We start from the raw sequence: 116,804 nt of genomic DNA, 5'->3' as shown, positions 1-116,804 counted from the left end.
TAAGGTCAAAGAAGTTATTGATAACAGAAAGAAGCGAGGCTTCACTTGACAAAATGATGGCACCCAAAGCATCACTGCAGCTGTAAGTTGTTCAGTCTAGGGTTCGGTCATATGCCAGGTACAGTACTCGGAGCTGGAACACAGTGGACAAGACCAACATGGTCCTTGAGCCCTCTTGAAGCTCACAAGCTAGCAGCCTCCTCAAAGTCTTTGCCAAGAACCATTTGCCTTTTGAGGGCAGGGCTCCAAGGCCAAGGAATCTGGCTATTCCCCTTCTCTAGCCCTGCATGTGGCAGCTTTCAAGTTTCCCAAGGAAGGAATCAATGCAGTAAATCCCACCTCCCCCAACTCCAGGCCCAGAAACACCAGGAATGAAAGGTTCATATCCTATCCTAGTGGCTCATTAACTATATGACTTGGAACACATGACCTCTCTGAGCCTCATTTCTTCCCCCACAAAATGAGATCAAGTGTCCTACACCACAGGACTGTTATGAGGATTATATTAGATGATGATGATGATGATGATGATAATTGCTAAACTTTTCTGAGCTCTTCACTAGTGCCAAACATTGTGCTAAGAACTTGTCCAAATTATCACATTTAATCTTCCCAACAACCTCAAAAGGGCTATTGGGAAGGGCTATTATACCACCATTTTTAGAGATGAAGGCAGATAGGTTACACCAGTGCCCAATGTCACCTAGCCAGTAATTGGGGAAGCTGGGATAAGACCCAGACATTCTCACTACCCTCCAACCCACCGCCTTCCATGCCCCCGTGTGACTTGCTGTCTTAACTTCTGTCCGGTAAGCAGTAAGTGCTCCAAAACTGACACCTTTTATCCAGTAGCCGGAGTCTCCCAATACAAGGCTGCCCCAGCTCTGACAGTTCTTCAGGACTCGCCTGTGATTTCCCAGCAGTCAGAGCCTCCCAATCCTGCTCCTGTTCCAAGTTCCCGGTCTGCCTCCTTATAAAATCTCAGATTGGAACAACCATGGCGGGAAGACTGGCCTTCCCCCTCATCTCCCCGGCAGCCCAATCGCTGTGGGCCACCCAGATCTGAGCCTCCTTGAAGCAGCTAAGTGGCCGAGTTGCCTCGAGAAACTAATCTGTGCTCTCGCTGTCCCCTCTGCCCTGCCAGCAGATATGAGCCTAAAGCAAAACCTCAGGGGCCTCGGAGGAGCTCCAGGTATCACTGGAACAAGCACCACTGGCTCCCAAAGAAAATGATAGTATGAGATCATTCATTCTAATATTTAGCTCCCAGAAAAAAACCGCTGCAAGCCCCATCCAAACCACAGACAGCTTTGGCAGCCCCAGTATCCTCTTACAGTTACATAAGCTTTGCAGAGAAATAAATACCAACTCATCTCGAAGGAATTTTAAGGGCTAATAAACCTTAACCAGTCCTTGCAGAAACGGCTGCCTTCCGAGGGAGAAGAATGAGGTTTTAGAGAGGAAGGACTGAGAAGGAGGCCTCATGGGCCTGGCTGCAGGGACGTTCCTCAGAGAGGCTCAATCCCATGGCTTCACTTACAGGACAGACATCTCCAAGGCCAGTCATGCCCTTGCCACCCCCACCCTGTACACCATTCAGAATCTACTATCCAGTTAACTCTTACAGGTGGTGAGTTCCCCATCACTGGGGGTCTTCCAACATATTCAAACATAAACTGCATGGCTCTAAGTGACCTTCTAGTCCCAGGATTTTATTGTTATATCATGGTTTTCGGCTGTAGGAACGTACTAGGGGCATCAACAAAAGGCAGGATAGTATGGGAGCAAGAATTTATACCCAGAGACTGAAGACCTGTAATCTGGCGTTAGCTGGGTGACCTTGGGCAAGTTGCTTCACCTTTTCTTGTAAAATAGAAATAACAATTACTCTCTCCTGCCCGCCCCACCTGATTGCTAGAAGAGGCAGATAATGTGCAGGTGTATGAAAATGCCTCACATGTCCCAAAATGCTTTGCAAGCAGTGAGCTGCTGCAGACACACCAGTGTAGGAAAAGCACTAATGACCCAGACTGCCCATCATTCCTTGCATGTCTGAGACAGGTCCTTCCAGTGTCCTGCGTTTTCTGGGGGAAGCAACTCAAGTGTGTCAAGTTAGTAAGACTGTAATTTGGAGCCAGATTCCCTGGGTTTGAATCCTGGATCTGCCATTCACTAGCAATGTATCCTCAGGCAGCTCATTTGATCTCTCTGTGTCTCATTTGCCTTACCTTATTTGGGCATAATAATAGTACCTATCTTGGAGAGGTGCTAGGAGAATTCAGTGAAATGTCAAAAGTTTAGACAGTATCTGGCCAAAAGAAAGTGCTGGATAGGGATTTTCTGTGGTTAGTGTTAATATCTTAACTCGCTAATTCACTAGTAGTCATTGAGCAGGAAGACCAATCTTCAGGAAGAGAACATAAGACGAGCACATTCTGAAAGGAATGACAAAGATGATGACTACTATTTACTGAGCATTTACTATGTACCAAGCACTGTGCCAAGCATGTTATATACATTATCCTATCTAATCTCTAAAACAATCCTTTGAGGGCTGGTGCTATTGTTCCTCTTACATAAAAGAGACTAACCCTCAGCAAGGTCATGTGACTTGTACAAGATCACAAATTGGGTGGCTTCAGGGTTAGAACCTAGGCAGTCTGGTGCTTAGGCCAGTTCTCTGGAGCTTATGTGAGGCTTGGCATATTGCCTAGGCCTCTGGGAGGTGCACCAGTGCAGGACCCTGATGACCCAGGGACCCTGCAGTGAGGGGCTATAAGGAAATGGGCAGATAATGTGTCACAAACACAATGGGTAATCTGTAGGCCACACCCCAGTCCCTGGCCATTCTCAGGATCCTAGTGTCTCTGGTTTCCAAGGAAGGGAGTAAGAGAAGGGCCTGCCTTCAGGGCCAGCAAGATAGGGAGGTGTTAGGAAACAAATGTCAAGTCTGAGGGAAGTGTCAAGTACAAGAAGAGACTGACCCCCACCCCAGGCTGTGCTCAGAAGCTGGGAGACACATCCCCAGAGAGGTGAGTCTGGGTAGCAGACAAACATCCAGGAGCCATGGCTGCCTGTCAGACCAAGTCCAGGGAGAGGTAATGAGTAACGGGGCTCACTGAGATTCAGCCTGTGTAACCAAGGCAACTGTGGGGTTACATTATCCAGAGACGACAGAGCTGGAACAGGACCCCCCAGTCCCAGAGCTGGCAGGCCACATTTCCAGAGGGCCAGGACCAAGGCACTTGGACTCCACTGTTCTCCCCCCACCAGCAACGTGAGGCCCTGCCAGGTCCTTCAGCAAAGATCTGATTGCCCCTGAATATTAAAAGCAACAATTTTTGTCTCTGCTTAAAAGTTCTTACTGGTTGACAGCACCCAGGGAGAAAAAGAAACTGCTCGACCCGTATTCCCCAGACTACTGCACCTTCCAAAATACACATAGGCTGAGAATGCCCTGGAATAATGCAGGGTGACCCCTCTGTGCCAGGCATGTGCTAAGTGCCACCAGGCTTCTGGATATCTGGGTGCTGAAGGGAAAAGCCTAGAGAGGGTGGAGGCCTTGGAAGCCCACTGAGAACCCCAAATAGATGGTTGTGTGAAATCCTGCCTGTCTCCTCCTCATTCTCTAGCAGGCATAGTTGGTAGCTTGGTAGTTTGGGTTTCCCTCCTTGGCCTGGGGAAATGCTCTACGTAGCCAATCAGGAGGCTTTCAGACTGGCTGTGTTGGACCCTGTCAGTCTACGCAGTTCCCAGCAAGGCACCTGTCCCGCAGAGCCTGGCCCACATGGCAGGCAGGCATCTGGCAGCTGGTTTTATGAACATCCAAAATCCAAGAAGAACCACAAAACCATGCTGGGCTACAGACAATCAATCATGAAGGAAGCTGACGCTGGGGATGCCCTTGCATTCTCCTCCCAGACTGGGCTCACTTTGAATTTTAGAATATAAAATGATAAATACCTTCAGGTTCCTTTTTTAGCTGTGGGATTTGGATGGTGTTGAGATGGACAACGGGCTGGAACAATGAAAAGTTAGGGCTTCTCCTCACCCCTCTTGCTTCATCATGTTCACAATGATATCACAGATCTTAAAGTCCCAGCTTACATGTAACTTCTTCTGAGTGCATCTCCCTCACCATGTTGGCAGACCTTCTTTCCTCACTGTTCTTTGTAACTGTAAGGTTTTCTTTTCCTTTAGAGAACTTCATCACGATGTTAACTATGTATTTTTTGATTGTCTGTGGTCTGTCTCCTCCACTAGGCGATGAGCTCCATGACAACATATGTATTCTAAGCACCTAGTCTAATTTCCAGCACATAATGTGTATTCAATTAATATTTTTTGATTGGATGAAATACTAAGTTCAGAGAAAGATGCCAAGAGGCATAGATGGGGTACCTATTCTTGCTCTATTTAGGTAGTGAAGAAGGTAGTTATTTGGAAAAAAGTAATCAATAAATGAGAGTATTCAACATGCGGTCTTAGAATCATTGCTTCAGGCATTCATGAGCAAAAAGAAAAAAACACAAGGGGTGGCTGCATGGCTCAGTCAGGTAAGTATCCAACTTTGGCTCAGGTCATGATCTCGGGGTTCGTGACTCTGAGCCCTGCGAAGCCCTGTGAGGCAGAGCCTGCCTCATATCTTCTGTCACCCTCTCTCTCTGCCCATCCCCAATTGTGCTTGCTCACTCTCTCTGAAAAATAAACATTAAAAAAAAAAAAGAAAAAACCTCAAGCTAAATCTCACACCTTATATAAAAATTAATTCAAAATGGATCAGAGCTCCAAATATAAAATATAAAACTTTTAGAAGGAAACATGGGAGAAATCTTAATCAACTAGAGTTAGGTGAAGAGTTCTTAGATCTGACACCAAAATCACAATCCATAAAAGAAAACTAATAAAGTAGACTTTATCAAAACTTAAAATTTTTCTCTGCAAAAGACTGTTAAGAGGATGAAAAGACAAACCAAGAATGGGAGAAAATGTTTACAAATCACATTTCTGACAAAAGACTTGTATCCAGAATATAAAAATAACTTAAAAAAAAAACCTCTTTAAATTCAGCTGTAAGAAGATGAAGGGTCCAACTAGAAAATGGACAAAAGACTTCAAAAGACACTTCACCAAAGAGAACATGCAGGTGGAAAACAAGCACATGAAAAGGTGTTCAATGTCATTCACAAATTGTGAAATGCACATTAAATCCACAGTGACATTCCTCTATACACCTATGAGAACAGCTAAACACAGACTCTACCAAGTGCTGGAGAGGATGTGTAGCTCTCAGACACTCGTAGTAGAAATGGAAATGGTCCAGCCAGTCAGGAAAACAGGCTAGCCGTTTCAAATAAAATTTAAACACACTTACCACATTGACCCAGGAATCAAACTCTTAGGCATTTATTTATCCCAAATAAATGAAAACGTATGTTCACATGACAAGATTATAAAGATGGAGAACAGATCAATGGTCGCCAGGGATTAAGGATGAGGACAAGACATGACCATAAAGGAGTAGCTGAGGGAGTTCCTTTGGGGTGATGGGAGGGTGTATCCTCACTGCAGTGGTGGTTACACATATCTCTACAGGTGATAAAAATTTAATACAGCTACGGATACATACAAAAGTGCACATAAAAACTGGTGAAATCCAAACAAGCTCTGGAGTCTAATAAAAAGTATTATAGCTGTATCTATTTCCTAGTTTGTTAATATACTTTTTAAAAATGTTTATTTATTTATTTTTGAGGGAGTTAGAGAGCAAGCAGGGGAGGGGCAGAGAGAGACAGAGAGAGAATCCCAAGCAGCATCCAAGCTGTCAGTGCAGAGCCCAATGCAGGGCTCGAACTCACCAACTGTGAGATCATGACCTGAGCAGAAACCAAGAGTTGGATGCTTAACCAACTGAGCTACCTGGGTGCTCCTGTTAATGTACTTTAGTTATGTAAGATGCTACCACTGGGGAAGTTGGATGAAAGGTAAAAGGAATGGGCAGGACCTCTCTGTACTATTTTTGCAACTTCTGGTAAGTCTAGAATTCCAATATTAAAAGTTTTTAAAAAAATAATAACTACAGATGTGCAGAATATATATTAGAAGCTCTAAGCATCAAGGTGAGGTATGGCTACCATCCAGTTTTCTTCAGTGGTCAAGAAAAGCTTCAATTTAACTGGTTATTAAGTACCTACCCCATGATGCATGCCAGGCATCATGCCAGGCAGTAATGGGGAATTCAAAGATACTGGTCCTATTCTCAAGCAACTGTAAATCAAGAGGGTAGGAAGGCAGGGTGGGGATGGGGAGAAATGCCCATTGGTAGTGGTGGCATCCAGGCAGACCTACCATAAGCTGGATCTTGGTCAGGACTCCATTTATTACATGGACCCCTCTGCCCCCACAAAACAGGGGAAACATGACAACAATTCAAGTCTCTGGGTATCAGTAGATCTCCAACTCAGACCTTGTATCCAAAATTCTTCAAATATCTAGGTAATCCCAGTTCCCAAGTGCACGGTGACCTAAAGACATGGCCATAGGTCCTTTGAGAGAAGGACAGGGTTTTTCTTTCCTCTTCAGTCAGTGGCTTTCAGGTCAAAAAACTTGCTTAGGTCTGGAAACCAGGCAAGGAATCTTATCTTCTCATGGACCTCAATCTCCTATTCACCTTTCCTTGATTTCTTCTCCTAGTATAAGCTGAACAGCACCCTTATCAACTATCCAGCTACTTGCCCCTAGAGACACTGTAATAACCATCTCTCTAACTTTCTGTCAGGCCTCCTTGTCTACCACTTTAGTTTTGCCAACCAACACGACCTTTGTGGTCCCTGGCTTCTGGAGGTTAAAGCACAGTCCCCAACTTCTATTATTTCAGATCCTATCATCAACACTGCTAACAGGGAGACTAATTCTATAACAACCATTCCACCCTCAGCCCTGACCTACAAAGGAGAGCCACCACTGAAATGCCTTTACACCATTGGTGAATGATATGTCCTCTGAACCCTCCTGGGGACCACATGTTTAGGCAGGCGTCCTGGCTATTGACTCCATCCATTTCAGCACACCTGCCTCCCAGTGCCTTTCATTCCTTCTTCCACCATCTGCCATGGCAATTCTAGCATTTCAACTTTGATCGGCATGGGGTTGTCGCTTTCTCCATGCCTCTAGAAGCATCCTAATAGTGAGACAGCACCACCTCCCAGGGTCCTGCACCTCCAGAGAGCACACCAATGTCAAACTCTTTCCCACCCAACATTATGCTCTGGTGTCTGATATCTGACACCCTCATATCCAGGCCTCTGTGCACCCTTTGGCCCCCAAGGGCACTGCCTGGCTCTGTCCTGCACCCTTCGTGGGATGGTCCCTTTCTTCCCCTGTCAGGCCTATCACATCTTCAGCTGGGTTATGCTGTGACTTAACCTTAATTTCAAACCAAGTGGTGAGGAGGGAAGGTAAGGGCTGAACCTAGAGGTAAGTATTGCCTTTGGGAGAGAGGCCCTTGTATTGTTATCCAACACAGGGAGAGTGCTAACTCTTACTAGGCAGGGCTGGGCCACTTCTGTGGGCTCTGACAGTTCAGCGGACTCTGTGAACACAGTCTGCTGGGGTGGCCACAAAGGCGTCTGCATCCCACATGTCAGGGTCCTAGGTTTTTCCCCATTCGGGTCTCGACCTTGGCACAACAGAACTGCTTCGGTTGGTGTCTGTCCTCTGCTAAAGCAGATTAGTACTGCTTTGTATGTAACCAAGAAGCCTACTGGCTCTCACACCGGCCTTTCCGTTGCCTGTTACTGACCTGTAGCTGTCCATTACCTTCCCGCAGACCATCAGTGGGGCTCCGTAGAGCCATCCCACACCTCTATCCACACAGTTGTATGAACTCCATTCCTCTCCAAACATCTCCCCTGTGTACCAACACATCTGCTCACTTCACCACCAGGTGAACTAACAGGCCACCACTTCATCCCAGGGGATGCCTGTGCTCCACCCCCACCCATGCTCAGCCTTGGCATAAGGGATCCAGCTCCAAACCCCCCTTATCGGCTGCTCTCTTGGATCATTCCCTGTCCCAAATACTACAGGTTGGGTTGTCCAGAAGTACATGCTGATAAGGAGTTTGGGATGTAAGATGTTTACTGCAGATCAATGTCTGTGAAAGGAAGAAGGCAGAAGCAGAAACGGCCCGAAGGAAAAGTCAAGCTGTAGTGCAGGCCCGTCAAATGGTTGGCAAAGCCAGCAGGGAGCTCTGGAGCATATGCTGTACCAGAGCTGTCCTTGTCACGTGGAAATGGCAGGGCCTTCACACCCTCGCCTCACCGGGCCACCAGATGTGGTAGCCCTGAAAAGGGCACGACCTTGGGTGAGACAGGTCCTGACAGCTGAGGCAGACTCTGAGGGAGTCAACAGCTAGACACTGCCTGCTGATGGCCCCACAGCTGGGCAGTGAGTGTTGCCCTGAAGGGAGATGAGGGTGATGAAGGAGAAATCAAACCCATTTTGGCTAATGAGAAACTTCTCTCCTAAGAACTGAAGCATGGTTGAGAATTCAACAGAAAAAAAAAAAAAGGCAGATGCTTTATCTGGGAGAAAGCACCTGAAGGCTTCCCAGAAGACAGGAGATGGGGGTAGCCCCACAAGAGAGGCGGTCCTCTGGGCCTGGGACATGGTCTGGAGGTCCCCTGTTCCAGGGGACTGCACACTCTTGACACTCACCATCTATTTGTTTCCCTCTCTTGAAAAGTAGTTGAGACTACTGTTCTTGAGTAAACCCTACAGAGCTCTGCAGACAGAGTCCATGGAAAGAGGACTCCCGGTAGTTCTCCAGGGGAATCCATTACACGAGCAAAGTTCTGGGGAGAAACATCTATTCAAAAATTGTGCTGGCTTGCTATTTAACATCACTACTGAAAAAAGAGAGGGAGCTGTGCCTCAACTCCCTACAGAAAGTCCTGGCACTATCACTGCACTTCACCACTGCCGACTGGCTACAAGCCGAAGCCCTGGGGGTCTCCCCACCTCTCAGAAGCTAAATGGGGTGGTAAAGCCTCACTGTGCTGATTAGGACATAGGGAATAGAGGGATACCAGAATAAGCGTTTGACCATCTATATATCCCTTGGAGTGTCCTGCAAGATCTACTTTATTATTAGTACTTTAGTTTTAAAGTACTAAAAACTAGGGCCCTTATAAAGAAGTAAAGCCCTCCCACCCTTAATGTAAGAAATGATTTATACAGAAGGGGGTTTTCTTTTTCTTTTTGCTTACTTCCAATTACAGTTGAAGCTGGATAAACTCAGTCCCCTTGACACCCCCTTCCCCAGCTACAATCTCCTTTCAGAGGTGACCATGGTCAGTGTTCTTTCCAAATCTGTCTCTAGGCATTCACACACCTAGATGTGTACAGATGGAAATAATTTTTGTGGAAGTATTTTTTAAAACATATGTCCACAATACCCAAAACTTGCATTTTTCACACATCAATAGGTTTTGGAAATCTTCCCCTAACAGCAACGTGGTAGCTTTGTGATGCAGCAATTTGGCAAGGCTTAAGTAGTCTCCGAATTTCCCTTCCCTGTATGTTTCCACTTAGAATGGGCTAGGAGACATTTCTTTGCTGCGATGTGAAGGGTCAATGTGATGCAGCAACCATGTTCCCTCTAACTCTTGGAAGGTGAGAGCAGGGTCACGGGGTGCTTTTGCAAGGCGTGCACGCTGCCTGGAGCTGCTCCACCTCTTCCCCACATCCTCTACCAGCCCCTCCACCTCCAGGACCTGGCCAGCTTCTCCTGAAGGTCCGCAGTTGGAGGCAGTGAAGCTGACATGGATTTTAGTGGGCTCCAGCTGGTCCTTGCTGCTCCCAATTTACATTGCTCTTCTCTGCCTGCTTGCCCTGTGGATATTCCAGCATCAGATGAGAAAAAACAGCCTTACAAAGGCTGTTCAACCAGCTCTGCCAAATGTGTAAAGTCAAATACCCATCACACACACACGTACGTGTACGTTGTACCTCCTAGTGGTCTGTCTTCTACCGATAATAACACATAACTATACTTCATTCTTCATTCTTTTTAACTACCATGGAAATACCAGTTTACTTAACTCTTCTATTGAAAGACCTTTGGCAAGTTATACTTTGTCACTCTTATAAACTATATGCTATAAGCAACCTCATTCACAGCCTTTTTTTTTTTTTTAACTACATCTGCAATTATTCTCCAGGACAGAAAAATAAACTAATGACTCCAAAAGTTGACACATTTACATTTTAACAGGGAGCCTATCTGTGCCTGGAACCAACACAGGTAGGGAACAATGACATGGTAATTTTGGTCTCCTCCCCAACGTGGATAGAAACACCCTGGGCAGCAATTAATCTATCAAGAAAAACATCTTCCTGGAGTTCAGCAGTGTGATTGGCACTAACATAAACTTGACATGGGAATTCCCAGGTCATAGAGTGTCCCTAGAAATGGTTCAGGCACACAGTAAGTGTAGCAAGTTCGATTACTAGTCTCAGTTCTTAATCTGCCTATAGTAGCAGTAGCATACATCCATATTTTTGTTATGCTTTCATGGAGATCAGAATGTGCCTTTCCACCCTTGACCCTGGGCTCAGCCCTATGACTTGAATTAGTTTTCATACGTGAAGTGAGCAAAACTCGAAATACGATTGTGCAGTTGGGCGTGACTTGCTTTTTCATCATGAAAAGAATGGGCATGCAGTATCTCCCGTTTTGAGGAGGAAGAGAGACACATGGTGCAGACCTGGATTCAACACACAGCCTGGAGCCAAGACCAACAGATCAGCCAAAACCTGGTGGCTCAGAGACCATTCAGAATCACACACAGTGTCACGTCTTTTTAGTCTCCTCAATTTAGAACAGGTCTTCAGCCTTCACAACCTCAACACTTCTGAAGATTACAGGTCCATTATTTTGCAGAATGATAATTTGGTCCTTATGATAAAGGTCTTCTTATGCATCTTTGTAAAGAATATCAGAGAAGTAGGGGCGCTTGGTTGAGCATCTGACTTTGGCTCAGGTCATGATCTCCAGGTCCTGAGTTCAAGCCCCACATTGGGCTCTGCTTTAGATCCTTTGTCCACCCCCCCTCTCTGCCCCTACCCTCTTCACTGTCTCTCTCATTCTGTCAAAAATAAATAAACATTAAAAATATATTTAAAAAGAGTATCGGAGAAGTGAGGCTGTGTTCTTACTGCATTCTATCAACAGAGCATTTCTTTTTGTCCCATTGCTGATGATACTCACTTTGATCATTTGACTGATGTGATGTCTACCTGACATCACTATAAAGTTACTCTTTTCCTCCTTTATACTTAAAAATATCTTGTGGAGAGAATGTTTAAAACTATGTAAACATGCACTTATTAAATTATATTAGTATGGAGTCACAGTTTCCTAATTCAGTCAGCAGGTTATAATCTCTCACTATCATTATTTATTCCGATGTTCATATTGTCCCAGACTTGGCCAGCAGGAGCTCTTTCAGGCTGGTTTCTGTGTCCACTTGACATTTCCCAATTATTTTTTGAACACATCCTAGCTTTCTGGCACAAGATGTTCCAGGGTCTTCTCGTACTTTCCATGCCCTAATCCAGGAATTACCATTTCTCTAAGGATGCGTAGTTCCTGCTGGTGGAAAATGATATTTAGAAGCCAAGATGTGGGTGCTAGTTGTGTTCATTGCTAGTGAGTTGTCGTGGACAGTTGTATCTATAATCTACCTATCTATGTATTGAAAGCCATGAGTTCTGATAGATATCTCCAATTCCAATCCAACACGATGGGGTTCTTTTAAGTTTCCTCCCCTCCATAATTCTCTCTTCTCTCACAGTAGGAAACCTGGCTCTCATTAGTCCTAACATATTTACTTATTTGATCACTCTCCCTGATATCACCAATCTGTCATCACCATCCTTTCTCCTGGATACCCTTCTCACCCTCTGAATCCCGTGCTGGACAACTCCCACCCACATGAGCATGTTCCTCACTCTGCTTGGACCCTAACCCCTCATACCAGGCCCTGCATTGATACCTTCCCCACTCTATAAGCACAGCTTGGAGATACTGAGGGTGTGGATGCAGACCGCTTCAATAAAGTATCACACTAAAGCAAGTCAAATGAAGTTTTTGGTTTCCTAATAGACAGAGGTTATGTTTATACCCTACTGGAGTCTATTAAGTATGCAAAAGCATTATGTCTAAAAGAGCAATGAATATACCTTAATTGAAAAAACTTATTGCTAAAAAATATTAACCATCATCTGAGCTATCAGCAACTTATAATCTTTTTGCTAGTGGAGGGTCTTGCCATGTTGGTGTCTGTTGACTGATCAGGGTAATGTTTGCCAAAGGCTAGGGGTGGCCATGGAAATTTCTTAAAATAAGACAATAATGAAGTCTGCTGCATCGCTGGACTCTTTTTCACAAAGGATTCCTCTGTAGCACGTGATGCTGTTTGACAGCATTTTACCCACAGAACTTCTTTCAAAATTGAAGTCAATCCTCTCAAACCTTGCTGCCGCTTTATCAAGTAACTTTATGCAATATTCTAAATCTTTTGTTAACTCAACAATCTCCAGAGTGTTTTCATCAGGAGATTCCATCTCAAGAAACCACTTTCTCTGCTCATCCATAAAAAGCAGCTCCTCATCTGTTAAAGTTTTATTAGGAGATCGCACATGCAATGCAGTCACATCTTCAGGCTCCACTTCTAATTCTCTTGCTATTTACATCACATCTGCAGTTATTTCCTCCATTGAGGGCAGGAATCTCTCAAAGTCATCCATGAGGGTTGGAATCAACTTCTGAATTCCTGTGAATATTTTGACCTGTTCCCATGAATCACAAATGTCCTAAATGGCAATCCAGAATGGTGAATCCTTTCCAGAAGGTTTTCCATTTGCTTTGCCCAGACCCATCAGAGGAATCACTATCTATGGCATCTATAGCCTTATGAAATGTATTTCTTCAACAATAAGACCCGAAAGTCAAAATGACTCCTTGATCCATGGGCTGCAGGGTGTATGTTATGTTAGCAGGCATGAAAACAACATTAATCTCACTGTACATTCCCATCAGAGCTCTTGGGTGACCAGATGCATTGTCAATGAGCAATAATACTTTGAAAGGGATCTTTTTTTCTGAGCAGTAGGTCTCAACAGTAAGCTTAAAATATTCAGTAAACCATGTTGTAAACAGATGTGCTGTCGTCCAGGCTTTGTTCTTCCATTTATACAGCACAGGTAGAGTATATTTAGCATCATTTTTAAGGGCCTTGGGAATTTTAGAATGGTCAATGAGCACTAGTTTCACCTTAAAGTCACCAACTTCATTAGCCCCTATCAAGGGAGTCAGCCTGTGCTTTGGAGCTTTGAAGCCAGGCATGGACTTCTCTCTAGCTGTGAAAGTCCTAGACGGCATCTTCTTCCAATAGAGAGCTGTTTGGTCTACAGTAAAACCTGTTGTTTGGTATAACCACCTTCATGACTTAGTTAGATCTTCTACAGCTTCTCCATCAGGACTTGCTGCCTCACTTGGACTTTTTTATGTTATGGAGATGGCTTCCTTCCTTAACTTCCTTAAACTTCACAAACCAACATCAAACTTTTCTTCTGCACCTTCCTCAGCTCTCTCAGCCTCCACAGAATTGAAAAGAGTTAGGGCTTTGACCGAAGTTAGGCACTGGTTTCATGGCATGTTGTGAATGGTTTAATTTTCTCTCCGGACCACTAAAACTTACTCTGTACTACCAGTAAGACTGTTTCGTTTTCTTATCATGTATATGTTCACTGGAGTAGCACTTTCAACTTCCTTTAAGAACTCTTCTTTGCATTCACAACGTGACTAACCATGCGGTTCAAGACGCCTAGCTTTTGACCGATCTTGGCTTTCGTCATGCCTTCCACATGAAGCTTACTCACTTTGAACTTTTAAGGGAGAGACGTGCTATTATTCTTTTCATAATTAGAATATTTAGAGGTCATTGTAGGATTATTAACTAGCCTAATTTCAGTATTGTTATGTCTCAGGGAATAGGGAAGACTGAGGAGAGGGCAATACATGGGTAAATGGCTGGCTGGTGCAGCAGTTAAAACCACACTGATTATGTTTACCATTTTATATGGGAGTGGCTCCTGGCACCCCAAAACAATTACAATAGTAGTAGTAATACACCAATGACCATGGGTCACCATAACAAATATAATGATAACAAAAAAGTTTGAAATATTGAGAGAATTACCAAAATGTGACCCAGAGACACAAAGTGAGCAAATGCTATTAGAAAAATGGTACCAATAGATTTGTTCAACACAGGATTGCCACAAACCCTCAATTTGTAAAAAAAAATGCAGTGGCCATGAAGCACAATATAGTGAAGCACAATAAAATGAGGTGTGCCTATATTTGGACTCTAATATCCCCTATAGGCCTCTCCGCCCCATGGCATCCTTCCCTCTCCCCCAAGTTCTGTCTTCCCATCTTCTCACATCTGGGTGATTCCTGTACCATCTGGAAACCTTCTTTAGCCTTCCAAGGCTCTGACATCCTCCTCCTTGGATGACATCTCATCCCTTTGGGTTTCGACTCCCCTACGCCAGTCTTTCTACATAGACACACTCCTTACCCCATTCAAACTCCAACTTTGCTGTATACCACAGCAGATCTCTCCCAAGTGTCTACTTTTCTTTGTCCCACCTAATGGCTTTAGGACCAATCTGTTCAGGAAGGGATGGGAAAACAAAAGGAGGGAGGTGAGGCGAGGGGAGGGGAAGTGAGGGGAGGCAAGGGAAGGCAAGGGAAGGTAAGGAGAAGGGACTCTGCCCATCTGGCTGCTGGGTGAGGAACAGACTGTAGGGATGCATGAGTAGAAGGAGGGAGACCAGCTAGGAGGCTGTTACCACAATCCAAGTGAGATAATGGAGATTCTATAGCAATAGGGATGGTCAGAAAGGATCATATTCTAGATAGATTTAAAGGCAAATGCTGTAAGATATGCTGATGAAATACTTGGGAATTCAAACAAGTATCATTTATTTTTCATACTGCTTAATCAAGGTTCTCTAGTTGCAAGAAGTCGAAACTCACTCTAACTTACGCAAAGAGGATGAATTGATGAGGATTCAGGTATATCTTTCAGAACCCAAAGGCAGGAGGAGTGGCAGGAACCATGAGCTGGAGAGCCACTCAGAAGCAGGCCAGGCACCCTTCCTCTCTCTTTAGCCACATGGTCAACTGTCCATGCTGTTCTGTGCACATCCATTCCATTCTCCTCTCTTGGCAAACCTCCTTCCTCTCTTCTCCATGCATGCAGCAGAGGACACTGACGATGACCCGGAGCTCCTGTTTTCACATGTCCCATTCAAAAGACTAGTGGAAACCACCTAGTGTCCAGTTCCCAGTCCCAAATTCTTAGGGAGAGAATCTGAGTGGTTCACTGTGGGTCAGCAATCTACCTCTTATGGCCAGGGGAGCAGTGTTCCAGAGTACAAATATGACTCCTGGGCCCATTCGTGATGGGGAAGGGGTAACTTCTTAGGGACTAGGGGTCAATGGGTAGGTCTGACACACCCCAAAAGTATCACCTATTAATCTATCCAATGGGAAGGACGGAGTAGCTGCTTTGAAATACACAAAAACAGGTAAGACACAACCCATATCTTCAAGCCAACAATCTCCAAAAAGAACTAAGATATGAAACCATAAGAAAATGATTCAAGACAGCCAGGTCATGTGGTAGGAGCTCTGAGAAGTGCTGATGGCCTTCAGAAATGGAAAAACCCCCACCCATCACAGGCTCCATTCAGCAGTATCTTAGTTACTGGAACAGAGGCTGGTGGGGGAAGAGAGTGAAGAGGAAAATCTTTGGTTATTTTGCACTGGATGTGACAAGCCTGACAGAGGCCCTGTGAGCCAGGCTGTCCTCAGATTCTGTAGGGAGTGGGCCTTTAAAAGACCTTGGATCCCCTCACCACTGATTTATAGCTTGTGCAGTCAGCAAATTTATACCCTCTGTGGCTTTGTTTTTATAGCATGGCTTCTCGAAGAGCTACCTTCATACCTCAGGCATATAAATCTGTTAGAGGGTGGTATATAGCCCAAGAGGTCTTTCCCAGGTGGGTGAAATTTTGTTCTCATCTATAGATTCTTTCAGAGCCCTCTCAATCTGACACCCCCACCCCCATGCAGCCTGTCTTTATTCTCTGAAAAAGCCAACCCAATCTACACTTCCAGGGTCACTGGGAGATGAGGCCTAGTTCCCTCCCAAAGCCCTTAAATGTTCACAGAGCCACCCAATTGTTGTTAGCCCACAGACTTGGAGAGTCAATCCAATTTGCTAATTTTGCTAATATCCACCTGCTCTAGTTAGTTCTATCATCTCCAGGACCCTGGCTAAAGGGGCTACCTGACAACAAAACAGAGCTGAAATCCTGTTACAACTAATTCCAGTTGTTGTTCAAATCTTACAAGGCTGGAATCATATTTGCAGTCTAAAGCAACATGGTGCTAGGGCAAAAAAAGGAAATGTCATGCAAATTCTTGATCATGCTGTTCATTTTCCCCTACCCTTTCTTTTTGGACCACTGCTTTGGTTGGAGGAGAGTGAAAATATTTCATGTAGGGATGGGTGGGTGGGGCAGTGTTGAAGGATATTTACTTCTTGTGGCTGAACAGACCCTCTCTCATATCTGAGCCAACAAGCACAACCCAACTACCTTCCCCGGGAGCGACTTACTTCCATCACAGGCAGAAGGAAGTTTGCACTGGTTCATTTGTGAGAGAGGACTTGTTGCAGCAGAAAAATAAAACACTGCTAGGCAGGTTCTCTGTGCACCATAGAACCTGGTCTGTCCTGCAGGCTCCCTTTTTGACTCAGAGACCACAGATTTCACTCACAAGGAAACACTAAGATAATAGGAGTTCATTGTTTCCCTCTATATGGTTCAGTCTAGATCAACACCTTGCAGAGAGGGTTCCATGCAACATCAGTTCCATGAAATGCTCACTGACACATAAGTTTGGACAATACTGTCTATAAAAGTCCCATCCTGGGATTAATACAATGGTGTGCACTGTGGAAGGTGTGAAAAGCCCAGTAGTTAAGAAGTTTAGTGAGTTCTGTTTAAACTGTTTCCCAAACCTACTTGACCATGGAACACATACCTCCTGCCACTGTTCTTTCTTTAGTAACATCTGCTCTAAGGACACATTTCAGGAAATGGCACTTCTGACAGACCTGTCCAGATAGGATGGAATTTGGGTCACCATAAAATACTGACCTATTTACTTCTATCCATGAACCAGGAACACTGTGGTCCTGAAAAACATAGCTCCCTTAATGAACATGGCCTCTGAATCTCAAAAAAAGATGAAGACATAAATACTTGAAAACCTGTAAAAAACATTTTTTTAAATCAGCATAAGCCAACCTGTCTAAATTGAAAATTGAACATGACAGGCCAGACAGCATCAAAGAAACATGTGGTAAATCTGTAGAAGAAAAAAAATCTAAAATGGGAAAAATTATCTCAAAGTCAGTAATATTGACCATGACCTTCTTTTATTAGCCCAGCTCACTTTGACATCCTCAATAACTTAAGGTCTCAAAGCTCCAGTTTACCTGTTCACCTACAGGGTTGTTGAGATGCTCAGAATCGAGTACATATATGTAAACTTATAGTATACTGAATGTTCGAGACACCAGAGGTTAAAGACGACTATTCCGTCTTGGTTTTCTCTACAGGTCCAGTGGCTGAGAACACAGCCACTGATGCCAAGTATTCCTAAATGCCAAAGTAGGGCACTGACCCACCAATGTGAGATTTGAAAAGAAAAGTTGTCAAAAATGATTTCACAACCCTTGGCAAACATCCGCTTTAAGGGCATAAAAGGGAAAGACTAAAGAAGTTAGAAAGGACCATTTTTCTGGAGAGAATTATCGGTGTCCTGAGGCATCTCTGACTGCTGCTGACCATTAAGATGTAGCTATGAGGTTGGAGTTGAGAAAACAAATGGAATGTGGAGAAGAGAGGCCTACTACTTCTTAGCCAAAGGAGTATGGGGAAAGGACAGCGAGCAGAACTGAGAAGTACACATATAGGCATGTAAGTCCCAGTTTTCCCTCAGAAAGGTGGCAGGGGCCAAGCCAGAGGAGGAGGAGAGCAAGAGCAGAGGAGATTCTTGCCACACTGCTGATGTGGCCTCCAGAAGGGTCCCAACACAGCACAGAGCTGAGGAGGACAACAGTCCGAGCGGTATGGCCAGGAGGAAAGGATCTGTGATGCCAGCAACAGCTACAGACTGTGGGTGCAACTCCTGCCCAGGGACCAGAGGGAAGACCAGGCAGAGACACAAGGGGATCCACGGAGGGGAAACAAGTCAGTAGGGATGTCCTGCCAGACGCCATCCGAGCTGAAGTAAAAATGGACTCAGATGCACAGCAGTCACTAGGATGGCCTGGAGATACGGCTGGGCCAACATTCCTCTGAGATACCAGCCAGCTCACACACCAACGGCCAGTGCAAGCACGGAAGGACCCTTCTTCCAGACCATGAATTCTCCCACACTCCTCCCCCAACACCCTCTCAAACCAGAGAAAAGAGACCAAATGAAACCTCAAGAGATGCTGAAAAGATCAGATTCTGTCATAAGCTGCACTGGACTGCAGTGACTTTTTTCCTGCCACTCAGTCCATAGGGGTGGAGTGGGGCTTCTACCAGTTCTACCCTCCCTTGAAGGTGCTATGCTCTCTCCACACATCTGAGAGCAGTGGGAACACAAATTATGGTCCCACTACCAACTAATGGAGGTGCTTTATTATTAGTAGTATTAGTATTAGTATTAGTATTAGTATTAGTATTAGTATTAGTATTATTAATGATGCTACCTCTTGATGGAATACAATAAGCTAACCCAGATCAGGTCAGTAGCAGGAATCTGCCTACTAAGAATCAAGATTTTCTCTGGAAATAGTCAACTGCTCACTTTAAAAAATACTTTTATTTTGTAACAAATCGCCACAGGATGGGTGAGTGACTTCACGGTGCCAGGTGGGCAGTGGTTTGGCAGAGGACCCGGGTATGAATGCTGAGCCCCGACTCTGTGACCTCAAGCTGCTAAGTTCCTCTGTCTGGGGCCAAACGCTCACCTGTAAAATGAGCATGACAGCTCTACCTCACAGGGCCCTTTCGAGCCATCGGTGAGGTAAAGCTTAGATGTACTTGGGACAGGGCCTGACCCCTGTGCACCACAGTTATCATTTCTGCTCGTCAGTCAGTAAGGATTATACTATTATTATTTCCACATCTCTCCCTGGCGTTTTAAGGCAAGACACTACAGAGTGATTGATTTTTCTTTTTTAAAACAAGTACAACAGAACTTGTATGTCTAAAATGAATGTCATTGATAGTCATCTCCATGGGACTCAGACCCACTTAAGGCACATTAAATAATTATGTTCCAACAGCACCCTTGCCCATTCCCTGGGGACTGCACTAAGCTATGCCAGGAAGGGAACTGTGCATTATTCATCTTTATCCTTGGGGCCCAACACAAGGCCTGGAATACAGTAGGGGTTACATTAAAGCACCCCCAGCAGAGGCTTGCCCTTGTTTGTGATGTTTTGGGCCACTTCTTCAGAAATGTCTTCAGCTTTGGTATAAGCGTTAGTGATGACAAGTCTTCAACACTGAGGAGGGGCTCTATCTTTAGAAACTGTGGGACATTTGCAGCCTGGATGGCCAGTAAGGTAAAGGGAAGATGGTCAAATAATGCTTTGAAGCCATTTTTGGTCAAACGAGCTAGGAAGCAATTCAACGCGCAGACCCTGTGAATGAGGGAGCCCCAAGGGAGGAGGACACGTAGATGTGTGTAAACCACCAGAACCAGTGAGCATTCATGAGCAGTCAACAGGTTCACTGACAGGAGGTGAGGCCAGAATTGTTTAACTGTGTGGCCTGCCCTTGGGGGTTTTAAGGTTACTGTAGTGGAACACTGTAATTCCTTTATTTTTAAAAACCAATGAATAAGTTGTCATTCAGTAATATGTATGTGGTACATTTTTCCATTAAAAAAAAAAAGAGACGGCAGGGGCACCTGGCTGGCTCAGCTGGTAGAGTGTGTGACTCTTGATCTCAGGATCATGAGTTCAAGCCCCATATTGGACATGGAGCCTATTTAAGACAGAGAGAGAGAAAAAAAGAGAGAGAGAGAAAGACAGACAGAGAGAGAGAAAGATGGTGTGTGGGCTCTCTCAGGAAGGATGCAGTGGCAACTGGTAACAGGGACTGCCTCTGGGGTGTTGAGTGAGGCCAGGGCAGAGGTTCCAGAGACGACAGACTTTCCCACACAGCATCTTGCACCTTTCAGGTTTTACACTATTTGCACCTATTGCCCATTAAATAAGCAACAGCAATGAAGCAGGAGAAGCAGGGGGAGGGAGCAGCATCCCTCTTCTCTACAATAAATAGTTTACCTGAGTGTTCTCTAAAAAACAAAAAAACAGTAAACCATGAAAGGATTAATAGGAGGCTAATGATCTCATCGGGCCTGTTAGCACATCCCAGGGTTGTTCGCCAAGCCGGGCAAAGAAGGACGTTTTACTTCTCCAAAGTCTAGGTTTGTGGTTGAAGAAAATATGCACCCTTCACCGAAACCCACACTGATAAAACTTGCAATAAAGATAATCAACTTTACAAAGACCAATTCTGTAACTGGATTGTGAAAGGAAGCAAGGAAGCACTCACTCCCCACTAGCTCCGGCTCTCCCTCCCTTCTTGGCCTTTTCACCACTCAGACATCTTCCCTTAGGGCAAGAAGGCCGGAGATGGGGTCACATCTGGCTTCTTCCTCTCTACTCCGTGAAGGGAGATAAGCGGACCATATAACCCGTGACTAAAGCCAGGCTTTGGAATCGTGACTAAAGCCAGGCTTTGGAATCATTTGTAATTGTTCTTGGACTTTCTCAAGTTTTTTGTTTGCTACCGCTGGTCCTGGGAAGAGGTGAATTAGCTTTACCTGAGGATAGGTGGAATTCCCAAATCCCCCCATACACACTGTAGAGTTTATATCCTAAATGAATGACCGTGTTATATACGTGCACCATGGAGAAGCCAGGGACAATGACTTCTGTCCTTGGCATCCCCAATGTTCTTTCCTCTGCCTTCAGGAAACAGCTCCCAGGGCTTGTTTGGGGCCCTCCTCTCCCCCATGGTCAAGATGAGGTTCCAAAACATTGACCTCTAGGTGGAACCCATGTCACAGCTTGAGCCAGTCACTGTGCCAGATTCCCTGGGCCGTGGGGCTTTCATCAGAGGTGGGAAAATGGCCACGAGGGAGCCAGCGCCAATGGGCCACAGAGGTTTTGCTGTGAATGCAGAGCCAGAGGCAGGCATTCTGTCTAGCTGGACTTAGACTTGAAAGGATAAGGGGCCACAGGCCACCACTGTCTTGCCTCACAAGGAGCATAAGGTATGGAAGGATATCTGAGAGACAGGTCTAGGGTTGAAGAGTGTCACCTTTGAGCCTGAACCCAACCAATTCCTATCTCCATTCCTAGGTTTCTTAGTATGTGATCCAGTAAATACCTGTTATTTTCCTGCTTAAGCTGAAGTGTGGTTTGGCTTTTCTGTCTCTTACAACCAAAACAGTTCTGTGTGCCACGCTCGTGTGAGAAGTCTAGGAGACCGAAGCTTGGATCCAAAGCTGGAAAAACAATGGGACCAACCTTGACCAGTGAGTGTCTTTGAATTAAACCCTGGACTGTTCCGTCAGAGCCATCATTTCCTATATCCTCCTATCTTCCTTTTGTGGGAAAGTAGGAATACAAGAGGGAAAAGCCTGAAAAGTATGTTAACAGGTGGACGTTAAACTGAGATTTTATTCCCTGACCTCACTGCCCACAGTCCACTCCCTCCTCATTCCTACATGGGCTTTTCCAGCCCAGCAAATGGGCTCAGAGTTCAGAGCTGGTCTTCTAATTCCAGCAAAGGGCAGAACATCCTCTTACTGGGAATTACAGAGCCCTCTGAAAACCTATCTAAGTAAGTAATGAGCCTGAAGATCATACAGGGTTAATAATTTGCTCACCAGTGCTGCGAAAGCCTTTCACAGGGAGGTGGCAAGCAGCAGAGCTGTTGAATGAGGCCCTGAATCAGAGTCCTCGTGTACGGTATTGGCCCCCTCCTGATCTCCCAACCACCACCCTGTTTCTTTGATGGTGCTGTAAGCGCAGTCCCAAACTGAACTGTCAAGTATAAAGGAAAACAAAAAATAAAAAGATGCTCAGCACCACTCACAGTAAAAAACAAGGTGTGATTTTTCACTCATCAGATTAACAAAGATGAAAATAGCTGATGATAACCCAACACCAGTGAGTATATGGAGAAATGATCACTCTTGTTCCCCACTGAGGAGGGGAACTTTGAAAAATGAAGGCAATTTTGCAGTAGCCACCCAGATCATAAATGTGCACCGTCCTTCTAGGAATTAACCTACAAAAACACTTCCACCTGTTTACAAAGCTGTATGAAGAACAAGGACACACACACGTACACACGTGTGGTAGCCAATCTCCAAAAATGGCCTCCAGCAATTCCTACCCTCCCTGTAGAGGCACACAGGCTGCTCCCACCTCAAAAGGTAGAGCTGGTCTCCCACCGCCTTGAATCTGCACTTGCCCTGTGACTGGATTTGATCAACAGAATATGGCAGAAGTGACATTCTGGAACCTAGCCCCATGCTGTGAGAAACCCAAGCCAGGTGGAAAGATGAGTCAGAGGAGAGCCAGCGTGTTCCTGGTGACAGCCAGCCAGCACCAAAGGCCAGCCACTCAACTGCCAGACCCTCTAGCTTTGTCAATGCTACACAAGGCAGAAGAACCACTCGATCCAGGGAAAAATGAGAAATAATAAATTGTTGTTTTAAGCCACAAAGTTTTAAGGGCTTTGTTCCTCAGCAATAAGAGAAATAATATTCACTGCCACGTTGTACGAAATAGAGACCAAGTGGAAATAACTTCAAAGGCTATCAACAGGAGAATGGTCACAAAAGTTATAGTCCAGCCACTCCAGGAATGCTGTGCAGCCATCAAGAAGAAAACTGAGACAATTCTGAATGTAACACAGAAAAAAGCCCCCAAATGGGGGGGGGGGGAATAGCTTAATGGAAAAAAAAAGCAAATTTCACAACAATATGCCTTGTATAATTTTATATAAAACATGTATTATTTAGGTAAATGCATATACACCAAAATATCAATAGTAGTTACTTCTGGGGAGAACCATGGGTTTGACGGCAAAGGAGGATGTAAAACTTCCACTTTTTGATTTCTGCATTATTTCTTTTTTTGGAATGAGCATGTATTCATGTATTCATTTCATAACCTAATAAAAGATGAAAAACATACTTTTAAGCTTTTTCAACCCAGTCCATTGACGTCCTGAGAATTTAGGAGGGGCCCAGGTTCATGCTAGCTGTCATTTCACTGGGTACCTATGATAAACCAGGCAACCCATGTATTATATTATCTCTAAATTTCCAAACAACCCAGGCACATTTCAGAAATGTGGACACACAGGTTCAGAAACGACAGGCAGCTTTCCAAGTGTCACTCAAGTGAATGGCAGAACCGGTGTTTGGACCTAGGGGGATTCCACTCTAAAGCCTGTGTACCTTTTCAGGGAAGACTGGGTTCTGCCCCAAGGAGTTGAACAGTCTCACTGAGGAAAAGAACTCACACATTTAAGAAGCACTCATGGACCCAAGTTCAAATTCCAGCTTCACTGCTGACCAGCTGTGAGGCCATGGACAAGTGACAGCCTCCTGTGTCTCATTCAACCTTCAAACAAGCATCTATTGAGTACCTCCTGGGTACGAGGTACTGCTCAGTCCAGGCCTCCAGCACTTCAGAAGGGAAACCCCTGCCCTCATGAAGCTTGCGGTATAATAAGGGAGCCAAATATAAAACAAGTTACTAATAAATACATAATGTGACCACAGAGAGTGATAAAAGCTAAGAAAAGGAAATCAAGAAACGCCTCAATATCCAGGTCTATAAAATGGGATACCAAAGGTACCAACTTCACAGGACTCTTGTGCTCAATCAATAAAACATTTCATTTAAGATGCTTACTGCCAAGCTGAATGCATAGTGATTTGCAGTAAATGGGAATTACTTATTATTATTTAATATTATATGCTTAATCATGTATGCACAGGTTGTGATAAAGGCCACATGACAAATATGTGTTAAATGAATGTAACAAAGATGCAACCAACTGGGCTAGAGCAGTCAGGGAGTCCTTCCCAGAGGAAGCGTCTCAGAAGATTGTGCTCAAAAGTGGACCAAGCTTTGTTTGCAGAACAAATGCCTCCACCCTGCCCTGGAGGCTCTGGAGTGGCCAAGAAGACAGAGGCAAGGTGATCTGCCTGCCACTCTATTAATGTGGCTTGTTAGAGCCTTCTCACAGAGAGGAGCTGGGCCTCAGACACTTGGTGGGGGCTGACCACAGGACCTGCAGAGAAACCAGGCTGGGACTAAGCCTGCTGCTGCCGCCACTGTGAGGGCAGTGGGGGGTGGGGGCGCAGGAAGGCCTGGGGGAGCACAGTATTATTTGTTATGGGGTGAAGAGGAAGCTATAAGTGGTCCTCTGTCCTCCATTAACAGCAGGATGGAGTCAGGCTGGAGCCGCCGGCTGCGGAATCAGCCTTGTTTTTTAAACACACATGGCTGGGCCAGGCCTTTTAACCCCCAAACACCCCAGGGTTCCTGCAGGAAGAAAACAGTAGCCTTTGGTCTAGAAACTCTACAGCTGGGGTGTAGCTTAGGGCATTTCTGTTCAGCTCAGAAACAAACAGAAGATAAGAACATTATGATAAAAGGAACTGTACTTTTATAATGGATTATTCAAAGTCAGGGAGTCTGGGCTGGTTATAATTCTTTATACTTAAGACTACTCCCTGTACATCCTCAAAGCAAAGAGTGAATAATAAAAATGGATTACTTCTGTCTGCAAAGAAATACAAACTATTTTTTTTAAGCTTATTTATTTGGGGGGGGGGGGGTGGGGAGGTGCAGAGAGAGAATTCCAAGCAGGCTCCATAGAGCCCGACATGGGGCTCGAACCCACGAACCATGAAATCATGACCTGAGCCAAAATCAAGAATTGGGACACTCAACCGACTGAGCCATCCTGGCACCCCAACCTATTTTATTTCTACCACATCTACTGTTCTAAGAGCGTCTCCCCACCTATCATCAAAATTTACACTCAAGTATGAGATCTAGAAGTGTTTTTAGCAAAGCCCCTCTGCACCCTCTGAACCTTACTCCCCCCACCATATTCTACTGGAACTTTTTCTACAGCACTCTTCAGTGAAATGAGGAAGGGATTAGATCAGTGATTAACTTTTTTGAAAAATCCTGATACCTTGGGAAGCTCAAGAAGGCCTCAGACCCTTGCCCTAGAAAAATGCATGTGCCCAAACACGGAGAATTGTGCAGCTTCAGAGGTCCCAAGACTCCCCAACCCCCCTACCACAAGCATATTCTAAGGCTCCAAGGATCAGGTTAGGATCAGGTTCTGTCCTTCCCAGATCAGGCAGACTGGTAAGTATCTTATTAGCTCCCTTTCTACAAGTGCTTTGATTCCATTCTATACCTGAGATAATCCTTAGCAATCAGAGGCTACTAACAACAAAAAACCCTCAGTGTCTCAGAAACGACCAGGAGAGTGCCAAAGCTCAGGTTAGCAGGATAAGAGATGTTACCACTAGGAAGATCAGGGCACTCAGCAGGCCCCTAGACAGCAGCTCTGAACCCCAACTCCCAGCTACGAGATGGGGAGGGGTCCCTGGGATTTCCTGGGGGCCCAAAAGGATTTCCATGTGCCTCAGAGACCCACTGCTAGGCTCAGGAGGAACCAATGAAGAGGCAGAGCTTCCCCAGTCCCCACTGCCCCCATCCTCTCCAGTGGCTTGGACTCCCACACTCCATGATGCAGGTCTACAAACTTGTGCTGCTAAACAGAGGCAGCCCCGCCTCAGAGGGCTGGTTTGGTCCAATGTGGTTTGGTCCCCGAGGACTCAGAGAAATGGCAGAAAGTGAACATATAACATCCACCATGACTCTCATCCAGTCTTGACAAAGACCAAAGGTCTGGAGCTGCATTTCAGCCCAAACCGATCACAACCATGATGGGGAGGTGGTCTTTCCCAGAGCCTTCAGTCTTTATCAAATCAGCAGTCCATGCTACCTGCTCTCTCCCTGCTCCACAAAACCCATCCCAGACCTGCTAGAAAGCAGCACGCAAGGCAAAACCATTGCCCTTCAGAAGGCAGCTCCTTCAGAAACCAAGGTGATCAGGACAAAGTAACTTATGTGAGGCAAGAAGATTAGGATCCAAGAGCCTTTGGTTGGGCTCAATGGGAGGAAGCCAACCCCAAAATGCAGGAATGATTACTAACAGACCATGTCCCAATCTTACACATGTTCCACATCCACAAACTGGAAAAAATGTCGAATTAAATATGAAACAGGAAATGGAGATAAAGAGCTGTGCACACAAACACACATACACACACTCTTCTAGTTAGCACGGGGATGAAAGCCAGTGGTGGTGATTGTTAATTAGAAAGGAGGACTAATAGCCGCCTCCCAAGGCCAAGTCATTCATCTCTGAAGGACCAGGCCAGAGTTAACCATTGCAGCTCCAAGGTGGAGTCCCTTGCTAGAAATGGCCCCAGTGATAGCTCATCAGGGTTTTCTAAGCCTGGCTTGGTTAAGTGAAGAATCTTTAAGAAAGACAGGGAGGAAGGGGAGGGGAGAGGGAAGGAAGGAGAGAAGAGGGGCAGGAAAAGGAAGAGGTGGATGGAGGTCAAGGGGAAAAGCCAGTCGACCCCTCCACCAGTGTATGGGTGAAGGCACTTGAAGCCTGAGAGAAAGGAGTCAACTCCTAGCTCTTCTATTTATCAGCTGTGTGACCATGGACTGGTCTCACCGGTTCCCTTGGTTTTAATTTTCCTTGTCTGAGAAATGCAGAAGATAGTATGAACTTGACAGAGTGGTAGCGAGGATTAAATGAGATAATGTATGAAAAGCGCTACTTTGCCTGGAACATTGTAAGTACTCAAAAATGATGGTGACTGCTACTGTTCAATTAGTTTTATTATCCTTTAGTCTCCGTAACCTGTCTGAGGCAGCCATTTCCTTCAATAACATACAAGGGGATAAGCTTCATTCTGCAGAGACTAATTTTAAAGTGTGGAGGTGGCAGCAGCGGGGAATAAGCAGTTACTCATTTCATAAACAGTTTGAAACCCCCCACCGCCACCCCATCACCTGCACTGACGCACTGAATGGGAGAGTCCAGGAGGCTGTCCTTAAGGGAACAGCATGGGGTAGTGAGGGGATATCCCTTCCCATCACTGCCCTAAGGAGCATTTGATTTCAGCAAGGACAATACAGGTCCACAGTTTTCTACTTTCTCTTTCCAAGTCTTTGTGAGCAGGAAAATACGAGCCTGGTTCTCTCTAACGCAAAAAATATCACTTGAAGGTAATCATAATCAGGAAAGAGCTCTTCAGATCTCCAAGACCACTTAAACAGCTAATGCTAGCTCGGAGAACAGTGCTAGGTGCATAGTAGGTGCTCAATAACTATCTGTTGAGTGGCCAAATGGATAAATGTGACCTGGTCCCTACAGTGGCTACTCTTGAGTTGCTCACACTCTAATGAAAGAGATAAAAAGAAAGAAATCGTCCCCCATACCTTACCAAGTTTCCAAATAGAGGGTAACAACAAGCAGTTAAATTATGGCCTCCAAATACTTTCGTGAATTTATAAAGTTACTTTTAGAAAGAACTGACTTGTTTTCTCCCCACTCTCTACCTCCCCATCACCATTAGCCACTATTCTTACTAAGACTTTGGATCCAAGACCTGACACATGGCAGGTTCACAATACACATTTGCGAAATAAAAAGTAATTCAATGCATTAGCCGATGTCAAGAGCCACACTGCTGGCCCAATGCAACTGTCAGAGAAAGATGGCAGCAGAGTCTTGAGCAAGGCAGCCACGTGAATTTTCTTCTCTTAGCATCCTGTTCCAGACAGTTTCCTCCTAAATGAGATCACAGGTTCAGACCTGCTTTGGGATTGCAGCATTGCTGACTCACTCCAGCGATTCATGCCATATGTTTTAGAAAAGAACAATCCACTTTTATTAGTAGTAGAGCAGTGCCAATACTTTACATTATGTGAGCATTTATGTGCCAGACTCCGTGGTGAATGGTTTATATTCAATATACCCTTCAATCCTCACAACAAGCCTATGAAGTAGGTTATATTATTCCCACTCTCCAGATAAAGAAACTACGGCTGAGGGAAGTGAACTCACTTGCCCACAGCCACACAGCCAGTCTATGAGACTCTAGAAGGCTTTCTTTGCCCACCTCTGCACTGACTCTACAAAGTCCACCAGCTCTCTATCCCACCCAATTCTGCCCATTCCTCAAACACTCTGACATCTGTTCAAGCATTTTCCTTGGCCTGGAAAGCCCTTCCTGTTTCACCCACCATGTAGAGGCCCTTCTCATCCTCTAAGACTATGCTCAAATGCTCTTCCTTTCTGAAGCCTCCCCCACCAGATCCCACAGCCAAGGCAGAACAATGGCTCCTTTCTCTGTGCCCTCAGATCAGACAGAACACCATGCTACAAACCCACTGCACTTTTGGGGCAGGTCAGGATGCAGGACCACGGTACCTCCATCACCTAGCATGGACACCTGCCTGCCACACAGCAAGAACACAACAAATGTCCCATAATTGGGTAAAATTAAGCCCATCGTTCCCCAAATAACAAAACAGAGAAGTAAACCCTCAACCCAGGGACATGTCCATTCTGGTCCCCTGTCTGCTCAGTAGGAAGCAGCTCACCAACAGGGTGGGGATGAGGCAGAAAGAAGACAGGAGTTAGACTGAGACTCCCCAAACAGACCGGGCAGCGTCCAGGCACAGCATGAGCCAGCGGGCCTTGTGGTGTGTGAGGTGGCAGTCAAGCTCAGATGGTTAAACGTCATCTGGGCCCTGGGTGGTCACCACCCAGCTCTGCCACTTCTGTGGGCTTCCTTCTCTCTGTTGGTTCTCCAGATCCCATTCCTTTTTTCACAAGGAAACCAAGGGAACAAGTTACCTACTGGGCTTGTCTTCAAGCCCAAGGGCTTTCTCCCAGTCTGAACAAAAGGCCATTCCCTTAAGAATCCTGGATTTTCTGATCTCTTATCAGGTAATTCTGAGCAGAGAGAAGGGGAGGAAGGTGAAGAACATCTTCCCATTGAAACACCTGTAAATAGCTGGACACAGGACCTGTGAGGGAGGCAAGGGGATCTTCCTGGAGGGGCAGGGGGAAAGGTAGGGAGCTCTGCTTATTGCTTTCCAGCAGGAGAATGAATTAAGAGACTTCTGAAAGCTCTTTCAGACCCTTAATTATATGCTCTTTCTAGAGACTGTTATATATACCTGTGGTTCAGGGGGCCCTAAATTTATTGTCCAAACCAACTGGATGCTTTTTAAAATGAAAAAGGGTCAAACAGACATAAACTGGGTCTACCCCAGGCAGGCAGGGGTGCCTCATCTTTCAACCTACAGGGCTGAGGACAGGGAACACTTTCCAGAGTTCAAGTTTGCAAAACTTCAAACCTGAAATCACTGTTCAAACTTTTCCAAAAGCAACAGTCACTTCTCAAAGAGATTTTAGCAAACCACTTCTCTGAGTACATAGTAAGATACATAATAAATCATAATGTAATCTATCTTTTGCCTAATGTCTTCTGGTTTCTCCTGTAGATGCTAGGCACAGAGGGACATGCCTGGGGCCTCCTCGGCGTACAGCAGACGCTCCCAGAGGACAGGATGAGATAACACCAAATGGACTGTTCTACTGAATGGCTGCCAGAAGTACACCCCTTCTGAGGGGGAGGGGAAGGGCTGGGGGCAGGCAGGGCTTTTAATGAACTTTCCCAGGTGGGAAGGGGAAGGAGTCTAGCTAATGAACACCAGCTAGAGCCCCATTAGGGTGCCCCTCCACGCCCCAGGAAGGTGGAGCCGCCGTAGTCAGGGGGTGGTGCTTAATGTCCTTCCCCCAGCCCAGAATGTGAGCCCAGGCTCTGGGATCCCCTTTCTTCCTTCGCACTGGTCCTGCTGTGGGAGCACACTTCAGCCCGGGGTTTGGCTTCCAGGCATGGGGACACAACAGGGGCTGCCCACCAGCACTTGCTCCATTACTTGATGAGCCTAAGCAGATGCAAGGCTCCCCTTCTGGCTCTCCCATTAGTTAGGTGAGGAGAAATCTGGGATGGGGCCTCACAACAAACTTCTGTCGTATTTCTGCAACCCCTCTGTAACCGTGGGACATCAGGGACAAGAGACTCTTGGTGATCAAGAACCCTTGATCTCCCAGGACAGTTATTTCAGAGGAGTGTGTGTGTGTGTGTGAGAGAGAGAGAGAGAGAGAGAGAGAGACAGACAGACAGACAGACAGACACAGGGAGAGATCAGAGATCAAAGGATCAGATGCTGTGGGGAGTCCCTGTAGGCAAGCAGGTTTCTCCAAACTTCAGTCAGCTTTGCCTTGCACACACACCACCTGTACTCCTTTATCCCACATACTCCACCAAATCAAGTCCATTTTTAAACTTAAATATATAGTTTAGCCTTTACTAAAAACAAACACTGTAAAATAATGGATTTTACCAATGTGTTATTACATAAATAAGATAAAAACATTTAATGCGTGTGTATTTTAATACATGACTTTTAAACTTTAAAAAACCTTTATCCACATACAGTAAAACCTTGGTTTTCAAGCATAATTCGTTCTGGAAACATGCTTGTAATCCAAAGCACTTATATATCAAAGCGAATTTCCCCATAAGAAATAACGGAAACTCAGATGATTCATTCCACAACCCCAAAATATTCATATAAAAATGATAACAATACTGTAGTATAATACAAAATAATAAAGAAAATACAAAATATAAAGAAAAATAAATCAAACTGCATTTACCTTTGAGAACTTTCGTGGCTGGTGTGACGGAGACGAAAGAGGAGGGTTATTGTGTAGGACAACTTTCACTATCACTAACGGAATCACTGCTGTCTATTGACTCAGTAGAGGCTTTTTCTGCATGGGGACCATTGTATTCGCTCTCACGGATGTTGACCACCGTCCAGTATTGATAAACTCTCGTCATATGCTGTATGTAATGTAACTGGCAATAAGGCAGAAGAAAGGGTCTACGTCTGCAGGCAGCCTGACCTGGAATGAAGCGAAGCATTCCTAAGCTTCCTCTTGTATGGAAAAGCAAAGGACTGTCCATAGGTGCTTTGAAGTAAGAAAGGATACATTAGTGCCAATTGTGGGCACCTTCCAACGTTCTGAAAAATCACTGATTTCTGCCAAACGCCATGGCCTGAGACCGAACATCTGAGCATAGGAGACAATCACCCACAATCCTGCAGAGAGAGAGAGAGAGAGAGAGAGAGACAGACAGACAGAACCATTGACTCAGTTGTGATCATGTGATGTTAAGCATCACATACTACTCATATTGCAAGACGTCGCTCGTTTATCAAGTTAAAATTTATTAGAAATCTTTGCTCATCTTGCAGAACACTCGCAGAAGAAGTTACTCGCGATCCAAGGTTTTACTCTATCTCCTAAAATCACTTCACCATTTGGGAAACACAGTTGTAAGGGAGCCAGTGATATGACCCCAGGGCCCCAGCAAGTGAGAGGAGGGAGAGAGTGGTGGGTGGGAAGTATTTTTTCTCCTGACCCCCTCCCTGAAGAGTCATCTTGGGCTGGCCAGGCCCTTCCCTCAAAGCCACTGCTCCTGTCAGGGAGCTCCCCCATATACCATCCCTTATCAGATCTTGGTACCTGCTCCTTCTTTGCCCTTTTTTTTAAATGTTTATTTACTTTTGAGAGAGAGAGAGAACATGAGTGGGGGAGGGACAGAGAGAAGGGGGTCAAAGGATCCAAAGCAGGCTCTGTGCTGACAGCAGCGAATCTGAAGCGGGGCTTGAACTCACAAACTGAGATCATGGACTGAGTCAAAGTTGGATGCTCAACTGACTGAGCCGCCCAGGCACCCCTCCCTCTTTGCTTCTTGAGTCATGAGAGTGGTCAGGGCAGGCTGATGCTCAGCCAGAGGGCTGCTCTATCCTTGTGAGTTCCCCAACCCTGCCCACACCGTTAAGAAATTCCTTGTATTAAACTCTCTGTGAACTATCCAGCCGAGTGTGCCATCTATTTTCTGTCAAGTCCTGACTCATATATATAAAATATCTCCTATAAAACATAAAACTATTACAAAGACTCCAAGAAGTCACAGGCAAAGCTTAAGAATAGACAATTCATATAAACACAAAAAGTAAACAAAGGGTGGGGAAATATTCAAGCTACCCAGCAATCTAAGGTATTGACATTAACAACTCTACAGAACCATGTTATGCCTTGTAGGTCAGCAGAGAGTAAAACACAAGCCAAGAGACCACCCAATGCTGGCAAGGTTTGGAAAAATTGTCACCTCATCCACCATTGGTGGCAATGAATGGTGTATGGTCCTTCCGGAGAGCTGTTAAGTAAACTGTGTCAAATGCACAAAAAAAAAAAAAAAAAGTTCAAATCTTTGAACGAGGTAAGCAACTGCTGGGAATTTTCCTAAGAAGGAAGTCACAAGAGGATACAAAGAAAATGGCACTGAAAATCTCACTTAAGCTTTTTTAGATAACAAAAATTAGAAACTGCCCAGATGAAACCCAAAGATATTAGTTAAATAAATTATGCTTTCTTCTTATTTCCGCAATGGAATATTACCTAGTCTTTAAAATTGTAAGTGTAAAGACTTCATAAAGGTGTTTATAACATGCATAAAGCCAAGCAAGAAAACATGAAAAATGTGCTTTGTGATTAACAGTATGTAGGACTACCAACACCCATAAGCAAAGACTAGACAGGAAGACATTTTTGAAACTGAAAATACTTTAAAGTGGTTAAAGAGATTATGGGCATATTTTTTCCTATGAAGACTTTTGTTACCACCATGATATGTTTAATACATTGCTAGTACATTATTAACAATTACATGTAAAGGGGAAGAATTAAAAATTCCAAAGTAACAAATACCTTGTGAATAATGACTATAGTCAGTCTCCTATCTTCTCTAAATTCCTGTGTCTCTTAATAACTGGTAACAGAACACCATGGTGTGGTGAATGGAGTACAGGCTTTGAGACACACGGAGCTCAGCCCCTGGATTGAAGAGCTGTGTAGTCCTGACTAAGTTATGTGAACTCTCTAAGCTCTAATTTCCTTGTCTGAAATACAGAATGATAATATCTATTTTCCAGAGATTTTAAAGCCAAGTACCTAATACAGAATAAGTGTTCAGTAAATGATTCCTACCAGGCCAGACAATCTACTAGAGTTTATAAGTCTATTTGGGCTATCACTGTTCTCTACTCCACTTCCTATGTGTGAACACTTCTCCCCCTCCCAAACTAAACAGCGAGTTTCTTAAGGGGCATCTCCTCTGGAGTCAGCCCAAGGATGAGACCCACGGACGATGCTCCATAAATATTAGGTAAATGACATTTACCATTTAGCCCATTGTTAACCATATGGAACAGGGCAAAAAATAAGTAGTAGAAATACTCAAACATTCAGGAAGAGGCTGGTGAAATCTATGATCTCCCACAAGCACAGAGCCAGAAGGAAGAACTCTTGAGAAATAATGACACTCTTCCCTCCAAAGGCCCTCCCAGCTCATTCCAAAAATGGAACAAACACAGGATCTGGAAATGAGGCTTACTGCTCTCTCCACAGCTCCCCCTCCCTCCACCTCACCCAGGGAACTCTCCTGGAATGAGAAAAATTCCAAGTAGAGGGCTCCACTGCTGAGGAAGACCTCACGGCCCCACACATGGTGCTTCCGGCCTATTTCTGAAGAAAATAGGAAATAAGAAAATCTTGTGATCTTCAGGGATCACAAGAAAAAGCACAGGAAACAAAGGAAAAGAAACCCCCAACCATCAGTCACATTCATGCTTCAGCCTCCTGAAGATGAAACAATTTCAATTCCTCACTCTGAAATGAGTAAAGAAAAGCACAGAATTTTGCATTATCCCACCTTTCCAGGAGGAACTGAGTTTCAGGGAATCAGTCCCAGGCAAGGAGGGAGAACTCTTTACAAATTCTAGATGATAAATGTAGAAGGAACAAAAATTAGAAAATCATCTCTTTGCAGGGAACATCAGTGGATGCACTGGTTTGAGGGGAACTGGATATTCAACATGGCACCAAAATACTACCCCATGAAGTGTTCGCTTGCAAGAGCATGGAAAAGGAAAGTGTTACTTGACACTGGCAGGATCAGGTAGGAGCCTGTTACCCCCAGATCAAGCTCTGCCCCAAGCATTAGAGGGACCCAAAGTGGGACTACCAGACAAGATGCCCTGGTTTGGGGCAATAAAAGGGGTGCAGTGTGGCCACAGGAGAATCTAATCAATTCCTAGGTTTAACCTCCACTGATGGGAAATGTAGCTGATGGGGAGCGACTTGAAACAACACAAGTCAACAATCAGACCAACCCAGAAGGTGGGTTTACAGACAAGCTGCCTGGTTTCTTCAACAAGCCCATGTTATAAGGGTGAGAAGAAGTGAGAAGGAAAGTTCTAGAATAAAAATGTCTTAAAAGCCTTAACAAACAGATACAGTACGTGGTGCTGCTGTGAATAAGCCAGCTGTGAGAGATATTGTTAGGACAACTAGGGACATTTGAACATGGATTGGTATTAGATGATATTAAGGAATTAATGCAAATTTTATAGCTGTGATATACAGTGTTGAGGTTATTTAGGAATATATTCTGAATTCTTAGAGATGCATATGGAAACATTTAGGGAAATGTCATGATGTTTTTAATATACTTTAATTTTTTTTTATTTTATGTTTATTTATTTTTGACAGAGAGCACAAGTGGGGGAGGGGCAGAGATAGGAGACACAGAATCCGAAGCAAGCTCCAGGCTCTGAGCTGTCAGCACAGAGCCCGACGCGGGGCTCGAACTCACAAACTGCAAGATCATGACCTGAGCCGAAGTTGGATGCTTAACTGACTGAGCCACCCAGGCACCCCTTAATATACTTTAAGATGTACCAGTTAAAAAAAAAAAAAATCTGGCAAATATAACCAAGTATTAATGACTGTTAGTTAAATTTAGGTGGTAAACTTATGTAAGGTACATAGAACATCTGAGTTCATAATCTGAGAACCTAGAAGGGTGGTTACCAGGGCTGGGGGGAGGGGAAAATGGGGAATTAGTGTATAATGAACACTGGGTTACGGTATGGGATGAAGAATATGCTCTGGGGGTGGAGGGTGCTGATGGTTACACAACACTGGGAATGTACCTGATGCCACTGAACTGTATACTTAAAATGGTTAAGGGGCGCCTGGGTGGCTCAGTCGGTTAAGCATCTGACTTGGGCTCAGGTCATGATCTCACCATTCGTGGGTATGAGCCCCACGTCAGGCTCTGTGCTGACAGCTCAGAGCCTGGAGCCTGTTTTGGATTCTGTGTCTCCCTCTCTCTCTGCCCCTCTCCCGCTCGTGCTCTCTCTCACAAAAATAAACAAACATTAAAAGAAATGGTCAAATTTTACCAATTTTATGTCCTATGTACTCTATCACAATCAAAAAGTTTTGATGCTGGGTGTTCATTCTACTACTTCTATTCTTTCCACCTTTTCATAACAAACTTTTCATAATAAATACTTTTTTTTTTCAACGTTTATTTATTTTTGGGACAGAGAATGAACGGGGGAGGGGCAGAGAGAGAGGGAGACACAGAATCAGAAACAGGCTCCAGGCTCTGAGCCATCAGCCCAGAGCCTGACACGGGGCTCGAACTCACGGACCGCGAGATTGTGACCTGGCTGAAGTCGGGCACTTAACCGACTGTGCCACCCAGGCGCCCCTATATATACTTTTTTAAAAAGACTACATAGCCCTCTGTGGCACAAAGTCACTTGGTCTTTCCTTTATTCTTAGTTATACACTAAGTCTTTCAAAAAGCCTGTAGGAGACCAAAGCCCTTTTTAAAAACTCCTCCTTTTTTCCTTAAAAGTGAACCTGAAGGGGGCACATGGGTGGCTCAGTCGGTTAAGCATCCAACTTCGGCTCACGTCATGATCTCACAATTTGTGAGTCCGAGCCCTGCATCAGGTTCTGTCTGTGCTGACAGCTCAGAGCCTGGAGACTCCTTCAAAGTCTGTGTCTCCCTCTCTCTCTGCCCCTCACCCACTCACACTCTGTCTCTGTCTCTCAAAAATGAATAAATGTTAAAAAAATTAAAAAAAAAAAAAAAAGTGAACCTGAAAGACTAATGCCTTTCTGGACCTCCACAGAGTCCGGTTCAGAACAGAATGGAGAAGACTGGTTCTAGAAAGAGCTTTGCCTGATGAAAGAAGACAAAGGGAATCAGAAAAGCTGGAGTCCTGAGAAGGGCAGGCAGGATTCTAAAGCAGCTCCCCAGATATTGTGAGGTCAGCATCATCATCAACTCTTACAGGGAGGGGAAACAACTTCACAGAGGTTAAGTAACTTGCTCAAAGCTGCTCAGCTGATGTGCAATTCATTTTAAACCGGCATTTTATTTTATTTTTTTTAATGTTTGTTTATTTTTCAGAGAGAGAGAAACAGACAGAGCATGAGCAGGGAGGGCATAGAGAGAGGGAGACACAGAATCCAAAGCAGACTCCAGGCTCTGAGCTGTCAGCACAAAGCCCAATGCGGGGCTCAAACCCACAGACCGTGAGATCATGACCTGAGCCAAAATCAGACATTTAAATGACTGAGCCACCCAAGCGCCCCTTAACAGGCATTTCAGAAATCAGAGCCTGAGTTAACAACTCTCTCCCCCAGCCCCAAGCTTTTCTGCTTCCTCCCCCCAAAAGAGGGTGGGGCTATAATATCCAAACCTCTCAGCCCCACCCCCATTCTTGTCACAGGGTTCAAGGCTGGTTGATCAATTTAAAGGCACTGACCACTACTTAACCATGAACTCTGAACTGAGTGAGGCTCACGCAAGGGTCACAGGAAGAAACCTGGTCTCTGGCCTAAAAGCACTTACAATCCATTTGTGAAGGCAACACTAAGAATCGTAAGTAGAAGAAATAACATATTACACAGTATGGCACCTGCACCAACACTATGTTTTGCATGAGGTTCCTCCTGCTACTGTATTCACACTGCATCGTGATAACATATTTTAAGAGGGTTCTCTATAGGGGTACCTGGGTGACTCAGTCAGTTAAGCGTCCGACCAGCTCGGGTCACGAACTCACGGTTTGTGACTTCAAGCCCCACAACGGGCTCTCTGCTGTCAGCAAAAAGCCCTCTCCAGATCCTCTGTCTCCCTCTCTCTCTGTCCCTCCCCAGCTTGTGCTCTCTCTCTGAAAAATAAACATTTAAAAAAAAAAATTTAAAGAGGGTTCTCTACCTCTGCAGTTTAGTGACTACAGGCTCCTGAAGCTCAACATCTTGTTTTTATACACTAAACACCTACTGTGCTGCTCAGCACACAGAGGGTGTGGGCGATACCAAAAGCAGATGGGAAAGAGAGTGACTAGGTATGCAGAGGGAATCACCCCAATCGCCACCTTATCTGCACAGACCTACCCTTTCCTCCCTGTACCCCTATCATTGTGGAATCCCTCCAGGTGGCCTGGGTTCCCTCCAAATTCTGCCCAGCTGTGGGAGGGGGTACTATTACCCCTGACAGAGCCATGCACACAGACGCCAGGGCTCACTGGAACCTGCTCTAACCGAAGGCCACCTCCAGCTCGTGGCCTGCCTAGCTGCTCTATCCTTAGGCAGGTGGGTACCTTATCAAGGCCAGTCGCTATTTACCCTGGCCCCTGGCTTCTAGCCAACCAATTTTCCTCTTAGGTGATGGGGACTCACCAGGCAGAAGGGATCCACTACTTACAGTCCAGCCCTTAGACCTGAGCAAGGGGACGATAGCACTAGGCGGCTCCCCAAATCAGGATAAAGCTTTGTGCACATAACAGTGCTTCTAAGACTACCTCCTGGGTCAAGCCTGCTCCCTCAGCAAGTCCTCTGGGCTCTGGAAAGACAAGAGTGTGACACAAAGTTGGGTCACTTTCTTGGTATTCAGGTCCCAAGGACATGGGTTTCCCTAAGTGTCCCTGGTAGGTGGGTGGGCCAAATGGAGCCATAGCAATAGCAGCTGCTCCCAAGGAAATATCCACCCCAATGGCTGTGTCTCCGTGGGCTGGAATTTTTTTTCAACATGGGCAGGCTGCTCAGTGCCACGTTTTCCTCCCTCTTTCCCAAAGATGGCACTGAAAATGCGTGATTTCCAGGCTTCAACGTGACTGTAATGACTCCACAGTTTTCTTCACTGTGTGCTATTCATTGACACAGTTTTTAGATCCTACAACATGCACATACTGCCAAGTACATTATGCCTTCCAAAGCCTTTTTTTTTCATGTTGGTCAATCGGAACAAAATGACTAGCATCACAGGCGGAATTCGAAGGCTGAAAATTTTTTGAAAAGCACAAAACTGGAATCCTATCCTGGGGTGTTTTTCAAGCTGTACTCCAACTTCTTAGAACGCGTACTCAAGTTTTTGATTGAAGGTTCCGTATTTACACTCACTCAAGATATTCAAAATAGCACACATCTGAAACTGCACACTACCCCAAGATACTCAAGGCAAGCCCCTTCGTCCTACTTCCTGTTGTGACAAATTCATATAAAATCATGATGACAAGGATGCTACCAGGACTTGCCCTCTCCACCTCCCCCCAAACCCCTACCCCAAATTGGAGGTAGGTGCTGCTGAGCTCTCACCTAGTCACGCTCAAGCCAGCGGACACACCCGCCCTTTCAACCCCAGAACCAACAGTCAGGATGCTTCCACAACACAGCTTTATGAGGGGAGGGGAGCGACGGGAACTGGGACTCAGCCCCAACATCGAATAATAGGAGATGATTAAACTGTGGTGCTGTCAGGTGATGGAATACGATTGAGCCACTTAAAATGATGTAACACGAGACGATGAAAAAGATGCTCAAGATAGACTAAAACAAAAACCAGGCTAAAAATAGTTTGCACCGTGAAATGCGGTTTGAAAGTTAAAAAAAAATCCTTTCCCATGCATATGTGTTTCTATATCTGACACCCACATACACATGCATGCACCAAAAACAGACTGGGAGAAGATGCACCAAGATGTTCGCAGGGGCAATCCCTGCGTGGTGGAATTAGGGGGAAATACAGTACCTTGTTCTCGGTTTTTCTTATCAACAGTATCCTCAATAACGGCCATGCATTACATTTGGAAAGAGGAGGAAAGTAAACGTTAAGAACAGCCTCCTCTCTCGTCTCTCTCTGGCTGAGTCACACATCTTAGTAGAAATGAAGGCAGGCGGCACTACTAGGCTTCCCCCGCTCGCCTTTCCCCACGCTTGCGTGCGTGCGTGCGTGGGGGATGTGTGGGTGTGTGCGCCGGGGGTGTGTGCGTGCGTGCGTGCGTGGGGGTGGGCGTGCACGTGGGGTGGGCGTGCGTTCGTGCGCACGTGGGGTGGGCGTGCACGGGGGTGGACGTGCGCGTGTGCGTGCCACCAGCGCTCCTTTTCGGGGGCGGAATGTGTTTCTCGACAGCAGAGCAGGCTCGTCTCTGGGCCAGGATGGTCCTGGCAGGAGTTACTTTCTAACACGTCCCGACATGTGTTTCCAGTAACGCTGTTTGTGGCCGCTTTTTTCTCTTATCGCTCCTCCAGTGACCTTTGCTGGTTTACAGGCTTACTGGCTGGAGCCAGGTGGATTTGTTTGATTTTTGTTGATGGTTATTAGGAAGAGGAAGTGCCAGAAGGGATTACCTCAAGTTTAAACCTATTTCCAGCAGAGTCCCGGGGCCTTTAATTACACATCGCGGGTCTGTTTGGTAAAGAAGTGGTCAAAGATGTGCTTTTTATCTCCCTTGGAATCTCCTGCGACTGGCAGCATTCCATTTGTGCCTGGTGTTGCTGTAAACTCAAGCCACAAGCTCCCGGTGGGAGGAGGGATGGGGGTGGAAAATGGAATATGAAGTTGAAAGCTGGCGAGGGACATTTTTAAAAGTACTCTACCTGGGAGTTCTTGGTCAGGCCCTGCCATTTTGGGGGGCAGACAGGAAAGGATGACTATTGCACCCCCAGGGAGCTGGAATTTTGTTTGGGGGACCAGAACTACTGCAGCTCCCACAGAAGTGTCCAGGGTCAGCTACTGCTGAACCACAAGGATGAGGACAGTCACAGTGCTAAATGCCCAGCCCAATCCAAGAGCAGACTTTTCTTTCTTGCTTGCAGATGTCTTTTCCCCACATATTGGTTCTGAAATATTAACAGCTGGAATCACCACAGGCAGGCAATCACTGTGTCTGGAATGATCAAGATAGCAGATCAGCTGTGGGGTAGACCAGTGTCACTTTACTGCTACAGGTGGGTCTAGTCACAGAGATGTGTGGACCAGCTGGTCCTTTCCCACTGATGTCTCCAGGCCAGTGAAAGAGAGCAGACTCCCGGAATCCTTCCCCTTCAGAGCATGAGTAGGCTGCCATCCTTTGTCTTGCTTGATGGTTAGAGAGATTGCCAAATTACGAAATTGCTAAAAGTCCAAGACTGGGAAGTTTAGCACATAAAGTGCAACTTTACTGGGGCAAAAAAAGTGTGGGTGCTAGGTTACTTAGGGTCTTAGCCCATTTTGGGTATAAACAGTGAAGTCAGGAAGTTAGGAATTATTCTTTAGCTGCTTGTATTAAAGACACAGCAATGTAGGTCAAATGCATACAATTTCAGACAATAAGACTCCAAATCTCTCTTTAATTTATGCCCCAGAGGCAGTAGAATTTAGGAAGGAACATTGGGTTAGGCTGGAAATAGGAACAACTGGAGTTTAGTTAGAGGCCTCTTTCATCCTCGACTGGAACCCTTTACCACCCAAACTCTGCTCATGGCAAGGCCGTGTCTTCCATAACCCCCAGTATCCCTGCACATCCCTTCAGCAGGAGCACACAGTGATGGGGTCCAGATTCTTGCCCCAGTCCCTGGAATCCTTCAGCCCCCTCAAGGCTAGCTAAGTAGTAGTCTTTTTCTTGGCCCTGTTGCTGTCTCATTAGAGCCCTGAAAGACAGAGTGTGGCCCCCACCAGAAGAGTGCCTTCCCTGGGGTTGCCCAGCCCCCTCCTGAGGTTCCCCGCACCACTCCCCATGAGGGGGGCCGGGGCCTGGATGGGAAGGCTGCCTGGGTGGGGTTGTAGGAGTGATTTTAGTTTGCCCACAATTCTATGGCATAGAGACATGCACCTTTACATCTTACAGGGGCTGTTCAGCATACCGTACCAAAACACTCATGGTGCCGTAGATAATGCAAGGTGGGACGTAAAATCTTTCATTGTAATGGTTATGTACTTATTTTAGTGTGAACTCAAAGAAAAATGAGGTTGGCACAATGGATGGTTGTTTTGTGGATATTGTTCAGGATGAGGCTAAGTGATGACAAATTTAATAACATTTAATGTTTAAAGAGTAATTTAACGATATAGATGATATATAAATAGGACAAAATACATGAAGCATGCAAACAGCGTGAAGATGGCTGAAGTTTGGGATGATTCTTGCCAGTTAGAGTTAACCAATGAATGTGTGAAGCTCAGACATGTGTATTAAAACACTAGAGATAGCTGTCCACAGTGCTAAGAGCTCTGGAACCGGGAAGCCCAGGTTCAGATGGTAGCTATATCTTTAAGTTAGCTCTGTGACCTTGGACACATCACAACCCTTTAAGCGTCAGTTTCTTCATCTGTAAAATAAAAATAACAATTCTTATTTCAGGAGATTCTTCTGAGAATTAAATGAGGTAATACTTATAAAGCAGCTTGCAAAGCACTTGGCATAGAACAAGTTCCTGGGAGGAATGATTATAAATGGAAAGGACTTGTTTGTAAAGCAGGCTGCCCATATCTCTCTCCTGAAGATTGCCTTCCAAGAAAATGCAGCCCAACTAGTACAGGAACATTTGGCCCTTTGGGTCATGGATCCACTCCTGGATAAATGTGCACGCACGCTTGCAAATGCCAAAAGTACATACAATTGTAGGTATTCATAGTTGACACCTTCTATAACCACTCTCTCGGCTGACTACAAACCTGGGAAGCTAAAATGGAGAGCCAGGGTCACAAGATGTATCTCCACTATTTCTGCCCCAGGGAGTTATCCTAGCTTCTGGAGTTCTTCCAGTTCTCTAAAGCGAACTTCGGTTCCCTGTGGTGCCACTTTTTTTTTTTTTTTTTTTTTTTTTTGTTCCCGACAGTGGGGTGGGAAGAGAGAATCCCAAGCAGGCTCCACACTGTCAGTGCAGACCCCAATGCAGGGTTTGAACCCACGAACCATGAGATCATGACCTGAGTCGACATCAAGAGCTGGATGCTTAACCGACTGACCCACCCAGGTGACCCTCTGATGCCTCTTAATACACAGACCACCACGCTTCATTCTCTCCATGGGCAGAATGCAAGTAAGGTCCAAGGACCCACACAAACCCCTGTATTCAGTAACTGACCTATTCTTGTTCCCCTTGTTGTACAGCCTGGCCTTGCAATTTTTAACTCAGTGCTGATGGAGCTGGGTAAACTCAAGTGACTAGCAAATGTACAGGGAAAGCCATGGGCCCCGATAAGCTGCTGATACGGTGTGCCTGTGCTTCCGCCTGTTCTATTTAAACACTGATAGACCCTTTAGCAAACAAGAAACCTTTTGTGCTGAGCATCCACAACTGCCATCCAGAGTCCATTCTGCACATGGCCAAGGCTCAGAGTAGGCAGAATGGGGGTAGGAAAGAGGCAGACTTTTGCTGCACTTTATCAAATAATGGCACACAGGCAAGACCACACTGATCTTCAATCCCGAGCTCCCAAATCTTTCTCCCTGCCCCCTGCCCCAACTCACAGAGACGTCTCAAAAAAGTGATATTGACAACATTTTTTCTTAGAAAATTTACTGCAGAACCTTCAAGCAGGACACATGGGCTGGTTCAAGCCGTGACCTAAATAACATCCTACTTGTAAGTGAGAGAGGAATGACTCAGCTTACAAAGAAGCAATGATGTGGAAACTGGAGAGTTTACCTGCATGCACTAATATAAACCAAAAAGGGAGTCAAGGTCAAGCCCAAAAAATTCCATGAAAATCAGAATGCTATGGACCCTGAGGACAGGGGTTGTTTCTAACAATCATTTGAGGCTTGGGTTATTTAGCAAACAGTTTGGAAAGTAATAGTTGAATTTGAATTTCTTTCTTGAAAATTAAGTAGGATTAGAACACTGCTCCTGCTTCTCAAAGTTTGGTTCTCCTGGCCCAGCAGTTTGAGCATCACCTGGAAGCTGGTTACAAATGCAGAATCTTGAGCCCCAGACTAGACTTCTGAAAACAGAATCTACATTTTAACAAGATTCCTAGGAATTCACATGCATGTTATAATTTTGAGAGGCACTGGACAAAGTATTTACCATAAAGCTCTATTAGAGGATAGCCAAAGATCAAGGTTGTTTCCCTTCACATTTGCAGTGGATCTTAACCTAAATATCGAGTCTAAAAAAGAATAAAGTTCAATTTTTTTAACTTTATTTAAAAAATTCATGGGAAAAACACTCTTCCCATGAAGGTTCACAGATGTACACATGAGAATCAGTGCCATTTTAAGAGGTTCAAGTACTCCAGATTTAGCCTTATTGACAGAAGGAAGATTTTTAAAAATCAGCATTGAAATAGTTCCATAATGAACATGGATTACCTTTGGTGAGAAAAAAGGGAGAAGGGGAAGAACTATCAGTTAGTGGTCAAGAGTGTCTTGTTCTATCTGCTGTGTGATATTACCCAAGTTACTGGATCTCTCTGAGCCAGCTCCCTCAGTGCAAAATGAGGATAATAAAATGGGGATATTTTTGTTGAATTTTTATAGTATTAAAAAGATATAATGCAGGGCGCCTTGGTGGCTCAGTCAGTTAAGGGTCCAACTTCAGCCCAGATCATGATCTTATGGTTCATAGGTTGGAGCCTTGCATCAGGCTCTACACTGACAGTGCAGAGCCTGCTTCGGATCCTCTGTCCCCCTCTTTCTCTCTGCCCCCCCCCCTCCTGCTTGCACACTCACTCTCTCTCCAAATAAATAAACATTAAAAAAAAAAAAAGATATAGGGGTGCCTGGGTGGCTCAGTCGGTTGAGCATCCAACTTCAGCTCAGGTCATAATCTCACGGTCTGTGAGTTCAAGCCTTGCGTCGGGCTCCGTGATGACAACTCAAAGACTGGAGCCTGCTTAGATTCTGTGTCTCCCTCTCTCTCTGCCCACCACCCCCCTCAAAAATAAACAAACATGAAAAAAAAAGATATAATGCATGAAAAACACTATAACAGCATTTGGGCACTAAGGTGCTGAATAAAAGTAAACTGTTAATAGGAAATTAGTATTGAAATATTGTCTCAAGAGGTAATTTGCTTAGTTGGAGAGAAGGAAGACCCCTGGATCTTGTCCTATCTCTGTCCAGCACTAGCTCTAAGAACCTGAAAAATCATTTCATTTGAGCCATGGCTAGAAAGATTCATATCATCATCCAGGCCTGCCTCATTGGCTTAGAAGGAGAATAAATAACTCTCAACATTCAAAGACCAGAGGACATCTCAGGCAGGTGTGAAGGGTAGATGTTCCATGGCTCCAGGCCAGAAGCCCCCCACTGCCACCTCCAATGAAGCCAAGTTGGCAGGCTAGGAGCTCTGGGGGAAGAGAAAGGAATAGTGTTAAAGAGTGGATCAAGAAGGAGGATAAAAAGAGGGGATAGAAGCAGATGCACTCATAGGAGGGGCAGGTATCATATCACCATATGGAGTTCATGCTCCAACAGCATAAACCAAATTAGTCTTGGGCTTCCCACTTAAGAGCCCTAAGGTGCAAGTCAGCTAACCTCTCTGAGCCTCCCTTTTTTAAAGTATAAAATAAGGGGACACCTGGGGTGGCTTAGTCGGTTAACTGTCCAACTTCGGCTCAGGTCATGATCTCACAGTACATGGGTTCGAGCCCCGTGTCGGGCTCTGTGCTGACAGCAGCCTGGAGCCTGCTTCGAATTCTGTGTCTCCCTTTCTCCGTGACCCTCCCTCTCATGCTCTCTTTCTCTCAAAAATAAATAAACACTAAAAAATAAATAAAGTATAAAATAAGGATAATAGTACTATCTACCTCAAAGGCAATTAAATGAGGTAATATGCATAAAGAATGAAGCAGCATATTTGACACATGGTAAATGCTCAATACGTGGTACCCGTTACTGTCTATGATAGGCATCTGCAGCACAATAATGTACATATTTACTGTAAGTTTAATCCCTAGAGACAAAGAATTTGAAGTGAATTTCAGATGTATGGAGAACTTGATCTCTTTTAGACACCCTGTCAATGAAAGACAAAAAGCATATAGGAAGCCTTTACTATAGTTGCTGCAAAAGCCTAGTTATTGTCCTTACCAATGAAAGAGTAGAAAGAAGAATTAGAGGTTGGCTTAAAAACCACTATCCTTGGGGCACCTGGGTGGCTCAGTCAGTTGAGCATCGACTCTTGATTTTATCTCAGGTTATGATCTCCTGGTTCATGGGATCAAGCCCCAGGTCAGTCTCTGCACTAACAGAGTGGAGCCTGTTTGGGATTCTCTCTCTCCCTCTCTTTCTGCCCCTCTCCTGCTCATATACACATGTGAGCTCTCTCTCTCAAAATAAATAGACTTAAAAAACACACACACGATAAAACACTATCATTTAGGATTCATTAGAACTCGCTGAAAAGTAGGAAAAGGCAAGAGAATCTCCAGGACAGCAAAAAGACTAAAAAATTTTAATGCCTGACATACACAGAATGGCGTAATAAGCGACCTCATCTCAGTAGACTGTACTAGGCTAGGACTACACTATGTTAAAGTGATAAACTTACAAAAACAGGCTGAAAAAGAACAAACAGTTAATTTGTGGGGGGGGGGGTAGAGGAGTAGAGATGACTTTTAGACTTGTTGGCTAATTTTTACAAAACTTTTTTTTTAAAGTCTATTTTGAGAGAGAGAAAGAGCGCAAGTATACGCGAACAGGGCAGGGGCAGAGACAGAATTTCAACCAAGCTCACATTGTCAGCGCAGAGCCTGAAGCAGGGCTCGATCTCATGAACCGTGAGATCATGACCTGAGCCAAGATCAAGAGTCGAACACTTAACTGACTGAGCGGCCCAGGTGCCCCCAAATCAGGGTATTTTTGGAGACCCCTGTAAGATCAAGAGAGAAAAAAACAACTATGATAGTCCAACAGTTTCAGGCCAAGTGAGAGAGGAGTTGGGGTGTTCATGTAGGCCAGTGGTTTTCCAGCCTTTTCTTTCAGCTGGAGAATCTTTCATAAACAAAATCTTATTGATACCCCAACTATGAAGCAGATAAGATAGTGCTTTTATTCAACTCATTTATATGTTCAACTTTAATTCTCCCTCCACTGAAGACTGTAAATAAGAGCACAGGTATCTACACCGGTTGAATACACATTTGAATAAAGGCATTTTATTCTATTTCTTAAGGATTAAAGATATTTTTAGAAGATAAAATCCCAATTAGAAACTTGCAGGATCCCAGCGTTTCCTGCAAGGTAGTTCAGAAGGTAGTTCAGAAACATCAACAGGATTCTGCAGATTGGGGCCAGCCAACTGTCAGGTGCTTTCCATAGAGACCTCGAGCTCACCACACATTCCTGTGGAAGTCACTTCTGTTCCTGTAAAGCAAGGAAGAACATGGTGCAGAGGACACCTCGATGTCTTCTACCTAAAGACAAACCAAACTCACACAGAAGGGACATGGAGAGGTGAGCACATGGATCCTGTGACCAGGGCCATATCTGTGAGAAGCTCCCCAGATCCCAAATAAAAGGAGAAGACAGACAGGTTGTACGTGGGCAGGCCTGGGTTTACAGGGCGGAGGGAGGGAGGCACACACACACACAGGCCAGAAGCAACCACCCTGGGAGGGGGGCTCAGGAAGGAAAACAAAGCATATGACTTTCTTGTTGGGTGGAGCAGTGCGATGGTCAGGAAGGCAGGGAGTAACGAGGCTGACGTGGCCGAGGCAAGATGCAGAGAAAAGGAGGGGAAAGGTGGCTATGGAGAAAATGGCCCTATCTATGGTCATACAAAAGAGATGTGTAGGAATTTAGAACCGGAAAAGGCCAAGAGAAGTAGTCATCTAAGAAGTACTGGAAAGCTTGTTGGGGGAGGTGCAGGGAAGCAGGCAAAGAAGATATGTGAAGAGTGGGGAAAGTAGCAAAGAATTTAAGGCAAGTGCAGAAAGAAACAAGGAGGATAAGAGGTTCAAAGGACGCTTTGAAGACCGAAATCTACACAAAGATAGTGTATGGGAAATCTTGAAATACAAATGGCCAAAGAAAAAAGGAGGCCAGAATCTCAGCCTGTAGAACTCAGGAAAGGAAATGAGAATCAGAGTTTATTGGATTTATAGAGTGTTTTGATGTGACTGAGTGTTGAAAGATTATTTGCCAGGAGGAGGGAGGTTTTTGTTGCTTGGTGGTAAAGAACGCTCAATAATCCCTTTTATGGTAATCTGTGAGGATCAAATGAACATGTACACAAATATAAGGTCCTCCATAAACACAAGATGGTATTACCAGAAAAGCAAGGGTAAGTCATAGTCTCATTTGGGCAGCAGGAATTTAGGAGGAAAAGAGTGGTCTGATTTATCAGGGATGGGCTAATGACAGCCTTTAGGAAAGAAAGAATGAGGAAAGGCAGAACTTATGGAAGCCACGTGGTCCTGAGAAGGAAATGAATGCCCTTGGTTTGAATTATAGGTTTGGGTTTTTAACGTTCCGTCCTTGGACCCAGTGCTGTAGCTGGCTGGAGAGCTGCAAAGAGCTATCTTCTATGTGCTGGGCACTTTACCTACATTATCCTATTTAGAACTAAAAACAGGCCTGTGAGAAAATATTCTGGAACACAGGTTAGGAAAACAAAGCTTGGCTAAGGCAAGCGAATGACCTAGGTTGCACAGCTAGGAAATGGGGAGTGAGGGCTCAAGTCCCAGCTCAGGGCACTCAGGCCTGCACCTCCCTTTGCAGCTGGTTTTCCAGGTCCCAGACTCACAGCACCCTGAGATGCACCCTCCTCCAACCTTGTTGGCTCTTCGGGCAGCTGTGGCTTCCCCAGGTGGCAATAATCTCTCTTTCCTTGAAGGGTATTTGGTTTTATGAAGATCTTTAGTGCCCTTCTGGTGAAAACGAAATTTGAGGCAGGTAACGTATAAACAGATTCTCCCACTGCTATACGAGTAAGGCAGAGAAAATTATGGTGTTATTAAGATTCCTGGACAGGAGCCACTGTCTTGTGTTCTGCCCAGCCCTCACCGTTGGCCAGAACCTCCTTGCAACCAGGGGCTCTCTTCCACAAAGCTTGCATGTGCAAGGTCATACACATCATAATCAGCTCATAAATATTTATCAACTAAAGGCCTAAAACATCTGTATCCAAGAAGTTAGAGCACTTCAGCTATGCAAGATGACTAAGTCCTAGCCATCTACTATACAGCGTAGTGCCCAGAGTTAACAGCCCTGTATTGTGCATTTAAAATTTTGCTAAGAAGGCAGATCTTGGGGTGCCTGGGTAGCTCAGTCAGTTGAGTCTGATGCTTGGGTTTGGCCCACGTCATGATCTTGTGGCTTCGTGGGTTTGAGCCCCACATCAGGCTCTGCACTGGCAGTGCAGAGCCTGCTTGGGATTCTCTCTCTCTTCCTCCCCAACTCATGCTCTCTCTCAAAATAAGTAAACTTAAAAAAAAATTTTTTTTTTAAAGGGAGATCTTTTTTGTAATCACCAAAAAATAAAAAAAGAAAGAAAATAGGTGGTGATAAAGAAAGCAAGAAGAAACTTTTGAAGGTGTTGGATGTTTATGGCATAGATTGACTTATCTCCAAACTCACGTTGTCTACATTAAATAAATATATATAGCTTTTTGTATGTCAGTCATATCTCAGTTAAGTGATTTAAAACAAAAAAGCCAAGGCACAAGGATTTATAATACATAAAAGTAGAACTTTGTTTTCCAAAGTAGTTTTATCAGTTTGGACACAGGTGATCATCTAAACTTCACCCATAAGTCTTTCTGAAGGGAATAAAGCCCTGTAGATGGAGGTAAAGCCAAGGCCACTTGGAATGTGAAGATGTGGGGCAGGTGTCTTGGCTTCTCTTCAGCTGTGTGAGGTCACCCAAAGCAGTGCTCCACAAGGCCAGCTTGGATAAACTTATGACCTCTGCTTGGCCCTGTGTTCCTAAAAATTTTATGGGAAGGTCACTAATAAACTAAGTGTGTAAATGCTTCACCATCTAGTTAAAAAATAATAGCCTAACCGCTACTGGGACTGACTTACACTAAGTATTTTCTGCAGAACACATTTATTTACCTTTCCTTCTAAGAAAATACACCTGGCAATAAATCAAGGGCAGTAGAAGTATCCATGGCTTGCCATTAAAACTTGATATGTTTTAATGACAATTTTTGGTATACTGTTTTTGGATGGATCAGGTATTATTTGAAAATAAGTACCCAATGAGGAAATGATTGGAGACTGGCACCAAGATAAAAACACAATCATTTGTCCTCAGTGTCTGTACGCAGATTAAATTCTCTGACACTTCAATTATATCTCCTGCTGAAAGATCAGATAGCACTTAAAAATGGTCAATATACTTCTACCAATGAGTCACTTGTATAAAAATGCCGCTATGCAACACAGTTGTCTTTTTTTTTTTTTTAATTTAAACTACTGTCTAGTGAATTCAGTTCATCATACTCTTACAAAAAGACTACAGTGAGGGGGAAGAGAGTCTATGGAATTTCAGGGACTTTTTTCTTTCTTTTTTGAAAAGAAAACCTCTCAAGAGGGTATCCAACCACTTCTTGGAGACATAATCATATGTAAAGAAAAGTGACCCGAATAAAGGAGGAATTAAAAAAAAAATCCTTAGTCACTCTCTAAGTTTATTCTTCAATTTAGGCCAATCCTCTTTTATAGGAGGCTCCTAGCAATTAGCTGGCAATTTTATCCTGTGAGTCTAAAGGATTAAAGCAGGAGCAAAGAACAAAAGGAACCGATTTGCTACCCTCTTCTATCAGTCCTTTCTTAACAAGTCAGACTTCATTTCCTCTAGGGCCCTCCTTACCCACCTAATCTGCTTTCTTTCTTCCTCCCATAGTCCCTTAGGGGAAGGATTCGTAAAGGTAACATTTGCTAATGCCACCTAAACAAAATTCCCTCAGAATATACAAAGGTTTGAAAAATGGCTTCAGAAACTTGAGGTTGCTTTTTGTTTTCTCATTTTGGAATTCTGAGCAAAGTTTAACTTATTTGATCCTAAAACCTATGTAGTAGTAGGTAATATGCCTCCCAAGTTAGGTTTACCAGAAGTTTAGACACACTCTTCTCCCTCTTGCAGACTATCTAGGACAATGCTCCCATAAGGTCACCATATTAAAAATAAGCATGGCCCTGAGAACAGCAGATGTGACATCTGTCCAACTTACTACTCCATCTGTCACTGACATAGGCCACATACAAACCTCTAGAGCTCTTGGGGATTTTAAGGGGCCCGCTAATCCATTCCTTTTCCTTTACCCTTAAACCATTTCAAACAGACAACAATCTACTCTATTTTAAGGACATCCGAGGAAGAGTCCACAATCATTCTTAGCCAAATTAATTTTAGCAATTAATTTCTCTATGGCTTTCCCAGTTGTTCTGCAAACATACTCCTTCCCACAGTCCTGCTATAAAACAGAGGAAAGTACTGTAGCCATGAGCTTTGAGAAGACCTACAGACCTATTTTGAAGACTAAATAATTCCGATCTTACCCAGCAAACGATGCCCTGAAAATATTCTAATGAAAAATTAACTCTTACTTTTAAGTGTAGGTAGGTACACAGCTCTACAAATTTCTTCTATTCAACCTTCTATGGAAAGGGAAGGCTCAGGATGAGTACTTACCGACCATGATCCTTATTTGGAAGCTCTACGGCACTGCTTGCTGCAGGAACCAAGTCTGACTATTTATAATTCTACAAGATCGATGTTAGAGAAACAGTTTTGTTTCAATACTAAATCTAGGAAACTGCTAAATCACAGATGGGCTTGCGCCAAAAATGAGTGGGAGACCTACCTACAGATTAAACCCCATTTCACACATATAGCCTCAGGGAAAACATACAGAACAACCCCAAAAAAGGTTTTTCTCATATACATGACGATATGTACACAGATCCAGAGTTTGAGAGTCACCGAGTCAAACCTAGAAAAACATGGACTGCTAATTTTGCTTCTTTCGGCCACCAATATCCACTTTTTTTTAAAACTACATGCTACCAAATGATGCTCGTAATAAAAGGGTTGGTAAAAATACTGATCCAAGAAATCAAGTGGCTCACTTACTAATAATCTGAAATTCCAATTAAAATATGAACTGGAAAGAAATCATCAATGTAAAAATCGCTCAAGTTGATCATCAGAGAAGAAATGAACATGCCCAAATAACCAGAATGACATCTGAACTCAGTGACTGCCAAATACAGCCTGTGAAATGTCCCATCAAAATAAAGATGTGAAATCAGTAAGCAGATGGCAAAATTCTTTCTAAAACCTCACATAAGGGGACATTTAAGGCATTTCTAACTGTTGTGCAAAAGAGAAGAAGGAGGTTTCATCAAGTGTAACTCTAGCCAAGTTATGATAATAGGTTGCTTCAATCCTCTACTTGGCTCAGGAAGTAAGTGGCTTAAATGGGGGAAGCAGCTCTCAGTAGGGGACATGAATGCAAACCCTAACTCTGCAAGGTGGAAAATCACTGCAGCTCTGGATGAATTTCAGAGAAGAATCAGGCTGTTTCATAGTCAGAGGGCAGCCCGTGCTTAGTTGTACAGTTTAGCTGATAATGCTTTGTGTCAAGAAATCACCTTTTCTATTTGAGATTTGTCTTAGGTTTCTGACCCATTTTCTTGTTTCCCAGGCTTTCTCTACCACTCTTGAAACTCCCAGACAACTAATGAACAAGAACTACTGTCTTCTCAGAGCCTCAGCATCAATCTTTGTAAGACTTAAAGGACACCACTTTGGTGTCTATAAACCTGCAATCACACATGGATGGGGAAGTTTGTAAAACATTTCATTTCCCATATAAATGGTAAAAACTAATCACTTTTAGAACAGGAAGAACAACATACAAAGCAGGATTGGGAGAGGTCTGTTTCACACAAATGCATCTCAGTTTCTGACTTGGATGAAACTGGCAAAATTCAAGAGAATTCCCTATATTTCATATATTCTATATTCAGGTTTAAGAGATTTGCCTTTCAGTTTACATCTTAGTAATTCACCAATTGAACTTAAGAGTTAAAACTCTCACCATCAGAAAACAATGCTTTTTGGTGACGAAAGACTTTTAAGTAAAAACAGGGTTTAAACCAAAACTTGAGTGATATATTCTACAAGTTTCAAATTCTAAAAATAACAGGAGGACTGGAAGGATCAAAATGCCATGCATTAGTTGGATTACTTTGAATTTAGAGACAGGGACACTGTCCTCAGGAGATCAACTCTCCATTCACAGATTTCCCATAAGAACAGGTCTTTCTATAAGGTCATCAAGCTGTAGGTGATACAATGAACTGAGTTATAAAATAGCCTCTTTTTAGATCAGAGATGATACAAAATCAGTTTCTCTAACTCTTTTCTTCCTGAAAACCTTTTACTCTCAACCTAAACCTATTTTGCCCTCCAGGAATTCCTGGTGTATTTCCTTGAGATATTCTCCACTTTAGTAGCAGAGCCTACAGAAAACCATGATTACTACGAGGCTATCTCTCAAAGAACACTTTTTCTCTCTTTGTGGGCACTCTAAATGACTACAACCATACACATATACAAAGGTATACAGCTATACGCAAAAGCAAGAGTACTTCAATATTGGTTTAACAATCACTCTCGCTCAATTCGCCTCATGTACCTTATAGACTACAAGTAGTATTTAGGCATTAAAAATATGCAAAACACAATTTTAAGAATGCACCAACCATCCATAGGGGCTTATCTGCATTTTGTTACGCCTCTCATCATTTCTTAAATCAAAGCCTAAAAATGTGAAAATCTAAATAGCTGAAAACAATAGCAGATTCTGAAAATTATTAAACTGCATCTTACAACTTACCTGTATCCATCACTGAGATTTCACCAAGAACCAGATTCAGGTAGGGCACAGGGGCCACAGCTTCCTGTTCGTAAGATATTCCCGCACATTTTACAAGAACGTACATCTCTACGTCCAGCCTTGGCATGTCTGAAGTTAAAATTTGATTACTGGGATATAATGGAATCAGGGCCAAGTGCTTTTCCAGTATCTACCACATTAACCTTCAAGGTCGGACACAGAGAAGAGGTGGTAGGGTTGGATTCAAAACTAAAGAACACTCCATTTGTGGGGTACATTTCTGTTGATTCTGACCTCAGAATCTTGCCACCTCAGCAACCACTTAAACTGAATTTTCACTTCTCCTGGCCCTGAAACTCCCTTTCAGTAGTTATTTCTTCCTTTAAATATAAACAATTTATGGCTAAGTAAAGTATATTCTAGTAGAAGAATATAGTGAAGGTCAAAAGAAGTTTCCTATGTACCACGAATGACTCGTGGTGGGCCAGAGCCCAAGTCATACTTAACGAGAAAACAAACAAACAAAAAATTTTAAGTATTATCATTTACTTCCTTAAAAATCTTGTTTTCGGGGCGCCTGGGTGGCGCAGTCGGTTAAGTGTCCGACTTCAGCCAGGTCACGATCTCGCGGTCCGTGAGTTCGAGCCCCGCGTCAGGCTCTGGGCTGATGGCTCGGAGCCTGGAGCCTGTTTCTGATTCTGTGTCTCCCTCTCTCTCTGCCCCTCCCCCGTTCATGCTCTGTCTCTCTCTGTCCCAAAAATAAATAAACGTTGAAAAAAAAAAAAAAATCTTGTTTTCTTTAAAACTGTAAACAAAATTGACCCCAATAGTAAAGATATTCACTCATAATTTTTTAACAAGTAGATTTTAATAACTTTTTATTCCCACACAAAGCAATCTAATTTTCTGAAAAAAGAACTTGCTACACAGAATCCTTTAAACATAGTTTGTATAATTCCAAATGAACAGAAGTAAGAGGCATGAGGGACCTCTGTGGTCATAGGTAAGCCCTAGTTGTCCCTTAGTTCAGGATCAAGGGCAGTTTATTCCATCACCTTAGCCAAATAAATGGTTCCTCAGTATCCCCTTTCAAATAGTTTATATGAAAGGGTTATTCTTAATATGAAACTACCGAAGGGAGACAGAAAAGAATGAGAGAGAAAAACGAAAATAGTACAGTATAAATATTTCCATCCTAATAGTTAAGGACTCTAGGTATCAAATGGTACCAACTTGACAAGTCTGAAAAGACCTTAATATTTAGAACATTTAAAAGAAAAAGGAGAAATCATCCTTCTAAGTACTTTGAAAGCATGTCAAACTATAGATTTACATGTGACAAAGTCTTAAGGACCACCAAATATGTAGAAATAGAAATTCCAAATATTTTAGTCCTTTGAATATACAAAACCAAATAAGGCACAAGGACCTAAAGATTAAACACAAAGCGAGTTTATAATGTTCCAGTTTATGTGGTTTAGAGACCTTCTATTTTGTCCTGTAAGATAATTTCAATAGTTCTCTCTTGCATGTGTCCCGATTTATTATGATTGTTGGAGATATATTCATTCTTAAACTTAGAACACGATATAGGCTATAAAATTTTCCAAATTATATTGTTGGCATAGTCTAATTCAAAATGTAAAAATATTCAAAGAGATTCAAAGAGACTTTCATTAAAACCCCCTGCTTATCTACTGCAAAATATAACTTTTGAACAAGAATATATAACTATTACAAATAACAAACAAGTTGGAATGATCATTGAAATGTCCATCCAGGAGGCCCTCAATTCTCCTATTTAGCTCTCAAACAACCTACACTTCTATGCATTACATATTGACACCCCTAAACAGACTTCTGAGGCTGATCCCAGATATTTGCATGCAGGAGATAAAAGAACATTTGCAGCTGCCATACACCCTGGTGATCTGTGAGTTACATGACCATCTTGCTGCATGCTGCATTTGTTCTTTATATTTTACTTAGTAAGTGGAAGAAGGGGGGGGGGGGGACACATCAAATGGCTGACATTGTAAGAACCACGGGACTTTAAATTTAACACAACTGGGACAAGAATAGAAACGGAGGAATGAGGAGTCTTTCGCCTCAGCTGGGTTCTCATAGGGCTTAAACTAGTGGATAGTGCTCAAATGAGAAAAAGAGCAAAGGCAAGAAACATGCAGAAAATATTGGAAATAAACTATCTAGGATTAGGTCTAAAAAATGAAGCATAATTGGGAGTTCTGGAGTGATTTAAGATCTCTACAACTCCTCTGTATTTAGTCCATTATCTTTTGCAGAACCAATTTTCACATACATCTTTAGGAATGTACTGAGAATAACAGAAGGGAACTTTTTGTGCTGAAAAAAAAAAGAAAAAGAAAAAAATTGGCTCCAAACCAATTTTTTTTTTTAATTTAATGAATGATTCTGCATGAATCTGTATGAATAAAGATTAGAAAAAAATTGCCTTGGCAATGAACAAATGCAAACCAAGAAATTAAACACTAATCTACAGCAGAAGTTGCTACACAAGAGACGTTTATTAATGTTCTGTTGTATTTACAGTTTTAACATAGCAAACCAAGGTGAATTACCACTTGGCAGAAAGCACATCATTCTACATTTATAACTCATCGGTTTCTGCTAACACATTATAAAAGCAAGTAGTACTACAGTATGTTAGGGATCATCTCAAAAGTTCCAAACTAATTCTTTCTTTGCTCCTTAATATCTAATACCCTCCCTACTCCAGCCCCTGGCCTAATCATCAGGAGACGAAAGAAAGAAAGAAAGAAAGAAAGAAAGAAAGAAAGAAAGAAAGAAAGAAAGAAAGAAAAGGACTCTTAATAATAAAGTATCAACTGTATTTTAGTAATTAAGCTGCAATTGTCCTTGTCCTTTTTATTTTATAGTGACAACACCTTTACAATTTCTTAGGTACATAACACAGAACAATAAGGTACTGCAAAATTTAGAATACAGACTATAAAAAATTAATGCTTATTATTCACCAATTAAGAACTTAACTTAATCCTGACGACACCTTAAATGCATTTTGCACTATGATTTTGCTTCCAGGTGTTCACAGTACAAATGAATAAATTTCTAGATTAATTTTAACAGCAAGTATGGATTATGCGTAGAAATGCAGTCATAACAAAAATCTGAACTTTTGAGAAAATCCCTTTTAAAATGGCCAGCATTATACATATCTTACACTAAAATACTTAATTCCAAGTTCATTTTGAGATGGAGGATGAATAAAGCAAGATTGCCCCCTACTGACTACAGGGAGAAGGCTCATGCTATTTAAAATAACTACAAACAATAGATAAGGCATTATTAATACATCACATACTTGATTGCGAGAGCTTTTTCAAACATTAACCACTAATGATTCAAAGTTTATGGAATTTTGCATTAACTATTAAAATTTTACACCTAGGAACAAATAAAGAGAAATGATCTTTTTCAACAGTACTTTATTTTTTTAAAGAAGGTGATTATTCCTCTGTGTTCTGCATCTTGATTCACTTCCTGCAGGTGTTCTCTTGCTTCTTGAGAGAGAATTCATAAACGCAGGAAGGCCTTTACCAGAAAACATCTGCCAGAGAAGGATATTGAATATTGAAACTCTAGTTAGCTTGTTATTTTGGCCAAGAGAAGGATGTAGTCACAAAAGAAGGCAGGATGTTTGCAGACACAAGTAGATTTTAACATAGCTTTAAGATTACTATACATTGACATCATACTATTCAATAAACATTAACATTTCAGTTCTTAAAGATACCAAGGACTCTAGAACTAGGAAGAACTTGACCGCTTTCTCTAAAGCCCACGAAGCCAGGGATCGATCTGTCTCTCCAAACGTCCTAACAACATAATGAAATGCAAGTAACACTTCCTTCATCCTGCACTTAACCTCCACAGCAATGACTGAAACTTGGGGACTAAGAGACGGTAGAATCCAAGTGCACAGGTAATTTTCCTAATACACCTGAAGCTCCTGTTTACCCTGCCAATTCTGCCAGATCTCACACAAGGAAGATTTCCACAAAGGATGCCAATGATGTCATGCTGTACTTAGAGCACCACAAAGTTAAAGAATAACTGTAAACTCACAGGTATCACAGATACTTCTTTCAATCAATCAGACAAAAAAGTCAATGTATTGTGGGGCATATATTTCTGAAAAAATTTGATAAAGAAACTAATTTTTTTAAATGTTTATTTATTTTTGAGAGAGAGAGAGAGAGACATAGCGTGAGCCGGGGAGGGGCAAAGAGAGAGGGAGACACAGAATCCGAAGCAGGCTCCAGGCTCTGAGCTGTCAGCACAGAGCCCGACACGGGCTCGAACTCATGAACACAAGATCATGACCTGAGCTGAATGAAGTCAGACACTTAATGGACAGAACCACCCAGAGACCCCAAAAAACTGATTTTTAAAAAGGAATATACATGACTGAAATAAACACTCTCAAAACAATGCCCATATACTGCATATTATTTTTAAGTTTATTTATTTATTTTGAGAGAGAGAACAAGAGGGAGAGCATGGGGGGAAGGACAGAGAGGGAGGGAGAGAGAGAATCCCAAGTAGGCTCTGGGCTGTTAACACAGAGCCTGACTCAGGGCTCTTGACCTGAGCCAAAATCAAGAGTCAGATGTTTAACTGACTGAGCCACCCACGTGCCCCATATATTCTGTATTTTAAATGCAGTTTTCATACAATACTTTGAGGCATTTCTGTTTTGGCATAATTAATCATTTTGGTTTTCATGGAATTAACAGGAAAACGTACAAGTGACTCCCTATGTTAATGCAAAAAAAAAAACACACAACAACACTGAAGACACACACACTACTTCATAAATATTTGAGAAACAACTGTGTGGTATCATGCACCAAGGGAGAGTTGGATGGGCTCATATGGAGACCCTTAGCTTACTTTTCTACCTGTCCAGGTTACTGTAAAAGCTAGAACTAGCCCTTTCTTTTCTATCTTTTCTGATTAGACTACTGCATAAATCTTTAAAAGGCTGACAAAATGCAGAGAAGCTACAACAGAGGAAATCAATATATGGTTTTTTAAACTGTTCATATTTTTCCAAATTCCAAATTCAGTTGGTATTCAAGTAAACCAGTAACAGTGACACAAGAACAACTTTTCTTTAGATTGAGAGACCTCAGAATGTACAGTGACAAAGACATGAGAACATAAGGAACTCTAAAAACCAAGCAGAAGCAAAAAGTTTATCAGCAGGCCTATGTCAAGTGGAGGTTTTTGCAATGAGGCTAGACTTACTACAATTTTAAGTAACTTCAGCTTTATTAATTTCCATTAACAGATGAAAAATGATGTAAGAGTTCTTATTCATTAAAATACTAGAATTTGCAAGAACATATGATATAGTCCAGGTAACGATCTGACCACTTGCCTTAGATCATGCTGCTTCCACAGAGGTTGATTAGATCCCTCAAAGTCAGAACCACCCAACAAACAATAAAATTCCACTAAAGGAGTCTAGATAGGTTAATAGTGGGTGATCTCAATCACTATACAGTCTCCAAATGAAAATTATTACTGCTCTCTTAAACCTGGAGGCCTGTCCAGACAGACTTGACTCATAAGATGTCACAAAAACAATGGTGGAACACAACTGGAGGAAAGAAGGCTGTTAGGGACTCTGGACATCATTACTAAACCGTAGATCGGATCACTTTAGAAACAAAAGGAACCATCAGCCTACAGATCATTTAATCTCAAGAGGAAAACCACCATTTCTTCTTGAATGTTATATGAATTTTTTTAGCAAAAATTCCACTGGGGCGCCTGGGTGGCTCAGCCGGTTAAGTGTGTAACTTCAGCTCAGGTCATGATCTCACGGTTCATGGGTTCAGGCCCCGCATCGGGCTCTGCGCCGACAGCTCAGAGCCGGGAGCCTGCTTCGGATTCTGTGTCTCCCTGTCTCTCTGGCCCTCCCCTGCTCACGCACGGTCTCTCTCTCTGTCTTGCTGCTTGACAACATAGTCCAACAAATCTAACTTTAACTTGGGGTGAACTTCCTTTAATAAATTAAGAGAAGTATTAAGGAGGAGGGGGAAGATTATAGAAAGGGAAACATCATAGAAAAGGAAAAATAGCATCATATGGGGGAAAATTTTACATATCTGGTAACTAATAGGTACAGGTCACAGGAATCATTATCTAATTGTAAAGCGTCCTATCTCATTAATGCCAGGGCTTACAAACTTTTCCCTCCTATTTTAATTCTTTTTTTAACATTTATTCATTTTTTGACAGAGAGAGACAGAGTATGAACGGGGGGAGGGTCAGAGAGAGACAGAGACACAGAATCTGAAACAGGCTCTAGGCTCTGAACTGACAGCACAGAGCCCGACGCAGGGCTCGAACTCACAGACCGTGAGATCATGACCTGAGCCGAAGTCAGATGTTTCACCGACGGAGCCACCCAGGTGCCCCTCCCTCCTATTTTATATGTGGTTAAAATAACAATTTAAAATCTTTTGGGCTTCACAGGCACAAGTGCTTCTGGAGCAGTGTCTGATACCAGTTCACTGTGCTACCACATTCCAACTACTGCAGCTAAACCCTCAGTTCCTTGGCAGCATCAGAGGAAGTGGTACTCCATAAAAATTTATTTTCCAGTAAAATGGTAAATAAGAAAAAGTATGAACACGACATTTTTGACCATTTCAGATAAAGAGGTTTCTGAAAGGTATCTGTTTCTTTGGAAACAATACAGAAGGAACATTCTGTTTTTCTGCTTCCTCACAGTCACTCACTTCTTGAGGCCACCGGGCCTACATTTAGCAGTTCCTTCTGGCTTTTCTTGCTGTGGGGCAGGAGACCAGATTTCCTTTTTAAGCTTAAATGAGCTCCAAAAGGGAACCTGAGAGCTGCCCCTATGATAGCAGTACATGAGCCTCACTGTTCGGCTTTTGTAACATCTACTTTGGCTGATTAGAAAGAGGCCTTCTGGGGTCATTTCAAGGTTTGTTTGTTTGTGTGTCCTGTATTTTGGGTCACCTGAACAGAAAAGTCACTATTCTTGTACCCTTTTCCAGTAAAATGGCAGACCTTAGAACAGCATGGAAATTAAGTTATTTTTCTGTTACGGCAAAGCTATTTTAAAAAGTACCTACCTGTGTCTTTCTGGCAAAAAGTAAGCCTACAGCTAGCTTTTAACTAGTGACATATATATCAAAAAAAGTTAAGAAGTCTCAGTGAAAGAAAATAAAATCTTCACATCTTACATGATGGTTTGCTAGCACAACTTCAAACTAAATTAAATTTCCTCTCAACTAGAGAAACATTCTACATTTGGATCTAGATGAACAGTTCTTATCCCTGTCAATGGACAAAGGAAATTCAGTCCCATGGGATATTATGGCTTTTCAGATTCACTCTGGGGATACTGACAATTAGTAAGGAAGTCATTAGAATTCTAAATGCGGCTCTAAGCCTCCAAACCCCTAATTTAGAGCTCTGAATCCTCTGGGCATGTCAGAAATGATTTCAAATCAACTAGACTAGCAAAGTCAGATAGAAAAGAAAAGAAACTTAAGATGCCCTTCACCTGGAGATGCTCTAAGTTTCTGACAACTCCTAAAGCACAATAAGGCTTCTGACCCCAAAATACAGAGAATCGCAGGGACCTAGAATGTCCCTTCACAATTCCATTAGCATTAGTACTAAGGACTGCCTACTGCAAATCATAATCCCATACTCTGCTTTACATTTAGAATACTCCTATAAAACATTTCAGACAATTTTAAAAATCCAAACAAAACAATACCAATTTTTATGAACAAAAGCCACTCAATACAGTCTCTAACAATACAGGAAAACTGAGAAGTTCAGGCTTTCTTCTGAACCTGGCTGTTACTGGTTATGTGTTAGAAACAAGATGAGGAAGGTGTGCAATCCCCTAAGAAACATTGAAATTTCCTTCTAACTGAAGAATGAAGAGAATAGAAGTGTGATCTCGGTCCATTCAGAAATTCAAAGCTACCATTTGCCTAGACCTATAGAATCTATTATTTTTTAAAAAAGAGAAATAAGGGGGCACCTGTCTGGCTCAGTCAGTAGAACACGCAACTCTTGACTTCAGGGTTATAAATCTGAACCCCACACTGGAAACAGAGATCACTTTAAAAGAATTAAAAGGGGAAGAGACAGAGAGAGACAGAGAGACAGAGAGAGACAGAGAGAGAGAAAGAAGTCTGTCCCCTCAGGATATATGGGCATCAATGGATTAGGGGAAATCTATGGGTGATTTGCGCACCCTTTGTAAGGAGAACCATGGCAACCCAAAAGAATTAACTTTTGAATCTTTGGCAGGTAAGAGTTAAATGTGAGGCTTAGAAATAGTTACCAATTATATGGATATGGATATGGATAAGGATAAGGATATGGATATGGATATGGATATGGATATGGATATGGAGAGGAAAGAAAAAAGAGGACAATAGTAACTTCATAAAACTACACAGAACATCTGATAAGTCTCTTAAAGTTAGGATGTCCTAGACACAAAAACACATTAGGGCATTAGGCCAGCAGTGTCAACGTCCATCTGAGTCCAGACTTTGTAACCTAATTCAAATTCAAGATATGCCACATACTTTTAAACACGCAATAAAACCTACTTTAAATGTTTTATTTCTTTTTTAAAAAAAAGAAAAAAAATCAGCACATGTGGCACTCTTAAGGAACAAAGTTTTCTTTCAAATCAAAGTACATACTGCCTTGAAGAAATTTACTTTAACCAATACAAGCCTAAGTTCTTTGCATGCTTTAACTTTTGTAAGAAATGCCTTAGGAATATACTCTACCATGCAGATATCTGACCTCATCTATCACTGTAACTTTCTGTTATTTACATAAATACATTTAATTATACATATGAAATGCTAAATGCAATTTGTCATATTCAAGAAATTCTCATATTATTCTGTTTCTTAAAAACTTTTATCTATCTTTTAGAAGATTTTGTTTTGAAGTAATCTCTACACCCAACACGGGGCTCAAAACCACGACCCCAAGATCAGGAGGGGCATGCTCTCCTGACTGAGTCAACCAGGCATCCCTGTTGCTTAAAAAGTTTTAATGCTGGGGCTCCTGGGTGGCTCAGTCAGTTGAGCGTCCGACTTTGGCTCAGGTCATGATCTCACAGCTTGTGAGTTCAAGCCCCACGTCAGGCTCTGTGCTGACAGCTCAGAGCCTGGAGCCTACTTCTGCTTCTGTGTTTCCCTCTCTCTCTGCCCCTAACCCACTCGCATTCTGTCTCTGTCTCTGTCAAAAATAAATAACCATTAAAAAAAAAAAGTTTTAACGCTGTCTCACATCACCTGGCAAATTAATTATGGTGGGTAGTTTCTTTTCTAGACGCACACATCCTGATACCATCATGAATCTTCAACATGGAGAACTCCACTCTTAGCATCCGATTACTTTTGTTAACTATGACTACCCACAGCAAATAGAGAACAAATTAATGTTCACAAAGGGTTAGCTTGCATTGAACCAACATGTCCCTGGACTTTAAGGGCTGCTCTATGCATTCTACTGTTCCACTGCAAATGGGCTTAGTGCTCAAGATATTTGAAACCATTGTCTCAAGCTGGCTTTGCCAGCCTTGACCTTCAACACTCCTTTATGCTATAATCAAACTGCTGTCCCTTGAGCAAGCTTCATACTTCCTTGCCTCTATTACACTCTTCACTCTGCTTTAGGTGATTCTGAAATCTACCCCACCCTATCCAATTTTTGCGTATCACTTAAGATGGATGTCAACTGGTACACCCTTTAAAACAAAGCCTTGTCTGATCTTCAGGGGGTCCCTGGCTAGCCCCGTCGGAAGAGCATGTGACTCTTGATCTCAGGGTTGTGAGTTCAAGCCCCATGTTGGGTGTAGAGATTACTTTAAAATAAAATCTTTAAAAACAAAAAACACACAAAAAAAGCCCCAAAGCCTTGTCTGATCTTCAACTAACCTAGCCCCTAGGGTAGTTCGAGATTCCTCTCCACAACCCACCCATCCCAAACTTAAAGGAACAAAGTGAAGTCCAAGAAGTCCTATTAGATCTTGTTACCAGAGAGGACTCTCTCTGGTATACTCTTTCCCAAGATTCCATAGCTCTTCCTTTTTGCAGCTAAAGATGGAAGATGCAGCTAAGCTCTGGAGAAAACCACATAGGAATCAAAGAGGAGCCTTAGCAGGGCTTAGTCCTCCTCTTCTAGGCAGAGATAAAGGTCCATTCCCCTTCCTTTCCTTGGGTTTGACCCTCCTTACCACCAGAGTGGTAATGTCAGGGTGTGAACGTGAAGAAGGGCACCAGGAAAGTCTCCTGACTAATTTTAAGAGACGGAAGCCTTAGTGGGCTTGTAAGTAGCCTAGGCAAAAGGAGTTCCTCATGCAGACAATGGTTTCTTCCCATTGGAGCTCTGGGGTTTGGGGGACCTATGTAATTACAGCCAAGTGATTAGGCCTAAAAGGCTCCTTCTCAATGCTATCCTCTGGAGCTGGTACAATAAGCAGTGGCTTCAGGATTCAGAATTCAAAGATCCTGGACCCCGTAGTTAACAGCCAAATATCCTAGCTTCCCAAAGACTATGAAGACCCCTGCCTCTTCTATACTGTCAGAACATGAGATAATGTTTTCTCCTATGGTAGTTTTTCCAACTTGCCCATTTCAACAGCTTTTAATGAAAACACGCCTTAACTAAACTAGAAACTGCCAAAAAGGCAAGGACTATGGCTTCCTTACCTTCTCTATATTTCCAACTACAGAGGGCATACTCTACTCTGATCGTGGAGAAAAATTGGCAATGTATCACGTGATTATACTGGGACTAGAATAACGTTTTGTGTAATACCTTTAATAAATAAAGAGAACTCTGGTCCTAGGGAGATTTGAGAACGTTTCTGGCATCTTCCGAACTTTTGCATAATTGATAAATCCTCTGAGAAACAGGAGAAAACCTGATTTAAAAAAGAAAAATCAAGAATGAATTTATAATTTCTGTATTAAGTACACCCTCCCCACAGAAATATCCCTATTGATAGCACTATTTCATCATTTTTCTGCTAAAAGTTATCAAAACATGAGCAATTTCCAAAGGATTTCCATACAAAATTTTCCATTTCTCATTGAGAAGACATAATCTTGAGAGCCCAAATGAAAGTCTTTTTGCACATTCAGAATCTAATTGGTCTAAAAGGCAAATAAAAAATAAGATAGAGCTAAACCTCTATTATTTGATAACCTCACTGAAAGGCATTATGAAAACCTACCTTCTGGGTTCCAAAGCAGTATTTCAAGATAATTAAGCCCCCCAAAAAAGACAGGTTATAAAATATTTTTCTCAAGAAAAAAAAAAAAAAAAAAAAAAAAACCCATCCGTCTTGTCAAGGTTTGTTTTTTTTTTTCTGTCAACTGTACATATGCTGTCCACTAGGTGTCAGGATCCCCTTAACCTATTACAGCAATTCTTTTTATATTGTTTCGTTTTGTTTTTGTTTTTATAGCAATTCTTACATTCTCAACTCTAAATTTAATTTCTCTATTCTTAAAAATATATATACAAGTAGGGTTCACTCTGCCCTTTATTTACCAGGCACTGAAGGAGTGAGGCTGATTTTGTAAGTCTACACCAAAAGCTATTTACATTCAGTTTTCACCTCTTGTAACAACCAACCCCCTCCTCCCCCCGGGAAGGGGGTATGCCCCCTCTAATGACAGCTCACTCTCTTCTGACCTTCCTCCTTCAAAGCTCTTCCCTGAGTCTTAACAGACATTTTAAAAACACCTTTATGGTGATATAATTCACATACCATAAGCTTCACTCATTTAATGTATACCATTCACTGGCTTTATTTAATTTTAGTAGAAATATAAAGCTGTACAACCAAAACCATTATCTTAACTTGAGAACATTTTTATGACCCCTAAAAAATCTGTACCCATTCAGCAAGCACTCCTCATTCCCATTCTGTTTGGCAGCAAAAGTAGTAAGTGACTAGAGAGCAGGGGTTACCCCATCACGTGCTGGGTTGTGGAATCCTGGTGAAATGAGTGGTTAATATGGAGTGGATGCTGGGGCGCCTGGGTGGCGCAGTCGGTTAAGTGTCCGACTTCAGCCAGGTCACAATCTCGCGGTCCGTGAGTTCGAGCCCCGCGTCGGGCTCTGGGCTGATGGCTCAGAGCCTGGAGCCTGTTTCCGATTCTGTGTCTCCCTCTCTCTCTGACCCTCCCCCGTTCATGCTCTGTCTCTCTCTGTCTCAAAAATAAAAATAAACATTTAAAAAAAAAAAAAAATATGGAGTGGATGCCTACAACTCAGCTCCAGTCAAAGGGTGGGGGCCAGGTGGAAATATAGGCCTGTTTTGCTAGATATTCCAATTTTTAAGAAAAGTCAAAAAATTGAGACGTTTTATATGGAAACTCTTGATTTGTAAGTGACAGCAACTAATTTTTAAAAAGCCTCTGAAAATAACTGTAGAACAAATGATAACTACAGGCTAGATTTAGCTCATGGAGTGCCAGCTTGAGAGCTCTGTGTAGACTTGTTCCTAGCAAAACAACAAACAAAATAACAAAACACCCAAGAATTGGTTCTCTCTGCAAGAGAAATTCCCAAAATGATCTAAACATTGGATCCAAATGCACAAGTTATATCCTAAGTGTCAGTGTTTTTTCGCTTACTAGTAAGCAGTAAGATAAACAGAATGACTAATTGCAAGTATGGTAAATTCTTCTCCCAAGAAACTTTAATAAAGGAAGGAAATCAGTTCATTAAGTTTCTATAAATTATCTATGTTGTCAACAATCAACCTAAAAATACATATTTAATGCCTCTCCTTTGGTCCATTCAGGACTTGTCTGAATTTAGGCTTGGGGTATAAAGGAAAGTCACCCTTTTTCGTAAGATACATTTTCAAGAATAAGCAAGCCAAGAAACTATTCCTCCAAAGTAACTCTTCTATGGGTCATTTTTATTATTAAGTGCCTTAAGATTAAGGGGGGGGGGGTTATGATTTATCTTTCCTTAGAATTCCAAAGACTATTAGTAGAATAGATGATGCTACTGGGGAAGTGGGGGATGGTGTGATATAAGATTTGTATTTTCTAAGTAAAATTTAGGTTCACCAATGCATGGTCTATCACCTTAGGCAAAGCAGGTAGGTCCTGAATATATTAAGCACCTGTTGGGCATGGGTGCTACACTGTGCTAACTAGACCCATTAGTAGCGTTGCCACCAAGGATCTTGATTAAGGAGGTAACAAGGCGGCCCAAAACAGGAGACAGGAGAAAGCGATATCATAGAAGTGAGCGAGGCAATTATACTATCTTGAACAGGATGACCCTGCTATGGTTCTATAGAAATGACAACAGTGATGGTGGTCAGTTATTGTATCATAAATATTTTCTTCACAAAGAAAGAAGAAGCCAAAACTATTCACGCCACTGTTCATTTCTTTGCTTTAAAATGTCTTAGAAGAAAAAAATTTTAAATACAGAGTAAAAAAAGATAATCTTAAGATGAACAACCTGAAATGCCTAGCGTATTATATTCTTTTAATTGCAAAATCATTCTTATTCTCACCAGTACTGAACCAAAGAGTTCTAGAAACCCAATAATGATTCTTCCAGAAGTTATGTCTAGTAAGACTATACATTTTGTTTCTTGCTGACAGATCTGACTGAAGATTGGCCACATACATGCCTGAGCAGTTAGTTCAATTTGTTACAATATACCTATAAATAATTTGGGGTTAAGTTTGTGAACCCTTTTGTCATGAATACTCTCAAGGGGAAAAATACTCACAAACTATAAAGTCATATTAGCATGCCCCACTGGTCACATGAGAAACCTGAGAAGTATACACAAATGGGTTAGGAAAAACCTACCACTGGGAGACCTTTTATTAACCTGCTTGTTACTCTAATGGTGACAACAACTTAGCCTTTAAGAAATGTTTTAAAAATTATACTTGCTATTGGTAATATATTACTGTATCATAAGCAAGATAAGGGTTTACTAAAAGCAATTTTACTTCTAAAATTAAGAATATCTTTTCTCTCCTTTGTCTACGTTAAAAGCACTTACCTAAAACCAGGAACACCCACCAGAGCCAGTACTGACCATCAAAATATCCAGGGAAATAGGTGGAAAACTGAAAAATAAAGCAAACAATTTTATAGCAGCTTAGCAAATACAATTTCACGTTTCAACTTAAGGGCACACAAAACACAAGACTTTTGCATACTAATGCTATCATTTAGCTCCTGCAATTTTTTAAATGAAAATATTTTATGTATTACTGACCTGAAATGGTTATGACATATACAGACACGTTTCCTTTCATGGAAAGGCAATCTTGAGATATGATTTTGTCTTACAGACTCCTTGTTTTGCAGTGCTCAAATCTGTTTTTTAAAAAAAAATTTTTTTTTTTGCCCACATAATATTCATCCTTCTAGAAATACGTTTTGATGACCCTTTGACTTTGCTTACCCAGTGATAGAACCAATTATTTTGTTCCTATTCTTCTAGGTATGCCTTTACTTTGCAAGCTTTATCATGTACAACACAATAATTCGATTCCTTTGCCAAATAATGGCACATTCTGGCCAATGGGAATTGGGGGCTGCTAAGGTCTTCTTGCATGTGGAGAGAAAAGCAAGAGAAGAAACAGTTGTCTTTCTTCTGCTGAGCACTGCTGTGCTTCTGCTGTGATGCCTTGAAACTGCTATGGCCGTTTTCACCCTGAGGGAGGAGCAGCTGTACTAACATGCTGAGCAGAAATAGCAACTGTCCCTAATGATGTCAATGACACGCTGATTTAACTATCCTGCACGTCAGGGCTTATTTTCATGGGAGATAAATGTGCTCCACGGGTTTTCTAAGCCATGTTGAACCCGTTTTCTGTTACAGACCAGGCCATCCTGATACAAGTTGATTCACTCAATTCAGTTTTAAAATTTAGTCAGCTCTGAAAATTTTAGTTAAAAAAAGATTGGTAACTAATTTTATCTCTGTTTTCTACTGGAGGCTTCAGTGTCCAAGAATTTAACACAGTCTCAGTGTTAAAATATAGCATTTTATTTCCTAATAGAACAACAATTTAAGACAGAAGGAACGAGAAACCTCTTTAGGACTGCAGGCTCTTAACCTGAAGGCTTGTCTCAGATGAATATATATTAGCCGTCTGGGGGAAAAGTCCTTAACTTTTACCAGACTCTCAAAGGAACTTGCAATCCTAAAAATGTTACCAACTGGTTAAATAAATTTGAAAAACTCCAGCTGTCAGTCAACACCCATTAATTAGTTTATAATGCCAATTTATGATGGATACATTGATTTTATCTATAAAAGCAATAAACTTATATGAAATTGCAGTATACTTTAAGAGACTAGATTTTTTTTTAAGTATAAATTACTTCAACAATTGTGACTACCTGATAACTCCCAGATCACTGATGATTCCTCTCTAATATACTGTAGAGATAAAGTCCCCTAATGGAGTAGCACTTGTTAAACAGTTTCAGCTCCCAGACATTTTGGTATAACCACTGATGCTATTGATAAACAACCCTGGAGGGGAGGGAGGAAGAGAGCTCTGAAGAGAGGGAAGGGGGGAGAAACAAAGTGAAAGAAAGAGGGAAGAAGAAAGATAAACTAAAACTTTAGTAGAATTAGTGAGAGGGTGAGAGGAATGCCTGTTTTTAATGTGACACCAAAGAAGTGTTATCTTTCTTTTTGTCATAAAAACAACTAATTTCAGAACAAACACACATATTATCCTATTATAAACATTAAAAGCAGAGAAAGCAACTTGTGAACAACCTGTAAGATAGATACCTTGGGGCCACCAATATTCACTAGATTTAAGTATAAGACTTGCATGCATGAACCAACTGCAAATGATTTAGGTTCAACTTCATGAAGTCAAAATAAAGACAAACCTAAAATCATTTTAAATGTAGAGATAATGCTAAGCAACAACACGTGAAAAAAAAATCAAATATTCAAACTTATTCCACTTCTTGTTTCTCAAAGGGTCTATCTTTTCTGGTATACAACTTACCCTGACAATCAGGATCCACTTAATTAGAGAGAGACCAAATCCTGAAATGGCCCCATACCTTCCTGCAGCTGAGGTGGTCAGACAAAAAGACAGGAAAAATCCAATCCAGTTAAAGAGGAATGCCACTGTAAAGGCAGAGAAGAAAAAAAACAAAACATGTCAAACATGTCCTGTTATTATGGTAACAGGGCCTTCTACACTTGCTTTTGCTTAAATGGTTTTTCCAAGGATAAAAGCCCAGCCCATCCACCATGACACTTCCCTTACCTCCTACATCCATTCTGTCTTCCTCCCAAAAGCAAACAAGAAAACATATCTATTGCTATTCACTTTCAAAAATGCCTTAACATTCACCTAACTGTATACTTATGACTTGTGCCCATTAATGTGTTACACTTCAGTAAATAAAATAATCTGATTCAAGTTATTCATTGTCCTACTTCTATGAATCTTGACAGCTACATAGCATCGCCTCTAAAAGCACTGCATTTCCTTTATATCTAATCTTTTTAATACCGCAAATTAAAAAAATGGTTGCTCACTTCTAAGTGACACTCAGGAACAGATAAATGCAAAATAACATCAAGGAGGGGAAAAAAATTCGGCTGACTTTGATCTGTCAGAAAATAGAAGCTTGCAAAAAAAAAAAAAAAAAAAGGCAAAATCAATCAGACTAAGGTCTTCAATTCCTACTCTGCAGGTCAGGTCTGAGTAGGAGCAAAGCCAAGGATCCTGGCAGACCTAAAAGATGAGGCTTACTTATTAGCTCATGTAAAAATACAGCATCCCCATAACTACTTCAGTTATATTTTCTATAGACATAAGAGAAGACAAACAGAAGGAATATTAAGAAAAATGTATACTAAGTTCTGAACATCTCAATAAGAGGCATCAAATGCATACAATGTATTAAAATATTAGTTCAACTAGTCATTTTAATTCAGTCAGATACGGCCATACTTCAAAGCACTCTGGTTGGTGAGAGGTGGTCCTACTATGTGTATGTACTTACTGAAAAAAGTTAACATGAAAATCCCATCATTTCCTATCCTCAGCTGGTCAGCATCATCAAAGTCATCTCGACCCACAAAATCTTCATCCTAAATGAAAAGAGAAAGGTAAAATCAAGATGAATTATTTGCAGGCAAATGAAAGGCATCAAGAAAAATAAGGAAAGGAATAAAAGTGAGTACCAAGGAGAAAATTTACCGCTTTGGCTCAATTCAAAATAATGAGCATTAAGGTTCAGTATGTGTTAAAAATTTCATTTTGTCTTTTAATAAAAGATACAATTAGAGAACAGGCAAATCTTTCTTCTATCTCTATAGTTTTCTAAATGAACTGTTCATTTTATAACCCAAGTTCTTTAAGAATACACTTCAAAAATTATAAAGTTCAAAGAGAAGTATTCACTCAAATATATCTAAAGGAAAAATACATATTTGGCTTAAATTTGCCTTACATTCTAGAATCAGTAACCCAGGGCCTGCTGAGGGCCCAGATATTAGTAATCCAGGACCTAATTAAGAAGTTCAAATTTTTATAAGACATGGGAGAAAAAGAATAGCAAGACCACACATGAAGAGGCTGTGGGGCTGCCCAGTGCTCAACTTTACAACCATTTTGTTCACATTAGCATAAAGGTCTGAAACAACCTCACTTCCAAGCTTATTGGCGGAGAGGATCCTTTCCATCCTAACTTGAAAACATATTACTCCAAGTCTAGGAGGAACAGGACCCTGACCACCATTAACCATGTGGCCCACCTTTTCAACTGATGTACTGTTATGTGTTGAAATACTGAAACACATATGAATATACACTTAAAAGTAAAAGCCACATTTGTACACAGTCCAATGAAGGTTCCTCAAATGCACAAAAGGAAAAAAAGGGAAAAAAAAACTTTTAGGGACAATCCAAACTCACCCTACACAGACAGAAAGGAGGCTGGGAAATCCATAACAAGCTAGGGTTCACCTGGGGAGGGTGTACTGGAGAAACGGAAATGTAAGGGGCAGCTTCCATTTCAAACTTAACACACTTCGTCTCCTGTTAGAAATTTTTACAAGAGGGGCACCTGGATGCTCAGTCGGTTAAGTGTCTAACGTTGGCTCAGGTCATGATCTCACAGTTCATGGGTTTGAGCCCTGAATTGGGCTCTGTGCTGACAGCACTGGAAGATGCTTGGAATTCTCCCTCTCCCTCTCTCTCTGCCCCTCCCCCACTAGTGCTTTCTCTCTCAAAATAAATAAACTGTTAAAAAAAAAAAAAAAAAGGAGGGGCACCTGCGTGGCTCAGCCGGTTAAGCATCTGACTTTGGCTCAGGTCATGATCTTGTGGTTTGTGAGTTCGAGTTCTGCATCGGGTGAGCATGAGCCCTGCTTTGGGTGAGCTCAAGCCTTGCTTCAAGTAAACCCTGCTTCTCTCTCTCTGCCTCTTGCTCACTTGCACCCTCTCTCTCTCTCTCAAAAGAGGAAGGAAGGAAAGAAGGAAGGAAGAAATTTTTACAAGAATGTGTTTTGTTTTTTTTAAAATACTAAGTACCCAGTTTCTGACTTCGTATTAGGAAAAATAAGGCCTTGCCTAATTAGAAACTAATTGGGTTTTTTTTTTTTTTTTTTCATAAATACTCAAAGATATACTATAGAAAGACAGGGAAGTAATTTCTAGTAATGCTGCAGGTGCCTTCTTTTAAAAAAAAAAAAAGTTTATTTATTTACTTTTGAGACAGAGCACTTGCGCAAGCCGCAGAGGGGCAGATGGAGAGGGAAAGAGAATCTGCACTGTATGCGCAGAGCCTGACTCAGGGCTCGAACTCGTTGTGAGAACATGACCTGAGCCTAAATCAAGAGTTTGATGCTTAGCCAACTGAGCCACCCAGGTGCTCCTTGTAGGTGCCTTCTAACTGTTCTTCCTGACCTTGGTATCTGTACTATCATTCCTCCTACAAATTGCTGCTGGGTTAATGTTTCTAAAACACCATACTTGTCTTATCATATCCCTGCTCAAAAACTTTCACAAAGATTCTGTGTGACCCACACACAAGCCTACATGCCTCACCCTAGCATTCAAAACATTCTACAGCCTATAGTCTGGTCACAAACTCTTTGCTCAAGCAAAATCAAGTACTACATTCATAGACCCTTTCCCACACCGGCTAAATTCATGTCTGCTTTCTGGACTTTTCCTTTTGGAATGTTCTTATCCATCAAAACTCAGGATCCACTTCAAATCCCATTTCCCCCACAATCACATAGTAAAAAGTCACAGTTCTTCATGCTCACGGCACCTGTGCTGCTTAGATATTGGTATTTGGGGGCCTTTTCCCCGGCTGTCTGTAAGTTCTTGTATAGCAGGAGTACTGCCTTATTCAAAACTTTCTACCTATCCATTACAAAATACATAGCACATTGTAAAAAAAAAAAAAAGTGGTCTATACATGTTTGCTAAATAACGTTTAACAGGTTCCTAAATATGTATCCTTGTCAAATAAAAGTATTCTAAGGAGTTTTGTTATTAATCAGAGCTAATCTCCTGGTCTATTTCCATGGGACAGTTACCATATAATCTAAGGGAACTACAGAATACACATAGGACTTTAGAGTCTAGAATACCTGGGTGTGACTCTCACCTGTGCTACTTATTAGCTATTATGACTGCGCAAATTACTTAATTTCTCTGGGCTCAATTCTGTAAAATGGGGATAATATAATCTCCATCTTGCAAGGTTGTTGTGAGGACTGGAAACAATATACTAGAAACTGAGTACATGCCAGGCATGTCGCTGGCTTCCAGTATTATATGAAGACTATTTTGTCCTTAGACAATAAGCTCCTTGAAGGTTGGTAGTTTCTCCCTGGAAACTACAAGAACTGAGCACACACTACCATATGGAATCAGCCTAGTCTAGGCTTATGAACTATTATTTCTATCAAGTAGTGGTTTTAGGAGCCTGACTCCTCATAGTAGGTATGGTCTGTCAACAGTCCTCTACCCTAAGGCCTGAACTTCTGGGGCCTGTGCCACTGCACTGTCCCGGCTAAACCTCTGTTTTTGTTCTTATTGTTCACTCTAGTTTCCTCTCGGGATGAGTCTGGAACCCTGACTGCCCCTACTCTACATTTTCCCAATACTGGCCCAAGGCCCTACCTGCCATCAGCTTTAACCTGGATGAGTATTTATGAAATCACATCTAGTCACCTGCAGATCTGACATCAAGAACAAAGAGTGCCTTAAAATCTCCCACTGGCTTTCATCACACCCAACCTACAGGATCCGAATTCACTATATCCTCACAGACATAGGAGTGGTCTGGACTACTGGTGACATGAGATTCACCTAGACAATTGCTGGGGCCCTGTTATAAGTTTCATAAGTTTAATTCTATAAAGATGAACTTATTCTCTCCATAAATCTCCCTATCTACCTAACGTCAAAATATGAAATGTGTAGAATAAGGCAAAGTCAGTGTATTTCCTAAATCAGCCCCTGCTCTAAGACGTTTCAGTTAGGGCAGGAAAGTTGAGAAAATGGTGGTGGAAGTAGAGACACAGGGAAAATTTAAACTGGCCTGACTAGTGATTTTTTTTTTGTTGATTTGTAACTTTTACCACATCACTTTCAGGAAGAGGTAGGAGTTTGTTATCCCAAAAGAAAATGTACTTGTTTTTTAAAAAAAACAGTTGTACTTTCTCAAGAAACTAAAAATAGAACTACCCTATGATCCAGCAACTGCACTCCTAGGTATTTACCCAAAGGATACAAAAATACAAATTCAAAGGAGCACATGCACCCCAATGTTTATAGCAGCATTATCAACAATAGCCAACCTATGGACAGACCCCAAATGTCCACTGACTGATGAATGGCTAAAGATGTGCTATGTGTGCATGTGTGTGTATACACACATAGACACACAATGGAATATTACTCAGCCATCAAAAAGAATGAAACCTTGCCATTTGCAGTGACATAGATGGAGCTAGAATGCATGATGCTAAGCAAAATAAGTCAATGAGAGAAAGACAAATACCTTATGATTTCACTCGTATGTGGAAGTTAAGAAACGAAAGAGATGAACATATGGAAGGGGGAAAAAAGAGGGACACAAACTACAAGAGACTCTTAATGACAGAGACCAAACTATGGGTTGACGGAGGGATGGGCTAGACAGGTGATGGGTACTAAGGACGGCACTTGCTGCAATGAGCACAGGGTGTTGTATGTTAGTGATGAATCACTGACTTGTACTCGTGAAACCAATACTGCGTTCTATGTTAACTAAAATTTAAACAATAAAAAATTAACTGTACGTTTATGAATTAGTACAATCATAAGCAATACATCAAAAGTGGGTAATGAAGAGACCCTAATTCCCATAAAGCAGCCAGCAAGTAACATGGTAATTTGGACTTACTCTTCCAGGAACCAAGGGGATAGTAGCCTCAGCCTTTGTTCTCTCAGCTTCATCATAACTGGGCAGTGTTGTTGCCACATTGTAAGACGGAGGCTTTGGAAATCCAGACTCATCTTTGTAGTCAAAATATGCTGCAGAATAAAAAGGAAGTCACAATTAACTGACCATTAGCTAAACGCAGGAAAAAGATGATTTCTACTAACTCTGGAAAACAAAAACCAGCCATACTTCTAAGGGTACATACAGAATAATTGAACCAAACTGTTCATATAAGAATATGAGATTGAGAATGATTTTTAAATTCATCCACCTTTTAATTATTTAAGCAGATTCATTTAAATCACTTTGCCTTCCCTCCCAAATGCCTTGGAACACTTTTTTCAACTGTCACTTGATATGTTCACCAAAGACACTCTGTATTAACAGTGGCATAAAGACAACATTTAAGCCAAAAATACATCACCTGTGTGTCTGTAAGCTGTACCATAGTTTCCTCCCAATTATAAAGAGGAAAACCAACTTAATAAAAAAGTTAAAATTCATTTCTCACGAGTTTATTCTGGCACTTTTGATTCTTACCCATTAGTTTTACCAGGTACTGTTTTCTATGATGTGCCTAATCAGTTCAGGTAACTAATTCAGTTACAAGTAACTGAACTGAGGTAACTAATTCAGTTACAAGTAACTGAACTGAGGTAACTAATTCAGTTACAGAGCCATCATTTATCTGAATTAATTCTTTCATTTCCCCTTTTTAATGTATCTTCATTCTCATTAACTTCTATGATAAGGAACTCAATATTTATTAGACAAGATATATTTAAAAATCTATTAAATTTCTACACCATTTTTTTTAAAAAACAAACATTTTGAAAAAAGTCCTATAGTTCATCAAGATTAACATTTTTCTCTGTTCTTTTTCTTCTGGTTAATTGTAATTAACTTCCAATTTTACTGTAATATATTACTGAAATCATCAATCAATACAATTCACCTCATTAACAGAAAAAAGAAAAATTCTATTGTATTCACATGGACACAAAAAGCATTTTACACAATTCAACACCTACTGATAATAAAAACACTTAGCAAATGAGGAATAAAACTTCCTTAATTTGATCATAAGTCTCTACAATATACCTAGAGTCAATATCATAATTAATTGCAAATTTTTAAAAGCTTTCTCCCCTAAGATTAGAATTAGACAAAAATGCCTACTGTCACTACTTCCTATCAAACATTACCTTAAAGATCCTACTAGTTCATATAATATGGCAAGAAAAGGAAATACAAGACAGAAGTATTAGAAGAGAAGAAATAACTGTCCTTAATCATGGATGACATGATTATAGACCCAGAAAATTCAAGAGTATCTACAGACAGCCTATTAGAATTAATATATGAATTTAGCAAAGTCTCTGGATGGATATAAATCATCAATTGTATTTCCATATACCAGCAACAAACAGAAAGTAAAATTATATATGGACCATTTTTTACAACAACATGAGAAGTAAATCTAGTAATAAATATATAAGTACTCAATGTTGAAACCTACAAAATACTACTGAGAGAAATTAAATAAGATCTTAATTACATGGAGAGATATATCATGTTTACAGACTGGAAGCAGTATTATACAGATGTTAATGCTCTTCAAACTGATCCCAGATTCAGTGCAATTCTAACTAGAATTCTAGCAGAATTACTGGTTTCTTTTGTTACAGTTTATGGAAACTGACAAGCCTATTTAATTGTAAAATGTATATATATGCAAAAGGCCAAGAAAAACCAAAGCAATCTTGAAGAGCAGTTAAGTGTGAAGGACCTACATTACGAGATATCGATTATAAGCTCTACAATTAAAATAGTAGGGGATGAGCATAAGGATAAATAAACAGACCAAAGAACAAAAAAATGAGTCCAGGGGTGCCTGGGTGGCTCAGTCGGTTAAGCATTCAACTTTGGTTCAGGTCACGATCTCACGGTTCATGCGTGGGTTCAAGCTCTGTGTCGGGCTCCATGCTGACAGCTTGGAACCTGGAGCCCACTTCGGATTCTGTGTCTCCCTCTCTCTGCCCCTCCCCTGCTCACTCTGTGTTGCTCTTTCTCAAAAATAAATAAACATTAGAATACTGAGTCCAGAAAGAGATCCACACATATATGGTCATCTGATTTACAACAAAGGTGACACTGTAGGGCAGGGAAGAAAGAATGGTCTTTTTAATAAATGGTGCTGTACCAAGTGCCGATCCATACAGGAAAACAAATTCATCTTGACCACTATCTTACACTATACAGAAAAAACAATATCAGATGGAATATAAATCTACATATGAAAATAAAATATTAAAGCTTTTAGAAGAAAATATAGGAAAATGTGTTATTGAAACTAAAGCTGCCACCTAACCCAATTTAAAGAACTTGTTTTTTTCCATGTCAAAATTGCTATTTAAGATACAAGTACACACATACATTATAATATATACATTAATGTAATACATACATATATAATTAATGTGATACATACATTATAAAACACTGCATAATCTATCAAATTTCTTTTTATTTCTCAAGTCAAACTAAGTTATTACAAACAGAAATGTACAATTTAAATTAGCCTACTGCCATAGTAATTCTGAATACATGAATAAAACTGATACCTACCACCTTAAGTTGAAGAAAATTAACAACATGTTTATTTCCCTATTTGAAAATATTTTGTAATGGGATCCATCAATATACATACTCACATCATTTTAAGTTACCAAGAAAAGTTTAGTGACAATCTTTCAAGTTTATTTAATACATTCAGAACAACAACCAATATTTGTTAGACTGTTCAATTTATATATCACAAATTAAAATAGGTAGAGTGTGCGAAATAATGACTTGTGCTCTTTTTTTTCCCTACCAATGTGCATGTGTCATTTTGTTTCTAATCACTTTCCTCATAAATGGAGTAACAGGTACACATAGCATTTATGTAAAAAAAAATTAGCAATGTTAATTTAACAACAAAGGGGGAAAAGGCCATTTAAACTATTTTAGAGGTTTCCTTTTTTTTTTTTTTTTTTAAATTTTTTTTTTTCAACGTTTATTTATTTTTGGGATAGAGAGAGACAGAGCATGAACGGGGGAGGGGCAGAGAGAGAGGGAGACACAGAATCAGAAACAGGCTCCAGGCTCTGAGCCATCAGCCCAGAGCCCGACGCGGGGCTCGAACTCACGGACCGCGAGATCGTGACCTGGCTGAAGTCGGATGCTTAACCGACTGCGCCACCCAGGCGCCCCTAGAGGTTTCCTTTTAAAAAAAAAAAGTCAAAATGGAAAACCCCAGTTCATACACAAAAAATTAATGTTCTTGAGTAACTTATGATCCCTAAAAAAGATTTCCCTGAAACTTCACTCATCTGAAACTCAAAGAGCTCAGTAGAGACTCAGGAAGTTAAAAGTTTGGTTGTTTATTTTATTTTATTTTTATGTATTATTTATGCATTTTATTTGTTTGTTTTAAAGGCTTCTGTGTAGTTAGATGAAATGGTATAAAATCCAAAGACTTTATTCATAAGAGTATTCTTCAGGCTCTATTCTAGAAGTAGTTTACCTCTACTTTATACCCAATCTCAAGAAGCTTTGTTTTTTGCTGTTGAGGCCCACAGCAAGATTAACAACAACAAAAGAGAAAGATTAAAGGGACTTCTGTAAGGACAGCTATGGGAAATACCATCTGACAGCTAAGGGAGAATCTGATTCTTGAATCAAAGTTCTACAAATGTCAATGAATAAAGGCATCACTATAGTATAGAACAGAATACCTTCCAGATAATGTTTCTGGTTGCAATCCCTAAGTCATAAGAAAAAATGTAAACAAAGAATATGAGATATAAGTGAATAAGGGAGGGAAGTGTTTGAAAAAGATTTGTCTCAAAAATGGTTCTAACTTTTTACAATTACAGAAAGTGCAAACTCAGATATTCAGGAAAAAAATTACCTCTTAATAATTCTGGGTAGCTAAATATAAAAGACTTTTATCATTAAAAAAACAGGAACCAAATTTCTTATTAATGAGTTAAATTTTTAGCGGATGTATTTAATGGATAACTAGTACTTATAGTCTGGGTAGAAATGAGTAAATATGGCATGGCTTTGCAATTCTTTCCCAAGTCTTGGTGTTTTCATCTTAATTTGATTCAAGGAGACACCCTGCAATTCCTCAAAAACCTGAAGTTAGCATTGTTAGTTTTAGATGCTTATAAATAAAAGAATCTTAATACAAGGATACAGAGTTCAAAATTTGAAGCCAGAGTAGAAGGAAAAAACTTTCTGACCTGTGTTCTTAATTAAACGGCAGCCTCAGGGCCCCAGAGACTACCAACCAAAGTAAGCCCTCATCAACTGACAATAGCTGCCCAAATACTGTATTGAAAAGGATTATGAGGCTCTTTGGGATAAACGCTGTCTTCAACTTGCCTATCTACCCTGGCAGTAGGATGGGTTCAATGGTGGCACCATGGACGATTTCATGCCACGTTTCTCTTTTAGAGAAAATGAAGAGGTTCCATCAAAACTGGTCCATTTTCAGCAATTAAAGCAGAACTGCTTATCAGGAAGCTTTAAACTACCAAAAGTCCTCAACTGTTGAGATTTTCTTTCTTTTCCCCCATCCCTTCTATGTATATATGTGAAAATTAAATAGATAATCCGGCGTAAAATGTGAAGACAAAAGATTATTCAAGGAGGGCTTGAACTATGAGGAATATTATGAAAGAACTGAGAGACTTTTAGTTTTGTTTTTTTTTTTTTTAAATTAAGAATTTACTAGCACAAATCAATCAAATGTACTATGTTCCAGGTCGCAGGCACTAAAAATCACAAAGAGCAAAACAATTAATGAGGAAACTACAAAAAGAACAAAAAATCAGGTGATCACCTAGTTCCTGAATTTCTACTTCCTTTTTATGAAGGGCCTATTGGAATGAAATGGAGTTCCATAAAAAAGACATACTGAGATGGAGTTTTAAGTGTTTTTCAGAAAAGTAACATGAGTTTTTTCCACTTCCGGCTACAAACTACAAACAACGTCAAAGACTTCTTAAGGAAAGCTGAAGCAAAGGCAAAGACAAACACACACTGGACAAGTCTCTGGCTAAGTGCATTTCATGAGTTCAACAGTCACCTTGCGGGTTACCTACCTGCACTCTCTGCAGAGATGCTGCTGTAAGGTGGAGGAGCGTCACCTACAGCCTGTTCTGGCTCTCCAGGCTCTTCCTCATTCTGCAACTAAATAAAAATTCCACATTTTAATCCAAGTATAAAGCCAATTAGAGAAGAAACTGAAAACTGGAATGGCCTTTCTGGAATAGCTTTCTGGAAAGCTTTTTGGCAATGTGTTTCAAAAATCTTAAAACGTACAAATCCTTTACAAAGTACTCTACTCTTAGGAGCCTGGGTGGCTCAGTCAGTTGAGCCTCCGACTTCAGTTCAGGTCATGATCTCACTCACAGCTTGTGAGTTCGAGCCGCGCATCAAGCTCTGTGTTGTCAGCTCAGAGCCTGGAGCCTGCTTTGGATTCTTTGTCTCCCTCTCTCTCTCTGCCCCTCCCCCACTCGTGCTCTTTCTTGCTCTCTCACTGAAAAAAATTTAAAATATATATATATATATTTTAAAGCAAGAAACAAAGTACTCTACTCTCAGGAATTTATCCTAAGGAAATAAAGGGGCAAAAGGGTAGATATTAATGTTACTGCGGCAAAATATAGAAACAACCTAAATTCCAATCATGGGGGACTTTTAAATAAATTATAGGTCATCTCACAAAGGATTACTAAGCACCCATAAAAATAAAATGTGATGGCTTGAATGGGTATTTATGCTGTATATGAAAAAAAGCAAAATTTACCAAATAGCAGGCAAAACATAATTTGCTTTTGAAAGACAGTTAAGTGAAGACAAGAAAGTTAGAATGATAGACATCTACAGTTTACAATGTTTACCTCTAGCTGATACAATCATAAGGGAATTTTTCCTTTTTCTTGTTTATATGTATACTGAATTTTTGGTAATGGACATTTACCACTCGTGTAATTTTTTAAGTTAGAAAAACAATCCAATAATCATCTGTTGAAACAAAGCTAAATCATACCAAACCAAGGTTTACCATTATATTCAGTCTGCACATAGAAATTAAATCTTAAATAATTAAGACCTTTACGAAAACATTAAATTCTACATAATTCTACAAATAACCTCTGTCAGTAAATCTCCCTCTTCCCTATCTCAGAGACTTTCTCAGTCAAATCTACAGCCCCATTTACTCCAAATAACTCACAATGAAAAGGGTGTCTTCCTGTCATTGCCAGTCCGGACAATCTACTCAAACTCATCTTCATAGAACAAAGACATTAGATTTAATTCTTATAGTGTGACAATAAACTACAGCTCATTTAAAAAAGATGAACTGGCTGAGAATGGGAGTCCATCTGTAAAGTAATAACCGTATTTATCGATGTAACTGACTCAGGGGTCTGGGTCCTGCTGTGGGCCATCATGATACAGGGAACCAACTGAGCCACTCGCAAAACACAAACCCTTCTAAACCAACTGCTACAAAAAACTCTACGTTGAATTCAGACAGGAAAACAGAGAGCCTGACCGGTGGTAACATGAAGCAGAGCTCCCGAATTCCTTAAATTTTAACTAACAATCTCAGTCTCCAATCCCTATGCCGTTCAAAATCAGAAGCCAACAAAAAACTTCTGATTAATACTGCAATGTATTCAGGAGTGCCTGGGTGGCTCAATTGGTTAAGCGTCCAACTGTTTCAACTCAGGTCACAATCTTGAGTTTCATGGGGTCGAGCTCCACATCAGGCTCCAAGCTGACAGTGCGGAGCCTGCTTGGGATTCTCTCTCTCTCTCTGTCCCTTCCCACTTACTCTCTCTGTCTCTCTCAAAATGAATACATAAAAACTTTTTTAAACATACTGCAATGTATTCAATTTCAGAAGAATTCTGGTGCCAAATTATCAACATCTACCATCTGGGCACATTTTTTTGAACCTTAGTACTCTAACGTTAAACTTAAGGCCCTCCCCAAAAAAACTGTATGGTAATGTAAGACGAATTTTCCTTTTAAGGAAAGCATATAGGGCAAAATAGCTATAGTAAAGCCACATGATCCTAGGACCTCCCCACCTCTCATCAGTAAATTATTTAAATAGAGTTCCTGGGAGCACCTGGGTGGCTCAGGCAGTTAAGTGTCTGACTCTTAATTTCAGCTCAGGTCATGATCTCAAGGTTTGTGGAATGCAGTCCTGCATCAGGCTCCCTGGTGACAGCACAGAGCCTGCTTGGGATTCTCTCTCTCTCCCTCTCTCTCTCACTTTTTTGTTAAGCTTATTTATTTATTTGAGAGAGAGAGAGACCAGGGAAGGAGCAGAGAGAGAGAGAGAGAGAGAGAGACAGAGAATCTGAAGCAGGCTCCATGATGTCAGTGCAGAGCCTGATGTGGGACTGGAACCCATTAATCTTGAGATCATGACCTGAGCCAAAGTCAGTCTGAGCCACCCAGGCACCCCTGGAATTCTCTCTCCCTCTCCTTCTGCTCCTCCCCTGCTCAAGCTCTCTCTCTCTCACACAAATTAAAAAAAAAAAAAAAGAAAGAAAAAAAATGACACTGAGACACTATTTTTTAAGAACACAGAAATTGAGTTCCTGGGGCCATGGTTCACTTGCAATACTTTTTTTTTTTTTTAATGATTTAGGTTTTTGAGAGAGAGAGAGAGAAATCATGCACACAAAGTGGGGAAAGGGCAGAGGGAGAGGGGGACAGAAGATCCAAACCAGGCTCCACGCTGACAGGAGCGAGCCCGACACGGGGCTCAAACTCATGAACTGCAAGATCATGATCTGAGCTGAAGTCAAAGGCTCAACCCACTAAGCCACACAGGTGCCCCCACTTGTAATACTTTTAACATTATATGAATCTCTAGATAGGGTATTCTCAGCCTACTCCTGCGTAACCACTTTTGTGCCCTGAAAATGTCACAAAAGAGTCAGCAGCAAAGAGAGGCAAATATGGACTTTGCAAGAATGATGCCTTAATATATATACTGCAGCCAGTAATGTTCTTTATTTAAACTTAGCTTGGTATTTTTGACCCGCTTTATATTTCCTGAGCTGGGTCATATAATCATGTTGTCTCTGCATAATTTAGGATTTAGAAAAGAAGCATGACAATTCTGAGAAATACAGAAGTCCAAAGAATAAAGAGATCTTATGTGCCAATATCTACAAGATAGGCTGCCTGTCTCCTAGCAACCTGGAAATGTGGAATTTGATCATCCCACACCAGGGGAAGAGATAACAGAGCAAAGAAATTCCAACGGTCTCAGAAACACCCATTTTCTCTTTGGTGAGGATAAAAAAACAAACATTTCCAAGTAAAGTTTTTTTGCTCCATTAAAATTCACCACTTTAGGGGCTCCTGGGTGGCTCAGTTGGTTGGGCATCCAACTTCAACTCAGGTCATGATCTCACAGTCCATGAGTTTGAGCCCCGCATTGGGCTCTGTGCTGACAGCTCAGAGCCTGGAGCCTGCCTCAGATTCTGTGTCTCTTCGGTCTCTCTCTGCCCTTCCTCCATTAGGGTTGTCTCTCTCTCTCTCTCTCAAAAATAAACATTAGAAAATATTTTTAATTAAAAAAATTCATCACTTTAGAATCATGTACTAATACTATTTCCAACCAAAAACAAAAATGACAAAAAACACCCACTATGACTATGGAGGCTCCACACTCTGGGATGAACCCAGGACCTCACTGTTTAGGCTTCCCAACACTGGCTTATTTTCTATGTGCTGGTCTTAAGTTTAGGCTCCATCAAGAAATGTGTTTAAAATAAAATACTACCGGGTGGAAAAAAAAGAGAGGTAACCACCTGCAAGAAGTATTTAGTGACCACCATCTGTGTGAAGAATAACTTGGTAAACAACAGAATCAATCCCTAAGTATGTATGTTTTTACACTTTAGGGGATATCTATGGCCATTAATGTGGCTCTGCCAGCAAACAAATCAGGCACTAGCTAACAAGGCGGAGGGGCTGGGATGCACACCAGAACTGTAGCGGGGCATATCTATAAGGCTATCAAGTTGGTTACTTGGTTCCAAAATGTGTTTTCAACGTTCCTCTTTTCCGTCCCTGGGAATCTTTCCTGCGCAGCCATCCCTGCAACATCCCTGAGGCTCAGGGATCTTCAGGCTCTCTCCTGAGACTCTCTGAGAGAATAAGGGTCATAGTCACTTTGGGCCTAGTGTTGGAAAGATGCCCAGTCTCTTTTATGAACAAGGTCAGTGGGAACCTAAGCCCAACCTGTCACAGAATCCTGGTTGTAGGGGATACAGACAGGCACGCAGGTATGGAAAGCAGTGGCACCTTTGGCTGTCTCCCTACTATGCTATTCCATGTGGTGGGTAGGGGGATCCTCCAATTGTGTGTCTATGACAGATAATAAATACCTGTTGGGACTGATTCTTTTCTTGACAATTCTGATCAATTTCACTTATCTCTAAATAAGATTTAAATGGCATTTTTTTTTCCAAATAGAATTATACAATTACCTATGCATGCCATATAAAGTACTGAGTTTAGTACAAAACTACCTAAAACCACCCAGGTCTCCAGCCCTGAGAGAGGAATAATCCAATCATCTGAAAATCCGGTGGCCTTTCTCTTTCCACCGCCCCTCATCCGCTCCATTGTGCCCTGGCTCCCACTTTCCTTATTACCCATGTTCCACTGCATACTCTAAGCAGACTCTGTCATGGGTCCCTAAAAGGACCCTAAAACTCTTCTACGTTCCCACTTTGCATATCACAATTTGCTGTGGTACCTCTTGGCCTTGATCACTTTCTATTTTTTTAATATGTACCTACAAATAGATGCTAATAATGTTTTGTCCTCCAGATTCAGCCAGTGAAATACAGCACATCTAACATAAAGGCTGTGATGACTCCTTACTACATTCCACTGTGTCCTATCTATACTGTTGCTATGAGAAAGAAATACATGGTATTTTACCTAAACAACAGTTTAAGGAATCTCCCATACAGAAATCATACACAGCTCTAGTTCCAAGAGAAGCAAACTTGAATTTAACAAGTTTTTTTTATTAATGTTTAAAAAAAATTTTTTTTTAATGTTTATTTTTACTTTTGAGAGAGAGAGACAGATAGCACACACGAGTGGGGAAGGGGCAGAGAGAGAGGCAGACACAGAATCTGAAGCAGGCTCCAGGCTCCGAGCTGTCAGCACAGAGCGCTACGTGGGGCTCAAACCCACAAACTGTGAGATCATGACCTGAGCCAAAGTCGGATGCTCAACCAACTGAGCCACCCAGGCGTTCCAATGTTTATTTATTTTTGAGAGAGAGAGAGACAGAGCGCAAGCAGGGGAGGGACAGAGAGAGGAGGAGACACAGAATCTGAAAGAGGCTCCAAGCTGTTAGCACAGCTGGACATGCAGCTGGAACTCATGAGCTGTGAGATCATGACCTGAGTTGAAGTCGGATGCTTAACCAACTGAGCCACTAAGGTGCCCCTCTCTTATTTTAATGGGTAAAGTTGTTCCAACAGTTCACAGATCGGGGCACTCATTTATTCACTTGATGAGTTCCACTGTGTGCCAGACATGAGGAATATAGTGGGAAACAAGGCAGATGCAATGAGGACCTCCTCGAGCTCACATTCTAGTGAGGAAACCCAGCATAAAAGGGACTCCAGTGAAGTGAGTGTTGCAGTGAAGTCCAGGGTATCATGGGAGTTAGATAATAGGGACCTATGGGGCCTAAGAGACAGGTAGACTTCCTGGAAGTGGAATTTATATTCCTAGTGAGTAGGGAAAAGAAGATAGTTTAAAGACACTTACACCCTGCAGGTTTAAATTCTTATGAGTTCACACCCCAGCAAAAAGGCCTCATCACTCCTCTCCCCTGAGTCGTTCTAAAGACAGTCTTCCATTGAAAAATGAGCTGGGGGGCGCCTGGGTGGCGCAGTCGGTTGAGCGTCCGACTTCAGCCAGGTCACGATCTCGCGGTCCGTCAGTTCGAGCCCTGCGTCGGGCTCTGGGCTGGTGGCTCAGAGCCTGGAGCCTGTTTCCGAATCTGTGTCTCCCTCTCTCTCTGCCCCTCCCCCGTTCATGCTCTGTCTCTCTCTGTCCCAAAAATAAATAAACGTTGAAAAAAAAAAAAATTTAAAAAAAAAAAAAAAGAAAGAAAAATGAGCTGGGGTTATTTATTTATTGCGGGGGGGGGGGGGGGGGACAGACAGAGAGAGAGCGAGAGAGAGTGAGAGAGAATCCAAAGCAGTGGAGCCCAAGACGGGGCTTGATCTCACGAACAGTGAGATCATGACCTGAGCTGAAATCAAGAGTCTGATGCTTAACTGACTGAGCCACCCAAGCAACCTGAAATGAGCTGTTTTTAAACAACAGCAGAGTCAGAGCTATGATTAGGCCTAAGTAAGGGGCAACATTCACAAATGTACTGGATGGCAGTACCTAAAGGCACTTAAACATCATTCTTCCGGGGGGTGCCTTGGTGGGTCAGTTGGTTAAGCACCCAACTTCAGATCAAGTCATGATCTCATGCTTGTGAGTTCAGGACCCACATCGGGCTTTGTGCTGACAGCTCAGAGCCTGGAGCCTGCTTTGAATTCTGTACCTCCCTCTCTCTCTCTGCCCATTTCCCACTCATGCTCTGTCTCTCTCTCTCTCTCTCTCTCAAAAATAAACATAAAAAAAAAAACTTTTTTAAAAAGTCATTCTTGGTTTCTATTTACTATGGATGGAAGAACAAAAAACCCTACAAAAGACCCAAAAAGCCTTATACATGACAAAATGTACCAAAATATACCTCATAATTCACACAAACACAACAAGCATGTGGAAAATAATGCTGAACTAGCCAAGAAACCCATAATGTTACAAGTATTCGCACCACTCATTTTTTTTTTTTTTCTTGGTTGGGTCCTATTTAAATAGCAAGAAAATTCCTTTATGTTTTAAATCCCTTTTTTAGTTATTAACAGTAAGTCTCAGAAAACCCTGGATCAATGCCTAAACTGTAGCTTTAAATGTTACTTACTATTTCTAATTTTAGAGTTAAGTCCTAAATCTTTTACCTTATAATGCAATTTTTAAACCTCTCATTACCAGCCCACTACTTCTGCATACTCTAAATCCTACCAGATGAGACAGTATAATTAACAGAAAATAAATAAGCACATTTCTTTAGGTAAACAACTGAGTATGCATTTTACTCTGTTATTCAGAAATAGCCAAAGTTTGTGGGGTGCCTGGGTTCCTCAGTCGGTTGAGTGCCCAACTTCAGCTCAGGTCATGATCTCAAGGTTCGTGGGTTCAGGCCCTGTGTTGGGCTGTCTGCTGTCAGCACAGAGCCAGCTTCAGAGGCTCTGTCCCCCACTCTTTCTGCCCCTCCCCTATTGGTTCTTTCTCTCATTCTTTCTCTCTTTCTCTGTCTCAAAAATAAATAAACAAACTTAAAAAAAAATAGCCAAAGTTTGTGAGGACTAGGAATTTTCTATTATACATAGTCTTAGATTTTTAATTGTATACTGACTGTAAACTTTATTGTTCTAACATCAACAAACTCTTTATATTCAAGAACAATTCTCTATTATATTGCTAGTAATTAGAGGATGACATTTAAAATAAGGTAAATACTTCTGATAAGGAGAAACCTGCCAATAAAAAAATCCAATTTAAAAACTAGCACAGGGGCACCTGGGTGGCTCACTTGGTAGAACATGCAACTCTTGATCTTGGGGTCATGAGTTTGAGTCTCATGTTGGGTGTAGAGATTACTTTAAAATAATAAACAAATAGGCAAAGACTTTAAAATTTATTTTTAAGTTTATTTATTGATTTTGAGAGAGAGAGAAAGTGCATGCGAGTGAGGAGGGGTGGGGGGGGAGAGAGAGAGAGAGAGAAACAGAGGGAATCCCAAGCAGGCTCTGTACCACTAGTGCAAAGGCCAACGCAGGACTTGAACTCCTGAACCATGAGATCATGACCTGAGATGAACAGGACACTTAACGAACTGAGCCACCCAGGCGCCCCAGGCAAAGACTTGTAATACACATTTCTCCAAATAAGATACACAAATGAGCAGTGTACACAAGATGCTGAACATCATTAGTCATCACAGAAATGCAAAATCATACCAAGAGATACTACTTCTAACCCACTAGTATGGCCATAAAAAAATAAAAAAGGAAAGTAACAAGTGTTGTTGAGTACGTAGAGAAATTGGAACCCTCATACACTGCCAATAGGAATGTAAAACGGTGCAACTGTGGAAAAGTTTGGCAGTTCCTCCAAAAAAAAGTTAAACAGAGTTATAAAAAGATCCAGCAATTCCACTCCTAAGTATATGCCCAAGAGAACCAAGAGCACAGTTTCACAGAAAAACTTGTACATGAATATTCATGGCAGGATTATTTACAATAGCCAAAATGCTCATCAACTGATGAACGGATAAACAAAATAGGGTATATCCCCCTTCCAAAAAAGTACTGATGATGAGGGAAACAAAAGCAAGAGAGATGTAGCTTAAATTAAATCTCCTTACAGCTTGCAGCCCACTGACAGACACCTGAAACATGCAGAGCGTGACCTTCCTCAAGGAACTCATGGCTCCCTTAGTGCCTTAATGTTTTTTATTAAAAACTAAAAGTAATTTTATCTTTTTTAATTTTTTTTAATGTTTATTTTTATTTTTGAGACAGAGAGAGACAGAGCATGAACGGGGGAGGGGCAGAGAGAGAGGGAGACACAGAATCGGAAGCAGGCTCCAGGCTCTGAGCCAACAGCCCAGAGCCCGATGCGGGGCTCAAACTCACGGACCGCGAGATCGTGACCTGAGCTGAAGTCGGACGCTTACCGACTGAGCCACCCAGGCGCCCCTAAAAGTAATTTTATCTTAACAGCAGCTAGCCCCTCAAGTTCTTAAAAGTCCTGCTTCCAAAATTCCTTAGAAACCTACTTTATCTCTACCCATCTTCCTCCACAAACTTAAAAACATATATAATCACTCACTCCTCACAATTCCAGGGCAGCTCTTTCTGCCTCCAGGTCCTGTCCCCCTACTATAATAAAATCACCTTTTTGCACCAAAAAAAAGAAAGGTCTCAAGAATTCTTTCTTAGCCGTTTGCTCACAAACCCCACTTCATAATTTCATCATTGATACATGCCAGAATGCTGAGGAATCTTGAAAACAATATGCTAAGTGAAAGAAACCACGCACAAAAGACCACATATTTTATGATTCCCTTTATATAAAATGTCCAGAAACAGCAAATCCAAGAGAGACAAAGATTAGTAGTTGCCAGGGGCTAGGGAAGGGAAGAAGGGGGAGTGAGTAACTGCTAACGGAAACAGCCAGGTTTCTTTTTGGGTGATAAAAATGTTCTGCAGTTAGATAGTGATAATGGTTTCAAACCTTGTGAATATAGTCAACATCCATGAACTGTATACTTTAAAAAGGTGAATTTTGTGGTATGTGAATTACATCTCAAAATAAAGTATTCTCTAATTTTGAAAAGGCAAACTTATATAATGTAAATTTTGTTTAAAACAAAACTGAAGGGGCACCTGGGTGGCTCAGTCGGTTGGGCATATGACTTTGGCTTCGGTTGTGATCTCACAGTTTGTGAGTTGGATCCCCACATGGGGCTCTGTTGTCAGCACAGAGCCGGCTTTGGATTCTATGTCCCCCTCTCTCTCTGTGCCTCGCCTGCTTGTGCTCTCTCAAAAATAAATAAACATTTAAAAAAAAAAAAAACTCTTTAAAAAAATGAAACAAAACTGAAGAGCACTCTGCACACCCACTGGTCTGCTCTTGCACCGGTCCTTCTGCCCACACTGCCACCAATACTCCCTCCAAGAGGGAGATCTTGCACTTTGCAGACAGGCCAGGGCAGCAACCACATCTACACCAAGTTCTGGAAGGTGATCAGCAACGAGCCTGGCACGGACCTTACCGGCACTTACCACAGCCACCTCGACCTGCAGCTGGAGCAAATTTACATGTATTACAAAGAGGCCACAGGTGGCAACTACGTGCCCCGCACTATGCTCACTGACCTGGGAGCCCGGTACCACGGACTGCGTGTGCTCCAGGCCCTCCCGGCAAATCTTTAGGCCAGATAACTCCATCTTAGGTCAGAGTGGTGCTGAGAACAACTGGGTCCAGGGCCCTACATGCACTGTGCAGAGCTGGCTGACTGGGTGCTGGATGTTGTGAGGAAGGAGCTGAGAGCTGTGATTGCCTGCAGTGCTTCCAGCTGACCCACTCCCTGGGTGGGGGAGGGGGGAACCGGGTCTGGGATGGGTACCCTCCTCATCAGCAAGATACGGGAGGAGTGTCCCGAAAGGATCACAAACACATTCAGCGTGGTGCCCTCAGTCAAGGTGTTGGACAGATGGCAGAACCCTACAATGCCACCCTCTGGGTCCACCCGCCTGGTAGAAAACACAGATGAAACTTACTGCACCGATAACGAGGCCTTGCTTCTGCTTCTGTGACATCTGCTTCAGAACCCTAAAACTGACCACACCCACCTACAGGGACCTCAACCACCTGGTGTCAACCACCATGGGTGGGGGGGTCACCACCTGCCTGCACTTTCCTGGCCAGCTCAGTGCTGACTCCACACACTGGCTGTCAACATGGTGCCCTTCCCCCACCCGTACTTCTTCAGTGCAGTGGGACTTTGCCTCACTGACCATCCAAGGCAGCCACGGTACTGGGCCCTGATGGTGCCAGACCTCACTCGGCAGCCGTTTGATGCCAAGAACATGATGACCACCTGGGACCTCCTGACTGTGACCTGACTGTGACCTGACTACCTGACTGTGACCCTAGTGTTGAAGGGCCACATGTCCATAAAGGAAGGTAGACGAACATACAATTAACGTCCAAAACAAGAACAGCTATTACTTTGTGGAGTGGGATCTCCAATAATATAAAATCAGCTGTGCCACCCCACCCTGGGGGGGGGAGTGCTAAAAATGTCTGCCACCTTCATCAGCAATAGCACGTCCATTGAGGAGCTGTTCACATGTATCTCAGAGCAGTTCACAGCCTTGTTCTGGCATAAGCCCTTCCCGCACTGGTAAACAGGTAAAGGTTTGGATGAGATGGACTTTACCAAGCAGAGAGCACCATGAGTGACCTGGTGTCTGAGTACCAGGACACCACAGTCAAGGAGGAAGGTGAGTTTGAAGAGGAGGCAGAGGAAGAGGTGGCCCAGAGCTGATACCCAATAAAACATGGACGCTGTGTGAACTCTGTATTCACTCGTAACCAGTTCTCTGAAAGCTACGTCTCTGTGTGTAGCCATGTCTCTTGCTCTTTTTCCTGCTGTGATCTCATATGCTGTAGACACCACCATTAAAGCATTTTCATAGTGGGGGTGGGGTGCTGAAAATTAACTGCTCCAAATCATCATTCTCTTACTAAATCAATGTCTATGCTCATAAATGGGAGAGAATGGTCCTGTTCCCATCAGTATCCTCAGATCTCAACATGGAACATGTACTTGCGAACAGACAAAAATAAAGAAAAGTAACACAGTAAATTACAAACTAATTGTAGTAAAAAAAAAAAAAAATTCTTAATGTTCTCCCCTCCTGATAAGAAAAATATTAGGATCAAGAAATCACATCGGTTTGGGATGGCTGGCTGGCTCAGTCAGTAGAGGATGCAATTCTTGACCTCAGGGTCATGAGTTCAAGCCCCACATTGCGTGTAGAGATTACTTAAAAATAAAATCTTTAGGGGCGCCTGGGTGGCACAGTCGGTTAAGCGTCCGACTTCAGCCAGGTCACGATCTCGCGGTCCGTGAGTTCGAGCCCCGCGTCGGGCTCTGGGCTGATGGCTCAGAGTCTGGAGCCTGTTTCCGATTCTGTGTCTCCCTCTCTCTCTGCCCCTCCCCCATTCATGCTCTGTCTCTCTCTGTCCCAAAAATAAATAAACGTTGAAAAAAAAAAAATAAAAATAAAATCTTTAAAAAAACCCCAAAACAGTTTGGCTAACAACCTATTTTAAGAGCTGAGAATGGATAGCATTAATTTATTTTTTTCTACTTCAAAAATTTCCCCTAAGATAATTTTAAAAATAAACCACCAAATTAGATTAGCCCCAATACTATGTCTCATGTCAGATGGAAAAAATAAATGCAAATCTTAATACCATAATAAAAACACAATTAAAAGTCAAAATTCACCAAAGCAAAAGAAGAGTAATCAGAATAATGCCTTAAAAAGTCAATGCAATAACAGAGGAAAAGAAAACTAATACCACAGTAAATCCCCTTAGAAAGGCCATCAGTTCATAAAGCTTTTCACTTAAAGATTTTTGTGATGGGGATGCCTGGGTGGCTCAGTCATTTAAGCATACAAATTTTGGTTTCAGCTCAGGTCACAATCTCACAGTTCATGAGTTCAAGCCCCACATCAGGCTCTGTGCTGACAGTGTGGAGACTGCTGAGATTCTTTCTCCCCTCTCTCTTTACTCCTTCCCGTTCATGATCTCACTCTCTCTCTCTCTCTCTCTCTCTCTCTCTCTCTGTCTCTCAAAAATAAATAAATAGGGCGCATGGGTGGCTCAGTCATTAAGCATCTGGCTTCAGCTCAAGTCCTGATCTCGTGGTTCATGAATTCGAGTCTCACATTGGGCTCTGTGCTGATAGCTCAGAGCCTGGAGCCTGCTTCAGATTCTCTCTCTCTCTCTCTCTCTCTCTCTCTCTCAAAAGTAATAAAAACATTTAGAAAATTTAAAAATAAATAAACATTAAAAAATAAAGATTTCTGTGATGATCACTATTACATATATAAATACAACTGATGAATAAAATTTGGATTGGAAGGAGAGAAAATACTTTCTGTATTTATGCTAGTCCTTAGAAATGAGAGCAAATATTATGAACTAGAATATAACAACTTGTGCTTTCTTCTTTCTTCACCTGATATGCAAGTAACAAGGAATACCATCCAGAGAGATAAGAGGAAGGCAAGATAGTAGCCACTCACCTCCAACTTCACCCTTCCTAAAAAGCCAAGGTGCTAGGAGAAATCACTCTTCAGGACATCTGGGGGGCTCAGCTGGTTAAGTGTCTGACTCATGGTTCTTGAACTGAGTTCTGCCCCACTTTCGGCTCTATGCTGACAGCACAGAGCCTGCTTAGGATTCTCTCTCTCCCTCTCCCTCCACCCCTCCCCTGCTCAAGCTCTCTCCCTCCCTCCCTCTCTCTCTCTCAAAAATAATAATAATAATAATAAACTTAAAAAAAAGAAATCACTCCTCATCCACAGAGATACTAAATTAGCCAACTATGGCTATGATAGTAGCACTGTGAGATTTTTGGGTGGGACTAGAAAATTGTGATCAACCTGCCAACCTCTGGTATCCATGTCTTATGCTCAAGTATTTCCACCACTGATAGCATCACCAAGACAGCATCTAGTAAATGGTGCCTGGTGTTTTCTGGCACTTAACTTCAACAAAATCTGTAGCCAAGAGCCTTCCAAGTTAATGATAAGCCCCACCCTCCCCATGCTTCATGATTTTATAAAGACTGGGGAAACAAGGAGGGACAACCATGCAACATTTTCAAATAGGTCTCTGTGCCTCTTTTAAGAAGTAGCAACCAAACTATTTACTAACAATGTGTCCTCCACAACATCCTGAGTCCTACCTCTTCTCCATTTCTTACTTCCTGAGAAAACTCAGGCTTCAGAGCTCTAGGGCCTACTTGGAAAAGTAATTAAAATTCCTGGCAAAGATAAGTTGAAATGGACAGTAAGCACTTGGCTTAGTCCCCTTGCTTTTGACAGGATGATAGAAACCATTCATCTTTTGTTTACAGAATAATCAACGTAAAAATAGTAGCTAGACCAGACTCACTTTTAAATAATTTATATCAAATCTAGTCCATAATTTCAATGCAAAAGTGGTGAATACTGCTCATGCTTTTATTTTTAAACCCGTATGTTGTATTTAAGATATGTGACAGCTCTAAAATACCAACATGGAAGCAAAAATGAACTCCTAATTATTCACCATTTAAAATTGTACATTAAGCAATGCCTTAAAAAAAAAAGTTGTCCCAACAGAACATGGAATACAACTGACATCTATTCAAGTATGCTTTTTTAAAAAAAATGTTTATTTTTCAGAGAGAGAGATGGATCATGAGCACAGGAGGGGCAGAGAGAGACAGAGACTCCCAAGCAGGCTCCATGTTGTCAGTGCAGAGCCCAAGAGGGGGCTCAAACTCACGAAATCTAACAATATATTTAATTAGTTTGATTTGTATAACTTTCTGTAAAACAGCTCAACCACACAGGAGTACTGAAACTGTAAACACTATTACGGCACCTGACCATCTCGGTCAGCAAGAGCATGAGGCTCCTGGGCTCAGGACCGTGAGTTCAAGCCCCATGTTGGGTGTAGACATTACTTAAATAAATAAACTTTAAAAAAAATAAAAAATAAAATGCAAACACTATTAATGTAGACATAAAACCTAGAGTATAATCAAATGTAAATATATTGTGATTCAAGCTTTCTGTTCTATTACCTTTTCTTCTGCCATAGCCCACAACAACCTTCCTCATGGAGAGTCAGAAATTTAAATATCTCACTCAATAAAATTTTATCAAGCACTAATACATGCCAGGATCACATCAATTTTTGATTATTGTCCCCTTAATGTTCCTGAAAGAACATTTCCATTTTTTCCATTTACTAGGAAGACTATTAGTTTAAGTTGTAATAATAACTTTGGAGGTTAAAAAGTTAATTTGATGAGATGTGTTTAAGGATGCTTTATGTATAACTATGAAGACCAAGATCTGTCAGCAAGGATGAAAAAACTTTTTCATTAAATCTACCGAAAGAAGCACTATTCCTATATACCATTATATTAAAATAAAATACCAAAGGAAGTAGTTTTTTAGGTCTAGCAACTGGTTTCTTCTGGGCTCTACCTTTTTGTGTGTATGTCAATATTCTCTAACCAATGGTTAGCTTAGTGTTTGGGGCATCACAGGGGATGGCATATTTTTATCAGCAATTTCCTATAGAAGTGGTACACATCGATCCTACTGTTGTTCTTCAAAAGCAGACTACCAATTTCTTCCTTTATCGTTAGCTTTTTTGTGTCCAAAGACATAAAGAAGTTCACCCACATTTGCTTCTCATATTAACTTTTATTCACTCAAAAGACACGATTAAGAAAATGAAGACAACCCAGAGTGGCAGAAGATGTATTTTTCAGACAAAAGACGCATAACCAGCATACATACAGAGTTTCTAAAAAACAAGAAAAAGGAAAAACAAAGAAAAAGGAAATCACCCAACTGAAACATGGTTTAAAAACTTGAAGAGACAGTTCCAAAAGAAGTTATCCAAATGGCCACTAAACTTATTAAGAAGTGCTCCATTGTATTAGTCATACAGAAATGCAAATTAAAACCATAGACGATAGTTAAAATACAAAAGCAGAAAACACCAAATGCTGATGAGGACATATGACAACCAAACTCTCAAATTGGGACTGTAAACCTGTACAACCACTTTAGGAAACTGTTCAGCAATTATCTTATTTTTTTTTTTAATATTTATTCATTTTTTGCGCGCGAGTGGGGGAGGGGCAGAGAGAGAGGGAGACACAGAATCCAAAGCAGGCCCCAGGCTCTGAGCTGTCAGCACACAGCCCGACGCGGGGCTCCAAGCCACAAACCATGAGATCATGACGTGAGCTGAAGTCACCCGTGACCAAGGCAATTACCTACTAAAGATGAATCTGTATATACTCTACAACCCAGCAATTCCACTCTAGGTATATATCTAACAGAAACACATATGTTCACCAAAAGACATACCAGGACGTTTAAAACAACATTATTGTTGTTTTAATTTAACTATCTAAATTAAATGCCCATCAATAGCAGAATAGATAACTAAATTGTGGGATCTCCATACAGTGGAATACTACACAGCCATGTGAATAAACTATGACAACATACAATGCATGGGTGAATCTCACAAAAATAATGTTGAGCAAAGGAAGCCAGAAACAATAGCATTTACTGTATTATATTATATTTACTGTATTACTGTATTATATTATATTAAATAAAGATCAAAACCAAGCAAATCTAACATGCCAGTCAATGCAGAGGAGGTAACTGGAAGGACGTGAAGGGGGCTTTTCGAGTGCTGATAATGTCATTTCTTGATCTGGGTACTAGTTAAAAGTGCACGTTCAACTTTGTGAAAATTCACTAAGCTGTGCACTTATGATCTGTGCATTTTTCTGCATGTAAATTATACTTCAATAACAATTCAGGAAGGGGAGAAAAGGAGACTAGCAAAGTATCCATGACACAGACGGGGACCTCTGCATGGTTTATCTCTATATTCACCGTAGCATTTAACACCGAGTGGCACATCACAGGTATCTTATCAGCACATGTTACCTAAAGCAGGATGGAGGTGTAGTTTTAACATAAATCTACCTAAAGAAATGGCAGCTTATCTTAATGCCCTCTTAACTGACCAGTTCACATGTACCTAAAATATTCACATTAATTTACAATCACCAAATAAATGTACAGATGAGGCATGGAGCCACATGCAGATGAGTGCTGAACTGTGGAAGGGACAGTGATGACAGGTCCGTGAGTAACCAGCAGCAGGTAGCATCCCTATCACTACTTAGCACCAGGAGCACATAAAACACGGAGAAAACTGATGAGAAACCAGGCTTTCTAAAGCAACAAAGACAAAAGTTATTCTCTCTTACTGGCTAGTCTAAAAGCAAGGAGGTATGACACACACACAAAAAAACCTTCCAAAAAGGACTGCCAACTCACAGGTATTTGATTTATTTGCAGGCTTTATAACCTTATGCATTACATGTATTCCTTTTGTATGTACTGTGTTTCGTAATAAAAATTAAAAGAAAATTGTGATTCTATAATTACCAATTTTAAAAAGAAATAGGAACAAAAGTGCAAGAAACACAAAGGAGAAACTGGCATCTTCAACCTTCAACTCCTGAGAAATAAGAAATGTGTAACATTTAGTATTCCACCTATAACACTTAGCATACTGTACTAGGTACAAACAGGTATTCAAAAAATGTTTGTGGTACAAGTGAAGGAAAATTAATATTTTAATCACACTAATTCCTAGACTGTTTTTTTCTTCTGAAAACAAGTGGCATAGCAAGAAATGGAATATTCTACATTAAGAAGACAGTAAAGTCAAATGTCCACACACTAAAAGTGACAGACATGCCTACAACTCAGGCACTAGCTCTGACTACAGCCTGCTTGGCCCTGCTGGCCCCAGGAGCAACGAGAGCTCTCTCAGGCTGAGTTCCAAAGCTATGCTTGCTTTTTACTATATTATTATTATTATTATTATTATTATTATTATGCCTAGACTAGAGCATGCTAGGGCACAGATTAGGGATGGCAAAAGGTGCTCAACAGAGTCTGCCTAAACTTAGGCTTGGTCATGAGGTCCCCTTTTCCTCCAAGAACAATGAGAGCCAAGATAGAGAGATGCATTAAGCATCTCCTATCTTTCCCTCCACCTCATAATCCCAGAAAGTTCCATCATGCAAGTGTTTTAACTGCTAGAATAATGTAACACCACTCAATGTGTTAACAAGTCTGGCCATGATTGGTGTGGGGTAGAGGACACAACAGCGAATGTGACTGCTGTTTTTAATCTAAGTATGTAGTTCATCAAAGAAAAGACCATCAAAAGAAGTAACTGCAATTTTAATATTCTACTTAATGATTAAACACACACATTTACTCCATAAATAATCCTTTAGGAAATGTAAATGTTAATGTAATGTCAGTAAAGTTTTGTTAATTTTAAGTCAAAAAAAATATAGAGACAAGTATCAGGAGAGGAAGCAGCAATAAAATCCCAAAAGCCAGAAGCAAAAGGAAAGGTGACAACTACCACAGCGGACCCAAGAGAAGTGAATCCTAAACCAGAAAGCAGAAGAGCGACATGTCTTGCACTATATCCTCAAAAGGCTCAAAAACTGGTGGCAGCAGTTACTGGTAGAAGTAGGAATGAAAATGAGATTTAAAAGCAGAAAGAAAGGTGACAGACTCAGCCCAGAATCCAATTCCAGGATCCCCACTAGAAGACTAGAGATTTTTTTTTCCTGACCACTGTAAAAGCACAGAGTTTTGGGCTGGAGACACACAGTTTAGGAGAAAGGGTAGCAAATCAGAAAAGAGTGACTGAGAGATTTATGTACCAAGTGTAGAGATCTCCTAGCTTTCTCCCCACTTAGCTCCCTTTTTTTTTTTTTTTAAATGTTTATTTATTTTTGAGAGAGAAAGAGAGAGAGAGAGAGAGCATAAGCAGGGGAAGGGCAGAGAGAGAGGGAGACACAGAATCCAAAGCAGGCTCCAGGCTCTGAGCTGTCAGCAAAGAGCCCAACACGAACCGTGTGATCATGCCCTGAGCTGAAGACTGAAGTTTAACCAACTGAGCCACCCAGGTGCCCCTCAGTTCCCTTTTTACTAGCATCAGGCCTATTCTCTGGGGGAAACTAAGCAGCCCAGAAGAAGAGACCTAAAGACGTCCACTCAAAGAAACAGTCTAGTCAGATTCAACAAGAAGCTCCATCAAACATCCTGAGCTTTTTGAGGCGCTTGGGTGGCTCAGTCAGTTGAGCGTCTGACTCTTGATCTCGGCTCAGGTCACGATCTCATGGTTCTTTCTAAGTTTGGGCCTCGCGTTAGGCTCTGCACTGACAGTGGAGAGCCTACTTGGGACTCTCTTTCTCCCTCAAAATAAATAAACATCATTTTAAAAAACAGATATTAAAAATACTGCAATGAGTTAGAATCTAAAAAACTAGTTTAAATTTACCAGAACTGGTAAACATGAGCTTCCAGACCAAAAGGGCCTTCTGAATGCCTGGTACAGTGGACAAAAGTAGATCTCGAGGTACAACACAGTGAAATTTAAGAGCAGTGGGGACAAAAAGAAGCTCTTACAAGCTACCAGGGTGAAAGAGACAGAGAGCTGGAGAAAGTAGGCAACATCTGAAGAATCAGACATCAAAAGTGGCTTCAGGCTTCCTAACGGCAACAGAACTTAGAAGGCACTAGAGTAAATGCCTTCAAAATTCTAAAGGAAAATGTTTCTGGACCAAAAGTCTAAGTGTGACAACAACATAAAACAGCCTTAGATGTGCAAAGTGTCAAAAAAAAAAAGGAAGGGGGTGCTTAACTTCCCATGCATTCTTCCTCAGAAAGACACTGTAGGCTGTGTTCTAGGAAAGTAAAGCAGTAAATGGAGAGAAAGAAAGAAGTGAATCAAGGAAAGGGGCTTCAATCAAAAAGTATGGGAAAGGAAACCCCCGGGATAACAAGGAAACAGCGGACCTTGGGAGCAACCTTCCAGAATGGGTCAAATGGCCAGAAAAGATACCTCCCCACCCTCAACAATAGCAATAAAATATCTGATATGTTTGAACATATCAAAAAAGAAAAAGAAAAAGAAAACAAAAAAAAAACAAAAAACCTATGGAGAATATTAGGTCAAAGTCTGAGGATTAATTAGTGCTATTAGCAATTTCTGATATGTACATAGAAATTGAGCAAACAAAAAAGTAATTACTTTATAAAATTTATTTCAATTCTAGTATAGTTAACATACAGTGTTATATTAGTTTCAGGGGTACAATGTAGTGATTTGGCACTTCCATGCATGACCTGGGGTGTTCATCCCAGCAACTATGCTCCTTAATCCCCATCACCAATTTCACCCAAAATAATTACTAACTTCAGGGAAAATAAAGTACTGTTCAGGCAAGGACAAGTAACCACAGTACAGTACATATTTCAGCCCTGAACAGTGTTTATTTTTTTCAATTACTGTAAATGCTGAATATTGATCTAACCACATAATGGACACAACTATATCAGAAAAGTGAGAAGAAAGGAAGCAGGAGTATATGCAGCTGTGGGAGGGTGGTAAAATAGAGATAAATCCTTACCTCCCATAGCAGTTAAGTCAAATTTTTTTTAAACACTGAAAACTGAAAAATCAAGAAGTAGCACACTATAAAATGTTATGTAGCTACAAGGATAATAGCAAAACAGTTAAAAGAGTTAAGACATAGGCAACTAAACAGGAGACTACTGTTTTTAGTAATAAGCATATGAGATCTATTTTACTCTAACCAATACGCCTATATATAACTTTGATATAAAAACTAAAAAAAAAAAAGTTTAAAACATAAGACATGATTACAAAATGTGTCACAAAAGGGGATTCTCACTGTGCTCAGGAGAAACTAACCTATTGGGGGGAGTACTCAAACCCCCTTTTGGACAGACTACCTAAACTAAGCTGGGGGCTAGGTAAGAGGAGGCCTCCAAACCAGAGGGTGATGCACTCTAGACCTGAAACATGTTCCCCATGGGAAACAAGTCATGAGACTCCATCCTTCCCCCAAATACTTGTCTCCCCCATCTACATCTTACTCATCCTTCAAGGCCAGGCTCAAGTTTCACCTTCTCAGAAGCTTCCTACCTAGAATCAGGTACTAGGTACTACTCTTCCACCTTAAAATGATGTCTTTTATCTGCTATCTCATTCTCTGAATTTAAGTAATTAGTATTACACCAATACCGTAATACGTTCTCTTTAGTCACTCAATAGGCAAAAATATAGAGAAGAAAATAAAAACCACAATAATCCCATCTTTCAAATATCCTTCTAGCCATTTGGGTGAATATAAATAATCGAATAAGCTTTTCATTCACTGCATGGTGGAATTTTTCTTCATCATTAAATAACCTTTTATAATATCACTATAGTATCTGAAACCCAGTGTACATTTTTTTAAAGGGAAAAAAAGTTCATTTCTCGAAGTAACTACAGCATTAACCAGGGACAATTAAATAATAATTAAAGTAATCTGCTAAGAGAAATACAAAATGAGGGTTAGAAGGTATGGCCTGGTAATTGTTGAGATCCTTTTCAACACAATTACAGATTCTTACTTTAAATATTTTCACTGAAATGTGAAGTCAAACTTAAAATGGCACTTGTATTACATTAAACCTGACACATGAAGATATTTTAACCTTCCAAATAATAGTAGATGCTAACATAATAAGCCAACGATTACCTTTCACACCTCCCATAACTTTCTCCCCTTCTACTCAGCTGATCATTTTGGTCACAGCTGAAAGGTGGCAAGATGGCTGTGAAACTCACAATATCAAGTAACTGTGTGATCACCTCACTTAACTCAGCCACCTGAAATAAAACTTGGCCAACACGCTTAAGACAATTAATGCTGCTACATACATGACTGAGTAGAACTGATTTTAACCACACCTTAAAATACTCTATCTGTGACAATTCAGTCACAGAAGGACAAAACTGCTGAAAACAACCTAGTATCAACCATCAATCACATGTAAGATCCTCAAGGCTACAGATTACCCCCAAATCATTCTTCTTATCCTATTTCAAGAGTAACATGACAATTTCAAAATTTCTGAAAATGCTACTACTCAAAGCAGTGAATAAGAATACTATAACTCGGGGCACCTGGGTGGCTCAGACGGTTAAGTGTCTGACTTCAGCTCAGGTCATGATCTCACAGTTTGTGAGTTCGAGCTCCGCGTTGGACTCTTGGCTGACAGCTCAGAGCTGGAGCCTGTTTCGGATTCCGTGTCTCCCTCTCTCTCTGCCCTCCCCTCCTTGTGCACTCTATCTTTCTCAAAAATAAATATTAAAATAAGTTAAAAAAAAAAAAGAATACTATAACTCAAAGAGCCAACTTCTTTAAAAAAAAAAAAAAAAAGCTCTAGAACTTTTAAAATTAGTAGCTTCTCACTTTTACAAAGACTTTATTAAAACATCTCATCAGGGATGCCTGGCTGGCTCAGTTGGTGGAGCACATGACCCGTGATCTCAGGGTTATGAGGTCATGTCCCACATCAGGTACAGAGATTACTTAAAAATAAAATCTTTATTTAGGGGCCCCTGAGGGGCTCAGTCAGTTAAGCATCCGACTTTGGCTCTGGTCATGATCTTGCCATTGATGGGTTCAGGCACCATGGCGGGCTCTGTGCTGACAATTCAGAGCCTGTAGTATGCTTCAGATTCTGTGTCTCCCTCTCTCTCTGTGCTTCTCTCTCTCTCTCTCTCCCCCTCCCTCTCTCTCTTTCAAAAATAAACATTAAAAAATTGTTTTAATAAATAAAATAAAAGCTTTAAAATAAAACCATCTAATCAGTAATAGTCCAGCTTCTATCACAAAGGAATAAAATTGTGTGACAGCAAATGATGATTTTACTGTGAACTTAAAATTGCTCTAAAAAACAAAGTTTATTTGAAAAAAATTTAGTTATGATTTCTAAAAGCATTATTAATTATTTTCTGGGACATACAATATTTGAAGCTGACCAGAAGGGAAAGATTTACAAACAGAATGCTTTGACTAGTACTGTAAAATTACAAAATGGTATTCTATACTCAATGACCCATCTGGTTTTAAAATATACTATTAAGATAACATTTTCTACATTTTTAAACAATGTATAATTTCTTTTATCTTTTAGCATAAACTCACCATCTATATTTACTGACATCACTTTTAAAAATAATTATTCATGAGGCGCCTGGGTGGCGTGGTCGTTTAAGCGTCCAACTTTGGCTCAGTTTGTTATCTCACGTTTCGTGGGTTTGAGCCCCACATTAGGCTCTCTGCTCTCAGTGCAGAGCCTGCTTCAGATCCTCCATCCCCCTCTCTCTCTCTCTCAAAAATAAATAAATAAACATTAAAAAAATTTTAATAATTATTACAAAAGACGTTTGCTAAATCATCAGTAGAATGCTGTCTCTTTGGATCAAAGCCACCAGCTCCTATATGCAAAAGCAATCAATTATAAAGCTGGAAGGAATCAAAGTGATAATAATAGTCCAACTACTTCATTTTACACAATACAAAATAAGGCTACAATAAGAAGTTAAAATTCTCACCCACAGTCACACAACCTCTTACTTCATGATAGAAGCTGGAGTATTACTGATTAGATGTTTTAATAAAGTTCTTTTATGTTCTCCTAACCCAGTCTCTACTTAGTGCCCAAAGTGAACCCTCCAGATATAAAGTCTACATGACCAGCTTCAAAAACTGCTTATTGGAGTGCCTGGCTGGCTGAGTTGGTAGAGCTCTTGACTTCGGGATCATGAGTTCGAGCCCCATGTTGGATGTAAAGATTACTGAAAAACAACAACAACAAACCTGCTTATTAACGCAGAGGTATGTGAAGAGTTTGGATGCTACAACATAAAGCTCCTAAAATGAAAGCTTCAAAATACTAACACTGTATTCCCGATTCCCTAGTTCACAAAATTTCATCTAAATTTAACAAGGACAAAATAAATTAAGAACAATTTAGTAACAAAGAAAATAGCAAAATAAGCAGAGAATTCTATAGAAAAAAGACCGTAGAGGTTAAAGGGACTTGGGTTTTACCTACAGTGCTTTCAGTTTTTACAGCACTGTATTCATTGTTAATCAGACCTTAATGCTTAAGATGAATGTGAGTAATAAATATACGGATTTATTTTATACTATTCTCGCAACTTGTAAGTTGAAACTATTTCCAAATTAGTTTGTAAAGCAATTTTTTTACAAGCAAAACATGACTGGGGCACCGCCTGGCTCAATTGGTGGAGCATGTGACTCTTGATCTCGGGCTTATGAGTTCGAGCTCCACATTGGTGGAGAGAGTCCTTAAAAATAAAACCTTAAAAAAAACAAATAAAACTGGGGTGCCTGGGTGGCTCAGTCTGTTAAGTGGCCAACTTTGGCCTAGGTCATGATCTCATGCTTCATGAGTTCAAGCCCCGTGTTGCGCTCTGTGCTGACAGCTCAGAGCCTGGAGCCTGCTTTGAATTCTGTGTCTCCCTCTTTCTCTGCCCCTCCCCTGCCTGTGCTCTGTCTCTCTCTCTCTCTCTCTCTCAAAAAAATGGGTAAACATTACAAAAAATAAAAAACAAAAACAAAACTTATAAAAAATTTAACATAAAAACCACATGATTGTTAACAAAAATTTGGGAAAAAAAGAAATCACTCCTATCATTTTTCTTAACAATCTATTATAAATGTATGAAACAACCCCACTAAAGATGAGGGGAAAGGTACGACCTAAGCAACTTTGGAAATGAGTAGTCTGTAAACCTAAAAGCAAAGAAACTGTACATATGCCCTGTCCTCTAGCTGAGAAAACTGTTTCCCACAGAGGAATAGGTTAACATTTGTGACACCACTCCACACATATGTTAGAATTAAAGAATTAAGTAAATGGATGGCGGGTAGTGGGAGCAAGGTTTCTCACTACTGAACGGGAATTTACAGAGGGGCCAGGGCAGGAGGCTAGAGTGATCCACATAGTAATGGGTTAGACTTGGTTAGCTTAACATAGATACAGGTGATTACATATAGAAATGCATACAGATAGGTATACACACACATACTTCTCTCCTCTGTCAACCGAAAGGGCCCAGTAGCAAAGAGCACAGATCTTGGTTTCTAACACCATTCTCCAATTAAAGGAGCCAGGGCTCCCTGGAGAAATGGCTGATTCTAGGGTGGCACAGGAAATACACATGATGATCCTGGTGCCAAATGCAAGGAAGTGCTTAAAAAAACCAAAAGATGGAGCCAGGTCAGAGGGACACAAGTGCCAACTGAAAGAGTTCCAATGGCCAAAAGTGCAACAATTTAAGGCATAAAATAGTACTAGATTGTAACTCAAGGAATAAAATAAACGAGTCCACACTGATATCAATGAATAAATAGATACAAAGAGATAAATATTGCACGCAGAAAAATTCTGAATAATTTATGCAAATACTCTGCCCTCCACAAGGTGGAGCATAACTCTTCAATCCTTAAGTGCATATGGTACATAGACTGCAACTTCCTTACAAAGAGCATAGCATGAAAGGCAGGGAGTGGGGGGGTAATTTTACCGTAGAGAAATCTGACAAACACCACGTCAGCCAGGTGACCAAGGTCAACATCGACAATGTTATGTTGGTTGTATGCATTCTTGATATGATATGATGGAAATGGCACTTTACATCTGTGGTCTTCCTCACCAAAACCCACAACCCCAATTTAATCATGGAAAAAGATTTAGACAAATGCAATTGACTACATAAGCAGATGGACGTTAGGTAAACCTATTGTAACTGCTTCAAAATATATATAAATAAAACCACCGTGCTGTACACCTTAATCTTATACAGTGATGTATGTCAATTATCAATAAAACTGCAAAAAAAAAAAAAAAAATCATTTGAGGGACAGTCTACAAACACCTGATTCAAACTCTTCAAAACTGTCAAGGTCATCAAAAACAAGGCAAATTTGAGAAACCATCACAACCAAGAGGATCCTTAGGTAACATGACGACCAAATGTAAAGTGGTAACCTGTATGGTACTGTGGAACATAAAAAGATTAAAAAATGAAAATCTGAATAAAGAATGGATTTTAATTAATAATAATGTTTCCGTATTGGCTCGTTAATGTCATAAACATACTATGCTCATAAATGATGTTAATAGGGAAAACTGGTTCTGGGGTACATGAAAACTGTTATCTTCTCAATATTTTTGAAAAATCAAAAATGTTTCAAAAATTAAAGTTTATTTAAAAAAATGCTTTAAAGACTTATTTTATTTTATTTTATTTTTTTTCAACGTTTATTTATTTTTGGGACAGAGAGAGACAGAGCATGAACAGGGGAGGGGCAGAGAGAGAGGGAGACACAGAATTGGAAACAGGCTCCAGGCTCTGAGCCATCAGCCCAGAGCCCGACGCGGGGCTCGAACTCACAGACCGCAAGATCGTGACCTGGCTGAAGTCGGACGCTTAACCGACTGCGCCACCCAGGCGCCCCTAAAGACTTATTTTAAAAAGTAAAGGGAAGGGGCATCTGGGTGGTTCAGTCAGTTAAGTGTCTGACTCTTGATGTCAGCTCAGGTCTTCATCTCAGGGTCATGAGTTCAAGCCCCAAGTTGCACATGGAGCCTACTTTAAAAAAAAAAAGAAAAGGGAAAGGGAAAAAAATTTTTTAATATTTATTTATTTTTGAGAAAGAGAGCACACACAAGCACGAGAGGGACAGGGAGAGACAGGGAGACACAGAATCCCAAGCAGGCTCCAGTCTCTGAGCTGTTTGTGCAGAGCCCAATGCAGGGCTCAAACCCACAAACTGTTAAGATCTCGACCTAAGCTAAAGTTGGACGCTTAACCAACCGAGCCACCCAGGTGCCCTGGGGAAAAAAATTTGTAAAGCCTGAAGAATGCACACAAACTTGAGGGGCAGTTACACCTCTCAGAAGAGATTGGGAGGGAAATCAAGCTTTCCTTTACAAGTGTTCTGTCTGGCTCTAGTATACGAAGAGTATCTGTGTACCACTGTATAACAACAAATGTTTAATTTTTTTTTCTTTAATGCTTATTTTTGAGAGAAAGAGACAGCATGAGCAGGGGAGGGGCAGAGAGACAGGGAGACACAGAATCTGAAGCAGGCTCCAGGCTCTGACCTGTTAGCACAAAATCCGATGCAGGGCTTGAGATCATCAGCCATGAGATCATGACCTGAGCTGAAGTCAGACACTTAACTGACTGAGCCACCCAGACACCCCAACAAATGTTTAATTTTAAATGACACACTTAAGCACAGAATAATAAATAAAATAAAAATGTTATTAAACAGAAGCCATTCCCTAAGCTCTTATATTTCTGTTCATAAACCATCCAATTTCCAGGAAAACCTCCAAATCCTATTCAAGCAGCTCATTAACTAGTAACTGATATTACTATAACATATGAATTTAAAAGAAAAACTGTCAATATTGCTAAGGGGTATAAAAAAATACATCTACACACACACAAAACATACATATATATATGTGTGTGTGTATATATATATATATATATATATTCACACTTGTGAAAGAAATTGCTTTAATCAGTAAGAAAATATTTCACCTGAAACATTCTGAAATTGATCAGTATTTAGACCCAGTACTTATAACTTTTAATATAAATTGTGTTATTCAAAAAAAAAAAAAATGAGTCATCCTAATTTTTATAGCAGGATGTGCTACATGATGTCTAATAACACTCACTTTATTACTACACTTGATGAAGGCAACAACCCATAACTGCATTTCTATCTAGATAGCTACTAGAAACAGTAGCAACTGGAGTATGTAAAGCTCAACGAATTTAATACGTGATATTTAGCAATTGCCTATAGTGGCAAAAATGATCTGAGAATAAAGATAAGATCATCAGGCTGGTTATCAACATCAATCTCTAATTAAAGCGTTAGAAGCTGCTTTATCTAAACAGGCACCATCAACTACTACAAGTATATGGTTCCACTAAACAGTTGTACTTGTTCAAAGACAATGTAAGAATAAATTATTAAGAAACCAAAGCAATTATTTTAAAGCCCTAAGAACAAATAAATCAGAAGATGGTACCTGAACCTCTTCAGGCCTTCTTTTTTTTTTTTAATTAGTAAGAATACAAAGTCACTCTCATAGGATTTATTTCATAATACAATGTTATATCAGGTAACATGATACATGGGTGTCTAGCATAAAGTAATGTGAAGTTATGTTCGGGCAAACCAGCCGGTGGCATCAGTTGAAATGATGCCAGGATTTCCTCAATTGGGCCTTAGTCCCTACCCAAACCAAGGAGTTCTGCCTTGGTTAAATCTGGTTAAATCTGGTTAAACCTGCCTTGGTTAAATCTCCCCTAAGAAGTGGTTACCAGTAGGACCAGACAAGAAAATAACAATGGATCAGCAAGAATCATCGCTGCTACACAAAAAACACTCACTGCTTACCAAGAGGGAGTCAAATACCAATCATAGTTGTAATCTACAGCTCCTGACACTCACAAATCCTGTTTCCATATTCATAATAAATTGCAAAAGTGCCCTCATGATATATTTCTCATGGGATACTATCTGCTTACATCTTTTAGAGTTACAAAAAAAAATTTATGGATGTAATGACATCCATTCTAGGATTTGCTTCAAAATAATGGTGGGGAGTATAAATGAAACAATATTACCCATTTGCTGATCAATGCTGAAGCTGACTGATGAGTACATTAGATTTATTACACCATATTTTAGTATGTTTGGAATTTTCATGGTAAAAGTTGACAATGTAAATATTAAGAAATGACTCTACTCCTACAACTCAACAAAAAGCAAACAACCCAATTCAAAAATGGAATATACATTTCTCCAAAGGCATACAAATGGCCAATAAGCACAAAATCCTCAATATCACTAATCATTACGGAAATGTAAATCAAAAAATAAAACTTCATGCCCATTAAGATAGCTTCATCAAAAAAATAAAATAACAAGTATTGAGGAAGATGTTAAAAATTGGAACACTGTGCCACCCCCCAAAAAAATAATTGGAACTCTCACACACTGCTGGTGGGAATGTAAAATGGTGTAGGTACTGTGGAAACAACTCTACCCATCTTCTCAAAAGTTTTGGAAAAGTTTTCTTTGATCATTGGCCATATAGGCCACCAAGACAGCAAAATAACCTTAAAATCTGGACATAACATCCTAAGAGGCATTCCAAGATATAATTGTGACTTTTGAAAATAAAAAAATAAAACCACATGGGCACTTTTCACCCTTCCTCCAGGATCGTGACTTCATCTAACACTTTAGCCTAAATATGGTTTGGCTTGGAAGAGATGAAATTCTTTCTGTGATCTTTCAAAACCTTCCTCCGCAATCCTGAAAGAATTTATCCAAAAAGGTATCATTCCCAAAGCTGCTCTACAGTGTCATCAGACGATACAAACTTATTAGTGATGCTTATAAGCAGTCAACTTCTTCAGCAGGCAATGAGTGAAGTCGAAAGCTAAACATTCTACAGTCTATTTTTAGGCCTATATGGCAGTGTCATTGTTGCGCCCTGAGATTAGATTCAAATTCAAAGATCTCAAAACATTTAGGAAAGTATCTGGCAAAATTCATGATACAGGCAAAGATCCATTCTAGTGAGGCCAAGAGGTCTTAGAATGGATGAACAGGAATAAAAGTCTGCAGAGAGAGCAACACATAACAAGTTTCTCAGGCTTACCTAGACCCTCTGAAACAGTGCTTCTGAATGTTTGGATATACAATCTGTTTCAAAATGCAAAAAGGGGAAAAAAAAATAAAGTCACAGGGAAACTATGAGCTCAGACTTTCTGTGCATCATGATGCTAAGCTCAAGTTATGCACATGGTGTCCTACTGATAAAAAGACCATAAAGGCAAAACTGTGTTTGTATTTAGTAATGAATTTTACAGTCTTCAACTGCACTTATTTTACTAGAGGACCAGCTCAATTTGATTAACCGGATCAAGTAGAAGTCAGAACGGCCTTTTGTGACAATCAGAGTATCATGCTCCTATCAAGATGCCTGGACAATTCACCAACATTCTATAATGCAAAAACCCTTTTAAATATGTATATTCTCTGACGAAGCATTTCCACCTCTAAAAACTTATACTAAGAAAAAAGTTAAAACACAAATAAAATTTATACTAAGGAAAACAGATGATGTATATAAAAGAAACTTCAGTGAATGAAAAAAATTATGAACATACTTAGTGACCAACAGGCAACTGACTTGAACTATAGCACAGCCATAATTACATGCTTTGCAGGCATTAAAATACTAACCCACCTTATATTACCTGTATTGTGTGCCTCTGTACATAAATGCGAACAGACACATAGATGCAAATCTGTGAATGCACTTGTGTCTCAGAACAAGATACACAGGGGCACAGTCGGTATGTAAACATACACATGTGCACCTATGCACAAAATGTGTGTAAGTATAATCAGGGGCCCATAGAACAGTACATGTGTGCAAAGATGTACCTCTACATATACACGTATGGGTACATAAGAAAATACATAGGCACATATATATTTGCTAACGCACATGCCTATATTTGGAACGTGAGCCTGTGTTTTAAGCAGGTGAGTGTGTATTTATCCTTGTAATCACTACTTAGAAGCTGTGACCTTGAGCAAGTTAAGTAGCCTCTTGGAGTCTTGACTTTGTCATCTATACAATCATACCAAACACTGCCTCATGGGGGTTTTATGAGGATTAGTGAAATAATGGATGTAAAGCACTTAGTCCTGTGATTGCCACAAAGTAAATGCTCAATCAATATTAGCTTTCCTTATCTGTACAAATGCATACTGATTTATATTTGTGTATATTTACATATCTATAAGTCCACAAAGATACACATCAAAATACTAACTCTGGTTACCCATGGGGGATAGGTTTCATTGTGGGGTTTTTTAGACGAGGTTGACTTTCATATTTTGCAATTTTTCTAGGAAGATTATTTCTTTTTCCATGCTGTTTTTGGAAGTTATTTCTCCAAAATAATGATTTTTAAAAAATAAAATAAGGACAGCCTGTCCCTGGCATACTTCAATTCTGCCTATTTAAAGCTATTAAGTACTACACCAAGAAATGTATACATAGTTTTAATACTCCAGCAGCAAAATTTTTGTATTCCAGCAATATGTCAGCATTACCTAATAGCTCAAGAAGATGGCAGTACAAAGAAAAGCCACAGCTTTTTGCTTGTTTGCCTTACCCAAAGCAGGATGAAAAGAATTAGAACACACTGTGGGGTACATGAGCTTTTTGAACACTGTGGTGACAGTTAAGTGACAACTGTCACTTGTATTTGATTAAACAGGGAGGAACCCAGAGCCATGCCCAAGGTCATACAAAAAAGCATGTACCAGACCCCAGACAGTGAGAGATGTAAGGACTAGACTGCACTGCCAGTTTGGGCGTGTTTATGAAACCAAGAAGCTAAATTCTTAACCAGTCATTTCAGGAGTCCGGCTGGAGGAGGGAGGAAATTACAACACAGGGCTGATGACAGCAAAACAAACTGGTAACCGGTCGCACTGGGTTAATCTAGATGTTTTAATCATACCGGTTCTCCTTATTTCTAAAATACAAAACTGTAGATCATCAATGATAGGACATTTAATTTCATAAAAGCACGACTGACATCTGTATGCAAATTATACCAAAAACATCTGAAAGGACAAGATGCAAGCAGTTATCTGAGGCTCCAATCAACACCAGTTACTACCCGGCTTAATTTCCACAAATAGGAAGTATTAGGTTAAATACCACTAAAAACCCTGCAGACTGTGAATTTCCGAGGGGAACCCAGCTACATACACAGGCGAGTAAAACAATCAGCTCTTTTCCCCAGGGCCTCAATTTATAAATTATGACCCAGATAATACTCCAATCATCCCCTATACATTTCCTCCCCAGCCATGCTATTAAATCTCTTTAAACGTCATTTCCAAGCTTTTAAAACACACACCCAGGCACACGCCCTGCAGCATTCAACGAAGCTCGACATTTTGGGGCTGGACCCAGCTAAAAAAACATCGCCTTTTTCCAAATCTACTGCAAACTGTGGACTTGCCTCTCGTCTCATTTTTGACTTTTGTCTTAAAACAGAGACGAGGGGGGTAGGTTTCCATAAACAGACTAGGCTCTGAAACCCTGAGCAATCGCATCTCGCTGCGGGGAGCTATCGGCCGCAGTAGCAGCGATTTTAATCTTTTCTCTCCACCTAGTTTCCTTTTCCATCTCAGGGGTGCTTTTTTTTTTTTTTTTTTTTTTTCCTTTTCTTTTCTTTCCAATGACATCAAACCAAAGGTGGAAAAAGGAACACTGAATGCCCCCGGGCCGATGCCTCCCGAGGCTCTTGGGCTCCGACCCTCGGGGTCCTCGGGGACCCGCCCGCTGCGGGAACTGCGGAAAACGCTGCGGGGCAGAGATTTTCCACAGCCCGAGTGCCGCCCCAGGTCGCCGAGGGATGGGCCAGAGCCTCGAATCCGAGCCCGGGGCGCGCCCGGCCCGCTCAGGCCCGGCGCGGCCTGTCAAGCCGCGGCGTCGCGTCGGCCACAGGCTGGGCCGGAGAGGCCTGAAGCGGCCGGCGGGCAGGGCCCTGGGTCCGGGGTCCGGGGAGGGATTCGGCGCCGCTCACCTGCTGGTACCGGCTGCCGCAGGCCGGCTCCACCGCCGCCAGCGCCGCCAACGCCAACGCCATGGCGCAGCTGGCCGCAAAGAAGAAAGGTGAGCAAGCGAGCTCAAGGGACGCGGGCACAGCGGCCTGGGAGCGCGGAGGCCGAGAGGGTCGCGCCTCGGGTGGGTCTCGATGGCCGCCGCCGCTTCCAGGCAAGCCGCTCTCCTCGGGTTGTGAGCGCCGCCGCTGAGGCTCCGACGCGGCCCCTGGGGAGGAGGCGGGGACGACGACGACGCGGCGGCGCCGCCGCCCCGCCCCCGACTCGCGCCGCGCGCCTCGGCCCGGCCGGGCCTCGCCCCACGCCGCCGCCCTGGTCCCGCCGAGCAGCCGCTCGGGGTGGGGGCCGCCCCTCCTCCCGCGCCCCGGGGGCTGAAGCGTCCGAGGCGTAGCCGCTGAAAAGGAATTATTCACCGAGGAGCACCTCGTGTGAGCTCTGAGATTCGCCTGTGTGTTCTCATCTAACCCTCATCTCACACCCCGACATGGGGGCCACAGCCCCGTTTAAGAAGTCATTGGCGCTCGGGGAGGTTGAGAGTCTGGCACAGCAGCGGTCTGATCCCTGATGCCTGCTGTGCAATCTCCGTTCTTTTCCAACTCCCTTCTTGTCTGCCATTTTCGTAGATCAGGGGTCTGTCAACCGTGGGGCAGAGGCCAAATCCGGTCCAGTGTCGGTAGAAAGTATAAGAAATTCAAATTTCATTGTCCATCAATTAAGTTTTATTGGAACACAGCCCCTCCCATTTGTTGAGTACTGCCTTGCAAACCCTAAATTACGTGCCATCTAGCCCGTTACAGAAAAGTTTTCTGACCCAACATCCTCCAAAACGCTTTAGATTTCAAACAAAGCCTAGTTAGGGTAGATGATAATAATAGCATACTCATTTTTATTCAGTCCTTTAGTATTTTGACAGCCTCATCTGTGGACATAGACATGCTATTTTTCTAAACCAGAGCGCTCTGAGGAGGTGACACGAATGGCCAAACTCTAAAGATTCAGCCATGCAGAGAGCTTTCCAGGTAACAGGTATATTTGCAAAGGCAGTGAGGGGAACGAGAGCTTGCCTAGTGGAAGAACTGAAAGGAAGCAGGCAGAACTGCCATATAGGAGATACAATTATCAGTGTTTTCCAGGTGAGGAAATTATGCTTGAAGAACTTAAAAATCTTAACCAAGAACACAGAGCCAGTGAGAGGTAAAGCCGGAATGTAAAACCAGCGTTCTTAACCATTATCATGCAACTAAATTATGAACTCTGTGAAGATGAAAGTATGTATCTTTTAAATATTTTTCTATCTCCTATAGCACCTACCACAGTATAGCTATATACCAGGCATTTGAGGTCTGCTGTTTCTGTCACACCCAGCCATCTGGAATTGCTTCTACCCATGAGTCCAACACAGAAAAAACCGCATCTTTGAAGCTTGTTGCAATTCCCATTTCTTCTTGATTGCCTTCCCAAGTCAGTAGTCTAGGGTTGGCATTAAGATGATCATTGTTTTAGCTTCTGATTTTCAAGTTTAGTTAACTACATATTTTTAAACAGAGCTATGTTTGAACCTACCCTGGGGGTTCTGCATATACAAGCCGATTGTAATCAATAAAAATTCTAGATTTTTATCTTCCTCACTTTGAGTTCTCTACTAGTTTCCAAACTCCTACACGTCTGTCCCAATACCCAAGTGTTAGGCTCACATATTTACACCCTGGGGGGAGCGAACAAATCCAGCAACCTGCCAATCTGAGAGTCTCAAAGTGGTACGCTCCTTATTCTGTCTTTAAATGTAATAAGGTACCATGAATCATTCCACACATAATGCCCTATCTTGTGGTCTTATATAAGGAAAAAAATGTCTAATTTCAAATGAATTGAAATCTCACCAAGAGAAAGTAGAAATCCAGATTTCTTTGCCCAGATTATCTCAATTTACGTGTAAGAGGGAATAAAAAAGATGTCTGTGCTGTCGCATATGGCTTTTGGAGCAACAGCTGCCATCTTTACGCAGGTCTACAGCGCTGTGACGTTTGTGGAAAAAGATGTTGCTACCCTTCCAGTCTACCTCTTTCCTAAATTACTTTCTCCCTCAATAGCTGTACACTCCCTGCATATGAACATAATATAAATACTGGGCTTTCTCACTGGAATATTTTCTTTTGAAAGAAAAAAAAGTTCATCTGCAGCCTCCAATCTCCCTTTCCGACTCCTTTTCTGATATCCTGAACCGAAGTGTTTTGTGTTAACAGTAAAGACTTTGTCCTTTTTTTTTTTTTTTTTTTTTTTTTTTTTGCCTCCGAGTTCCTCCAAGAGCTTTTAAGAAGTAAACGGAGATGATTTGTGTTGATTCAATGGAGGGGTAAATTGGGAAATTGAGAAACTGAGTCACCACCGTATAAGGTCTCCAGTTGGCAAGCAAACTGTACAGTGAAGGGGAAAACTCTGAGTTTCTGACTCACAGATCCATGCGTGCTGCAAGCCAAGCAGACAGAGAAGATAATCCAAGGCTATAAAAATTGCACTCTTTGGCTTCATCTCGAGATGTTGTCAAAGAGAGTTTCCACAGAGAAAGTTATTAATTTCAGATTGCTGCACTTAGAGACTTATTTCCCCACAGAATAGCAGTAATACTTTCCATGTGCAATACTTTTTATGTGAATTGCTGACTCTGAGTCATCCATCCTGAGAGAAGAGAAATATTATGGACGAGTAAAAGCGTCTGTTTCCCTCCCCCTCCCCAATTTAGATAAGAATCTCTTCCAGAATACATGTGGTCTTCTGTCTCTCACATCCACCTGAGGCCTGTCCTAGGCAGTACTGAGCTCAGTAAGTAACCAAGAAGGGTTTGTTAAATTTTAAACAAAGCCTCATTGGTCTAATATCTCATTTCAGGCCTTGAATTTCTCCAGCTAATCTTTACAGGGCTCCAACCGAACCATACATTTCCATTTCCACATACTTACTACTTCTTTCAATTCTCATTACATTACTGAGTTTCATTAAAGGCAAAGGTAGTACCTTCATATTATAAATAAAGACATTATCTACTGATAATTACCATTGTTTGTGGAGCACCTCCTGGGTCTTGGACCCTTCCCTACATCATCTCCTTAATCCTCATAACAGCCCAATGCAGGTAGAGAGATTCAGGAGACGTACATCACTTGCTCAGCTAGCAATGGTGGAACCACAATGCAAACTTAGATCTGTCCGATAACAAAACTTGAACACTTCTCCATATGTAGAGGAGAATATAAGACATAGAAGGACCAGCCTCATCCTTGGAGTCTTCACAATGAAATAGAGAAGACAGTAAACACATGTTCAAGACCTGTTTTTAAAATATAACATTTGCAAGTTAATTACAGCTGTCTTGGGCTATATTAACTAAAGATGGTGAAAAGAATTATGGGATCAGTTGTGATAATCCGGTAAGGATGGAAGAGAGAAGGTTTTGAATGAGGAAAAGGCTTTCCCATGATGGGGGGAAAGGCACACCAGGTCATGAGTATGCTTGTACAAAAACTTAGAAGAGGGGTCAGCAAACTTTTACGTAAAGAGATACATAGTACTGTAAATATTTGGGGCTTTGTGGGCGACAAGCTTTCTGTCATAACTATTCTACTTTGCCACTACGTTGTGAACACAGCCCTAGACAACACCAAGCAAACTGGCATGGCTGTGTTCTAATAACATTTTATTTATGGACACTGAAATTTGAATTTCTTATTTTCACGTGTCATGAAATATTATGCTTCTTTTGATTTTTTTCAACTATGTAAAAAATGTAAAAAATTATTTTTAACTCTCAGATCATACAAAAACAGGTAGTAGGCTGGATTTGGCCCCCAGGCAGTAGTCTGCCAAACCCTAGCTTCCTAGCAGGACAAAAAAAGTTTATCCACTAAGAGCTTGAATGGGAAATTTAAACCACAGAGTAAGGCAGAAGGCCTAATGGAGAGGCAAAGGAGAGAGAAGAGGATGGGAATTTATAAAAGATCTTAAAATATAAATGGCTTCTGCAAAAAAATAAGCCAGAGGAAAAATGTAGGTCAGTTAGGGATCCACCATGAGATTTCTGATTCCTTAGCTTACCTTCTTGCCCCTGGAATGCAATTGATTTATTTATTCATTCAACAAATATTAATTGAGCACCAATATGGGCAATTGTTGTGGCTTTCTGCCTAAGACCTAAAACTATAAAAAGAATACTGTGGTTTCTCATTTATTCTCCAAAATGAAAATAAGAAATGCTAAGGGTGGTTATTTAACATATCATAAGATTTGGCGTGTTATGTCTTTACTTTTATTCATTTCCATGTATTTTCTAAATTTTTTAAAGTTTATTTATTTATTTTGAGAGAGAGAGAGAGAAAGAGAGCATGGAAAAGGCAGAGAAAAAAGGAGAGAGAGAATCTCAAGCAGGCTCTGCACTGTCAGTACAGAGCCTGATGCGGGGCTCGAACTCACAAACCATGAGATCATGACCTGAGCCAAAACCAAGAGTTGGACACTTAACTGACTGAGCCC

The 116,804-nt window shown here is 41.5% G+C and overlaps 2 protein-coding genes, 1 long non-coding RNA gene and 1 pseudogene across 3 annotated transcripts; 2 read left to right on the top strand and 2 right to left on the bottom strand.

Annotated features, from left to right (window-relative positions):
* Nucleotides 1–55,958: 55,958 nt before the first annotated feature.
* On the bottom strand, nt 55,959–112,547 carry NDFIP1 (Nedd4 family interacting protein 1). Its single transcript, XM_045492123.1, has 8 exons — nt 112,244–112,547; nt 80,170–80,257; nt 74,975–75,105; nt 70,571–70,658; nt 69,559–69,683; nt 67,578–67,644; nt 64,343–64,448; nt 55,959–57,041 (listed from the first exon to the last, which is right to left on the bottom strand). Exons 1-7 carry the CDS (start codon nt 112,304–112,306, stop codon nt 64,345–64,347), a joined length of 666 nt encoding a protein of 221 aa, XP_045348079.1. The 5' UTR covers nt 112,307–112,547; the 3' UTR covers nt 55,959–57,041; nt 64,343–64,344.
* Nucleotides 75,502–75,828, top strand: LOC123605356. Its single transcript, XR_006715732.1, has 2 exons — nt 75,502–75,603; nt 75,670–75,828. It is a non-coding gene; the product is annotated as an uncharacterized LOC123605356 (long non-coding RNA).
* On the top strand, nt 85,664–91,313 carry LOC123580075 (annotated as a pseudogene).
* Nucleotides 112,347–112,895, bottom strand: LOC123579472 (putative uncharacterized protein encoded by MAPKAPK5-AS1). The gene is made up of 2 exons (XM_045443613.1): nt 112,759–112,895; nt 112,347–112,674 (listed from the first exon to the last, which is right to left on the bottom strand). Exons 1-2 carry the CDS (start codon nt 112,893–112,895, stop codon nt 112,347–112,349), a joined length of 465 nt encoding a protein of 154 aa, XP_045299569.1.
* Between the last annotated feature and the right edge of the window lie 3,909 nt (nt 112,896–116,804).

This window comes from Leopardus geoffroyi, chromosome A1, assembly GCF_018350155.1.
Source record: "Leopardus geoffroyi isolate Oge1 chromosome A1, O.geoffroyi_Oge1_pat1.0, whole genome shotgun sequence".
In the NCBI taxonomy this organism is placed as follows: domain Eukaryota; kingdom Metazoa; phylum Chordata; class Mammalia; order Carnivora; family Felidae; genus Leopardus; species Leopardus geoffroyi.
The sequence above is the reverse complement of the archived record's forward strand: the minus strand, read 5'-3'. Positions and strand labels throughout refer to the sequence as shown.

Bases quoted from the DNA above. Each gene is read 5' to 3' on its own strand.
- LOC123579472 (XM_045443613.1), bottom strand. From the start codon at position 112,895: ATGGCAGACAAGAAGGGAGTTGGAAAAGAACGGAGATTGCACAGCAGG. The intron at 112,675-112,758 runs GTGTGAGATGAG...ATTCCTTTTCAG, and splicing joins GCTGTGGCCCCCATGTCGGG to CGGCTACGCCTCGGACGCTT.
- NDFIP1 (XM_045492123.1), bottom strand. From the start codon at position 112,306: ATGGCGTTGGCGTTGGCGGCGCTGGCGGCGGTGGAGCCGGCCTGCGGC. The intron at 75,106-80,169 runs GTAGGTAACCCG...TTTATTCTGCAG, and splicing joins CATCTCTGCAGAGAGTGCAG to CATATTTTGACTACAAAGAT. The intron at 70,659-74,974 runs GTAAGTCCAAAT...CTTTTCATTTAG, and splicing joins TCCCCTTGGTTCCTGGAAGA to GATGAAGATTTTGTGGGTCG.